Source organism: Amblyraja radiata, chromosome 2, assembly GCF_010909765.2.
Source record: "Amblyraja radiata isolate CabotCenter1 chromosome 2, sAmbRad1.1.pri, whole genome shotgun sequence".
Lineage (NCBI taxonomy): Eukaryota > Metazoa > Chordata > Chondrichthyes > Rajiformes > Rajidae > Amblyraja > Amblyraja radiata.
Genome location: NC_045957.1, coordinates 129,003,598 through 129,147,776, shown reverse-complemented (window position 1 = coordinate 129,147,776; position 144,179 = coordinate 129,003,598). Strand labels below are relative to the sequence as shown.

At 42.2% G+C, this 144,179-nt stretch overlaps 1 protein-coding gene across 1 annotated transcript; it reads right to left on the bottom strand.

Annotated features, from left to right (window-relative positions):
* Positions 1-38,848: 38,848 nt before the first annotated feature.
* Positions 38,849-141,737, bottom strand: spag6 (sperm associated antigen 6). Its single transcript, XM_033015524.1, has 12 exons — positions 141,460-141,737; positions 140,828-141,368; positions 138,311-138,406; positions 80,172-80,338; positions 78,883-79,066; positions 58,321-58,526; positions 57,522-57,695; positions 54,827-54,979; positions 49,664-49,855; positions 47,593-47,709; positions 46,294-46,439; positions 38,849-40,164 (listed from the first exon to the last, which is right to left on the bottom strand). Exons 2-12 carry the CDS (start codon positions 140,850-140,852, stop codon positions 40,098-40,100), a joined length of 1,527 nt encoding a protein of 508 aa, XP_032871415.1. The 5' UTR covers positions 140,853-141,368; positions 141,460-141,737; the 3' UTR covers positions 38,849-40,097.
* Positions 141,738-144,179: the final 2,442 nt, after the last annotated feature.

Genomic DNA, 144,179 nt, shown 5'->3' with positions numbered 1-144,179 from the left:
GTCTGTCCAAAGCAAGCGTTGTCTGCGGAGGGCGCTCAGCATCGCCAAGGACTGCTCTCACCCCAACCATGGACTGTTTACCCTCCTACCATCCGGGAGGCGCTACAGGTCTCTCCGTTGCCGAACCAGCAGGTCCAGGAACAGCTTCTTCCCTGCGGCTGTCACTCTACTCAACAACGTACCTCGGTGACTGCCAATCACCCCCCCCCCCCCCCCCCCCCCCCCCGGACACTTATTATCACTTATTATTATTTATTCAAATCATTTGCTATGTCGCTCTTCCAGGGAGATGCTAAATGCATTTCATTGTCTCTGTACTGTACACTGACAATGACAATTAAAATTGAATCTGAATCTGAATCTGAAGACATCTTACTCCATTTAAATAAGACCATGGTAAGACTTTATCTGGAATATTATCTATTGCTCGGGCCTCCCTACCTAAAGAATCAATGGAATGGAAGGTTTACAATGAAGACTCGCCAGTTTGAATCCTGTGTTACGTACAAGATTGCTGATGCTGGAATCTTGAGTGAAAAACAATGTGCTGAAGATACTCAGTGGGTCATGTCGGATAGATAGGCAATATTTTGCGTCAGGACCCTTCTTCAGATTGATCAGTCTGAAGAAGTGTCCCGACCCAAAATGTTGCCCATCCATTTACCTCCACAGATGCTGCCTGATACACAGGATTCTTCCAGCACTATGTTTTTTACTCTTGCATCTTGGAATGGTGTATGAGAATAAATAAAGAGATTGGATGATTATTTTCTAAAATGTAGGAGAACAAGAGATGATCTCCTTTAATCGTGTAAGGTAAATGTAAGGATGTTTCCCTGGGCTGCAGCAGTAGAACTAGGGATCAGTGTCTCAGATTAAGGAGTCTGGCAATAAGGATAAAGATGGAAAGAAATATCTTCACCCAGTGGCTAGTGAACATTTTGAATTATTTTCCCAAGCCAGATGTAACAGCTCAATCACTGAGTATATTCAAGGCTGAGATCAATAGATTTTTAGATGTTAGAATAGGAAAGGTTTAGAATGACGTGAGCAGCGGGAAATAATGTAGATGGGGCATCTAGATTGGCAATGGGCAAGTTGGGCTTAAGGGTCTGTTTCCATGCTGTATGACTCTAAGACTCTATAACAGAAGTTACAGGCCATCACTTCAGTTTAGGAAAATGGCACCGAGGTAAAAGATTAATCAAAATCTTATTGAATAGCAGAGCAAGCTCAAAGCACCAAGAGCCATAGTCCTTCTTCTGTTTCATCTGAATGGTGACCGATTAGGAAAAGGGGAGATGCAACGAGACCTGGGTGTCATGGTACACCAGCCATTAAAAGTAGGCATGCAGGTGCAGCAGGCAGTGAAGAAAGCGAATGGTATGTTAGCTTTCATAGCAAAAGGATTTGAGTATAGGAGCAGGGAGGTTCTACTGCAGTTGTACAGGGTCTTGGTGAGACCACACCTGGAGTATTGTGTACAGTTTTGGTCTCCTAATCTGAGGAAAGACATTCTTGCCATAGAGGGAGTACAGAGAAGGTTCACCAGACTGATTCCTGGGATGGCAGGACTTTCATATGAAGAAAGACTGGATAGACTCGGCTTGTACTCGCTAGAATTTAGGAGATTGAGAGGGGATCTTATAGAAACTTACAAAATTCTTAAGGGGTTGGACAAGCTAGATGCAGGAAGATTGTTCCCGATGTTGGGGAAGTCCAGGAAGGGGTCACAGCTTAAGGATAAGGGGGAAATCCTTTAAAACCGAGATGAGAAAAACTTTTTTCACACAGAGAGTGGTGAATCTCTGGAATTCTCTGCCACAGAAGGTAGTTGAGGCCAGTTCATTGGCTATATTTAAGAGGGAGTTAGATGTGGCCCTTGTGGCTAAAGGGATCAGGGGGTATGGAGAGAAAGCAGGTACAGGTACTGAGTTGGATGATCAGCCTTGATCACATTGAATGGTGGTGCAGGCTCGAAGGGCCGAATGGCCTACTCCTGCACCTATTTTCTATGTTTCTATGTTTCTATGAAAGGTTTAGAATGACGTGAGCAGGGGGGAATAATGTAGATGGGGCATCTAGGTTGGCAATGGGCAAGTTGGGCTTAAGGGTCTGTTTCCATGCTGTATGACTCTAAGACTCTATAACAGAAGTTACAGGCCATCACTTCAGTTTAGGAAAATGGCACCAAGGTAAAAGATTAATCAAAATCTTATTGAATAGCAGAGCAAGCTCAAAGCACCAAGAGCCATAGCCCTTCTTCTGTTTCCTATATTCTAAGTATCAATTGGAAGATGAATGTTTTGAAGTAGACGTAGGTCTGTAGATGTTCAAGATTGTTAGATATTCGTTATACAAAGTAAAGTGAAAGAAAAAAAACATGAAAGAAGGTCAGGACCAAGGGATTTACAGTTAATTTTGTTTAAATAATCGAGGCACTACTGTGTAATGTGGACACTGGAATGGCCTGAACAAAGGCATCAATGTGGCATTTTTTTCAGCAAAGGGTAAAGGGAACAGCAAAACTTAAATAAATCTATACGCCTCTCTGAGAGCATGGAGTGCTGGAACTAATCACCATATTTCTACATCTAATATATACTTATGATACCACAGAAGGACCCCACTCAGACCATTGAGATCATGCTAACTCCTAGATGTGCGATCCTGTTAATCCCATTCCCCCTCTCATTTTCCTACAGCCCTGCAACATATTGTCTTTGACACATGCCCATCCAATCCCTATTTAATTATTGGTCCCATTGACCTACACTCAGGCATAATTTACAGAAGTCAATGAAATTACAAGTGTGTGCTTGGGATGTGAGAGGAAACCGGAGTACCTGGAGAAAACTCATGTGGTTACTGAAATATGGTGTAAGCTTCACACAGATGGCACCCGAGGAAATGATGAATCCCGGACTGATCCCTGGTGCCGTGAGGCAGCAGCTCCTTTGGCCTGCAACTGCGTTGCCTAATGCTGTAAATACAAAATAGAGTCATAAGCAACATAATCACTTGATGTGGGTTTGTTTATAATCAGAAAATTTCCCCCAAAAATAAAACAAGAAAATGTATATTTCATGTGAAATCTAATAGCGAGTCTAGTTTGAGCTTTATGTAAGATAAAAGGTTTACCAGGATGCCTGGATTAGGGGCTGTTAGCTACAAGGTTGGACAAACGTGGATTGGTTTCTCTGGAATGCCTGAAATTGAGGGGAGAGCTGTTAGAAGTTAGGGCAGACAGTCTGAATATTGTTTCCAGCATGGGAATATCAAAGACTAGAGGGAATAGCTTTAAGGTAAGATGGACAAAGTTTCAAGGAGATGTGCAGGACAATGTATTTACACAGAGGGTTGTAGGTGCCTGGAACGAGCTTTGGTGGTGGAGAGATAAGATAGTGGCAATTAAGAGACTTTTAGATAGGCATGTGGATATACAGACAATGAAGGGATATGGATTATATGCAGACAGGAGATTAGTTTATCATGGTATTATGTTTGGCTCAGACAGTGTGGACCTAAGGGCCTGTGCTATATTGTTAAATGTTCTATGTTCTAAGACATGATGTTAAAGAGTTTGGAAATTAGACTAATACCTTGTCTGACATCATGTAGAGAATTAAAAATATATAATTTGCCATCGTTTTTTCCAAACTCTACAAGTTGAATTTTTAGCCTCAATGAGTATGCAAATATGTTATTATTTTTAAGGTATTGCCAATTTGGCACATTTTAATCAGTCTCAGGCTTTTGCAGTGCTGCATTATCAGTCTGTGATCAGAAGCATAACTGAAAACTGGAATTCTGCAGGACCTCGCCCTTGGCTACAACTTGCACTTTGACCACCAGAAGAAAGCTAACGTGACCCACTGTCCTACGGTTAATTTTCATATTAGGGGAATGTGTAGTACATCCTCAACCTTCTCAGAACCCTTAATTTGATTAAGCAAGAGCACTGTGGATTGGCACCAGATTGCATCTGTATTCCATCCACTGCATACTGTGTAAGATAGCATTACAGGTAGAATATCTCACTACTTGGCTTTAACACATTCAGGTTAAATTGGGACTCGGCCCATATTGTTAGTTATTTATTAACATAAAGTAAAACCACTTAAAATATTCAGACGGTCTATCCTAACTTCCCCTCAATGTCAAGCATTCCAGAGAAACTAATCCAAGCTTTAAAAAAATAGTGCTTGTCACCTTTAAATGCGCATTCTGTTTGCTACAATTGGATTTGTAATTATTTTCATTTATGGGATTTTAAAATTAATTATTGGATTACAGACATTGATGACAAGGATGGCATTTCCTTTTTGTCCCCGGCCATTCTTAAGAAGGTGACAATGGGATTTCCAATACAAGTTTTTCTTCTGCAGTTGTATAGGGCTCTGGTGAGATGCAGTTGTATAGGGCTCTGGTGAGATGCAGTAGTATAGGGCTCTGGTGAGATGCAGTTGTATAGGGCTCTGGTGAGACCACATCTGGAGTATTGTGTACAGTTTTGGTCTCTTAATTTGAGGAAGGACATCCTTGTGATTGAGGTAGTGCAGCGTAGGTTCACCAGATTGATCCCTGGGATGGCGGGACTGTCATATGAGGAAAGATTGAAAAGACTAGGCTTGTATTCACTGGAGTTTAGAAAGATGAGGGGGGATCTTATAGAAACATATAAATTTATAAAAGGACTGGACAAGCTAGATGCAGGAAAAATGTTCCCAATGTTGGGCGAGTCCAGAACCAGGGGCCACAGTCTTAGAATAAAGGGGAGGTCATTTAAGACTGAGGTGAAAAAAACTTTTTCACCCAGAGAGTTGTGAATTTATGGAATTCCCTGCCACAGAGGGCAGTGGAGGCCAAATCACTGGATGGATTTAAGAGAGAGTTAGATAGAGCTCTAGGGGCTAGTGGAGTGAAGAGATATGGGGAGAAGGCAGGCACGGGTTATTGATAGGGGACGATCAGCCATGATCACAATGAATGGCGGTGCTGGCTCGAAGGGCCGAATGGTCTCCTCCTGCACCTATTTTCTATGTTTCTAAGTTGGATAATTAATTCAATTTGATGACAGACATGAATTTGGAAAGGTATGGCCCTGTTTCTCTATCTAAAACTCTAGTCACATCAGTCAGAAGCGGGTATTAAGTATAAAGACAAAACTTATAAGATAACAACAGTTAGCAGTAGATCCGAAGATTGAAATAAATTCGGAATCAGTTAATACCGTTAGAGAGGCTGTTAGAAAGGTACATGGGTATGCAAGGAATGGTGGGATATGGATCATGCCCTGGGAAAGGAGATTAGTTTAATTTGGCATCATGTTAGGCATGGACATTGTGGGCCAAAGGCCTTTGTTCCTGCATTGTACTGTTCTATGCTCTACCTAAATGTTCACAGTTTAAGGATAAGGGGGAAATCTTTTAGGACCGAGATGAGGAAAACATTTTTCTCACAGAGTGTGGTGAATCTCTGGAGCTCTCTGCCACAGAAGGTAGTTGAGGCCAGTTCATTGGCTATATTTAAGAGGGAGTTAGATGTGGCCCTTGTGGCTAAGGGGATCAGGGGGTATGGAGAAAAGGCAGGTACAGGATACTGAGTTGGATGATCAGCCATGATCATATTGAATGGCGGTGCAGGCTCGAAGGGCCGAATGGCCTACTCCTGCACCTATTTTCTATGTTTCTATGTTTCTATGTTAATCCAGCAACGGAGGATTAAAAAGAGATGATAAAGAAAGAGAAATAAGTTATGAGATCAATAGCGAGGAATATAAAGAAGAGTTTCTTTCCATGGTGCTGTGTGGCAGACCGTGGTGCCTGCCACAGCTATTCCCCGGCAGCAAGCCTGGCGCGCTTGCCATGGATTTGGGACGAGGGAACCGCCGAGCCCAGCCCCTCCTTGTCCCCGAGGACCGGAGAACCGGAGAGGAGAGAGGAGAGAATCAGTGGCGGCGGACACAGGAACAAAGGGCCCACAAGGCTGGTTGTGGCAGGCACACCCCCAGGGCACATAGGCTGAGTAGTGACCGGGCAAGGAGAGGGACGACAGTTCGCTGATCGAGGTGAGGATCCAGGCTAAGGGCTCGCCTGGATCGAGCGTCACTCCAGGAGACCGAGGGCATGGATCTGACACAACCTGCAGAGGCACAGTGGTGGAACAGCGATGGAGGATGCCTCCAACTCTGCTTGGCCAGGCCAACCCTGCTATAGTGCCAGGAAAACAGGCCTTTATGGACACCCGCACTTAAAAGCAACTGGGACTTTGAATGTGGTGTCAAAACTTGGCAACTTTTGTATTTTGACTCAATGCTCTATTTCGATCCACTTTGTATTTAATTAGTTTAGTTTAGAGATACAGTGCGGAAACAAGCCCTTTGGCCCACCGAGTCTGCGCTGACCAGCAAACCCCGGTCGCTAGGATACACTAGCACCATCCTACACATAAAGGACAATTTTACAACTTTACCGAAACCAGTTAACCTACAGACGTACGTCTTTGGAACATTTGTATTTAATCTGGGCTTTTGCTTATACAAACTGTGAACTGTATATGAACTGTATACAAATAAGAATTTCACTCTACCTGGGTACATAGAGAACCATTGAACCATCGCAACATAGAAAGAAGAAAAAGTTCCCAGTGAGCATTAGCCGCCTGTGCAAGGAACTACCAGGGGAGTGAAAGCAGCAATGAGGAATAAGAAGGTTATTTTCAAGTTTTCAGCGTACCACATCTATCGGACCACAGCGGTTTACAATGTACACTAATGACTCGGAGGAAGGAAGTGGATGCACAGGAGAAAAATGTGCAGATATTTCAAAAATAAGTGGGAATTTGCAATGAGGATTTGAACAGCATATCGAGAGATACTGGTTGGATGGGTGAGTGGGCAAAAACTTGGAAAATGGAGTGCAATGTGGGAAGATTGTGCACAGTCAATAATAGAGAAAACCAATGGACATGTATAAAGGAGGAATGTCTGACTCGTGCACTAGTGAGACCACATTGAGACCTCCATCCCATTTAAGAAAAAAAACATAGAAACATAGAAAATAGGTGCAGGAGGAGGCCATTCGGCCCTTCGATCCAGCACCGCCATTCATTGTGATCATGGCTGATCGTCCCCTATCAATAACCCGTGCCTGCCATCTCCCCATATCCCTTGACTCCACTAGCCCCTAGAGCTCTATCTAACTTTCTCTTAAATCCATCCAGTGACTTGGCCTCCACTGCCCTCTGTGGCAGGGAATTCCATAAATTCACAACTCTCTGGGTGAAAATTTTTTTCTCGCCTCAGTCTTAAATGACCTCCCCTTTATTCTAAGACTGTGGCCCCTGGTTCTGGACTCTCCCAACATTGGGAACATTTTTCCTGCATCTAGCTTGTCCAGTCCTTTTATAATTTTATATGTTTCTATAAGACCCCCCTCAGCCTTCTAAACTCCAGTGAATACAAGCCTAGTCTTTTCAATCTTTCCTCATCTTTCCAAAAAAAAGTATTATTTCATTGGAGATACAAGATACTGCAGGTGCTAGAAAGATACAAACTCCACTGAGCGGGTCAGGCAGCATGGAGAACAGGGTTAGGAGGTGTTTCAGGGCGGGATGGGGTGAAAGATTGCAAACTTCACGTGGACCGCCCTGTTTCGACGAATGCAATCAACCCGGCGTGCACAATCAAATAAGATCAAATAGAACAAGTTGTCCTACAACTTTAGGCTGTGCACGCCATACGCAAGAATACGCTGAGCACCGGCTCCCCTCAAGGCTGTGTGCTCAGCCCGCTGTTGTTCACATTGTTCACACATGACTGTGCTGCCAGATTCAGGGACAATAACATCATAAAATTCGCGGATGACACAACAGTGGTGGGACTCATCAGTGGAGATGACGAATCAATGTACAGGGAGGAAGTAAAACAACTAGTGGACTGGTGCGGCAAAAATAATCTAGAATTAAATGTCGACAAAACAAAGGAGATGGTTGTCGACTTCAGGAGGGCGCAGCCAAAGCATAAACCCCTCAACATCAGTGGCACTGCAGTGGAGCGAGTGGAGAGCATAAAGTTCCTCGGTGTGCAAATTACAGACAGCCTCACCTGGTCCAGGAACACCACTGGGACCGTCAAACGGGCCCATCAGCGACTGCACTTCCTGAGGAAACTAAAACAGGCCTCACTCCCCAACAACATCCTCAGGACTTTCTACAGGGGTACAGTGGAATCTGTACTCACGTACTGCATAAATACGTGGCACTCCACCTGCAACTGCTCGGACAGGAAGGCTCTGCAGAGGGTATTGAGGGGAGCAGAGAGGATCATTGGTGTCTCCCTACCCTCGGTACAAGAACTGTTCCAGAGCCGCTGTCTGAAAAAAGCTCAGAGAATTGCTAAGGACAAACTGCACCCCCTCCACACACACCTGGATCTCCTGCCATCAGGAGATCTTTCTTCGGTATTCACCAAGGAGATGGATATTGAATTATGTGAGGTAAGGGAAACGAGTAGAGTAGTTATGGATACTATGAGTTTCAAAGTAAAAGAAGTACTGACACTTTTGAAAAATATAAAAGTGGATAAGTCTCCAGGTCCTGACAGGATATTCCCTAGGACATTGAGGGAAGTTAGTGTAGAAATAGCAGGGGCTATGACAGAAATATTTCAAATGTCATTAGAAACGGGAATAGTCCCCGAGGATTGGCATACTGCGCATGTTGTTCCATTGTTTAAAAAGGGTTCTAAGAGTAAACCTAGCAATTATAGACCTGTTAGTTTGACTTCAGTGGTGGGCAAATTAATGGAAAAGATACTTAGAGATAATATATATAAGCATCTGGATAAACAGGGTCTGATTAGGAACAGTCAACATGGATTTGTGCCTGGAAGGTCATGTTTGACTAATCTTCTTGAATTTTTTGAAGAGGTTACTAGGGAAATTGACGAGGGTAAAGCAGTGGATGTTGTCTATATGGACTTTAGTAAGGCCTTTGACAAGGTTCCTCATGGAAGGTTGGTTAAGAAGGTTAAACTGTTGGGTATAAATGCAGGAATAGCAAGATGGATTCAGCAGTGGCTGAATGGGAGAAGCCAGAGGGTAATGGTGGATGGCTGTTTGTCGGGTTGGAGGCAGGTGACTAGTGGGGTGCCTCAGGGATCTGTGTTGGGTCCTTTGTTGTTTGTCATGTACATCAATGATCTGGATGAAGGGGTGGTAAATTGGATTAGTAAGTATGCAGATGATACCAAGATAGGGGGTGTTGTGGATAATGAAGAGGATTTCCAAAGTCTACAGAGTGATTTAGGCCATTTGGAAAAATGGGCTGAAAGATGGCAATGGAGTTTAATGCTGATAAATGTGAGGTGTTACACCTTGGCAGGACAAATCAAAATAGGACGTACATGATAAATGGTAGGGAATTGAAGAATACAGTTGAACAGAGGGATCTGGGAATAACCGTGCATAGTTCCTTGAAGGTGGAATCTCATATAGATAGGGTGGTAAAGAAAGCTTTTGGTATGCTAGCCTTTATAAATCAGAGCATTGAGTATAGAAGCTGGGATGTAATGTTAAAATTGTACAAGGCATTGGTGAGACCAAATCTGGAGTATGGTGTACAATTTTGGTCGCCCAATTATAGGAAGGATGTCAACAAAATAGAGAGAGTACAGAGGAGATTTACTAGAATGTTGCCTGGGTTTCAACAACTAAGTTACAGAGATAGGTTGAATAAGTTAGGTCTTTATTCTCTGGAGCGCAGAAGGTTAAGGGGGGACTTGATAGAGGTCTTTAAAATGATGAGAGGGATAGACAGAGTTGATGTGATCAAGCTTTTCCCTTTGAGAATAGGGAAGATTCAAACAAGAGGACATGACTTCAGAATTAAGGGACAGAAGTTTAGGGGTAACATGAGGGGGAACTTCTTTACTCAGAGAGTGGTAGCGGTGTGGAATGAGCTTCCAGTGGAAGTGGTGGCGGCAGGTTCGTTGGTATCATTTAAGAATAAATTGGATAGGCATATGGATGAGAAGGGAATGGAGGGTTATGGTATGAGTACAGGCAGGTGGGACTAAGGGAAAAAAATTGTTCGGCGCGGACTTGTAGGGCCGAGATGGCCTGTTTCCGTGCTGTAATTGTTATATGGTTATATGGTTATAAGAGATACCGTAGCATCAAAGCCCGGACTACAAGACTGCTAAACAGCTTCCTGCCACAGGCTGTGAGGCTGCTAAACAGGCACTCTGTACTCACAGTCACCTGATTCTGCGGCTTGGCACGGACACTTTAATAACTGGCACTGGCCAATTTAATAACTGGCACTGGCCACTCAAATCAGCTGCCCCGGACATTTTTATGATTGGTTTTACTGTATTTTAACCTTGTTGTTTTACCTGTTTTAACTATTTATACAGTTCCATCAGGGACTGGATTGTTTTTAGTGTTATTATGTGTGAAATTTTTTAAATTTCATGTGCGATGCTCCGGTATTCCCTGGGAAACGCCTTTTCATTTTGCACTGTACAACTGTTGCTTGCAAGATGACAATAAAGGTTGATTGATTGAAGAAGAAGAAGGGCGGGACCATTCTGACTAATTGTAGTGGGGATGAGAAAAGTGGAAGAGAGGTGAGGGCGGGGCCAAGCCTGGCAAGTGATAGACAGACACAGGTGAGGGTGTTTTGATTGGCAGATGGGTGGACAAAGGCCTGCGATGGGAAGAAGGAGAAGGGGCACAAAATGTGAAGCTAGAGGAAGGGATGGGTTGTAAGCTGCCCAAGCAGACGATGAGGTGCTGTTGCTCTACTTTGCTTGTGGCCTCACTCTGGCCATGGAGGTGGCCCAGGACAGAAAGGTCGGGGAAAGGAATGGGAAGTGGAATCAAAACGATTAGCGACCACGGTGTGCTATATGTATATTACTGTAGCAATGTTACAAAATTTTGAGATTTTAAAAATCAAGTCTGTAATTTATCCCATCAGATAAAGCATAAAAATAAGTTTAATTTGACACCTAATTCACTTTCATATCTCAAGTATTTAAAAAGTTATGGCCATTTTCATACTGGGAAATGAGCATCTTGTTCCCTATTGATTTTCTATGGACATAACAAAAAAGCTGTGATCGTGAACAGTCAAAAGCCCATAACTTTCTTAAAAATTAAGAGAACTGAATGAAATTTTCAGTTATCATAGATTGAAGCATTCTGAAACAAATATAAAATAATCTTACTTGGATGACCTGAAATTAAAGCATATAATTAGTTAGTTACCTAATTGTAGCTAATTTCAGACTTCAATTACTAGATCTAAACATCTATCCATTTCTTAATAAATGATTAACATTTTTAAATAGCCTAAATGTCCAAATAATATTCACAAATAATTCACAATAAAACATGATTTTTAAATCTCATTTACATTAATTTATAGGCCAAATGGAAGGAATTTAGTGTTTAATTGCTGTAAATAAATGCCCATTTAAATCAGCTTTCCAGTGGGTCCCTGTGGAACGCGCTGGTTTAGAACGTTCACATTGCGGTAGATTTGTGCCCCAAATGCCGAGAAAAATACTGCGCGATATAATGGGGCCAAATTGAGCTACTCGCAATATTAAACTTTGTATAAAGGGATCTTTAGAAGCCCTTTTTAATGTAAAAATATACAACCTAACTTCTGCTATTTGCTTTATGAGACCCTGCGGTTGCTGGCGGTCGCGGGTTTAGAGATTGATTTTTAAACTACTATAACTATTATTCAAGGCCTTTAAACCTAATAATAGCTTTTGCGACGGGGTCTTCCAGCGATTTTTCGTTAATAATTAACTAGGCTGAACATTTTCGATTGGAACAGCTTAGAGAAAATCGCGTTTTAAACCCGCCCCCTCTAAATGGCGCCAAAATCGCGCACACCCTCAGCAGCAGATCTTCAACGACGCTTCAGGTAGGCTTTGCAACATACCTAATTACTGTATGTGAGAACTTGCTGTGTGCAGTTTGGCTGGATCTTTCCAGCAACGGTGACTATCCTCTAAATATCTGTGAATAATTCTACATTAGGATATAAATATAATTACAATCAGTACATCAATACCAACAAATAAGTTGATCAATTGTTGCTCTGTACTTTGAATCCTTTGGATTGTTAGTGTGAGGGGTCATTCAATCATCGGTATAGTAGAGAATTAAGCAATTCAACCCAAGCTAGAATCCTAAATCTTAACAAAGAAAACTATGGAAGTACAGTATAGGGAGTGAGGTTGGTATGACAGATTGGAGTGCTTCGTTAAAAAAACATATCATTTTGTTGAGACAATGTCTAACATCTGAGGAACAAGTACAGGAAGTACAGGCACTGATTAGTTTTTCTTGGTATTATGTCCAGCACAGATATTGTGGGCCGAAGCGCCTGTTCCTGTGCTGTACTGTTCTATTTTCTATCTTCTACGTTATACATTCCTTTTGGGCACAAAAGCCACAAATGGAAAAGTGACCCAGTCACGTGTAACAAAAGGAGGTTCAGGATATTTTAAGTTGCCATAGAAGTAACAAGCCTGATGTCTGGCAACAATTTACAATTTACTTTAAACAAACACCAAGAGACTGATTAAGTTCAAATCAAGTTGGGAGTAAACATGCAAGGAATACAGTATACAAGGAAACTGTAAAAACATCTGAAAGTAAAAGATTAGCGAAGACAAATGTGGGTCCCTTACAGTCAGAAATGTGAATCCCCAAGAGTCAGTAATGTGGAAAATTATCATGAAGGACAGCAAAGCAAGGAAACAAGTGATCTACGGGGACAGTGTGGAGAGAGTGTCCAGCTTTAAGTTTCTGAGCACTCACATTTCATAGGACCTCACATGGTCCACCAACACCACTGCGCTGGTCAAGAAGGCACAGCAACGACTGTTCGTTCTGAGAACATTGAAAAGGACTGGTCTTCCCCAACAGCTGCTGACAACATTCTACCGCTGCACCACAGAGAGCATATTAACGTATGGCATCTCTGTGTGGTATCTCAGACGCACGGAGGCGGAGAGGAGAGCTCGTCCACAGAGCGCAGAAGATCATTGGGACACCGCTACCAGCCTTGGAGGGCATCTACCACACACGGTGCCTCAGGAAGGCCGTCAGCATTCACAAAGACTCCTCACACCCTTGTAATGGACTGTTCGAACTACTTCCCTCCGGCAGACGTTACAAGGCCTTCTACGCCCGCACCTCCAGACTCAGGAACAGCTTCATTCCCAGAGCTATAGCTGCTCTGAACCGGCCCTGCTGAGTGCCCCCCACCCCCACGGACTGTCTCCCTCGGATGGTCACGTCGCACAGACACATCTGCACTTTAGTCTGTTTTGACTATTTTACTGTTGTAATGTTCTTTGTACAAACCATGTTCTTGGGGTATCTAAACCTAAATTTTAGTAGTTACTTAAGTTATGATGTCGGATGGAAGCTGCATACCAAATCTCGTTTCACTTATGTGCAATGACAATAAAAATATATTATTATTATTATTATTATTATTATTATTATTATTATTATTATTATTATTATTATTATTATTATTATTATTATTATTATTATTATTATTATTATTGAGAAATGAATGGTACTGTAACTTTAAAATTATCCTGCACCTGATAATCTGCCAAAAGAGAAAATAATGGAAAGACTGGTTGTCGTCTTCTAAGATTCTAAAATTTATGGAATGGTTCCTGCAGATTGGACACCCTTATGAATTAAGAGTATGTCAACCTGTGCCTTAAAAATACTTAATGCCTTGGCCTCCACAGTGTGTGGCAATGATTTCCACAGATTCACCACCCTCTGACTAAAGGAATTGCTCCTCATCTTCTATATGAAGGTATAACCTTTTATTCTGAAGCCATGGCCTCTGGTCCTAGACTCTCCCACTAGTGGAAACATCCTCTCCACATCCACTCTGTCCAGGCCTCTGGATTTCCATTCGAGGGAGTCAAGTGGTGGCCGACTAGGAAAAGGGGAGATGCAGCGAGACCTGGGTGTCATGGTACACCAGTCATTGAAAGTGGGCATGCAGGTGCAGCAGGCAGTGAAGAAAGCGAATGGTATGTTAGCTTTCATAGCAAAAGGATTTGAGTATAGGAGCAGGGAGGTTCTACTGCAGTTGTACAGGGTCTTGGTGAGACCACACCTGGAGTATTGCGTACAGTTTTGGTCTCCAAATCTGAGGAAGGACATTATTGCCATAGAGGGAGTGCAGAGAAGGTTCACCAGACTGATTCCTGGGATGTCAGGACTGTCTTATGAAGAAAGACTGGATAGACTTGGTTTATACTCTCTAGAATTTAGGAGATTGAGAGGGGATCTTATAGAAACTTACAAAATTCTTAAGGGGTTGGACAGGCTAGATGCAGGAAGATTGCTCCCGATGTTGGGGAAGTCCAGGACAAGGGGTCACAGCTTAAGGATAAGGGGGAAATCCTTTAAAACCGAGATGAGAAGAACTTTTTTCACACAGAGAGTGGTGAATCTCTGGAACTCCCTGCCACAGAGGGTAGTCGAGGCCAGTTCATTGGCTATATTTAAGAGGGAGTTAGATGTGGTCCTTGTGGCTAAGGGGATCAGAGGGTATGGAGAGAAGGCAGGTACGGGATACTGAGTTGGATGATCAGCCATGATCATATTGAATGGCGGTGCAGGCTCGAAGGGCCGAATGGCCTACTCCTGCACCTAATTTCTATGTTTCTATGTTTCTAAGTGAAGAATCACCAGTCTGTTTCCTGAGATGGTGCGACTGTTCTTGCAGAATGAGAGAATTTGTATTGACAAGGCTTGTATATCCCAGAATTTAGGAAAATGAGAGATGAGCTCGTTGAAATGTACAGAGATCGGACAGAGATTGACAGATTGGATGCAAGGAGAATGTTTCTCCAAGCTGGGTGGTCAAGGACGAGTGGTCCCTGAATCAGGCATTACATTTCAAGTTCAAGTTCAAGTGAGTTTATTGTCATGTGTCCCTGTATAGGACAATGAAATTCTTGCTTTGCTTCAGCACACAGAACATAGTAGGCATTTACAGATCAGTGTGTATATACCATACTATAAATATATACACACATGAATAAATAAACGGTTAAAGTGCAAATAACAGATAATGGGTTATTAATAATCAATAATATATATTGATTATTAATAACCAATAAATTAATAATAAAGAGTTTTGTCTGAGCCAGGTTTAATAGCCTGATGGCTGTGGGGAAGTAGCTATTCCTGAACCTGGTTGTTGCAGTCTTCAGGCTCCTGTACCTTCTACCTGAAGGTAGCAGGAAGATGAGTGTGTGGCCAGGATGGTGTGGGTCTTTGATGATACTGATCATTTTGTAATGAGATCAGCAGAAACAGCCCTACTATAGATGGCAACGGAGACCTGGTCACTATCTAATGGTATAGATAGATGTCAAGACACAAACACATGAAGTAATATGAGGAGAGAAGAAGAGTTTCGTATTGAGCTGGGGATCAAATAGTTGGGGTTGAAAGACGGGGCAGGCTGAAAAGGCCAAATGCCCTATTTCTACTTCAGCTTTTCCAGTTGTTTCTGCCTTATTTCAGGGGCGGGGAAGAACAATATCTTGGTTAACGCGAAGATAGACACGAAAAGCTGGAGTAACTCAGCTGGACAGGCAGCATCTCTGGAGAGAAGGAATGGGTGACGTTTCGGGTCGAAACCCATCTTCAGACGCATTCTTCTCCCACCCCCACCTCGAATGTATTATTAAATGACATTGCCACTTCTGAAGGCCTTCCCTATCCTATCACACGATAGTTTCCCTTTAAATTCACAGCTGTGCCGTGGAAGAAATCGACTTAAGATCAATTGCGGGCTGATATAGTTTGTTTATTCACATGGATGGCGGTAGTTTGTCTACCATTTCCACATTGATTTAAATATATTAGTGCAATGGCACACGATCACGTTTTTGATCATTTCAGATCATTTTCACCATTGCCTGAACCTTTCTGAATTCAATTCGTACTGTTATAATTGTAACCGCTGAGTTCACATTATCATGAATCATGATTTTCTTAACAGTAATACTAAAATATTCCTCCATTTGGGCTCAATATAATTCCCCGGAGTGTAATTATTCCTGTTGGATATTCTATAATCACAGCACGAGCAGTATTATATATTGTTTAACGAAGTGCCGGTTTCAAAGCTGCTCCTTCAATTCTGAACGAGGAGATTTAAAATTCCATTAGGGTCGTTGCCACCGCTCATCGACATGCAGCGAGTGTTTGAGGCGGATTGCCAGCGATACCTTCACACTCCTGCTGATCCCACTGCCTGGCTTTGCTGCAGAGTGTGGACAATTGTGCTTAAAGCAGGGGCAGCTGCTAAACACCACACACACACACACACACACACACACACACACACACACACACACACACACACACACACACACACACACACACACACACACACACACACACACACACACACACACACACACACACACATCCCAGCTCGGCACTACCCCATCTCAGCAAACTCCCCACTTCCTACACACGCTGTATATTCACCCCCCCCCCCAGCATAGACCACATCCCACCACAGAGACACCTCCCCATCCAACCCGTAGAGACCACACTCCCAAACGCACAGAAGCATAGAAACATAGAAAATAGGTGCAGGAGTAGGCCATTCGGCCCTTCGAGCCTGCACCACCATTCAATATGATCATGGCTGATCATCCAACTCAGTATCCTGTACCTGCCTTCTCTCCATACCCCCTGATCCCTTTAGCCACAAGGGCCACATCTAACTCCCTCTTAAATATAGCCAATGAACTGGCCTCAACTACCTTCTGCGGGAGAGAATTCCACAGATTCACCACTCTCTGAGTGAAAAAAGTTTTCCTCATCTCGGTCCTAAAAGATTTCCCCCCTATCCTTAAACTGTGACCCCTTGTTCTGGACTTCCCCAACATCGGGAACAATCTTCCCTGCATCTAGCCTGTCCAACCCCTTAAGAATTTTGTATGTTTCTATAAGATCCCCCCTCAATCTTCTAAATTCTAGCGAGTACAAACCGAGTCTATCCAGTCTTTCTTCATATGAAAGTCCTGACATCCCAGGAATCAGTCTGGTGAACCTTCTCTGTACTCCCTCTATGGCAAGAATGTCTTTCCTCAGATTAGGAGACCAAAACTGTACGCAATACTCCAGGTGTGGTCTCACCAAGACCCTGTACAACTGCAGTAGAACCTCCCTGCTCCTATATTCAAATCCTTTTGCTATGAATGCTAACATACCATTCGCCTTCTTCACTGCCTGCTGCACCTGCATGCCTACTTTTAATGACTGGTGTACCATGACACCCAGGTCTCGTTGCATCTCCCCCTTTCCTAATCGGCCACCATTCAGATAATAAGCTACTTTCCTGTTTTTGCCACCAAAGTGGATAACCTCACATTTATCCACATTATACTGCATCTGCCATGCATTTGCCCACTCACCCAGCCTATCCAAGTCACCTTGCAGCCTCCTAGCATCCTCCTCACAGCTAACACTGCCCCCCAGCTTCGTGTCATCCGCAAACTTGGAGATGTTGCATTCAATTCCCTCATCCAAATCATTAATATATATCGTAAATAGCTGGGGTCCCAGAACTGAGCCTTGCGGTACCCCACTAGTCACTGCCTGCCATTGTGAAAAGGACCCGTTTACTCCTACTCTTTGCTTCCTGTCTGCCAGCCAGTTCTCTATCCACATCAATACTGAACCCCCAATACCGTATGCTTTAAGTTTGTATACTAATCTCTTATGTGGGACCTTGTCGAAAGCCTTCTGAAAGTCCAGATATAACACATCCACTGGTTCTCCCTTATCCACTCTACTAGTTACATCCTCGAAAAATTCTATAAGATTCGTCAGACATGATTTACCTTTCATAAATCCATGCTGACTTTGTCCAATGATTTCACCACTTTCCAAATCCTTCCGCCCCAACTGTCACATAACCCTCCTCCACTCTAACCCTCACACAACCCTCCTAAATGGACACAAAATACTCAGCGGGTCAGGCAGCATCTCTGGAGAAAAGGAATAGATGGCATTTCAACTCGAAACCACCCGAAATGTCACCTGTTCCTTTTCTCCAGAGATGCTGCCTGATCCACTGAGTTGCTCCAGCATATTGCATCTATCGTCGGTGTAAACTGGCATCTCCAGTTCATTTGGTATACATTTTGCCTCCTCCATCCCAGCCCGCACACAACTACACCACATTGCCGCACATCTTATGATGGAAAATTAGATGCTGGAGGCCGTAGAACGCTTTAAGGAAGATAAATAGTAAGATTAAACGAGAACTTACCAGTTCGAAGTTTGATCATTATTTTATGAGGAGTACATTGAGGGAATACGTGAAGAACCCCGCCAGGACGCATGCGTGTCATTCTTCAAAGCAGCGGTGTGAAATCACAGATAACTGTAATGACTGAACATAGTAAGATTAGAGAAAAAATACCAGTTGAGTATATGATCATGGGTGGGAGCGGAGGGCACGTATTCCCTCAACGTACTCCTCATAAAATAATGATCAAACTTCGAACTGATAAATTCTCGTTTAATCTTACTATTTTACTTCGGAGTCACGTGAGTGACTACGTGAAGATTTCAAAGTTCTGTGATTTCATGCCGTGGAAACGAGTCCATGCATCACATCTGCCTTAATGACTGTGGGAGGAATTGTGTCAACATAATTTAGACATGAATCCGACATTGAAATCCATGAAAATTTATTAACACAAAATTATAGCCCCTATTTATGGGGTAAATTAAATTACAGAACTTAAAATTGTTTTTGCAAATGTTCCAGGTTTAATGACTGGTTTATGATAAAATAGTTGGAATGTTTTTTGCCCTGACCATCCTGCTGTCTTGAGGATTTGGTCCATTGCTACATCCAACTGCATAGCTGCCGATGTAGCTGCAGCCCTGGTGGAATGAGATTTAAAAATATTAGTATCCACCCCAGCCTGTATTAGAACCTGTTTCAGCCATCTTGAGATGGTCTGGACCGTCACTTTTTTGTGTGGTTGCTTGTGGCTGACTAAAAGTGCCTTCTCATTGCCTCTGATGATTTTCATGTTCTCCATGTATAACAACAAATGTCTTACTATACAGAGACGATCATCTGTTGGGTAAGACCAGAATTCTATATTGAGGCCTGCTGATCCCTGTCTGTTCTGCTTAACTAATTCATAAATATGAAACGTAATATTTCCAGATGAAGAAGTCATGTTGTCCAGTCTTAATTTATGTAACGACTGTACCCTTTGTGCCGTGACCAAAGCCATTAGCATGACTGTTTTTAATGTCAGTCTATGTAGGGACAGAGCTCTTGCTGGAGACCAATTCCTGAGCATCGTCAGGACAATACTCACATCCCATATTTGAGAGTGCCTGGTTCTTGGGGGATTGGTATTAAAAATTCCCCTCATAAGTTTTGTTACCAGTGGGTGAGTCCCAACAGATTGACGCTCTGTTCCTTGCCATAGATAAGTTGATATGGCACTTCTGGCGCAGTTGATGGCACTATAACTGAGCCCCTCATCATAATGGAGACCTGCCAGGAATTCCAGAACAGACGGGATGTTAATTTCTCTGTAGGTGATGCTGTTTCTGTGATAATACATTTCCCATTTCCTGATATAGACCAGATTCTGTTTTTTGGTGGTCTGTGGGCCGCTGAAATCATGTTCACTGTTCGGTCCGTCAGTCCCAGTTGTAGTAGAGGTATTTTTAGACTCTACAAATTAATAAATCCATATAGTTATGGCATGGGTGGCTATCCCCTGTTACGGGATGAACCAATAAATCTGGTCTATTCGGGATGGTGATATATGGTTCTAATGGTTATTATCCATCCAGTTAAATCAAAATTAATGCCTTCCACTACTATGGACTATTTGGGGTTCACCATTGACTCAGTTCACATGTCGGTGACTTTGCCAAAGATGCTGCTGCACCCGCTGAGTTTCTCCAGCATTTTTGTGTACCTTGGTTCTAATACCATGTTGAGTATTACAGGGAACCATGGTTGAGTAGGCCAATCGGGTACTACCAAAATACCAGACGCAGAGTCTTGCTGTATTTTTCTTAATACCCGACTGATGAGGCAGAAAGGAGGGAATGCATAAATAAATAATTTCCCCCAATGCAGCGAAAATGCATCTGTCGCCGCTGCCCCAGGGTCTGGTTCCCACGAAACATAGTTTGATAACTGGTGATTAAGCCTTGATGCGAATAGATCGATATCTGGTGTTCCATATCGTGCTGTAATATCAGCAAATACTTTTTTATTCAACATCCATTCGGTGTTTTCATTAAATTTGCGTGACCTGGTGTCTGCCACTAAATTTAGTTTACCTGGTAGGTAAGTAGCTGATATCCAAATATGTCTCTGGATACACCATTGCCAAATTGTATTAGCCAGATTGTCACATGATGTCGATTTGTTTCCACCCATGTGGTTGATATATGCTACCACAGTGGTATTGTCAATCTGTAGTCTAACATGCTGGTGATATGACCCAGTACAATATGACTTTAGGCCATAGAATGCACCCAACATTTCCAGATAGTTTATGCCCAGTGTTAGTAATAATGATGCCTCCTGTGCAGTCCATCTACCTCCACAGCTGGAGATGGAATTGGTGGCACCCCAACCAAGTGCACTGGCATCAGTTTGTAGCACCATAGAAGGGTTGCTGATAATGATTGGATTGAAACAAAACCGAATGTTATCTATCCACCATTTTAGTTCAAAATGACCATCATTAATTTTGAGTGCTCGTATTTTTGCTCTCTGTAAATTTCGGTAATGTAAAGGTCCGAATTGTGTGGCTGGAAAAGCAGCCACCATTTTGCCAATTACTTTTGCTACCAATCTGATGGACAGTTTACTGATGTCAATGAGATTATTGCAAGCCTCTATTAAGTCTATAGCCTTTCCCTTTGGCAAAGTCACCGACATGTGAACTGAGTCAATGGTGAACCCCAAATAGTCCATAGTAGTGGAAGGCATTAATTTTGATTTAACTGGATGGATAATAAACCCCAGTTTTTCAAATAACTGTTTTGTGGCTGTTACAGTTTGTTTGGCCAATTCCAAAGTTTTGCCCACAATAAATATGTCATCTAGATATGCCATGACCATGTGTTTTCGTTTCCGTAGAAACGCTAGGGCTGGTTTTAAAATTTTTGTGAACAGCCTGGGGGCTGATGTTAACCCATTTGGCATCTGTCCCATCCAGTTGAATTTTAAGTAACATCTGTGGTCACCTCGTATAGGCACTGAATAGTAAGCATCTTTTAAATCGATGCTAGCCATGAAGTAACCTTTGGAAATCAATTGTTTTGCAGTAACAAAGGTTTCCATTTTAAAATGAATATATTGTACAAATGTATTCAATTTGGTCAGATCTATGATGATGCGACAACCACCATCTTTTTTGTTTTTGGTAAAGATATTGGACACGAATTCTAGCGGTTCGTGTTGGGATTTTTCAATTACCCCTTTTGCGTAAAGCCGCTCTAGTTCAGCATGCGCTTCTGATTTTTCTTTACCGGAAAGTACGAACATTCGGTTCGGTACATGCTGAACTGGAGGGCTGTATTTGTGTATAAATTCTATGGTATATCCCTGGATACTGCTTAAAATATACGTGTCGGTAGTTAACATACTCCATGCATCCAGAAAGGAGTGTAATCTCCCCCCAACCTCCATGCTCCCTGCAATTTGTAGGGAACCAGACCCACCTACCTCCATAGTCACCAGTGGCAGATTTACTTATTTTTGTAAATCCTTCGTTGATGTTGACACGTCGGTGTCTGGGTTTGTGGTTTGGTTGATGTTGGAGGTTTGCGTATCTTCCAAGAAGGCCGGCCTGGGCCATGGCCTAAAAAAGACTCATGTTCGGTGTACCGGACCTTCGAGCTTTCACCAGTTAATCTTGTTCTACTGGTGGGTGCGTAAAGGGTGCTGTCTATGGCCGTAGTGGGTTTTTGATGAAGTCCCTTTTATGAGTCCCAGGGTTTTTGCCTCCTCATCGAGCTCCTTGACTTGCTTCGATAGGTTACCTCCAAATAGTAAAATTGGTGGTTTTACGTTACCAGGTTTGCACAGACCCACAAATTTCGGGTTTAAAGTAGGTCGGATGGCACTCTTCCTGATGCTGTTTATTTCATATTGTGTGTTGCAAAGCAGTGCCAGTGCATCCTGTTGGTCCTGCGACATGTCCTTCTCATCTACTATGGGTGAAAGCTGTTATCCCCGCTGTTAGGTGCTTTAATACCTTTTGGAGTTTGACATCCATGCCTCTAACTCCTACTCCGATATGTTTCCATATGCAATTATTTACAACAGGAACATTCAGGGATATACAGTTACCCGGTGCCAAGTGTCTTGCCGTGGTGTCCAATACAGCCTGTTCCTGTAGCTGGTTAAAGGACATATAATCTATACTGGCAGCTAGTTTTTGTTCCAGGTTTTGGCCAGTCTGGTCTGGCTGTATGAAGTTGGACACCATGTCCAGTAGATTTTCACGTTCCTGCACCCCCTGCACACTTGATTTCTCTTCTGCAAACTCCTCTTCAGGATCAGCCCAGTACTGACCCCCAGTACTCCCCTTTGACGAGGGAGATGCACTGTGCAGCCCTACAAGAGGTGCTGCTGTGGGTTTTACATAGAGCCCACAGTGACTAGACTCCATCTCCCGGAGCCTGTCACGTTGGAGCAAATGCTCCACACACCGCTCCATCCGGCTCCAGCGCTCACGGTCACTGGCCGCCCGCGGCTGCTCAAAGTTGGACTCATCTGAGTCCACGACTTTGTTGGTTTTTTGTTTTGCCTTACCGCCCGGCCGCGGAGTGGATCTGGCCGGTGCGGAGGCGACATCGGGCACAGCTGATCCCATTATAGGTGATTCAAGTGCTGCTGGCCGCTGCTGGCTGCCCGCTACTCCGCGGTCCTCCCCCACCAGCTTTGTCGCAGCCCTCATTGTTTTCTTCGACTTGTCCATGCTCCCCACCTGTAAATCAGTATGGGAAAACACAAAAAGACCGCAGAGTAACTCTTACCTGCAGGTTCCGGCTTTTAAACTGCCGCTGCGGGGGAACGTCGTTCCATCCCGCCTGACTGTTTCGCAATGCGTGTAGCGATATGTCACGCATGCATCCTGGCGGGGTTCTTCACGTAGTCACTCACGTGACTCCGAAGTAAAATCTCCGGACCTGATCAAGTGTATCCTAGCACATTGTGTGGAGCTATGGAGGAAATAGCGGGGGGGCACTAACAGAAATAGTTGTATTCTCAATAGCCATGGGTGAGGTGCCGGGCGACTGGAGGTTGGCTAATATATATAGTGCCTTTATATAAGAAAGGCAGGCAAAGGAAAACCTGGGAACTATAGACACGTCATTGGAGGGAATTCTGAGAGATTGGATCTACATGTATTTGGAAAGGCAAGGGCTAGTTAAGGATGGTCAGCGTGGCTTTGTGTGTGGGAAGTCGAGTCTGACGAATTTGTTTTGATATTTTTGAAGAGGTGACCAAGAAGATTGATGAGGGCAGCGCGGTAAAGGTTGCCTTCATGGACTTTATCGAGGCATTTGACACGCAATCACGAGGTCTGGAAGATCTCATTTGAGATCCACTGCAAGCTAGCCAAACCAAGACAAAATTTACTTGAAGGTAGGAACTGAGGGTGGTCGGAGAGGACTGCTGTTTTTCAGTCTGGGGGGCTGTAATAAATATCATAGGAATTATATGATAAATATCATAGGAATTAGCGTTGGGTCCATTCTTCATTATTTATATTAATGTGCGTCTAATGGGATGGTTAGTAAGAATGCAGATGACATTAAAATTGGAGGTATCGTGGACAGTGAAGAAAGTTATCTCGGAATACAAGAGGATCTTGATCAATTGGGCCTGAGGAATTGCAGAAGGGAATTAATTCAGATAAATGTAGAGTGTTGCATTTTGGCGAGACAAATCAGTGCAGGACTTGCACAGTCGTTGATAGGGACTGGAGGGGTGTTGTGGAACAGAGAGATAAGGGTGCAGGTACAGTGCCCTCCATAATGTTTGGGACAAAGACCCATCGTTTATGTATTTGCTTCTGTACTCCACAATTTGAGATTTGTAATAGAGAAAATCACATGTGGTTAAAGTGCACATCGTCATATTTTATTAAAGGCCATTTTTATGAAATTTGGTTTCACCATATAGAAATTACAGCTGTGTTTAGACATAGTCTCCCCATTTCAGGGCACCATAATGTTTGGGACACATGGCTTCACAGGTGTTTGTAATTGCTCAGGTGTGTTTAATTGCCTCCTTAATGCAGGTATAAGAGAGCTCTCAGCACCTAGTCTTTCCTCCAGTCTTTCCATCACCTTTGGAAACCTTTATTGCTGTTTATCAACATGAGGACCAAAGTTGTGCCAATGAAAGTCAAAGGAGCCATTATGAGACTGAGAAACAAGAATAAAACTGTTAGACACATCAGCCAAACCTTAGGCTTACCAAAACCAACTGTTTGGAACATCATTAAGAAGAAATAGAGCACTGGTGAGCTTACTAATCGCCAAGGGACTGGTAGGCCAAGGAAGACCTCCACAGCTGATGACAGAAGAATTCTCTCTATAATAAAGAACATTTATTAATCACATGTGGTTAAAGTGCATTAAAAAAAATAAATAAAATAAAATTAAAAAAAATAAAAAAATAAAGAACATGGACACATGAGACGAAGATTAACATATCAAAGTGATGGCAAGAGCAAAGTATGGTGGTGAGAAGGAACTGCCCAAGATCCAAAGCATACCACCTCATCTGTGAAACACGGTGGTGGGGGTGTTATGGCCTGGGCATGTATGGCTGCTGATGGTACTGGCTCACTTATCTTCATTGATGATACAACTGCTGATGGTAGTAGCATAATGAATTCTGAAGTGTATAGACACACCCTATCTGCAACAAATGAGTTTTTCATAGCTAAAAAAATGTAAATTCTTGAGTGGCCAAGTCAATCACCCGATCTGAACCCAATTGAGCATGCCTTTTATATGCTGAAGAGAAATCTGAAGGGGACTAGCCCCCAAATCAAGCATAAGCTAAAGATGGCTGCAATACAGGCCTGGCAGAGTATCACCAGAGAAGACACCCAGCAACTGGTGATGTCCATGAATTGCAGACTTAGGATATGCAACAAAATACTAAACATGACTATTTTCATTTACATGACATTGCTGTGTCCCAAACATTATGGTGCCCTGAAATGGGGGGCTATGTATAAACACTGCTGTAATTTCTTCATGTTGAAATCAAAATGTATAAAAATGGACTTTATTAAAATCTGACAATGTGCACTTTAACCACGTGATTTTTTTCTATTACAAATCTCAAATTGTGGAGTACAGAGGCAAATAAATAAATGATGGGTCTTTGTCCCAAACATTATGGAGGGCATTGCACATAGTTCCATAAAAGAGGCAACATTGGTGAGTGTGGTGGTGAAGAAGGCATTTGGCATCTTTGTCTTCATTGGGCAGGGTATTGAGGACAGGATAAATAATGTGGACTATAGATAGAGTGAACAGCCGCAGTCTTTTCGCCACGGTAGGGGAGTCAAAAATTAGCAGGCAGATTGGAGAATGATTTAATATAAACTTGAGGGACAATTTTTTCCATACGAAAGGAGGTCTGCACATGAGACCGGTTGCCAGAGGAAGTGGAAAAGGCGGATACATTTACAACATTTAAAATACACTTAAACATGGATTTTAAAATGTAATAACAAGGAATTGCGGACACTGGTTTGTCTGAAGAAGGGTCTCAGCCTGAAACATAGAAACATAGAAACATAGAAATTAGGTGCAGGAGTAGGCCATTCGGCCCTTCGAGCCTGCACCGCCATTCAATATGATCATGGCTGATCATCCAACTCAGTATCCCGTACCTGCCTTCTCTCCATACCCCCTGATCCCCTTAGCCACAAGGGCCACATCTAACTCCCTCTTAAATATAGCCAATGAACTGGCCTCGACTACCCTCTGTGGCAGAGAGTTCCAGAGATTCACCACTCTCTGTGTGAAAAAAGTTCTTCTCATCTCGGTTTTAAAGGATTTCCCCCTTATCCTTAAACTGTGACCCCTTGTTCTGGACTTCCCCAACATCGGGAGCAATCTTCCTGCATCTAGCCTGTCCAACCCCTTAAGAATTTTGTAAGTTTCTATAAGATCCCCTCTCAATCTCCTAAATTCTAGAGAGTATAAACCAAGTCTATCCAGTCTTTCTTCATAAGACAGTCCTGACATCCCAGGAATCAGTCTGGTGAACCTTCTCTGCACTCCCTCTATGGCAATAATGTCCTTCCTCAGATTTGGAGAACAAAACTGTACGCAATACTCCAGGTGTGGTCTCACCAAGACCCTGTACAACTGCAGTAGAACCTCCCTGCTCCTATACTCAAATCCTTTTGCTATGAAAGCTAACATACCATTCGCTTTCTTCACTGCCTGCTGCACCTGCATGCCTACTTTCAATGACTGGTGTACCATGACACCCAGGTCTCGCTGCATCTCCCCTTTTCCTAAACGTCACCTATTCCTTTTCTTCAGATATGCTATTTGACTCGTTGAGTTGCTCCAGCTTTTTGTGTCTATCATCGGTTTAAATCAGCAGCTGCAGTTCCTTCCTACACTTTGTGCCTTTACATGGATAGAAAAGGGTTGGGGAAACCTCCAGACATTCCATCCTTTGTCAGGCAAATGGCAACTGAGACTAGCTCGGTTCAGCAACTTGGTCGTCATGAACGAGTGGGGCCGAAGGGCCTGTTGCTGTACAGTTCTATGACTCTATCCCTGGATAGACAAATTCTGATCAACGGGCTTCAATAATTTCCGAGATCCGGGAGCAGTGAGTCGGAGAGCTAGCTCCTCTCAGTCCAACTCGGCGAATCGCACCTAACTCGTGCTCCCTTTGTTTACAAATGAACCGAAATCGCCAGTGGTCTTAAACCCCCACCAGCAGCGGTATTTGGAGGTCCTGCCTGTAACAGCTGCAGCTTCTGCACACGGATCGGTTGCTTGACTCACACAGCCGTTTTAAAGACACGGTGGTCATATAAATGGGGTATAATTAATCTCTTCCTTCGAACAATGATCGCACTGTTAAGATTTTTACGTGTTTGAAGGTTTTATTTTTAAGCTCGTGAAATGGTTATTGATCCGTGTGTGAATCATCTCACGCACAATTCTCGCCACAATACTATCCCCGTGTTGGGTCCTTTAATCTCTTCATCGCCAGCAATGACGGCAATATACTTCATATATCTTCTTATCCCAGATGGGCATGTCAGTTTCTTTGAACGTAAGCTCCTGATTGAAATTAAGATCTGCCTAGGTGAATTCATCTTCCAAAATACCGTTTCTGTCAATGAGGGGCGGGCTGTGTTTTTTAGACTTGGTGGTAGCTCGGGGAAGGTTGATCGATCTTGGAGGGATAGGGAGGGTTTTCGCCATCGTAGGTTTTCGCCAACAGCGTGTAATGATCTGCCACACGATGGCGCAGAATGTTAAAGCAATCTGATGTTAGCAGCAGCCCTCGGTTAAATAGACGGCCGGGCTCGCTATTACCATCATCGCTGACAATTCTGTGATTTGCGCCGGTCGTCAGCAAGGGTGCGTTGTGATTAATCCCCTAATTAAAACACGAATACCGAAAGCTGTCGAATGAACCAACGCGAGCCTCACAATTCCTTGAGAATGCACATGTACCAAGGCGCTGTGTATCTGTGGTGAATAATGTACAACGATATCGAAAAATAACCCGGGCTGCTGTGATTCGCACAGTTTAATATGCACTAAAATATAATCTCATTTCAGTGCAGATCAAACGTTAAAATATAAAATGTACTCCTTGAGGATGTAGGGTGAGTTAGTTGGAGCGTCCAAGCAGCTATAATAGTAAACTGGACCATTCCATTCAATGGATATTGGAGCGTCTAAATTCAAGTGTTGGCTCCATCCAATATTTTAAATAGAGTTTTTAGTGTTTGAGAAATTCCCATATTATATATTTTAAACAACAATCGTACAATATGTCCGATGCGGCCTCGGGTCCTACTGAATGGGCAGTTACATCCTCATGATCACTGGAGATTTCGGGACGAACGACCACAACTTCACTTCTTGCCCTGTGTGTTGGACGTGTGCTGGAAGCCCCCAAATAACGCGGAACAAAAACAGGTCGACATTGCCCACCCGAGGAAGTGTGAACAATTGTGTCCCGTTTTAGCACCTTTGAAACCAGGGCTCTATAATACACACTATAAAACAGCAGATGCAATCATCAGATGATCAGCTTGTAAAATTCGAAGGAAAATGGAAACAAAACCTAACGTGAATAGTATTTTTTATAGTATCTATTAAACAATGCACCGACACTTTATAAAGTATTTGGGAAAGAGTGAATTAAAACTGTAAATATAAATATCAAGAGCGTAAAGAACAACATCTCACCCGCGTGGACAACCCGGACGGGTGACAAACTCATTCAATAAATTATTAAGTAATATAAATCGTATTAATATTTAAACATTACAGGGCGAAAGGAATGTCCGGTCGCTAGCAGAAGTGGTGGTAGATTCAGGGAACAGAGTGGAGGTTTGTCATTGACACATGTTATTTACTCTCTTACAGAGGTGCCACGTTACGCAAGGAGTTGAATACCCGTGAGATCGCGGCTGGCATCCAAATAATCGTGTCTTTAATTGTGTATGTTATTTATGTGTTGCCCAATCTCCAATCTTAACTTTTACAGCAGATAGATCGTAATATTGGAGCAGATGACCATGTGCCCACCATAAGGAGGGGAGACAATCAGAAAATAATTCAAACCGATGGCCAAAGTGAAGAGTGTTTAAGAAGGAACTGCAGATGCCAAAGAGAAGATCTGCTTTCAAAACAAAACACAAAGTGCTGGAGGAACAATGGGTCAGGCAGCTTCTGTGAAGGTAATGGACAGGCGACCAATGGACAGATGCTGCCTGGCCTGCTGAGTTCTTCCAGTACATTGTGGTTTGCTCAATACAGTCTCTACTGTGAGACCTGTGTCTCTACTTTTAAAAGTCGGGGTCCAATTTGTGAAAATTCATGTCGTTTCATACACTTAACATTTTCATATGAATTCCATCAAAGACACCTCATTGCCAATATTCGATTATGTAAACTGCTGCCATTAACCAACCATTACCCACGTTGTATGGTGTGGTCCACCCGTTGCACGCAACGCCATCTTGCTTAGAATAAGTTCAAAGTCCCGGAATATTTTCTCATATAGTTCCCTCGGGTTATATATGCTGATCACATTTTAAAGAAAAATCGAGCATGCCATTTGATTCGGTCTTTTTGCATTCGAGGTTTGAAATTGTGATTTCCTGCCGAGTAAATACTGGGAAAATATGTGTACATTAAAAAAAAACCGGAGAGCGTATAGATAATGACTTATGGAGTCACAAGTGCAGATGCTGGAATCTGCAGTAAAACGCGAAGTGATAGAATAATGGGCCAGGCAGCGTCAAGGGAAGGAATCCCGACCCGTGGCTTGTCCATTCCTTCCACATATGCTGTTTGGCACGCTGTGTTACTCCAGCATTTGTGTTTTTAGTGATATATAGTTGGAGGTCCACTAATGCCACCATGAATGGAACTCAAGGGAACTTTCCGGATTCAAATGCAATGGGGAATATCTTATTACCATGTTTGTTCAAAGCCTTGATCATTTAATAGGCAGCATATCGCCATAGGATCTTAAACATTCCATTTCAAACTCTAAAAACATGGCGATGGTAGTTTCATGCAAGCTTAGTGTAAAATTAATTAATTGTATAGAATATTAATTTTATTTCAAAGGAGAAACAAGAATAAATAAGATTGAATCCACGTGAGAAATATGACCAGAAATATGAGAGGCCAAGTGTTAACAAGCGAGCTAAAGAGAGAATGATATAATATCAATGAAAACACGTGATTATATAAAACATGCATTATAAGAATCAAATTAAAATCATCCTATGCACATTGGACAAATGACACTAAATTAAGCAATGATCCAATTCAATCCGTACAATAAATTGTTCGACGTAAGCAAAGTTCAAGATCTATCCACATAACGAATAACTGAATAAAATGTTTAAAGACCGGGCGCACAAGAAATAAACATTTCGATACTCCAGAGTAATTTTCTCTGAACGTACAAGAGAAACACGTGCATCCACCAACACGCACAAACTAAAGTCATTGGAAGAATGTTCAATTGTAATGCATTCTCTTTATCAACAACTCTGTTTAGAAGCATCACCTACGATAGACCGCACCCAAACGAAATCTTTTTTGATTGAAGATTGCTGGCAGGCGGACATAATGGGAGTACAAATATTTCTATTAGAATATATATTCATTGTGTCAGGGTCCGTCTTTCCCTTATTCCATTCGGGTTGATGCATCAACGCCCTATCAAAGAATGAATAAAGGAATGGGAAGCTATATTTGAAACAATATTCATTCAATGAAACTCAGAAACTAATCGGCGAGACCAAGCGTAGACTCGGCGATCATTTCGCTCAACACCCCCGCTCAGTCACCCTAAACCTACCCGATCTCCCGTTTGCTAAACACTTTAACTCACCCTCCCATTCCCACACTGGCCTTTCTGTCCTGGGCCTCCTCCATTGTCAGAGTGAGGCCCAGCGCAAATTGGAGGAACAGCACCTCATATTTCGCTTGATAGACTTACACCCAGCTGTATGAACATTGACCTCTCTAACTTCAAGCAACCCTTGCTTTGCTTCTCACTCTACCGCCCCCCCCCCCGCCTTCCCAGTTCTCTGACCAGTCTTACTGTCTCCGACTGCAATTTATCTCCTTTTGCGTTGAACATAATTTTTTTTGAAACAGCTAACTTCCAGCTAAATTCTACATTTGAGCCTCATTCCCTTCGTCCTATTTTCACACCGTACACTTCCTTATCTATGTATCTCCCTCTCCCCTGACACCAATCTGAAGAAGGGACGACCCGAAACGTCAACCATTCCTTCTCTCCAGAGATGCTGCCTGTCCCGCTGAGTTACTCCAGCAGTTTTGTGTTTATCCCAGAAACCAAGTTACGTGCTCGAATGTTAGGGAACTCACTGAAACTCTGCCTTCAGCTGTTTTGGCAGGGAGGTTATTCCGTTTTCGGAAAGATTTAATACCTACCTAAAATAAGCCGTGTGAAGAATTTCGAACTGTAGGAGGCGTAATTTTAAGACCATTATCGCGTTGTATTTTAAATATGAAACAGCAACACGACCACCAAAAGTTAATGGAGGATAGAGCTGCAATTACACTTTTTCAGTTCGCACGTATTAACCATTAACGTACAGTGGTATCGTCTAAAATTAATATGCACAACACATAGAAATATAAAATAACATTGCACACATCATGTAGTTCCTAGTGTGCGGAGTCTTTTGTGGATTTGGACCGATTTCACCGATTAAAAATTGTGTTTCAATTTGTGAACATTTGGCGTTAATTCTATTCAACGTCGTTAAACTAATCGTTCGTGTTGGTGTCTCTGTTCTTCGTGGTCAAAGATGTATTTGATGGGCGATTGTGAAATCAGTTTGGATCAATTTGTACGAAGCTGCTGTAAATCTAAAAGAAAACGGAAGTAAGTGGGATTACTCAGAGGTTAAAGACAGCATCTGTGGGGAAAGCCGGAATCAAATGCCGAATCTATCCGTGTGAAGAAAGAAATAGGGATATAATGGTTTACAAAATATGATTTTCAGTTGACAAAATATTCTGCACATAAAATAATCTTGAAAAACGACATCGTCCCTAGCTTCATGTTATGCTTAACCTAATAACTCAACTACATAGAGACTTTCCCCCAAAGTATGTGTCTTTAACTGAATGTAAAGGGTAGGAGATTGAGAGGGGATTTAAGGAGACACCCTTTTCATCCGAGGACGCCTGAAATATGAAACGCATTGCCTGGGTGCCCTCATAACATGTATGAACTATACAGACGGACACGGTCTAAAAACCGAAGATGGTCACAAAAAGCCGGAGTAACTGAGCGGGACAGGCAGCATCTCTGGAGAGAAAGAATGGGTGGCGTTTCCCATCACCCAATCCTTCTCTCCAGAGATGCTGCCTGTCCCGCTGAGTTACTCCAGCTTTCTGTGTAAACCCGCATCTGCAGTTCCTTCCTACACGGTCTAAAAGCATCCAGGACAAGTGGTGGGAAATGAGGAGTTTTGATGATCGGCACGGACACGATGGGCCGAAGGGCCTATCTGCGTGTTCCGTGATCTATGACTCTATAACTGCTGTATTTATAGACACACGCCAGTGCATATTTAAGTTCACTGCGTTCTTTTTGCCAACTAGCACAGGAAAAATAATTTTGTTGCTGCACCTTACACATAGGCAGGCACTGGAACTTGACGTGTACCGCGACCTAATGAGTTGAAATACTGAAAAAATGGACGGATTTGGAATAACGCTTTCGCGTGATTTAAATTTTGCAAACTTTAAAATGAATGTAATTTACACAGCAAATTATTTGACTTGCAAACGCGATAACTGCTACTCTGTTCCTTGTTTAATGGGTTTGCAGTAAAGCAGTGAGTGGGCCTTTGTGAAGGCATGTCCAAGTGCTTGCGGTGAAAATGAGGTCGATCCGACAATCTGTTTTGAGTATTTTCTGCGGTCGCACCCGGTACGATATTTATTTCAGAGTTTCTGTGATGTCGAAAGCATTGAATGAGGCTGGTCGTTTATTCTTCCTGTGTTGTCGTCCTCATTACCCGGAAAGAGTTCTTTCACTCCCTTCCAACACCTCCTCGACATTAACCCTAACTCGAGGCAAAACTTTGCAAACTGGAGCAAGCCTTCATGAGAACGAATGTTGTCGCTCAGTGCTGAACGACAGTATTCAAAAGGCCACAGCGTAGTCTATTTATTCCCCATTTTTGAAGAAACTTTAGATTTGACCACATCCTTTTTTTGCATTTCTCTTTGTCTTTGTGCATATATTTCCTTATTTCTTTGATGTTACGCCGTTTCTATTTCTGTTTAGTGAAGAATTATTTTCCATCGCTTCAAGGATCATGGCCGTCAGGGGGCGATCGCGACTTATTTTTGCATTCATTTACGATGGCCTCGTTGTGGAAAGAAGTTCATTAAATTACCAACAGAAAAAGAACGTTTCATTTGTTGTTATCTTAAAAATTAGACTCGCCTACTGATTTCCAGGAGATTTGCTTTTTAAGACAATGTGTATAGAAACAATAGTTCTATCATTCCCGATGTATGACTTTTTTTCAAATTGGGGAACTCGTTCGTTTTACTGAAACAAAAAGAACATGTCAACTACTGGAAATTATAACAGATAGAGAGAAAACATCGAGCAGGCCAGGCAGCACTCGTGGAGAGAGAAGCAAGAGTTAATGATTCAGGATTTTGACGTTTTACGGGGACTCAATAATTTCGCCGCGGTGACTTGCTTTCCTTTTGTGTAAATTGTAAACAAGATGCTGACAGCGATACAAAAATGGAATGCCGAAAACCATAGATCGGCTTTTAATCGCGGGGTAACATGATATGTGAGAAATAATTAGTAAAAATACATTTTGGTAACAGTGGGAGCCAACAGCGAAAATGTTTAAAATGCTGAATATAAGAACCTGGAAAGTGATTTAAATATCTTTGAAAATTCCGTAACCAGTGGCCACATATTTAAGGAGGGTCTCGACCCGAAACGTCACCCATTCCTTCTCTCCAGAGATGCTGCCTGTCCCGCTGAGTTACACCAGCATTTTTGTGTCTGCCATATACTTATACTGACCCATGGCGAGGAAGCAAACATGGGAAAAAAAATCAAGCTGGTTGTTTTAATCTACCGTTCCGCGCCTCCGCGATTTCTCCATTTTCCATATCTATATAAAAGTATCACAATTCGGGAATTATTTAACTCAGCAAGCATTTGCATTAATAAATGCCAAATACATCTATCGTCGCCACATCGCTTATGTCACGCGGGATACATATTTACCAAAATATAATTCTTTAGATAATTTCATATTGAAGGGACTTGTTTTAACTTCTGCCCAACAACGAGAGATACAAACACGAGTGTATTTTTTTAATGCTTCGTTAGTAAAATTTTGTGAAATCAGATATTTTTGTAATTTTATATTTACGTGATAACCATATAATAACCATATAACCATATAACAATTACAGCACGGAAACAGGCCAACTCGGCCCTTCTAGTCCGTGCCGAACACATAATCTCCCCTAGTCCCATATACCTGCGCTCAGACCATAACCCTCCATTCCTTTCCCGTCCATATAACTATCCAATTTATTTTTAAATGATAAAAACGAACCTGCCTCCACCACCTTCACTGGAAGCTCATTCCACACAGCCACCGCTCTCTGAGTAAAGAAGTTCCCCCTCATGTTACCCCTAAACTTCTGTCCCTTAATTCTCAAGTCATGTCCCCTTGTTTGAATCTTCCCTACTCTCAGTGGGAAAAGCTTATCCACGTCAACTCTGTCTATTCCTCTCATCATTTTAAAGACCTCTATCAAGTCCCCCCTTAACCTTCTGCGCTCCAAAGAATAAAGCCCTAACTTGTTCAACCTTTCTCTGTAACTTTGTTGCTGAAACCCAGGCAACATTCTAGTAAATCTCCTCTGTACTCTCTCTATTTTGTTGACATTAATTAAATACTAGTTAAAACGCATGGACGTCATTTGCTTCACAATTCAAACGCTCAGTTAAATGCCGATAAGTTTTTTTGGCCTTCCATCACAGCAATGTGATGGATGTTTATGTAAATTATGTTGTGTCTTGGGTCTATTTGTTTGTAATGTATGGCTGCAGAAACGACATTTCGTTTGGACCTCAAGGGGTCCAAATGACAATAAATTGAATTGCATTGTATTGTATTGTATTGTATTGTATTGTATGAAGCTGGAATGTAAATATAGAACATCTTCCTTGTACTGTACTTCTCATGACATATTAACATATGATTTGTAATGTAGTTTAACGTGGTGTAGTTGGGTTTCATATTGACATACATAATATGATCTATTTGGTCACGTGTTTTATGATTTGGGCCTTGGTTGGCTGGTACAATGATAGATTCCAGTTGGTTATCTCCACGTACACCTGCATTTGGCAAGATCTGATAGATCGCAAAAAACAAAAGTCGGTAAAATGTCAAAGGGATCTCTGGTTACCCCTCGGGAAATATTATACCCAAGGGAATTGGTCACAGATAGGAAAATTTGATGTTGCACAAAGTTTTCAAATTTGCCTTTCAGTTTAGTGCCGCAAGTCTCTTCAGTCCCTCACCCGTTGCCATCTCCTCCTAGTAGAAAATTGGTTGGCAGACCGGAAGCAAAGAGTAGGAGTGAACGGATCCTTTTCAGAATGGCAGGCAGTGGCGAGTGGAGTGCCGCAAGGCACGGTGTTGGAGCCACAACTGTTTACCATATATATTAATGATTTGGAAGAGGGAATTAGGAGCAACACTAGCAAGTTTGCGGATGACACAAAGCTGGGTGGCAGTGTGAACAGTGAAGATGATGTTAGGAGGTTGCAGGGTGACCTGGACAGGTTGGGTGCTTGGGCAAATGCGTGTATAATATAGATAAATGTGAGGTTATCCACTTTGGTGGCAAAAACAAGGGGGCAGATTATTATCTCAATGGGGTTAGGTTAGGTAAGGGGGAGGTGCAGCGAGACCTGGGCGTCCTTGTACACCGGTCACTGAAAGTTGGCGTGCAGGTACGGCAGGCAGTGAAGAAAGCTAATGGAATATTGGCCTTCATAACAAGAAGATTTCAGTATAGGATTAGAAAGGTTCTTCTGCAGTTGTATAGGGCTCTGGTGAGACCATATCTGTAGTATTGTGTACAGTTTTGGTCTCCTGATTTGAGGAAGGACATCCTTGTGATTGAGGCAGTGCAGCGTAGGTTCACGAGATTGATCCCTGGGATGGCGGCACTGTCATATGAGGAAAGATTGAAAAGACTAGGCTTGTATTCACTGGAGTTTAGAAGGATGAGGGGGTATCTTATAGAAACATATAAACATTATAAAGGGAATGGACAAGCTAGATGCAGGAAAAATGTTCCCAATGTTGGGCGAGTCCAGAACCAGGGGCCACAGTCTTAGAATAAAGGGGAGGTCATTTAAGACTGAGGTGAGAAAAAACTTTTTCACCTAGAGAGTTGTGAATTTGTGGAATTCCCTGCCACAGAGAGCAGTGGAGGCCAAATCATTGGATGGATTTAAAAGAGAGTTAGATAGAGCTCTAGTGGCTAGTGGAGTCAAGGGATATGAGGAGAAGGCAGGCACGGGTTTTTGATAGGGTCGATCAGCCATGACCACAATGAATGGCGGTGCTGGCTCGAAGGGCCGAATGGCGGGATTATCAAATTTCCATAACACTTCCACAACCGAATCCCGACTATTATGTCCGATAATTGCACTGTAAAGGGGCAGTCTTCCCCAGGCGACGTCAAATATCGCAGGGCCTCAATTCTCCCGGAATGTATCGAGAAGTTCCTTTGACTCCATTTCGGAGTAGAAGAATTATATGAAGGGACCCAATCCGAATCGTTGCCTGCCCGTTCCTTCCACAGATGCCGTCTGGCCCGTTGAGTTCCTCCAGTCCCGTTTTACTCAAGATTCCAGTCACTGCAATTCCTCGTGCCCACAAGAATTATCCCGTCCAGGTGAATTTCCCCAATCTACATTACCCCAAACCAAGTATTCTGGTTATTATAGATCTGTGGACGAACTGAAGAAGGGTCTCGACACGAAATGTCACCTATTCATGTTCTCTAGAGATGCTGCCTGACCTACTGAGTTACTCCAGCACTTCGTGTCTTTTTGTGGAGCTTGCTGTGCTAAGATGTTAACCGCAGTTCATGCAATGTTGCACTTCCAAAGAACGTGATGTTTAAAGCTCCTTCGGTCGCAAATAATTTTTATTTCTGTAGATGTGAAAGTACCAAATACCGGAAGGGCTCGTGAATTCAGGCAGCATCTGCTGAGGTAGAATCCGAGTGCAGGTTTTAGGTCGGCGACCTTTCCACCGCCTTATTTTGCTTCTCAAAGAGAAAAAAACCCTTAAAATATTACGTGATTAGTTGCGAGAAAAATGTCAATTTAGAAGATCAACGTTTAAAAAATATACCATTTTAACTTTCAATGTGATGGCTTTGGTCTGAAGTGGTCAACTTAAAACAGCATAGATCTATATTGGCGGGAGTAGGCTTCAAGCAAATGAAACCTCACTCCAGGCACAAGGAGCAATTGGCACAAAGGATATCCTGGGAATTTTGCAACAAAAAAAAATGTTTGTTCAGGAATTCAATATTTGTTTTAGTTAGAACCTACATGTTACTGATGGTGAAGCGGACCGAGGCGAAGAGGGCGACTTTCAGACAATCGCGCGGACAGGTTCATTGGGAATCAATGACATGATTTAGCAAAAAAGCAGTTTCATGGGTAGATTGATTCGTGTGGTAAGAGACATTTGCCGAAAAACAGCAACACATTACGTAAGGTTTGTAGCAACTCCAGGCTAAACTGATAATAATCTAGGTGCGTCGGCCACATTTGATCGTGTTCAGAAAATCTGATGTTCCCTGGAGCTTCTAAGCAAAACGTAAAGGAGCTGATGTTTTATTTTTGCCCCCCCCCCCCCCCCCCCCACCTCCCCCGCGCCCCGAAGCTGAAAAAGAGCAATGAGATTTCAAGTGTCAGGCAATCCGAGAACCTGCTTACAGGAAACCACCTTTAGTCAAGGTTCAGATTCCTCTGGCCTGTCATTTCCAGCCATTCGCCAACTGCATCAAGAGGGGTGACCGAAAAAACGAAAATAAAAGCATCGCTGCTGCTGCTGCCCCGCGCACCCTCCCGAAAATCAGCATGTTATTCCGTGACCTTAGAAGAGAATCGCGGGGAAGGAGGGAGGAGACATTTTATTTGAGATAGATGATTGATTGGGCAGCTTCGTGTTCCAGTGGTCAGCTTTGAGAAAGTACGAGAGCGAGGGGGCGAGAGCTCACATAGTTCGTTCCAGTTGCACACAAGGATGGCTTTGTTCGAAAGAGGAACCGAGCGAGTCTTTAGCTTAAATTTAACAGCGTGGCAGACTGCAGAGATAACAACCTGACTGGAAACGCTTCAGCTCCAGAAGCACCTGACACACACACACAGTCCTTCCAAACTACATATTTAATGCGAATCATGCTTCCATTGTCACTCGCTTATTTTTTTCAATCTGATCAGCCGCGGCAGGATTTGAGATATTCCCAAAATATCGGAATCCCATGCTATATAACGCTAATCTTTCCTAGCTGTTTGGAAAATCAGAACCGCTTACATCTTGTCTATGTTGATACAAAGGTTTTTTATATCAAACCCGTCCTCTTTATTTAGACATTTCAACGCGAAGTTAAAGGGACTGCGAAGAGAAGCCATTGGCTTTGTCGGCCTATTCAGGCTCTATGAGGAACAACGGATCAACGCACAACCCGGCAACTGCGGGGGGAAAAACACCAGGCTTGATTGGCGCGACTCCACCGCCTGTCTGCTCATCGAGCACCGTTTCTTCAAAGCAACTGCACGCAGTACAAGCCCGTACTGCAGCTAGCTCCACGTCCCACTGCCCCGAAATCACAACTCGAATGTACACTTACACCTCACACAAAACGTATTTTCTCTTGAAATCATAATTATTGTTCCAAACTGGATTCAGAATAAAATTATTCATTTGTTTCATAGACCTCGCGAATAGAATGAGGATTGGTTTTAAATTCGGTTCCATATCTTCCTTTACCAATTTCGAGCTGTAGTTATGCTCAAGTAGATGTGATTAAGGTGATGTTCGATGCATTTCTTACGCAATAGAATTTAAAAAAAACATCAAAGCACAACGAAGCAACTCTGAAATAGCACCTGACAGAGGACGGAATAGGAACGTAGATTGGAAAATACATAAAGGTGATTCACCCGTCGTTGCAGAAAATAACGTGGAATAAATAGAACCCGGTTTCTCACGCAGATGGATGCCACCTCACATACAAAAATCCTCATTGGAACAGCACTATGCTGCTGCGATGTTAAAAGGAAAGATCGAAGAGAGTTACATTCAGCAGGTCAGCCAGCCAGCCACTGTCACATTCTGTCCTGGTGCTAATTATAAATTACTTCCACAGGACGTCAGACTAATACATAGAACACATTACCATTCAGCAGTTCCTATAAATGCAATAGATTCAAAAGCAGGGCGACACCCTGTGCTTTCCCCCCTGTTATTAATTTTATATAGATTTTTTTCCTCGATTTGAATGAGCAATCAGCAGTGAATAAAATATTGAACAGATTCAAACACCTGGATATCAGACATGCTTTGATTAGTAATGATTCGGGACAAACCTTTTCATTTAAAACCCGAGTCACCACATTTATTGATGTAACAATGAGTTTCAGAGTGCCGCAAATATGAGTTTAAATGTGCAGATTATAGCATACAAAAAATGTGCTTTGTGGCCACTGAAATCCGGCTTCACAAAAGGTTAGTGCAAATCTACAGCCCCGACAACCATTCGCATAATTTAGGCTTCCTTTCTGCGAAATATACAGTGGTATTGGTTTGCAGGAGGCATGGGAGTACTAACCGCCATTAAAATCAAAATGATGTACCGAAATACAAATCATGTACATACAACGTGTTCATCAGAGGTTTTTCGGGATTCAGCAAAATGATTAAACAAAATTATTTGAAATTGATCAAAGAATCTGGATGCGGGCTTGGGACATAATTTAATACGTTACAAAATATCTTGGAAAACCGTGAGCAAAATCAGTAGATGCTTCGAGTTTTTTTTTTTAAAGTGAGCAAACCAAAACTACGATTAGTTTGAGAAAAACACATCCGTTAATGTTTCTTAAAGAGCTGGTTGGTAGTTCTCAACTCTTTCCAGCAATGCATCCGAATATCCAGGAGAGTAGTATCTGCAGAAATCATAAAGAAACAATGATGATTGGATATCATTGAAGATAAGCCTGGTGAAATGTAGCTGCAATGCAATGAAAACAGTTTTTTCCATGTCACCCTAAATCTCTGCTAACCTGGGATTTTACACATTATAGGCTTCCTTCACCCTTTAAGGTACCAAGTAGTTTCATTTTGGTATATAGGCCCAAAAGCTGCTATTTACTCCCCAAACTGTCTGTCATTCCCTACTTTAAGGCACTCCCTAAAAACTGTCTTCTTGACTAAGGTGTTGGATATCTTCTCTGAAATTTCCTTCTGTGATTCAGTGCCAAATTGTGTCTCCTAATGTTGATATGTTTAACTGCATTAAACATCCTAAGTACTTTAATATTTTTACCAAAAATATTTTGCATAATAACATTACGGTAGATTTCTCAAACAGCTGAATTATTGGCCTGGTGCGTGATTCAAGCCATTTCTAACATTTCACTCAATATAAGATCAGCAAACAATGCATCTATTTCAGTTTAAAATATATAAATACTACACATTTTGGGAATACTTTCATTACAGATCTTTGGGATCACTGTACTAGCAATAATAAAAAAAACCGCACGTTGCCACTGTTAGTGTTCAGAGTACTCTCTATTAAAAGTGAAGTGTTTCAGAGTACACTTGGCATTTTAGAAGCGTTTGCTGGCATATGTGTAGTGCCCATCTGATCCAATAGCTTCTTCAGTAGTCATGCTCAGTTCTTCTAGTCTACTGCTGAACCTAATCAGCAGGCACTCTTTCACAACATGTGATATACTCTGTGTTTTGTCACTGTAACAGCCTAGTTGGTCATGAATACTCAGGGATTGGAGGTTGGCTGCAGTCAGCCCTGCTCTGAAGAGAAATGTAAACATAGTTTATTGTGTGCAGTTCTGGTCACATCAAAACATGAGGATTTGAATAGTCCTCCTTTCATTTCTATCCACCCTTCACGTGCCAGGCTTTGTCTCACCCCCACCGCTTTTCCAGGTTTCACTCCCATACTCTATTCAGTCTGCAGAAAGGTCCCAAGTTCCCAACTTGAAATGTCGACTTTCCATATCATCCAAAGAAGTTACCTGGCCCACACTGAGTTACCCAAACTGTTTATTTGTAAAGCAGCATCTGCACTTCCTTGTGTGTCCCTTTTACTAGAATGCTGCCTGGATTAGAGAGTACAAACTATAAGGAGACGATGGACATGCATGGATTGTTTTCTCTCCAGTGCTGAAGGCTGTGTGTGTGTGTGTGTGTGTGTGTGTGTGTGTGTGTGTGTGTGTGTGTGTGTGTGTGTGTGTGTCTGTGTGTGTGTGTGTGTGTGTGTGTGTGTGCGTGTGTGGTTGTGTGTGTGTGTGTGTCTGTGTGCATGTGTGAGTGCGTGTGAGTACGCGTGTGTGTGTGTGTGTGTGTGTGTGTGTATGTGCATGTGTATGTGGTGGTGGGGGGGGGGCTGTGATGTTTATAAAATTATGAGAGGCATAAATAGGGTAGCAGTAAGAATCTTTCCCCCTTCCCCAAGTCAAAATGTCAAATGTTAGCAGGCATAGCTTTAAGAAAAGAGAGGGGACATTTAAATAGAGGCAGGAAAAGTTTTCTTTTACACAGAGAGTGGTAGCTGGCTGGAAAACACTGCCGGGGTGTTGGTGGAAGTAGATATGATAGTGGCATTTAAGAGACTTTCAGATAGGAACATGGAATATGCAGAGGATGGAGGGATATGGATCACATATAGGCAGAATGGATTTGTTTAAGTTGGCATAATGTATGGCACAGGCATTGTGAATGAAGGGCCTGCTCCTGTGCTATGTTCTATAAAAAAGCTTTGTTTCTGGGCTACCGGCAGATAATAAAACATATTCTCACAAAAGCAATCCAATGTTCAGTAGACTAGAGAGGAGATGTTAAATAAAATTGAAATACAAAATAAAAGATATAGAGCAGCTGAGTAAATGTTCATATAAGTAAATGCACAAAGAGGATTACTAAAGCACGGCTGGAAGCAGATTGGTGACATACAGCACATTGAAATAATATGCTGCCGAACCATAGGACGCAAGTTCCTGTGATTCATTCTATTCACAGCGAGGTCCCAATTTTAGATTTGTTATATGGTGGTCAGTCAACCTGAGGGAGTTGGACGAATCCATTAATTTAGATCTAACCATGACATGGACCTGAAAACAGGAATGTTCACCGGGGGGGAATAAAATAATTGAAATAATCATGGCACAATGATCAAAATGTTAAATATAGGCACATTGGCCTACTTTCAGCACATTGGGCATCAGTCAGTGTATTGAGTATAGAAGTTGGGAGGTTATGTTACAGTTGTACAAGACATTGATATAACCATATAACCATATAACAATTTACAGCACGGAAACAGGCCATCTCGACCCCTCTAGTCCGTGCCGAACACATAATCTCCCCTAGTCCCATATACCTGCGCTCAGACCATAACCCTCCATTCCTTTCCCATCCATATAACTATCCAATTTATTTTTAAATGATAAAAACGAACCTGCCTCCACCACCTTCACTGGAAGCTCATTCCACACAGCTACCACTCTCTGAGTAAAGAAGTTCCCCCTCATGTTACCCCTAAACTTCAGTCCCTTAATTCTCAAGTCATGTCCCCTTGTTTGAATCTTCCCTACTCTCAGTGGGAAAAGCTTTTCCACGTCAACTCTGTCTATCCCTCTCATCATTTTAAAAACCTCTATCAAGTCCCCCCTTAACCTTCTGCGCTCCAAAGAATAAAGCCCTAACTTGTTCAACCTTTCTCTGTAACTTAGTTGCTGAAACCCAGGCAACATTCTAGTAAATCTCCTCTGTACTCTCTCTATTTTGTTGACATCCTTCCTATAATTAGGCGACCAAAATTGTACACCATACTCCAGAATTGGCCTCACCAATGCCTTGTACAATTTTAACATTACATCCCAACTTCTATACTCAATGCTCTGATTTATAAAGGCCAGCACACCAAAAGCTTTCTTTACCACCCTATCTACATGAGATTCCACTTTCATGGAGCTGTGCACAGTTATTCCCAGATCCCTCTGTTCACCTACATTCTTCAATTCCCTACCATTTACCATGTACGTCCTATTTTGATTTGTCCTGCCAAGATGTAGCACCTCACACTTATCAGCATTAAACTCCATCTGCCATCTTTCAGCCCACTCTTCCAACTGGCATAAATCTCTCTGTAGACTTTGAAACTCTACTTCATTACCCGCAACCCCACCTATCTTAGTATCATCTGCATACTTACTAATCCAATTTACCACACCATCGTCCAGATCATTGATGTACATGACAAACAACAGTGGACCCAACACAGATCCCTGTGGCACCCCACTCGTCACTGGCCTCCAACCTGACAAACAACCATCCACCATTACTCTCTGGCATCTCCCATTCAGCCACTGTTGAATCCATCTTGCTACTCCACCATTAATACCCAACCAAATGAGGCCACATTTGAAGTATTGTGTTCAGTTTTGGTCACCCTCTTATAGGAAAGATGTTGTTAAGCTGGAAAGGTGCAGAGATGATTTACAAGGATATTGCCAGGACTCGAGAGCCTGGACTTAGTTTAGTTTAGTTTAGAAATACAGCGCAGAAACAGGCCCTTCAGCCCACCAAGTCTGTGCCGACCAGCGATCCCACACATTAAAAGTATCCTACACACACTAGGTACAATGTACACTTATACCAAGTATACAAACCCAAGCCAATTAACCTATAAACCTGTACGGCTTTGGAGTGTGGGAGGACGCAGAAGATCTCAGAGCAAACCCACGCGGTCGCGGAGAGAACGTACAAACTCCGACCAGACAGCGCTCACAGTCGGGATTGAACCCGCGTCTCTGGCGCTGAAAGCGCTGTAAGGCAGGAGCTCTACCGCTGCGCCTCCATGCCGCCCCAACTATAGGGAGAGGTTAAGCAGGCTAGGACTTTACTCCTTGGAGGGCAGGACGAGGGGTAGTCTTTTACCCAGACTAAGGGAATCAAGAACCAGAGGACACAGGTTTAAGGTGAGGGGGGAAAGATTTAATAGGAACCTGAAGGGCAACTTTTTTTTACCACAAAGATTGGTTTGTGTATAGAATAAGCTACCAGAGGAGGTAGTTGGGACAGGTACTATCACAGCATTTAAAACACATTTGGACAGGTAAATGGATAGGATAGGTTTAAAAGGATATGAGCCCAAGACAGGCAGGTGGGACGAATGTAGATGGGGCATGTTGGTCAACGTAGACAAGTGGGCTAAAGGGCCTGTTTCCTTGCTGTGTGACTCTGCGACTAAGATTCTATGAGGTGTTACCAGACAGACAATAGAAACTTTTTTTTTTAAATGCAAATACACAGTTTAAAAGGAAATGTAAATCAATTTCCAAGAGATGTGAATCTTTAAAGATTAAGTATATGATAATTTGTTAATCAGGGTCGAAATTAACTCAGGCAAAACGGTGACACATAAGAATCAGAATGGAAATTATGAATGAATGATATGTCCTGGCATCAACATTCCAGGTTCCTACTTGTACTATGGGGAAGTCCATCAGTTCAAGAAAGATGGTTATCACTATCCTCTCAGTAATTGGGGCAGCACAGTGGCGAGGCGGTAGAGATGCAACCTTACAGCGCCAGAGACCCGGGTTTGACCCTCACTTTGGGTGCTGTCTGCGTGAAGTTTGTACGTTGTGCTCCGGTTTGCTCCCACATTCCAAAGACAGACAGGTTTGCGGGTTAATTGGCTTCGGTAAAATTGTAAATTGTTCCTAGTGTTAGTGTATGGAGTGATTGCTGGTCGGCGCGGATTCAGTGGGCCGAAGGGCCTGTTTCTGCACTGTACTCTAATGTCTAAAGTCTAAACTAGGAACTGACCTTTCCAGAGCAATTAGGAATTGATATTACCTGCAATGCCTATATCTCAAGAACTAAAACAAAAATTCTGGTTCATTAATTATTTCTAAAGCTGTTAACTTGTTGATTCTAAAACATATTGTGGAGGGACATAAGCTGATGAATCTGAGAGCACGTGAAGGGTTAAATTTAGCGTAAACAATAGACACTACAGCCTTAATGCCAGCACAACTGGATGCGACAGCTGCATGTGGGAGATCCCTCTGGGAGAGGCAAGTTGGAGATTTCAATATGTTAATCACTTCTAGAGAGAGAGGTAGTAAACAAGTTGGTTCTTAAACTCAGTCTATATGGGAACTAAAAATTGATGAAACTACATAAAGACTGACTTTGAATGGGGACCGAAAAGGTGATAGTAAATATAGTAATAAATACAGCAGTTTACTGTATAATAAATAAATAAATAAATACAATAAATACTATATAAATAAATACAGAGTTACTGATGAAAGCATGCTTTCATCAGTAACTCTGTAGTGCTACTGTATATTCACACGGGTTTCATTAGCAATTTAATTAACTTTGGAAAGAGTTTTGATATAGTTGTCCATTTTCACTTTCCCTAAGCACTATAATTACTGCTGCTGCTTTCATTGCTCTCTACCAAATTATGCAGACATTCTCATCTTCCAGTTCTATTTTTATCATGACAACATTGAGTACACAGGATTAATTGACTAACACTTGCCTTGATGGCAGTATATACCAATGACATGATGTGAAATGGGGGTCACAATGAACACTCTCAGCCTTCCAGTGGAATGGTAGTCACCCCTGCCTGAAGGACATATAACTTACTTGGGATTTTACAACAATTCATCAGCTTTCATTGTAATTTTCTCATGCTACCAAAGATGAGATTTATTGAAAGCAATTCATGATTTGCTATGGTGAGACTTGGCCTTACAACCTATGAGTTGACAGTCTATAACCACTATTGTACCGTTAATTCCCTCCCACAGTTCACGATGTTGAAGCTGCTGCGAATGCATGCATAGTATTTCCCTTGAGGGCAGGCAATCAGTTCAGAAATACCCACCAAAATTGCCAGTTATTGGCTAAGTGTAAGAAATTAACCGTTTTCAATAATCAAATTCAAAATCAGCCATTCAAAAACAAAAATCCTTACAACAATTAAATAAATTTGACGAGAGAAAGCTTCAGGGGAATAATATCACCTGACAATTTCTTCCGGATAACAATTGTTAATGCCATTAATGTACTCCTGCAGAACTGAACCCGGTTCAGCTTTAATCTCTTGAATCTTCTTCAGTCCACCACTTGTGACAAAGAGGCGGCGGGCTTTGGTGTCATGTGGCAGTACCTATCAGGCAGAGAAAATTTTTTTATTGTGATTTTCTCATAAAGTAGGCAGTGAGTTTACCATCAGTATACGACAAACAATTTTTCTAATTTATATTTTTCATATATTGTTATGAAACAATCAATCCCCAATGCATTAGCTTAATATACTGTTTTATGATGGACATATTAATGTTTGACAGGTCCAATGTCATAAAAGCGTAGAAGGAACTAAGTTCCCACTGCTTGCTAAGTACTTACTATACAGATAAACTTTAATAAGCCAGCTCCATCAGTGCTTTGGTGGTGCCAAACTATCAAATGTTCCTGACTCAGCGGGACAGGCAGCATCTCTGGAGAGAAGGAATGGGTGACATTTCGGGTCATTCATTCCTTCTCTCTAGAGATGCCGCTTGTGCCGCTGAGTTCCTCCAGCTTTTTGTGCCTATCTTTGGGTTAAACCAGCATCTGCAGTTCCTTTTTACACACATGTTCCAGACTATTGGATGTTACTTTTTAAAAGACATGTGGGCAGATATGGATAGGAAAACGTTTTGGAGGGATATAGGCCAAATGCGTTGAAATGGCACTAGCCCAATATTCCAACTTGGTCAGGTTGGACAAGGTGGGCCGACGGGCCTGTTTCCGTGCCACACAGCTCTATGACTCCTGACCCTGGCTCCAACTGCAAATCTATCCATGTTCCTGACCTCTGGCATTCTAGACCTCAAACCTAGCAATATATCAAATCCCAATAATCCATGACTTTACCTCACACCCTGCCTGCACTCTGGACTCCAGGCCCACCCTCCATACCATTGTGAGGCTGGGTTTGAACGATCAGGGTTGCTGAACAATGAGAGTTGTTTGTACTGAGAAAAGTGTCTTGTGGCTGGTATGGGTCAAATGATTTTGCAGATTGCACCTCATTAAACCCAGACATCTTTGGTGATTTCAGTTTCCATTAATGGTAGTTTGGTGTCTTGTTTTCGGATTATTAGATCCCTTTCTCATGGTAAATTAAATAATCATTACAAAAAGTATTAAAAGTTGCTTTGCAATTGGAAGTCCAACATTTATCATGTTAATGAAGAATTCATTAACTCCTTCAATTTCAAAAGGTTTCAACAATTAGTGGCTGAACTGATTGGTGTTTTAAATTCTATTTTACTTACCTTACTGTACTGGCCAACAACATGTTTAAGCACATTAGGAGGTGCATCATGTAGTAGAGGATCAAGAGCTGGCAGGTATGTACATTTCTGCAAAATGTTCTTCAGTGCCTTTTTAGCCTATTGGAAACCATAATAAAATTGTGAAGAATCTACTGAAAAGAATCAGAATTTTCAGTGCAAGGCATTCCATGTTCCCAGGATTAGGGCATCAGACTGTCTCCATGCTAATTACTGGCACGGTTGTAGATTTCTGAAATGGGACACTACGTATATGGTCGGCCATTAATGGTAATGACATGCATAAAATTAAGCTAAGCCAAAAAAATCATATCATATGATTATCAGCAGTTGAAATTTTGCAACAACTGGATTTTTATTTTCTCTTCCATAAAAAGTATGCCTTTAATTTTTTTTAAAGGTTATTCAAATAGCAAATCATTTTGCAGAATTTACCTAAAAATCATGGCATAAAATTTAGTTCTAATTCACAAGCACATATCAAACTGCTTCAAGAATCAAAGTCTTATTGAATCCTTTGCTGAATTAATTTTCACCAAGTGATGTGTACTCGTTTTCAATTTTTTGGAGCGAAGGAATAATAATTAGTGTATAAACTGGGAAAAATAAAGCGATGGAGAAAATTTGCAGTGACACGCTTCCATCACCTTCTTTCAATTAGCTTATAATGTCATTATCTTGACTGGGAAATGGGTAAGTAACATTGTGCAGGTACCTTTTTATTATAGTGAACTACTGCTTGTGCAGGCCAATAAAGTGAAGGCAGTTTCTTCAAAGTGTCTGCACTTTCAGTTTGATATGCATTCATAGGTTGTCAAATGCACAAAAGCTATCTGGGCAATCATGTAGCTGCCCTTTCATCCTGTCAGCATGAAAACATTTAGAAAAATCAACTAATGGCAGTACTAGTCGTCAATTGATTTTTAGCTATAAATCAATGGGAATTTTCTGCTTGCTGTTCAAAAATGGATTAAATGTAAGAGTTAGACAGCACCTGTTGTATATGCAAGAGGCTACACTATATTCATTTAAATTTTCTGAGAAGCCATGTTGATATCTAATTTTAAATAAGTAACAGCAGTTACTCAGTTACTCTAAACACAAAGTATTTTACTTTAATAACACATACTCCAGGTAAGACACTCATAGAAACATTTAACATTACAACTGCTGCAATGTTTGACTGCCAGTGAAATAATTAGAAAATGAAAGATGTCAAGAGAAATGAGGCTGAGTTCTGTACACAATATTTACACAATTGGTGGATCCCATTGACTAGTACAATAAGTGAACATTCAACTGCATTGCTTATATGTTATTGGGTAGGTTCAATATTAGGTTCCATGGGTAGACAATACAACTTCTGTTTGTGTTGTCATAAACACAAAATATTTTCTTGCATATTAAAGTTAACAAAATAAATTATCCAAGAATAACTTAGTACTGGTTAAATTTGATGTGCTTAACATACCAAGGTGAAGAACCAAATCCGATATACATATGACAAAAACTAACAATACAAAACAATGCAAGGTCTGGTTTTAAATAAAGCATCACTCTTCTTCACCTGATGTTATTGCAACTGGCAGGATTCTCACTTAAAACAACAAACAGCTGGCCTGGATTGTGTTAACCAGTGATATCTAGGGATTAGTATTTCTGTAATTAACCACTTGAATCTCACTTGCATGGTTTATGACATCATCTGAAGCTCTTCACTGTGACACACTTTAAAAGCCTGTTATCATCCCCAATACAAACATTATTGACAAGATATCAGGATTAATTTCTGTTACCATAGATAATTGAGTATTAATACACTAATTAAAATCTATAATAAAGAAGCACTGGTGTGATGAACTATTTAAATCTCAAATTTTCTTCGCGGAAATTATTTAAAAAATGTACTCTCTCAGAGTCTGAGTAAAATAGTACAAAGGTATTCTCGTCTTATTTGGACAACATATTTTCCTGATCTTTAGAAAACCATCTTAGATGTTCATTAGTTACATTTGGTATACTGGCTGTCTTGGATTGAATATGAATGTTTTACCTTAACCTGAAGGTCTTCAGAGCTTCCAGTCTGCATGTAGAGTGAAAGGAGCTTTGGCAGAACATTTGCCACAGCAACAGCACGCGCATGCTCTGGTGTGTGTCTTCCTATCTGCCCCAGGGCCCAAGCAGACGCTGCCTTAATATGGTCTTCTGGTTCCTCTGACAGGCAGATAGCCAACTGAGCCACCCCCTGTAGTGTTGATCAGAAGCACACAGACTTAGTCAGAGACATTACATGTGAAGGTTTGCACTAATAGGCAATTTTAAGGGGGAAAACACAGTTCTGTCCTATCCTACACATCTTCCTGGTGAATGAAACAGCAAATCAACCTACAGCTACGTAATATATTAAAGTTGGCATTTTTTCAATCTGACACAATGTCAAGAATAGTAAAAATCTGCAATTTGAAATACCATCACTTATATATTCGTAGCTTTATCATTCTACCATGGAAATATACAGAAAATGAAACACTAACAATCACATTGAACCTTAAACCAAGACTGCAACTACTAAAGGCATGACTAAATATATACTTTGTCCAGAAAGTGAAGAGATCATTGATCTTCTTAAATGTTGTTTTCACATATAAAATCCAACACAAAAATTACAATTAAAAATTCATAAACATAACAAAGCCCTTCAAAATTAATTATTCTATCATAGTTAATAATGTTCTACTGAAGAAAGATAATTGGAATATATATGCATGCATGCAAAGAGTAAAAAATACAGGGTTTCGATCCGAAACGTCGCCCATTCCTTCTCTCCAGAGTTGCTACCTGACCCACTGAGTAACGCCAGCATTTTGCGTCTACCTTCGATTTAAACCAGCATCTTTCCGACACATACAAAGAGCATCTCACTAGTTTCTAACCTTTGTTTAATACGTCATGACCTTTTTATTTTGGCAGCCCGATGGACCAAAAATGCCACAGTGCCCAAAATATAACAACTGAAGGGGAAACATTAAATTATTTTGTCTTGGCATTAAATTAGACCATTATTAAGTCAAAATTGATTAGAAATATCTAACCTTTATTGCAAAATCAATGACATCTCATATACAGTGCCCTCCATAATGTTTGGGACAAATGTATTCCACAATTTGAGAAATGAAATAGAAAAAAAAATCACATGTGGTTAAAGTGCACATTGTCAGATTTTATTAAAGGGTGTTTTTATGCATTTTGGTTTCACCATGTAGAAATTACAGCTGTGTTTATACATAGTCCCCCCATTTCAGGGCACCATAGTGTTTGGGAAACATGGCTTCACAGGCGTTTGTAATTGCTCAGGTGTGTTTAATTGACTCCTTAATGCAGGTATAAAAGAGCTCTCAGCACCAAGTCTTTCCTCCAGTCTTCCCATCATCTTTGGAAATTTTAATTGCTGTTTATCAACATGAGGACCAAAGTTCTGACAACGAATGTCAAAGAAGCCATTATGACACTGAGAAACAAGAATAAAACTGTTAGAGACATCAGCCAAATCTTAGGCTTACCAAAAATGAACTGTTTGGAACATCATTAAGAAGAAAGAGAGCACTGGTGAGCTTACTAATCGCAAAGGGACTGGCAGGCCAAGGAAGACCTCCACAGCTGATGACAGAAGAATTCTCTCTATAATAAATAAAAATTCCCAAACACCTGTCCGACAGATCAGAAACACTCTTCAGGATCCGGGTGTGGATTTGTCAATGACCACTATCCGCAGAAGATTTAATCAACAGAAATACAGAGGCTACACTGCAAGATGCAAACCACTGGTTAGCCGCAAAAATTGGATGGCCGGGTTACAGTTTGACAAGGAGTACTTAAAAGAGAAACCACAGTCCTGGAAAAAGGTCTTGTGGACAGATGAGATGAAGATTAACTTATATCAGAGTGCTGGCAAGAGCAAAGTTTGGAGGGGACAAGAAACTGCCCAAGATCCAAAGCATACCACCTCATCTGTGAAACACGGTGGTGGGGGTGTGTTATGGCCTGGGCATGTATGGCTGCTGAAGGTACTGGCTCACTTATTTATCTTCATTGATGATACAACTGCTGATGGTAGTAGCATAATCAATTCTGAAGCGTATAGACACACCCTATCTGCTCAACTTCAAACAAATGCCTCAAAACACATTGGCCGGTGGTTCATTCTACAGCAAGACAATGGTCCCAAACATACTGCTAAAGCAACAAATTAGTTTTTCAAAGCTAAAAAATGATCTATTCTTGAGTGACCAAGTCAATCACCCGATCTGAACCCAATTGAGCATGTCTTTTATATGCTGAAGCGAAAACTGAAGGGGACTAGCCCCCAAAACAAGCATAAGCTAAAGATGGCTGCAATACAGGCCTGGCAGAGCATCACCAAAGATGATGCAACTGGTGATGTCCATGAATCGCAGACTTCAAGCAGTCATTGCATGCAACAAAATATTAAACATGACTACTTACATGACATTGCTGTGTCCCACACATTATGGTGTCCTGAAATGGGGGGACTATGTATAAACACTGCTGTAATTTCTACATGGTGAAACCAAAATGTATAAAAAAGGCCTTTATTAAAATCTGACAATGTGCACTTTAACCACATGTGACTTTTTCTATTACAAATCTGAAATTGTGGAGTACAGAGACAAATAAATAAAAGATGGGTCTTTGTCCAAAACATTATACTGGTGTGAATGTTAACTTATATGAAATCCATTTGTTCAGATTCGAGTTTAAAGAGCCAAAACATTTTAACAAGTAACTGCAGTGCTAAGTTTTTATTTATATTTCTAATTTTAAAATCACAACTAACTTTGATATTTATCAGTCAAAAAGCATAATTTGTAAATGATCCAAAAATTCAATGTTCAAGAAAGAACTGCAGATGCTGGAAAAATCGAAGGTAGACAAAAGATGCCGTGGAAACTCAGCAGGTGAGGCAGCATCTATGGAGAGAAGGAATAGGCGACGTTTTGTGTTGAGACCCTTCTTCAGACTGATGTCGGGAGGGGGGGGGCGTGGAAGAAAGGAAGAGGCGCAGACAGTAGGCTTTGTGGGAGAGCTGGGAAAGGGGAGGGGAAGAGGGAGAAAGCAAGGGCTATCTAAAATTAGAGAAGTCAATGTTCATACCGCTGGGGTGTAAACTACCCAAGCGAAATATGAGGTGCTCTTTCTCCAATTTGCGCTGGATCTCACTCTGGCAATGGAGGAGGCCCAGGACAGAAAGGTGGATTCAACTGTGCTTATTTTGGAGGCAGCAGTAAAACCCATTTGATAATAACAACATTCTACCTCGGCTCTTTTCTCAGCTTTCAACAATGCAATATTTTAAGATACTTTAATGTGTACTGTTGCAAAACATATTTGTGGAATTCAGATATTAATGCATTATTTTGCTAGATATGACATTTCCACAGATAACTCCCAGAAGGCCAAGCAAAGTTTAATAAGATTTTACTTATCTACAAAACACAATCTCAAAAAGATATCTGCTGTACTATGCATGGTCACCACAGTAAAACACCAATAATATAAAATGTCAAATATATTTGTTATAAGATGTAATAACCTTCATGTTTGAATTTGTTTTGTTAGTACTAAGCTAAGGCTCAAGGAAGATCTATGATTAACAGGGCATTGTTTTTTGATAAAGTGAAAAACACTTATTTTATCATGGTAAATATATGAACATATTTCAAATTTATATTAGCAATCTTATGAAGGATTCTATTTTTGATCTGTCTAAGATTTTATCAGTATATTAGGTTTTTTAACAAATAAAAGTTTATAGATAAAGCACATTCATATTATTGTTGGGGGACTGTTGTGGTACCATTAATTTTCAGGTTGGCTTTTCATTCGCCAGCCTTTTCAAAATCCAATTCTCAGACTGATGGGATAAATGTTTCTTCAATCTGACAGCTGTAAGGATCCTAAGGAAATCACATTTTTTTAGTGGATGCTGATCTACATTACAATAACAACAAGTCTTTCCTCAGAGAGGCCTTAAGAACGCCTGGTATAGTACATAGAAAGGACTCACACTGATGCAAAGGGGAGTGTTCTCCTGAGGCATAAGATTAAAATACATTGAAGGAGAAGTGTAAAAGGAATTTACCTTTCTGAAACTGGAACCCAGTTTGTAAGTATCATAATTATGATTTTAATGTTAGTATTAAACACGTTTATAACAGAAACGTTCATTGTAGCACTACAATAACATTGGTTTGTGTATTAAAAGTGGAAACATTTTATTTCAAACATAAAACACCAAAAGTAGAAAATTAAAAGAATGTGCAAGGTATTTTTATAGATGGATCAATTAAAATACCGTCTCAATAGTAATAGATTTGTTTGCACCCCACACACATTTTTGTCTACTTTAGTTTGGCTATTAAACGGCAAGGATAGAAAAGGGGAAAATAACCAAAATAAAATTATTCTCTAAATTTCTTTGAACGAACATTTCAAATGTTGCAAACATTTCAAATCTTTGTTCGATCCCCGCACATTAACACTATCCTACACACACTAGGGACAATTGACACAAGCCAATTAACCTACGTCTTTGGAGTGTGGGAGGAAACCGAAGATCTCGGAGAAAACCCATGCAGGTCACGGGGAGAGAACGTACAAACTCCGTTCAGGCAAGCACCCGAAGTCAGGATCGAACCCGGGTCTCCGGCGCTGCATTCTCTGTAAGGCAGCAACTCTACCGCTGCGCCACCGTGCCGCCCACCGACCTGATAACGGGAACTGCGTAACCGTATGAGTATGTGAGGTATTAATTCTAGCCGGGTGGGGATGGGGGTAAGAGGGTAATTGAGTATCACGCCACTGCACAGCAGAAGCCCTGAAGATAACCATATCAGATTTTATTAACAGTACAAATTACTGTAATTAAAGTATTTAAATTAAAAGTCATAATTAAGATTTACGTTGACATCTTCTACATTAAAATGAAAGTAACAAACTCATTCTTACTGAAACAGAAAGAAGTGAAATAATGAGCAACAGAAAATTTACATCAGCAATCTCAATCCTTCTGGGAGTACTAACCAACAAATCAATACACCACTGCTCTCTAGTATGCTTTGCAGCTAGATTAATTTATAGTCCTTTTTCTAGGGTCTCATTGTAATGCTAATACACAGATAATGAACCAGGCTCTAACCTTGGAGACAATCACTGCCATTGCCAGGTTCTCTGAGTGAGCAGCCACATAGCCAAGCATCATAATACCAGGCAGCCTGACATTACTTTTGGAATCACCGATATAATCAATGACAGCAGCCACACCTCCTGTATTAACAATAAGCTGAGACAGCTACAGGAGAAGAGAAAAAATAACAAGGTGGTTAGTCGGATTCTATCAAATAAGACAGCCAAATAACAACTTAAACAAAAACAACTGCTTCCCCCATAAACTGATGCACATGCACAAAATATTGCCATTTCTGTTAAATCATTTTAATTATTAAAAAGTGAACACCATTGCATTTCTATTTATGAAGTGAGACTTGTTGTTTCCTGGTCCCTTCCTTTTTGATAGCTGAAGAGATGAAATGTTACAAACAGACAAACAAATTAACTACCAAATATGGATTGGTTACATTAAAATAAGGAGGATGTGTAGTTATATTTCTATAATCTGAAAAAATATATTAACATTATTCTACAATTGAAGCAACTACATATATTTTGCTTTCAATATCTCAGATTATGTTTACTATCATTATTTGAATGTGAAAATATCCAAGATCATTTGAGGTATTATTAACATTTAAAACTACGACAGAATTAAGCAGTTAATTTCCTTTCAGTTAAATAATGGACAACAGTTAAAATCAGTTGCTTATCAAATGGCTTCTGCTTTCCCACAATCCTAACAATGCTTTCACATTATCTATAATAATCCATTTAATTGAAAAATAAAATTGAGAGAGCTCACTATATCTTGAGAAGGCTGTTCAGAACAAAATACCAGGGACAAAAACTGAGATTTAAAATGAATCGCTTAAGAACTAAGGAGGTTATTTGTCGCCCCAGAGGGTGATTTTTATTTTGCTTAATTGCATGTTTTCTGGAAATTGATCAATCGTTTGAATGCTGTTTAAAAAAAAAGATTTGCTATTCTATACATCTTCTGTGATCTAACTGTACATATTTAAAAACAAAATATTTAAATGTAGCCATGTGAAATGATAAACAATCAAATAGTGATCAACATCACTGAGTCTTCTGTTAAGCTCTCATAACTAAGGCAAAAACCTGTTTATAATCATAATGAAAGTTTTGTTTCCCAACTTTAACTGCAACCAAATCCAGGAAATAAGATCAAATGTCTGGCCCAATTCAGATATATTACGAGTTCTTAAAATTGAGTGAAAACCAACAAAATTAAATCAGTTCATTTTCCATATATAACGTAAAATATTGCATACACGTCCTGACCATGTATCATAAAATAATGCAAGTAATCAGCTCACTTTACATAATCATATATCTGTTAGCCTTCTTGTTTATTAATAACCTTGTGAAAAATTGTTATTCTATTAAAAATGGTGAAAATAACTCTGGATTTGTAACACAGGCAGATTTTTGTCATACAACTGTGTAAACAACTGCAGTTTACTGGCATGGTCCAAAGCTAAGCAGTTGTGGGAAAGTAATATGGACTCGTTTTTAAATATGCATATTGTTGAATGGAGGTTTTGGAGTGCAGATTATAAATGATAATTTATGGGGATGAGAATTGCTTATTAGCATGCCTAATCAAAATTTTAATGAAAAATCACTGTTCAAAAAAGTATTGAAAGTGTCAGTCGCAAGTCAGTTGGTAACATTTGCATCCGAGTACGAGGTTCATGTTCAATTCCCAGTCCAGAGAATTAAACATAAATATCCAGCCTAACATTCCAGTGGAAAACTGAGAAAGTTGTACTGTTGGAGATGCAGTCTTTCCATGGATTAAAAAAACACAAAGTGCTGGAGTAACTCAGCAGGTCAGGTAGCATCCCTGGAGAACATGGATCGGTGACATTTCAGGTCACTGAAATGTCTCCTATCATATCCAGAGATGCCACTGAGTTACTCCAGCAATTTGTGACTTTTTTAATGTAAACCAGCATCTGCAGTTCTGTGTTCATTCAGTTTGTCTATGGGACCGTTTGAAGTTATTACCCAAATCCTGGGCAATAATAATGCCCCATTCAACATCACCAAAACAAATTATTATTATATTGATATTGGTGGGAAGTTGCTGGACAATTTGATTGTTGTGTTTCAAATATTGCAACAGTGATTACATTTCATTAGTACTTCACTTGCTGTACAGCAGTTCAGGACACCTAAAAGAAAGAAGAAAGGGGCCATATAATAGACACTTTCTTTTCTACAGGTAGTAAAAGAATGAGAGAACCACAAGGCACATTTTCAGTTGCTTCCAGCGTCTGCATTTTCACATCCTGTCAATTTCATATCCAGTAGTTTCACCACCTGACATCAAGGACCCGACCTCTGCATCTGAACTGCATGATTCTCTTTCCCAGCCTCCTTAGTATCAGGCTCCCATTGCTATTTTACAGATTTAGCTCCCCAGATCTGCTTTTCCACTCACCAAAGTAGATATCTGTGCCCCATGCACAATCCCATAGGAATTGAACTAGTAAGTAAATTATGAATAAAACTGAAAGAATGGTTTGCACTGTCCGAAAGCAGAATTTCATGGTTAAAATATTATCAACAGGTTTATTATGTATAATTTAATATTTTTAGTGGAAGCAAAAATATCATTACTATCTGACTGTCCACCAAGCATGACAAACTTTCAGATGTGTCACTGCACACTTAAAAGGAAAAACATTTACCTCAGGAGTATGCTTGGCAATTTCCCGAATGAGTGTGGCAACATTTTTTTTCACATATTCATCTGGGTCTTTTAGGCATGTTAGAACAGAAGGAAAAATTTCGGCTTCCACGACCATTTCTGCCAAATCTACAGAATGCTTTGAAATTTGACCGAGAGCAGAAAACACTTGACGCTGTAGAACACAGAAAAATAGCACAACTTCAAATTGGTGAATAGAGTTGTTGCAATGAGACAATTAAATTTACATTACTAACCATGAGGTTACTTCAACCCAGTGCTATTCTTTTGTGACGGTACATCTAAGAAGTTAAAAACTAGATTTTCACATGTCGATTTCATACTTTTTAGTTATTTGTTTGTTAAATCAGAAGTTGTTTGGTCACAAAATCAAAACAGAACTTGGGGGGTATTCGATTGATGGGAATAAAGTTGATAAATGTAGCTAATTTTTAATTGATATGCATACCGGCAAAAAAAAGCACTGCTTCAACCCAAGTTTTTTTTTTAATTGAATGAGCCTCGCATTGTAAACACAAGATGAACTGAGAAACAACATTGTTAAAATATTTATTACCACTTAAACCAACAGGTAAGCAATCATGACTGGTAAATCAAAGTTGAACTCTAAGTACACATGAGAAAACTATTTTAAAAATATTTTATTTCAGTAACAAAAGAATACATTATTTTAACAATGAGCATTTAATTAAATTAAAATTCCATACATGCAATGCATTCGATTGGTGTATTTGCTTTCACTCCAGCAATGGTATAACGTTTAGAATACACACACTCACCTTCAGTTTGGCATCAGGGTTTAGAATCATCTGAGCTAGGTGAGCAATAGACCCTGCATCCACCACAGTTTGAGCCAGCTCTGGAGATTGTTTTGCGATATCACTGAGTGCAGAAGCTGCAATCCTTTTTAGTGGCACCTCTGGTTCTTGGATACAAAGAACCAGAAGAGGAACAGCTCCTGCGTCCACTACTGCCTGCGACAGTTCTGTAGGTCCAAGAAAAATAATTAAGTGTGCATGGATAGATGACCCTTGAGCCAGCCATTTTTCACACTGACAGATACAGCAAGAATAAAAAAGGGCACATCCCCATCCCCACTGCATCTGCATTTCAAATCAGCCTGCCTGGCTTCATAGAGCATGTGGACTGATCCATAGCTAAAAGGACACAGGTCAAAGGATAGGCCCCATTTACATGTGGCATGTTTTAGGCAGATTGGGTTGAAATGGTTTGTTATTCTGTTATAAAAGAGACAAACAGACCTCAGTTGTTTAAATTATGACCTTACTGAATTTTCAAAGGCACATGTTTTACACATGGAATAAAGCAAACAGAAGTGGCAAAATTAACTGCATTGCAATTTGGTAACATTTATTTACACAAAACATCTTCCAGAATTTGTCTTATTTTCTCCAGTCTGATAAAGACAAAAAGAAAAAATGGAAAAGTTCCTCAGCATATTTCTGCAACTTTTGTTTGACATGTTTGAATTTTCTCTCTTGTGGTTCAGTCACCAAAACTAAGGAACTGCAATTGTGTATTGTTGTTTTTGTCCTCCTGCTACCTTGATGATCCTTTCCTTATTATTAAAAACATATTATTTTAAGAACATTTAAATTATGAAAAGGAACCACAAATGTCCAGTGGTTAGATTTTCTATCTTTATTTTTGTGTGTTTTGCAGATCATGTGAAAACGACAAAGATTCTGCTTGTGATATTGGAAGTTGGTGCCATAAACCAGAGTCAAACCAAACTTTAAAAATAAAAGGGATTTACCTCCTGTATAAAGATTAAAAGAGTAACAAAATTGTTTCAGCGATCACAGAAGAACACAGTTTTATACTTTCTTACCTGCTCTGGAATCATACTTCACCTCTCTTCAGAGTTAACATAAAGTAACAAGCTACATATAAACAAACTTCAGAATCTTCTGTTATCACTCAGTGCTGTATGACATTCATAAAATGCTTCAGGAGTTTTACAGGTTATAAATCACAATTACATAACCAACGTGAAGACATTTCGTACAAAAGAAATTCTACCCAAGATTTTGGAAACACAAAGGAGACCAAACTGGAGAGCTGCCGAGAAAGGTCATGGGGATTGCAATAAGTGATTAACCTATGCCGGTTGCTTCTGATGCAGGCAACATGCCAATTTTATGCTGCCGGCAGCCTCCAGTTATCACGTGATGAAGTGATTGCATGTCTTAACTTGGGGCCAATATTATAAAGCTCTTAAAGCTAACCTGCACAACTAAAGTTAACCTGTACTTCTTTATAGTGAGCTGTATAAAGGTTACAGTAGGTGCCAGCAGGCACACTGGAACTGGTTCTGACCCAGGAGAAATTGAAGAATGTCACAGAATGAGAGAACACACTCATCCAAATTTTGTGCAAATGGTGGAGAGACAGGTTCATAGAATTGTTACGATATAGAAGGGTGCCACGTCGCCCATGTGTAAACCAGTAGAGCCATCTTGTCAGTCGCATTTGTCCGCCCTTTCCCAAATACTTGCAAATTATTCTCTCTTATATCTATCAAATTTACCTCTGAAAGTCCTGATCGATTCTATTTGCATCATACTCACAGGAAGCAATTTCCAGAACTTCTATTTGATTCTATTATTTTTTGCCCAAAATGAAAATCTGTGCCAATGGTTTTTGAAATATCTGCTGACTGGAACAGTTTTCCAATTTCCCCAATCTAAACCTGCTATGATTTTGCACATCATTGCCAAATCTTCCCTCAAAATTTATTTCCTTCAAGGGACAGAAGCTCAATTTCTTTCCTCTAATCTTACATCCAAAGTATGTCAACACTGGAATTACTCTGGAATAATTGACATGACACCGCTAATGCTGAATTCCGAAGACTGTAACTGCTACCCCAAGTACTGTACCGCGAGTCCATGTAGAATTTTGTTGGAACAATGTATGAAGTTAAAGACAAAGAAGTTGGGGAGGTGGGGAGGAGGGAAGTGGAGAGTGGAGGGGGAGGTGGCGAACTAAAGCAACAAGCAACTCGGAACTCAATGTGATTTCTGTGGATTGAGTGGAGATACTCTGCAAAGTAATTACCCAATCTGAATTTGGTTTCTACAGTAAATCAGAGATCAAAGGTTCAAAGGTTCAAAGGTTGATTTATTGTCACATACACCTAGATGTAGTGAAATTCTTTTTGCCAACATGAATGCAGGATTCTCAATTGAAAATAGAAAAACAAATCACTGCGTCACCTAGAAGGAACAAAGTAAAAGGGCAAATGCTCCTTCAAGCTATTGTATGAAAATATTTTGTGGAAAGGAGAGCGGGTTTCTGTGGAGATGCAAGTACAGTGTCACCGAGGAAATGGTGAAAGGGAAAGGGAGGGGAAGGTATGCCTGTTGATCATGTGAGACATATCTGAAATCATGGAGGATGATCCTTTGAATATGGAGACTGTGGGGATAGAAGCCGATGACAAGGTGGGAGAAAAGGGGGCGAGAACAGAGATTTATGGAATGGATCAAATGCAGTTGGCAGCTGCAACTATGGTGCAGAAGACACCTAGATTTAGAAAAATGGAAACAGATTTGAAGAATAGGAGTGGCATCAGCAGAAAAGATTGCGAAATTGTGGGGATGGCAAGGTCAGGAAGCAGAGGTGGAGGTAATGTTGCATAGACAACAGTGCTTTTGGTGCACACAGGTTACAAGCAATCCCCTGAAATGGAAATAAAGTTGAGAAATGCAACAGCTGGAGATGGACTACTTTGTTTTGGTAGTTAATGAAAGATGATGCTGACAAAAAACTAATTCGAGTTCACAAGACATTAGCTGCCCATGCTGACTATCCCCAAAAAGCCCATGGTTTTTTTTTCCCATGCAATTAAATCCTACCCCTAAGAATTCTCTCCAATAGGTTCTCAAACACTGACATGAGGTTCAGTGGCCTATAATTTCCTGGAAATTAGTTCCTGGAAATTATTCCTAATTCCCTTCTTAAACAAAGGAATAACATTGGCTTCTCTCCAGCCCTCTGGAACCATGCCTGTTGCTTGAGAGGATACAAAGATCTATGACAAGGCCCTAGCAATATCCTCTTTTGCCTCTCTCAATGAACACGGATCGCTCCTATCAGGCCCTGCGGATTATCCACCTTAATATCTTTCAATAAATCCAACACCTCCTCCACCTTGATCTCAAACATGTCCTAGAATATTAGTATATTTGTCACTGATCTCTCTATCCTCCATGTTCCTTTTCTTGGTGAATACCAACTTAATGTAGCTGTTTGGTACCTCATCTGCTTCCCCTGACTCCAGGCATAAATTCCCACCTTAGTCCTTCAGTGGCCCTACCCTCTCCCTACTACTTTATTTTTAATGCATGTACAAAATGATTTTGGATTTTCTTTAATCCTACTTTCTTTTGATCACTTTGCTTTGTAATGTGAATATATATATACACAACACCTCTATTGTAGCTCCATGGGAATGCATTTGGTGTTTGGTTCTTGACCATGCTCACCTTTACGTTTTCCATTCAGTGATCAGAAAATGTTGCACATTACTAAACTCTACTAAAGGCGACCAGCTCTTGAATTACACTCTATAAAAGATTAACTCTCGATCAAACGAAGACTGTCTAACCTTTTGCTATCCTCTACCTACATTTTAATATTTCCCTGATGTCTATACAAGGGAGTTTGTAAAAAATCTTTTTAAATGAATGACGGTATTTTTGTAACGCAACTGTGCTGGCTTTTGTGAACAGATCCTTACTTAATGATTTTCATATTACTGGGCAGATGTCTGCGTTGTAACTAACTGCTGGGCTTGAGGCATGACTAGATTTGGAATGTAGGTTTCAGTATTACAAACAGAATCCTCTCTTGTTCCATTGCCTTTACACTTATGCAGTGTCTTTATTTTGTTGTCATTTTATAAAATTTGTGAATTACAAATAGGCTAAAGTTTGGTTTCTGATATTGGGGGTCGGTGGGGGTAGAGGCATTGGTTGATCTCAATACGATGTTTCATTTACCTGGGACCATTTACCAGACTGTCATATGAGGAAAGATTGAGACTGTCATATGAGGAAAGATTGAAAAGACTAAGCTTGTATTCACTGGAGTTTAGAAAGATGAGGGGGTATCTTATAGAAACATATAAAATTATAAAAGGACTGGACAAGCTAGATGCAGGAAAAATGTTCCCAATGTTGGGCGAGTCCAGAACCAGGGGCCACAGTCTTAGAATAAAGGGGAGGTCATTTAAGTCTAAGGTGAGAAAAAACTTTTTCACCCAGAGAGTTGCGAATTTATGGAATTCTCTGCCACAGAGGGCAGTGGAGGTCAAATCACTGGATGGATTTAAGAGAGAGTTAGATAGAGCTCTGGGGGCTAGTGGAGTCAAGGGATATGAGGAGAAGGCAGGCACGGGTTATTGATAGGGGACGATCAGCCATGATCACAATGAATGGCGGTGTTGGCTCAAAGGGCCGAATGGCCTCCTCCTGCACCTATTTTCTATGTTTCTATGACTTCTGACTCCATTGCTTGAGTATGCTTCATACTTCACGTGGCAGTATTACTTTCTTTGTATGAATATTACTGATGTATGCATGAATTACCTACACAAGTCACGACCAATGTTATCAGCATATAGGCCTTGTCATTCAGTGTCCTTGCTTTAATTATATATTTTGTGCAGCTCAAATTGCCACAGAATTTAACTGTCATGAATGTCCTTTGCATCTGTGTGCTCTGCTACCTTTAACCAGGTACTGGGGGACCTATTAATTACAGGCCATCTTAAGGTTGTCAGTTATATGTCGAGTTAATGGTACCATCTTCCAATGGCAACCTTTATAAAGTTTTGTCTTGTGTCTGTCTGCGGCCTTCTGCTTAGGAGGAACAACGTGGGTCTCTTAAATTATTTCCTTTACCCAACTGGAGAGAGGATGAGCAATATGTTGCAAATTCATCCTGGCCTGAAACACTCTGATACAAGAAAGTTAAATACCACAGTCACATTGATAGCCACTGACAATGAAGTCTGCACTCTATGGTTGCAGTTGCAAAAATACCAAGTGGCAAATCCTAACTGGATGGCAGATATTTCAGTGTTCCTTACATAAGTTCTGAAAGGAAATTTTTCCTCTAAGCATGCTGAATGATGATAACCTGCTGAGAATTTCCATCTACACCTCCTCCTTGTCCTAGCTCCTGCGTATAGAATGTTTCTATCCAGCCAGTTTCAGTTGTCAGCAGGCATTTTGTTATAAGCTGACAAGAAAATGCTAATTTCACCGAGGAAACAACCTCTGACCTTGTCTGGCAGATAGGATCACCCTCCCCCATCCTCTTCAAACCCAACTGTCCAGCCTCTCCCCTGTTACCATGGCAAAAACTCTGACCTATCACTTTTGGACCAATGTATCACATGATCATAACAAGCATTTTTTTAAATCCTCCATTTAGCTGTGATTCAATGCCTTCAGATGGGTTTGATTCTTAAAATGTCCCATAATCCTATGAAGCAAGAGGGAAACATTGGTATAATGGTACATATATACAGCTGGGGAGGAAATAAAAATAATCTAATAAAACTCATTCTCTTTGAAGGCTTGCCTGAAATGTCATTCCAGTTGCCAAAACCAACCATCCCTGTGAATGGATTACAGAATCACAATTTAGTCCCAAATGCCAAACTGAAGGTGAAAAATATGTTTTTATGATTTTTTTCCAGGGTGCTGGAAGATATTGTAAAGCACTATATATCACTAAGCATTTTGATGCCACTGAAAAGTGTGAACTGATAAAAGTCTGAAGGAAGAATCAGAAAGACCTCACACCCAGAAAGTCTTCAATGAATTAGTTACAACAATCTGCCAACTTTATTTCCTCGTTCCTGCTATTAACCCATCAATTAACAGATTTTGTGTATCCTGGTGATTTTTGGATTCACTATTTGAACTGCTAGCCCTTAATGAAACAACTATGTTGCTTTACTGAGAAGACATTTTGTGCTGTCAGCCAGTCCTGAATCTGTGTGGTTGACTCAGAATTACTGTGAGCTCTGTATGCTTTCTGCTCTCCCCCCATAACTCCTTGTGTCCTAATTTCTTGATTTATTTTTGTGCCTAATGTGAAGGTGTACCTCACCTTTCCCTTGACATAAGTGGGATGCATAAATCAAGTAGTATAGAAATTGATTTATGCCAAGTATATGTCCCATTTCATTGTGTAAAAACTGTTTTCTTATTATAGACATGGGAATCAGATTTTGTTACTTATGGTAAAGGACCCAAATAGCAAAATATGATTGTGAAACACTGGTGACAATTCTGAACTCATTGCTAATCGGTTGGAATTATTTATTTTATCGCATTATCGCAGTCACCTGCTAATGGATTTGTAATTAGTGTTATTTTGAGGTTACCCAGAAGCCCAGAGTTATAGAAATTGGAGAATGATAAATGAGCCCACAGAATGCCAATTCTGATGATGGTAAATACTAAACAAGAGCTCTTTGCAATGGATTGGTTGAATTAGGCCTCAGGGAGCAATATATTTTTAGACAAAGATTAAATAAAGATTGGAGACAGGTGGATTTGAGATTTGGATGAACCAAGGCATAACTGAAAGTTTGAATAAGCTTGAGGGACTAAAGGCCTACTCCTGTTCCTCTGTTGCAGAAGTAAAAATAGGCAATATTTGTTATGATGTTTAAGAAGGAACTGCAGATGCTGGAAAATCGAAGGTAGACAAAAAAGCTGGAGAAACTCAGTGGGTGAGGAAGCATCTATGGAGCGAAGGGAATAGGCAACGTTTCGGGCCGAAACCCTTCTTCAGACTGAAGTGTCTTAACTTCAGTTCAGTGTTGAATAATATGCCAAGATTATAAAGTGTCTGGTTTAGTTTGTGGCAGTGATCACAGAGAGAAGTCGACCTTGTGGAAAGGAAAGAAAACCCGTGCCAGGAATCAAGGGGCCTCTAAGAGTGGATGCACATCAAGCAATACTGTTGCTTCAAGGGAATGGTTGAATTTACAAAATCTGAATAGCGAGTCAAAACTAAATACATAAATGAGCATATCAATATGTATGGCACGTGACTGCCCCCTGGAAGTATTTCAGATTCTCAAGCTGTGCATCACTATTCTAGCCACTTGTCCTGCTTTGCATGCGCTCTGCTGTTTCTCCCAGACACTGCTAAATGCCATAACTGACAGAAACTGATTTATGCAGATGCTTTAAATGAGGGAAATACACACTAATCCTTGCATGCTTTTGCAATTTAAAGAACTCTAGAAATCAGCAAATTGCAGCAACAGCAAAGATCAATCGGTCAGCAAAGGATCTCAAAGTTGGTTGATTTTTGTTCTTTAACGAACCTGCTTAGTCGTCCTGCTGCTGAACATATGTCAAAACTTTGCAGAGTGTGGAGCTCCAAAATGTTAGAGTTGGCATCAACTCAGCTTTGAATACCGACTGCAGTCATGATCTGTGTACTTTGTGCATTTCCAGAAGGCAATTGTACAAATATGCCAATTCCCTCTCTGATTATGGCATTTAGTGCCAGTTGCCACATTGATGCCAATTTGGTCCTGATTTAGTGCCCATTGAGCCAAATAATATGCACGAGGACGAACCTCCTCTCACTGAGCCCAAACAAGTTGTTCCATTCGCCAGGCGAGGAATACAACATATACAGATTTTCTGATGATGTTTGGCAAAGGCTCTTATGAATGATAAGTTAGCAAAACTGAGCTCCATGAATAAAAGCAATAGCAGCAACATGGATAAGACATTGTATTATGGAAAGAAGCTGTGATAAATGGGAACCTTTCCAGTAAGGATGAAAGTAGGAAAGTAGATTGTGGTGTTCCTCAAAGCTCAGTGCTAAAATCACTGTTGTTTTAAATCTATATGCTGCATAACTTGAAAATATGTGCAATTCACACAAAATCTGAAGATATGGTAAACAATGAAGACGATTATACAAGATCATAAGAGGACATTGGTTGGCACAGAAAACAGATAAGCGACAGAGAAATGTAATTAATTGAGATGCAAAGTGTTACATATTCGCAGAAAGAACAATGGAGACACAACATAAACTAAATGACAATGTTTTAAAGAGCTTACAGGAACAGAGAGTAAGAATCTGCCATTTGGAAGTGGAATAAAATGCTGAGGTAGAACTAACTAAAGTTAAGGAATTCTCAAGTTAACAAATTGAAACACAAATGCAAAAGCAGAAAGATTGCGTTGAACCCATGTCAAGAATAGTTAGGCCACGACTGGAATACTTCTTCCAATTCAGGTTCTGGATGAAGACTTCAGACGGGCAGATCTCTTTCCAATGATGGGGGATTTTTATTAGAAAGTTACAAAAGAATACCCGGGCTTGCTCTCCTTGGAGTAAAGAAGATTGAGAGAAGATATAAAAGATCAAGATAGACAAAAATGCTGGAGAAACTCAGCAGGTGAGGCATCATCTATGGAGCAAAGAAAATAGGCAACGTTTCGGGTCGAGATAAACGTTGCCTATTTCCTTTGCTCCATAGATGCTGCCTAACCCGCTGAGTTTCTCCAGCATTTTTGTCTACCTTCGATTTTCCAGCATCTGCAGTTCCTTCTTAAACATAAAAGATCAAGGTAGGTAAGTAAGCAATGAGAGAGAAGCTATTCCAATTAGAGGATGTTTCAACGAGCATAGAAGACACATTTTAAATGATGTTTAATAGTTTCATTTTATTCAGTAAGGTATTAGTTAATGTTACTTTGTTCCGAACCAGGAAGAATTCCATTCCTTTGAGCAGCCTGAAGCAACTTACTTTCCTTTATTGGCAAGCGAAAAACAAATCAACGCAATAGCTGATCAGTAACAATGATGTGTTTGTTTTTCAATTTTCAAATGTTCATTGCATATTTAGTTTTATTTGCACTTGATATTTTATGACTTTCTGTTCTTTTTTTTTAATATCATAACCAATTTGTGGTATTTATTGTAAAATTTGCTATGTACAGCTAAATAATAATTTGCTTTCACCACAGGCAACACGGTAGCACAGCAGTAGAGTTGCTACCTTAACGTGCCAGAAACATTTCATAAGGTTCAGGAACATTGGATGAGCAGAGATGTAATTTTAGCCAAAATAAAAAAATATGCATTTGTAAGGTTTAGGATATTGAAATAGGACAGGCCCCTTGAGGAGTATAAAGGAACCAGGAAAGAAAAACGAGAACCATGAGGGCTAAATGGAGCCATGTCCTTGGTGAGTGTGATTGAGGAAAATCCCAAGGCATTTTATATGTGCATTAAACACAAGAGGGTAGCTAGGGAAGGGGTAGGAACATTCAACGATAAAGGAAGGAATTTATGCCGGGACCTAAAGAAAGTGCTTCTGGTTTAGTTTAGATATGCAGCGTGAAAACAGGCCCTTCGGCCCACCAAGTCTGCGCCGACCAGCGATCCCCGTACACTAGTTCTATCCTACACACTAAGGACAATTTACTGCAGCCAATTAACCTACAAACCTACACAATTTTGGAATGTGGGAGGAAACCGAAAGACCGGAGAAAACCTATGCATTCACAGGGAGAATGCACAAACTGCATACAGACAGCACATGTAGTCAGTTATGAACTCGGTCTCTGGCGCTGTAAGGCAGCAACTCTACTACTGCGCTACTGTGCCGCCCCCCTACCTCCACACCCACAATGTTTTCAATATGACTTGAGCAAATTCAGTGAGTGTTCCTTAGGGGAATGTACACGCTAGAATTTAGAAGATTGGGGGGGGATCTTATAGAAACTTACAAAATTCTTAAGGGGTTGGACAGGCTAGATGCAGGAAGATTATTCCCGATGTTGGGGAAGTCCAGAACTAGGGGTCACAGTTTAAGGATAACAGGGAAGTCTTTTAGGACCGAGATGAGAAAATCATTTTTTACACAGAGAGTGGTGAATCTGTGGAATTCTCTGCCACTGAAGGCAGTTGAGGCCAGTTCATTGGCTAGATTTAAGAGGGAGTTAGATGTGGCCCTTGTGGCTAAAGGGATCAGGGGGTATGGAGAGAAGGCAGGTATGGGATATTGATTTGGATGATCAGCCATGATCATATTGAATGGCGGTGCAGGCTCGAAGGGCCGAATGGCCTACTCCTGCACCAATTTTCTATGTTTCTATGTCTATGTTTCTATGAATAAATCTAAAGATTCAACATCAGAAGAAGTTTCGTCTCAACTTTGTCCTGAATGGCCAAATCCTCATTTTGAGATCAGACATCAAGGCCAAGGGAAACATTTAGACAAAATAAATTGTCAATGCTGGGATCTGGAATCAAAACAGATTGCTGGAAGATCTCAGCAGGTCGTACAGTCCTGTGGCATAGTCTTGATCCAAAACAGTGCATTGGCACAGTGAAAGAGTTGCTGCCTTACAGGGCCAGAGACCCAGGTTCAATCCTGACCACGGGTGTTGTCTGTATGGAGTTTGTACGTTCTCCCCGTGACCTGCGTGAGTTTTCTCCAGGTGCTCCGTTTCCTCCCACAATCCAAAGATGTACAGATTTGCAGGCTAATTAGCTTGGTGTAATTGTAAATTGTCACTAGTGTGTGTAGGGTAGTGTTACTGTGCAGGGGTGGTTGGCCAGCGCGGACTCAGTGGGCTGAAGGGCCAGTTTCCGCTCTGTAACTTTAAACTAAAAATGAACATTTCAATGTTCAATATTATTCTGAAATATTAACATTGAAAGATGTCATCACATTTGTTTTAAAGGACTAAATACGACCACAATTCCAAATGATCGGTTCTTATACTTGTACCATAGGCCAATTGAAAACAGACTTTATTTTAATCACCTCCCTGTAATTTTTTAACAACCTCAGCAAGCCCCCTTCAGGGAATTTATTTTAACAGTGAACAGGTTTATATTAATGACATACACAATTTGAATGTACCAAAATGAATCAGCTCGATGTGGACTAATCTAGTTATATTTCAGGAGATGTAATGTTCACTTTTCTCTTAAGAATTTAGTTATTAATTCTTGGTGCACAGAGTATTGCATCTGTTAAGCTTCCTCCATTTTATTTTCAAAGATCTTCTTTTAATTTTTATCTAATTTTCCCAAGCAATAAAATGTATTTGCTCATTAATGTCAGAATCAAGTTTCTTGGAGAAAATGCAGGAATTAAATTGGATAGTACTGGAAAACTGGCTCTAGCGTTGCAATGCCCGATTAACTCACATCTGTTTGACCTCATGTAGTACAATTTCATTAACGTTATTTCAGCAACTAGCCAGCACCAATCATGCTGTTTATCACTTTGGTGCATAACTACAGGGAACAATTTCATAAGTTGTAGGAATCAGTTAAACCCAGCTTATGCTGGAAAAAAAGGGAACGTATTAAAAAGGGAGCACATTTTTGGTGAACCTGGTGGTAGAAATCATTCCAGGGCTTCTTTGCAGGCTTCTTGAATCAAAGGCACAATATCAGCAAGAGAAAGCTTTGGAGGCCCTGGCATTCATGGTGCAGAATAGGAGAAAAGTTGTCTACCTATAGGAAGGAGAAGTGGGGTGGTGGGAGGGACAACAGGAGATCATAATTATAGAATTATACAGCACAGAAATATGCCCTGCGGCCCAACTCATCCACACCAACCAAATGCCTAACCCAGCTGGTTTCACTTGTCTATGCCTTGTCCATGTACCTGTCCAAATGTCTTCTCGATGTCATAATTTTACCACTTCCTCGGACAATATGATTCATATAAACACAACTTTATTGTATTAAAAAGTTGCCTCATCCATTTAAAATCCTTCCTTTGTACCTAGGCCCCCGAGTTTTAGATTCCAATATCATCAAGGACTAAAATCACCTGGCCATGTTCTCAGTTCACCATCGGGAAGAAGATACAAGAGCCAGAAAACTGATGAATAGGTTCAAGAGCAGCTTCTTCCCAGCAATAATCAGGCTCTTGAACATTATACAACTGACCAGCAACTATGATCTTCAATGGACTGTGACTTTGGTTACATTGTGGACCAGGTTATTTTGCATTATTATGGTTACCTAGTAATGCAGTTACTAATTTATTGTATTTTTTGATTACTATATATTATCTTTGTGTTGTGCTACAGCTCTGTTTAAGCAGCAGCAAATAAGAATTTCATTGGTCCATTGGCAGTAATTAAACACTCTTGACCTTGGCTATTCTTATCTCTGCCCCTTGTGATGTTATTGACCTCTAAAAGGCCACCCCGCAGCCACCTACACTCCAGGATTAAAAGTCCCAGCCTATCCTCTCTCCTTGTAACTTAACTTTCCAGAGCTTGTAGCATCCTTGTTTTTGCATCCATTCCAGTTTAAATACATCTTTCTTATAGGAATGCGATCAAAACGGTACATAACAGTCCACATATGGCCGTAAGCAACATCATGTACAGCTGTAACATCATGTCCCAGCCCCTATACTCAGTATCCTGACCGATGAAGCCAAGAGTGTCAAATGCCTTCTTCACCACCCTGTCTATCTGTCTCATTACTTTCCACAGTCTCTCTATTCTACAGCACTCTACAGGGCTCCACATTTAATATCCAGGTTTTGCCTTGGTTTGTCTTACCACAGTACAAGACCTCACATTCAACTGAATTAAAGTCTATCTGCCATTCCTCGGCTCATTGGCCCAGTTGATGAATATCCCATTATAACTGTAGAAAAACTTATGGGCCTGTCCCACTTAGACGATTTTTCAGGCGACTGTGAAGTCGCTGGCGGTCACCTGAAAAACCGGCGACTGTCAGAGTGGAGCACACACACACACACACACACACACACACACACACACACACACACACACACACACACACACACACCGCTTCCTGCAGGCGGAGGACAGGGCAAGCGGGGGGATCGCTGTCTGATTGAAATTCACACAGTCCAAAGCCAATGTGATACAGACACACACTGCGATGACCAGGAAGGTTGGCGCTGTAATTAAGACAGTGAAAGCACAGTGTACGGGAAGGGTCACGTAAGTCCTTTAAAAGAGGGGGGGAGAGTGGGGGGGAGAGGGGGGTGAAGAGGGAAGAAGGAGTGGAGATGACCTTTAAGACGTCAGAGATACACGGCTGTGAAACTCAGCGGACATTAACATTACCGGTCGGTTATCCTTGGTTCTGAAAACTACTGCTTACGTTTTTTTTTTCCCTAATGAGCCAATGAAATTCACCGGTCAGCACCGGCTACAACCTACGAGAACCTTCGACCACCTGGCAACCCACTAGGACCTCCTGGCGACCCACCTACGCCACGAGAATTCTCACTACTATCCATGGCGGCTTCATTCTGGTCGCCGCTAATTTTTCAACGTTAAAAAATTTGCACCGACCATAATGAGGCCACGACTAGTTCCCAGAATGCGGGAATGCCTCACAACCATGAAGGCAACTACCTGGCAACCACCCGCGAACATGTGGCGATCGCATAGTCTCCTGCAGACGCCCAAAAAGTCGCCTAAGTGGGACAGGCCCATTACTCGCTGTTCTCTGTATCATCAATTTTAATTTAATCTGTAAACTTACTAAATGTGCCACCTTCCAAATCATTAATATGAAGAATATGAACAACACTATTCCAATTTAATTCTACACAGCCCACCTTTTTAACAGAAAAATAATGTACTGAAATGAATTGACTTTGTTGAACACTAATAAAAAACACAAAACCTCACACTAAACCAAAAATAATAACCAAAAAATTCAACTGCCAAATACATTCCTAAAAGGTTTCAAAATCAGAAAGTTTTAATTCTTTGTTCATTTCAGATATCCACATTTTCATAAACTTGGCATGACTCCAGGTCTCGCACTGAGTTCTCACAGCTTACAGCATTGCAGGCACATCATCAACACACTGTGTACAAGATACACACAAATCACTTTCTTCGCTCTTGTGGAGTATGGCACACAATTGGTTCTACAAACAGGCAACTGTCAGAGGATAAAAATAGCTCTTAGCCCTCATCAACAGACAGCAAAATTATAGTGAGGAACACGAGGCTAAGAGTGTAGATGGTAGGATATGCGATATGATAATATATACAAAGACCTAGGCCATAATTGAAGTCAATAATCTTTTGCACTCTATGGTCTTGTGGCTTATTTGGGATTTCACTTAACTTGCTGCAACAGCAATCAAGACGCAGAAGATGTCAAGATGCCCATTTCTAGGATCATAGAGTCACACAGCACAGTAGCAGTTCTTTACCAACCAAATTGTCCTATTGAAGTTAGTCCCATTTTCCCTATTTGGGCCCATATCCTTCTAAACCCTTCCTATCAAAGTACGTCTAAATGTCTTTTAACTATTATTTTGTGCCTGCCTCAACAACTTCCTCTGACAGCTTGTTCCAAATATCTACTACCTACTGCGTGACAAAGTTGCCCCTCAGGTTTCTTTTAAATCTTTCTCCCTCACCTTAAACCTCTGGTTCTTTATTCCTCTACTCTGACAATAGACAATAGGTACAGGAGTAGGCCATTCAGCCCTTCGGCTCTTCTGCGTAAAAGACTCTGTGCATTCACCCTATCTGATCCCCCCCCTGGATTTTATAATCCTTTGAAGATCACCACTCCTTTGTTTCAAGGAATAAAGTCCTAACCTGCCCTGGTCCTAGAGTCTTGGCAATTTTCCTTGTAAATCTCTACACTCCTTCCAGCTAATGGCATCTTTCCTACAGCAAATACATTACAGATGATAAGCTAACTGCATTTTCCTTCTTTCTCCTTCTCTTTTTGGTTACAGATTTTGATTAAAGCCATTTAGAACACTGTTTCCACACAGAGAGTTGTGAGTCTGTGGAATTCTCTGCCTCAGAGGGCGGTGGAGGCCGGTTCCCTGGATATTTTCAAGAGAGAGCTAGATAGGGTTCTTAAAGATAGTGGAGTCAGGGGATATGGGGAGAAGGTAGGAACGGGGTACTGATTGTGGATGATCAGCCATGATCACATTGAATAGCAGTGCTGGCTTGAAGGGCCGAATGGCCTACTCCTGCACCTATTGTCTATTGTCACCAGGGCCAATCAACTTGGCAGCGTGCAGCTCCAACAATTTGTTTTGTACCACTTCCCTGGTGATGGTTATTTTCTGTGGTACCCCCCATCCTTCCATTTCTGGGATGTTACTTATATCCTCTGTGAAGTTAGATTATCCTAATTTTAGAACCATGGAGCCAGACATCACAGAACCAGTATGTGGAGGAAATTCCAGCTGAATTTAAAATCAATGCGCTCATTTCACTAACACAAGTTGCAAAACCCAGTTTCTTAGGTCCAGGGAAACAAGAGTGTTCATTTTGGTTTTATGTCCCAGTGAGATGACTCTCAGAACATTCAATTCTTGAAGACTTCCTTTCATACTAGAGATGGGTCTCCAAACCACATGACATTTATTCTCCTCAAATGGCCATCTATCACTTTTTTTTAAAGCAATACAAAGGATTTTTCAGAATTCATTCCAATAAGAAAGAACAACACACTCGGACCTGGGTGTCATGGTACACCAGTCATTGAAAGTAGGCATGCAGGTGCAGCAGGCAGTGAAGAAAGCCAATGGTATGTTAGCATTCATAGCAAAAGGATTTGAGTATAGGAGCAGGGAGGTTCTACTGCAGTTGTACAGGGTCTTGGTGAGACCACACCTGGAGTATTGCGTACAGTTTTGGTCTCCAAATCTGAGGAAGGACATTATTGCCATAGAGGGAGTGCAGAGAAGGTTCACCAGACTGATTCCTGGGATGTCAGGACTGTCTTATGAAGAAAGACTGGATAGACTTGGTTTATGCTCTCTAGAATTTAGGAGATTGAGAGGGGATCTTATAGAAACTTACAAAATTCTTAAGGGGTTGGACAGGCTAGATGCAGGAAGATTGTTCCCGATGTTGGGGAAGTCCAGGACAAGGGGTCACAGCTTAATGATAAGGGGGAAATCCTTTAAAACAGAGATGAGAAAAACTTTTTTCACACAGAGAGTGGTGAATCTCTGGAACTCTCTGCCACAGAGGGTAGTTGAGGCCAGTTCATTGGCTATATTTAAGAGGGAGTTAGATGTGGCCCTTGTGGCTAAGGGGATCAGAGGGTATGGAGAGAAGGCAGGTACGGGATACTGAGGGATGATCAGCCATGATCATATTGAATGGCGGTGCAGGCTCGAAGGGCCGAATGGCCTACTCCTGCACCTAATTTCTATGTTTCTATGTTTCTAATCTCCCATTCATTGTTAACCAAGACAAGAGTATCAGGTAGCTTTTAATGTAATATATATAACTGCACAGCAGAAGATTAAATAAAGTATTCAAAATGCGAGGAATGATTAAGGTTAATAAGGAAAGAAAAAAGAAGAGTACAAGGCAAAGCTAACTGGGGAAAAACAGAAAAGAAGCAGATTCAAACAATAATTCAATAGATGTTAAAAATGAAAAACGGCAATAAAGTGTTTGTCTTTTAGAAAGGAATTCGTAAGAGTAAATAATGGGGAAAAAGCAAGTAGATTAATTAAACAGGTGCATTGCATCAGTCTTCATTATGGAGAATACAAATAACATCCCTGAAATTTAGTGTAAACTAGGAATTAGAATGGAGAAACTCAAAGAAGTGGATCTGAGCAAATTGTTGGACCGAGGGCAGACAAGTCTCTGGGACTTGAAAAACAGAGGCTCAAATGAGGTTAATGTATTAGTTTTCATTTTCCAAAACGTCCTAAATTTGTCAAAGGCTTTATCAGATTGGAAAATAGAGAATGTAACTCTTGTTTAAAAGGAGACATAAAGCAGGAAACTACAGGCTGGTTGGTTAATGGCTTTCATACTGAACATATTAGAAGCTATTAATGACATTATATTAAGGCACTTAGAAAAACCCAAAGTAATCAACCAAAGCTGATATGAAAGGGAAATAATGTTTGACCAATTTATTGAAATTATTTTCAGTAGCAGCAGGTGCTGTGGATATAAAACTGGTGGATATCTGAAACTTTGGTTTCCAGAAACTATTTGATGGGGAGCTGCCTCAAAGGTTATTGCATAAAATGCAAGCTCCTCTTGTAGGATATAACATATTGGCTTGGATACAACTTTGTTTGGCTAACAGGAAACAGATTATGTTTTTCTTTCATTGGCAAAAAGTAACAAGTGATGTGCCACAGAAATCAATACTAAGCTGTCAACCTATAACTTACATAAATGACATGACATGAATGAAAAAAAAACCTAGGTGCTAAACTCGATAATGACACACAGAACAGTGCAGCACAGGAACAGGTCCTTTGACCCACTATGACTGTGGTCATAATGCCTATTTAACCTGTACATGCTCTAGAAACATAGAAACATAGAAAATAGGTGCAGGAGTAGACCATTCGGCCCTTCGAGCCTGCACCGTCATTCAATATGTTCATGGCTGATCATCCAACTCAGTATCCTGTACCTGCCTTCTCTCCATACCCCCTGATCCCCTTAGCCACAAGGGCCACATCTAACTCCCTCTTAAATATAGCCAATGAACTGGCCTCAACTACCTTCTGTGGCAGAGAATTCCAGAAATTCACCACTCTCTGTGTGAAAAATGTTTTTCTCATCTCGGTCCTAAAAGACCTCCCCCTTATCCTTAAACTGTGACCCCTTGTTCTGGACTTCCCCAACATCGGGAACTCTAAATCTCAACAATGCCATTGGAATCACTGGGCACAGCCTCTGAGCATTTGCTCTGTGCTTCTCCAATTATATTTTTCTGAAACTGAATGCAGCTGTTACACTATGTCGTTAAGTCTATTAAGAAAACACTGACTGGATGACTAACCTTTGACGAAATGCACCATGTGTTTGCTGCTGCATTTGAAAACAACGAGATGACCAAATACTGACAAAATGTGAGGGGCATTGAAATTGACAGAAATATGAACTCATAATGGTTACAATACGTATCATTTGTCATTAATTGTTGACACGGTGGTGTAGTATGGTAGCCGTTCTGCCTTCTGAGAAATAATATGGTGAATAATTATATTTTTGATGAGTGAATAAGAATTGAGCATTTAGCACAACGCAGTTGGGATGCAACTCTTTCTAGATTTAGGTTTAGGTTTATTATTGTTTCATGTGCTGAGATGCAGTGAAAAGCTTTGCATTGCATGCTATCCAATCAGATAATACTGTACAGAAATAGAATTGAGTCAAACTCAAGTACATTAGATGGAGCAAAGAGGATGAGTGCAGAATATAGTTCCCCGAGAAAAAAGAGTAGACAGTTTGTATTGAATGAGAGTAGATGCTTCTCTGGGAAGAGTACGCGGAGCTGCCACACTTCAATGCCACCTTCAATACTCTTAGGTTAGCACATGATTTAAAATGTTCAGTTATTTGTTGGTAAAATAGTAAGATGAGAAGCAGCATTTGGAAGTGTTCTATGATCATTGTGAATTCTTCTAACCTTTACCATTTCAAATCTGAGTAAAACAGATGAAATCATCAGATATCAGTGCCATCCCAATGTCAGGAGCATTGTATGAATGGAATCACAACCGCTGTTAACCATTAGTCCCAGGATAGCGCTCATTTCTCCCAGATTTTTCTCCACATATATATAGTTTTCTCTCATATTTTCTGATGCAATCTGGAGGAACGGGGATAGGAAAGCAGGAACGGGATATTGATTTTAGATGATCAGCCATGATCATATTGAATGGCAGTTCTGGCACGAAGGGCGAATGGCCTACTCTCCGTGTTAAGAATTTGTCAGGTAAATCTCCTTTAATATGCTCCCTTCTTACATTAAGCTATACTCTCTGCTATTGGACATTTCCACTCAGGGAAAAACTATTTACCCTGTCTATACAGCATGGAAACAGGCCCTTTGGCCCACCATGTCTGCGCTGACCAGTAATCATCAGCTCACATTAGTTCTATCCTACACACTGGGGAAAGTTTACAGAAGCCAATTAACCTACAAACTTGCACATCTTTGGAATGTGGGAGGAAACACCCAGAGGAAACCCACGAGAATGTACGAACTCTGTACAGACAGCACAGACCGTACAGTCAGGATCAAACACGGGTCTCTGGTAATTCAGCTACCACCATGTCACCCCTCGAAGGAAATGGTTCTAACACAGACTAATGAGATTGGCATAGATGGACAAAATGTCACCACGGACATGGTGGTCAGAGGCACTCATTTCTGTACTGTATGACCATGACTCTAATGCCAGAGCAGGCCAGGTGCCTGATATTTGCTCCTAATTCTTATGCCCATACATATGCATGCAAGGACACAAGAAATAGAAACAGGAATAGGTCACGTAGTCCTTTGAGCTTGCTACATCATTGAGAAATCCAGGCCTCCAACTTAAAAACCTGTATGAGATATGACTTTAGCTATAATTGAAGTCAGTCTTGATAGTTGTACACATATTTACCTCACAACATTTTCCAAAGTTCTCTTACAGTTTGATCTATCTTACGTGGATCAGGTAAAGCTATGTGGTTTATATTTTTGCTGCAATGGAATGTTCGATTTTAAAATAAATGTTGTGTGCCACGGTGGCGCAGCGGTAGAGTTGCTGCCTTACAGCGGCAGAGACCCGGGTTTGATCCTGACTTGGGTTTTCTCTGAGCTACGTTTCCCACACTCCAAAGACGTACGTGTTTGTAGGTTAATTGCCTTGGTAAAATTGAAAATTATCCCTAGTGTGTGTAGGATAGTGTTAGTGAGCAGGGATTACTGGTCAGCGCGTTCTCTATGGGCCAAAGGGTCTGTTTCCGCGCTGTATCTCTAAATTCAGATTCAGATTCAAACTTTATTGTCATTGTGCACTAAACTAAACACATAAAAACATGCAAATATTATATTGCCTATAGTTTACAACAGAATATTTCAGAATCATGGGCAGCCTAAAACCCATATTGGGTAGGTTCAGCATCCAAAACATCAGTGAGACTATATTTTCATACTGAGGTCATATCTAAGAAAGCTAGAGCCTGGATGGGCATAAAAAGGGCATATATACTGTATTTCAAATATGTAGTCAGATAACTTGTTAATTAAAGGCAGGATACGTTCTAGTGTTTCTAGCTATTTAATTTAAATCAGGACAAAATTCAGGACATATTCTCCTAGCCTAATCTGCAACATTTCAGATGATCTTTTTATTTGCATTTTTGAAGTGCTACTAAACTGGCTTCCCTTTTCATTGTGTTGCCATAGAAACTGAAGATAGTTGTTCACAAGATTGAAGTGCTTTAAAAAAAATGTAAGCCAGCATCCAGACAGGCCCAAGTGTTTCTCACCTGCATTGTGGCGTGCAACATATCCCAATGCCCAAGCGGCCGCTTCTTTCACTCCTGGATCAAACTCTTCCAAACAGATCACCAGTGCATCCAGTGCCCCACAATCCACCACAGCCTGGGCTAATTGCGGAGAATGTTTGGCCACGGCTCGCAACACAAAAGCTGCAGCTTTCTTGTAGAATCGCTTTATAAAAATAGAAGTATTTGGTAACCAGTTTACCCAGACAGTACTTGATTCCTAAATTCCTAAATTTTAAATGCTTCTTTTGTTTCACAAATGTCAATTAAACCAAGCTTATATATGAATATACACTGGCATAACTGTTGATGTAATTATATCAAGTTCATCAATCATTTACACTTTGTTAAAGATGTAACATGACACAAATGAATACTAAAGCTTACACTGCAGCTGACAGATCATTGGATACTGCATAGACCTGTAAGTCAAGTAATATAGTGACTTTGATTGGTTTTAAGCACCAATATGTGATAACTATTTTCATTAAATCTGTTTAAAATAGTTTTCTTGCAAAATAGCATTCATGTTGTACAATATGACGTGAAGTGATTGGAGCTTTCAAGATGTGACAGAAACTACATTGAACAGCACCAAAAAGTGAATCATCCACATTGTTTTAAGATTAACTAAACTGCAACATCTGCTTCAGTGATCAATGGATATGAACATGCATTTACATAATCTTTCCCTTTTGAGAAAATGTCAATAATTTTATATGTAAAATATTCATCTGACTGCAACAAGTGTGAATTTATTACCGTGTTCCAAATGTATGAAGATTGCAATTTAATAAGCTTCTCTTCCAAACAGGTTTGAAATAATGTGTCATCACTATAATCATCAACCTTAAGTTGGTAAGGTAGTTTTGCCCAAGGGACAAACCGATTGCTTGCATGCGCAGCTAAACTCTACATGAACTGGCTAATTAGCTTCCTTCACTTGCCCTCAGTCACTAAACTATGATAGGCCTTTTGTGACCCTGCACTAATCTGCTGGTGCCCTCAATGATCCAAGCTAACCACTGTCTCACAGCTGTCTGACAAACCAAAAGCCAATGTGCAAAGCGTCAGAACAGGCAATTTATGCTGTTTTTAAACAGAGTCCCTTCAGTAGGAGAAAAATATGCACGATCAGCTCATAGTTGGAAACAAGTCATCCTGGGATACATTTACATATTTCAAATAGTAAAATATGTGCAGATTTCCACCTTTATGACCAAACTAATATTATCTATTTTAATATCAGAGTGACAGAAATGTGAACTTACATTTTGTTCTGCTAGTGAATACACCAGCTGTGGAAGAATGTCTCCCTTAACAACAGCCTCAGCCAGATCATCATTGTAATTGGCCAGACGTCCCAGGGCCAACGCTGCTGTTTGCTGAATGCTTGGAACTACATCAAGTAAGAGGGGCCTCAACAGAGACATCACACCTTAAAGAGAGAATATATATATATATTTAATTTAGCCCTACTCTATTATCTTAGAAAGCAATTTCCCCTAAACCCGTGAGTTCATCAACCTTATTACTATTTTTTTTTGTTGAATGGTAAATAAAGTAAGGCATAGATTTCGTTTGGGGGGGGGGGAGGGGGGGGGAGGGTTGTAAGCAATTGTGAAAATGCAATAAAAATGTTGTAAACTTTAAGTTATTACCGTATAGCTGTTGATGTAATTAAAAAAATAAAATAAGAATATCACCTTCATTGACAGCCAGCTTACACTATACTAACTTATACCACCAGTTCATATTTCATGATTGCAAAAATAAGTAAAAACACAAGGCAAACCAAACATGCCTTTTAAAAAAATTATTATATCCTTACTTAATGTCATTAAACTACTTTATTCAATTACAGCAGAAAGAGCATTTCTAGAAAGAAGTACTGATATTGTAAACCAGAGGAAGCTTTGCAAATAAGTTCATAGTTCCCTGAAAATAGCGTCACAGGAAGACAGAGTGGTAAAGAAAGCTTTTGTCGTGCTGCCCATCATCGGTATGGGCATTGAGTACAGAAGTTGCAGATGTACGAGATATTGGTGAGGCCGCTCTGAAGAGTGTTGTGTTCAGTTTTGGTCACCATACTTTGGAAAGGTGCCATTCAGCAGGAAAGAGTGCAGGAAAGATTTATAAGGATGTTGCCAAGACTTGATGGACTGAGTTGTAGTTGAGGTTGGGCATGCAAGTACTTTATACCTTGGGGCATAGGAGACTGAGGAGTGATCTTACAGAGGTGAATAAAATCACGAGGGACAAAGATGAGGAATCAAGAACTAGAGGGCATGGTTTTAAGATGAGAGGGGAAAGATTTAATACGAGCCTAAGGGGCATCTTTTTTATACAGTGGATGGTAGGTATAGGGATAGGCTGTCAAGAAAAGGTAGTTGAGGCAACACCTCATACTTACCCGAATTAAACTTAATATATCACTCTTGGGTTTATATGCCCAGCTGATCAAGATCCCGCAAACTTACTAAACATGCCTTGCACAGTCTCATCCCAATCATTGATATAAATGATAAAGAGCAATGGGCCGTGATCGCTGAGTCACAGACCTCCAGTTCGAAACACAAAACCTCTCCTCCACCAGAGTCTGAAGAAGGGTTTCGGCCCGAAACATCGCCTATTTCCTTCGCTCCATAGATGCTGCTGCACCCGCTGAGTTTCTCCAGCAATTTTGTGTACCTTCGATATTCCAGCATCTGCAGTTCCCTTTTGAACACCTCTCCACCACCCTTTAGTTTCCTTTATTAGTTTAGTTTAGTTTAGTTTATTTAGTTTTAGTTTTATTTAGTTTATTATTGTCACATGTACCGAGGTACAATGAGAATCTTTTTGTTCCGTGCTATCCAGTCAGCAAAAAGACTATACATGTTGTTGAGGCCAGTTCATTGGCTATATTTAAGAGGGAGTTAGATGTGGCCCTTTCGGCTAAATGGATCAGGGGGTATGGAGAGAAGGCAGGTACAGGATACTGAGTTGGATGATCAGCCATGATCATATTGAATGGCGGTGCAGGCTCTAAGGGCCGAATGGCCTACTCCTACACCTATTTTCTATGTTTCTATACAAAATTACATTCACACCATCCGCAGTGAACTGATACAGGATAAAGGGTATAAAGTTTAGTGCAAGTTAAAGTCCAGTAAAGTCCCATTAAAGAAAGGTCGAAGGTCTCCAATGAGGTAGAGGGGAGATCAGGACTGCTCTCTTGCTGGTGAGAGGACAGTTCATTAAATGTAAAAGTTGGCGAAGTTTAAAAATCGTAAAAACCACATGTGCGCAGATCGATCTCCTCTCCTGCCAGTCAGCGGCGCGCGGATTGGTCTCTTCTCCTGTCACTCCCCGGAACGGTCCACCCCTTCCTGCACCATCGCATCTTTACTGGAGCTGAGGATGGCTGTCGGAGGTCTCCAACCGGACACAATTTTCGGAGGAACCAGATGCGGCCCAGCCCGGTCCGGAGTCGGAGATGTCGCCAAATGGAAAGCGGAGAGTCTGATCCCGGCGGAGGAGCAACCAGCGCCCGCTGTGAGTCCCAAACGCGCCGCCATCACAACACCCCACAGCTCCAGCCCCTTCCCCTCTGGTCCCCCTCGCTGGCTCCTGGCCCCCTCCCCCATGATACCCTCCTCTCCCCCATGGCTTTTCCCCGTCTTTTCTCCGAGCTCCGAGCGTTACAGGGTCGACGTAGCCAAACGAAGCAGTGGTGTTCGTCGCTGTTGCTCCACCACTGTAGGGTACGTCCAGTCTACATGCTTAGCCTCTTGGAGCGGTGCTCAGTCCAGCCGAGCCTCAGGCTGTTGTAAGGTCTCGAGCGGCCCACTCCCCTGTCGAGGCACTGCACCTCCTCCCGCAGCCAGTCTGCTTACCGGCCCTCCAGATGGGTTCCCGTGAGTCCTTGCTTCACAGCGGGCGAGCCAGCCCTTCCGAGCAGGTTCCAGTCTGTGGCGGGCAAGCTGGTCCTAACAGGCGAGTTCTGCTCTGCGACACCGGTCCACCGCCGTGGAGGGCGAGTCGGGCCTATCGGGCGAGTCCCCAGTCACGGGCGGGTGAGCTGGACCTTCCAGGCTGGTTATCGATCTACGGGCTGCGGTGCTCACGCGGCGCATCTCTCCTCACGCTCCTGACAGCCGAGCCCCGTCGTGGTCGGCTCGGCGCCAGTGTTTGGGCCCAGTCCAGCATGGATGCGCAGTGATCACCGGGAAATCCCTTGCCAGATATCCTGGGAGAAGCTAGCTGCTTCCTCTTATTGACAGAGATTATTGGCTTGACAGCATGTTACTCCATTTCATCAATGTTCAAGATCTGGCGCACTGTGGTTGTGCCATCTGCAAATGGAGTTGTAAATGGAGTTAAGAGACAAAAAAAATTTCTGCACAGTCGTGAGTGTAATAGTATAATAAGGGGCTGAGAAGGCCACTGATGGCAAACATTAGTGGAAAAGGCATTATCACCTATCCTCACTGATTGTGGACCATGAGTCAGGAAATCATGAATCCAGTTGCAAAGGGTAGTGTGAGTCCTCGGTCCAGGAGTGTGTATATTAGTTATGTTGAGATGATAGTGGTGAATGCGGAGCGATGATCAATAAATAGGTGTCAGACATTGGAGTCCTTGTCATCGATATTTACCCTGTGATAAGTGTAGGGGCAGGGTGAGGGCCATAGTCGTGGATTTGATGAGATGGTGGGTGAACTGCAGTGGATCAAGTTTGTCTGAGAGGCTGGAGTTAATGTGCGCCATAGCCTGTCCCCTGAAGCACTTCATAATGGTAGACAACAGAGCCACTGGCTAGTAGGCATTAACGCATGCTGCCTGGTTTTTCTTTGACACCTTGCAATCCGTGGTATGCTTGAATGCTAATAAATCCGAAGGACCTCGTCACCTACACCACAGAGGTTTAAAAGAGGTGGCAATAGTAATAGTGAATGCTCCGGTTATCATATTCCAATTTTTTTAGATTCTGGAATTAATCCTATGGATTGAAAGGTAGGAAATGTGACCCGCCATTGGTATCTGGTTTATTATTGTCATCTGTACAGAAATACAGTGGAAAAACTTTGTTTTGCACACTATCCAGGAAATCCACATATCCACACTGTCCACAGCACAATGCTGGTGCAGAGAAAGTTCACTCAAACACTAAAGACATCATACTGTGTAGCATTACAATCATGCTGCTTTGTCAAGTCCTCTGAGAATTTTGTATATTTCAATTGTTGTTAGAGGTCAATTATCTCACCCCTAGGATACAGTGGCAGTGTCCCCAGTCCGACCACCATCAGCCTCAATAGCATTCTTTCGACTATAAAAGAACATTCACAACAATTGTGCAATGTTCAATTCTATTTGCTAATCCTCAGCATGCAATTGAGAGAGAGAAATCTCAAGAACGAAAACATAGCATTAGATCAGACCAGATTAAGACAATGTATGAAAAAAATCTATGTTTACATACCACACAATGTATATTAAACAAGGTTGGAGAGCTGTTCTATAATATTTTGATGTTGTGATAATAACAGAATTCTGGATTGAAAAGAGAGAATTGGGTACTAAATATTCCTGGCAGATAAGGAAGAGAAGAAAAGTGAAGAGGAGGGATAGGGAGACTACTGATTAAGGAAAACAAGGTTTGTGGAAGTGCAATTCAATAAAGTATTGGCCTTTAAAGAGATAGTTCAGGTGCAGTGTAGAACTTTCCAATTCCAAGAAAGGTGGTGCAAATAGTCACAGTTCCCTGGATGAACAAAGTTGTAGGAGCCATTCAAGCTGGAAATAACGTCTGGAAGATCCGTTTGTGCTTGTCTGCGTATGATCACTCCCATCTACCCGTGGAATAATGGCAACGGAAAGATGGACATTGGAAAAGTTTGAAATTGCCATTACATTCAGGTAAGAACTACTCTCTATGAGTGAAACTGGAGCTTTGGAAACCTGGAACAAAGGATCTTCCTAACGCCATCAACTCGACAAGGTCGACTCCTGCGCTATCTGATGAACGACGATTGAAAAGCTAGGAACCCAACGCGCAGGGACATTAGTGAGCAGTACAGCATTAAGCTTTATTGGAACGTACTGCATTAAGCTTATCAAAGCAATGTTTTATCAGGTCAAGGTATCAGAAAAGCATATTGACTATTTGCGGTTCCTGTGGTGGCCTGAGGGTGATGCACAGCAAGTTCTTGTTGAATACCGGATGAAGGTACATCTTTTTGGAGCAGAGTCATCACCAAGTTGTGCAAACTTTGCATTAATGAAGACTGCTTAAGCCAACAAAGCTCATTTCCCAGCAGAGGTGACAGACACAGTAAAGAACAACTTCTATGTAGATGATTGTTTAAAGACCATACCTTCGGAACAGGAAGCAATTCAAATGGCAGCACACCTGACTTCCCTCTGCCAAATGAGAGGATTCATGCTGTCAAAGTGGATCAGCAACAGCCGTGCTATATTGGCATCCATTCCACAAGGAAACAGAGCCAAGGAGACCAGGGAGTTGGTCTTGGACAAAGACAATCTGCCTATGGAAAGAGCACTGGGATTGCACTAGTGCATAGAAGCAGATATGTTCAAGTTCAGAATTGCGGCACAGGAACGACCATACACAATACGGGGCATCTTGTCTGTGGTTGGGTCTATATACGTCCCTATAGGATTTCTGGCACCATTTACTCTGCCAGCCAAGCTGATATGCAGGAGCTCTGTAAGGAAAAGCTCGGATGGGATGAGAGCATAACGCAAACCTTCTCTCAGCGATGGACAGGATGGTTAGCAGATCTCAACAAGATGTTGGAATTTAAAGTGGACCGGTGCATGAAGCCCACAAACTTTGGTCAATTCAGATTTGCACAGCTGCACCAATTTTCAGACGCAAGCGAAAGTGGCTACAGTAGTGTTTCATATCCAAGACTGGAAAATGATAACAAAGAGGTGCATGTTGCATTCATAATGGGAAAAGCCAGAGTGGCACCATTGAAGCAAATGATGATTCCCAGAATGGAGCTTACCGCTGCAGTCTTAGCTGTCAGAGTGGACACAATGCTGCAAAAGGAATTACAGCTTCAGCTGGACCAAACCATCTTCTGGACGGATAGCACAACCGTGGTTAAGTACATCAACAACGAAACCAAACGCTTTCAAACATTTGTAGCAAACAGGATCTCCTTTGTAAGGGATGCTACAGATGTATTACAGTGGAGATATGTTGGCACAAAGGAAAATACTGCAGATGAAGCCTCTAGAGGAATAACAGCAGACCGCTTCTTAAGCAGTAAGAGATGGATCAAGGGACCAGAGTTTCTCTGTAAGCCAGACAGAGAGTGGCCAAAGGTTAACCTGGAATCTGCAATCTCTGCTAATAATCCAGAAATCAAGCAAGACATCAGAGTGAACGTCATTTGTCAAGGATCCATTGGATCATTTGTTATTGTTATTGGACAACAAACTATTTAATTACCGATTTCTCATCATGGAGTAAGCTGAAGACTGCGGTAGCTTGGCTTCTTAAAGTAAGGACAATACTCTTGCTATTGACTCGAAAAAGAAAGGAGATTGCTATGAATAGTTATGAAGAAGATCCTGGCAAACTAAAGGAAAAGGTTGATAAAAAAGATAAAGCAACATTCGGCGGACATTGTTTATGTCCTGTAGATCTTCTCAAAGCAGAAAACGCAGTTATCTCTTTCTGTCAAAGACAGAGATTCAAAGAATAAGATTGAAGAATCACTAAAGAAGATTAAATGCCAACACAAAGTGCACACCAAAAAAGCTGGAGAAACTCAGCGGGTGCAGCAGCATCTATGGAGCGAAGGAAAAAGGCAACGTTTCGGCCCGAAACGTTGCCTTTTTCCTTCGCTCCATAGATGCTGCTGCACCCGCTGAGTTTCTCCAGCTTTTTTGTGTACCTTCGATTTTCCAGCATCTGCAGTTCCTTCTTAAACACATGGTGCACACCTTTTGGTTTTGATAATATGTTGCTTTTATAGCTCCTTTTAATGTTCATTGGTAATTGTTTTGTTTTATACGTAGAACAATTAGGGGCCGGTGTGTAGGAGCCATTCATGCTTAGGCTAGGTATTGTTAGCATCATATATTATTTTGTCTGGATGTTTCTAGCAGTATTATTTTGAACGCTTGGGGGTGGGCTTTTGATATGTAGATGAACGTTACATATATCATACCAGGGGAGGGTGTAGGCAGATCAGATGACCAGCCACAGGATTTGGAGAGAATACAGTTCAGATCAGATAGTAAGAATGGAAAGCTACAAGTTGGGTAAGAATACAGATAGTAAGAACGGAAAATTACAATTTGTATAAAAATAAACAGGATCTGGTACGTTTGCCTTTTTGTCTGCACAACTACTTCAATAAAGAACTAATGAAGCTGGAAATAATGACTGGAAGATCAGTTTGTGCTTGTCTACGTATGATCCCTCCCACCTACCCGTGGAGTAATGGCAACGGAAAGTTGGACATTGGAAAAGTTTGAAATTGACTTTACAAAAGTAGTTGACGAAAAAAAGCGCATGACAGGTGTCGGGTTACTAAAGTAAGTAGGTACCAAGCTGGTTATATAAATCTCAGAAAAATTAGAAGAGAAAGGTGGGCAGAGGGAAAGGTGATAGGGGAAAGATTTAATAGGAACATGAGGAACTTTTTACACTCATCGGGCGGAATTTGTATGGAACAAACCGCCTGAGGAAGTGGTTGAGGCAGGTACAATAACAACATTTCAAAGATATTTGGACAGGTACATGGAAAGGAAAGATTTAGAAGGATGTATCAAAAGTGAGCAATGGGACTAAATTAGATGGCATCTTGGTCAGCATGGCTGAGTTAGGCTAGAGGTGTTGTATGACACTGTTACCCTAAATGGGAGTATGAGAAAACAGAAGAGGATTTAATAATCTTTTATTTGCATGTAAAGAGTAAATGGGTCACAGAAAAATTGGGTTAAATAAGGACTAAAAAGAATATCAGCGGCATAGTGAGAGTAATATGTTGAAGTTCAGCGAAGAAAAATATAATTGTTGCAATGGATAGGCTAAAATTTGATACCAAGGAAATACTGGAAAAGATTCCTAAAAAGATGCCAGGATAAATCCAGAAATTACAGGCCAGTCAGTTTATCCTCTGTGGTGGCAAATCTTGTAGAAATTATATTCAGGGATAGAATTAACAATCACTTGTAAGAGCATAGTTTAATAAAGGAAAATCAGCATGAGTTTGTAAAAGAAAAGATGCTCTTAACTAGTTTGATAGTTTTTAATGAGATAACAGAGTGATGAGGAAAATACGTAGGAAAGAACTGCAGACTACCTGGTTTAAATCAAAGGTAGAGAAGGAATGGGTTTGGGTCTGAAGAAGGGTCTCGACCCGAAGCGTCACCCATTCCTTCTCTCCAGAGATGCTGCCTGTCCCACTGAGTTACTCCAGCATTTTGTGATCTACCTTCGATGAAGAAAATACAATTGATGTGGACTTTCAAAAAGATTGAGATATTGTTGCATAATATACTTGTTACCAGGAATTTCCTGGAACAAAAAGACTGCAGAAGCATGGATAATAAAATTATGACAAAGTGGCTGAATTCGGTGAAATGGAGGGAAGTGGCCAGTACTATTACTCAGAAACAGTACCAGGACCACTATTTTTCTTCATATTTAGTAATGATTTGAATTTGACTATACAAAGCAGAATATCCACATCTGCAGATTACCCAAAATGGAAATGTCATTAATTCTGAGGAGAATAGTAATAACCAGAGGATGTTAGGATGTAGCATGCTGGTGGCATGGTCTTGACCCGGAATGTCACCAATCCATGTTCTCCAGAGATGCTGCCTGACCTGCTAAGTTACTCCAGCACTTTGTTTCCTTTTATGTAACAAGCAATTTTTTAACAAATAATGCAGAATTGTATTTCAATAGGAAGATTAAATATGACAAAATGTTGTTGTAGGGCACAATTCTAAAAGAGTTACAGGAAAAACAAAACCTGCAGCTACATGTGGATAATTTGCTGAAAATAGCAGGTTGAAAAAGCAGTTTAAAACAAAGTAAACAAATTAAGGACAGTCATTAACTACAAGAGCAAGGAAGTTAAGGGCCTGTCCCACTTAGGCGATTTTTCAGCTGACTGCCGGTAACTTCAATTCGCCGGCAGTCGCCTGAGAAACCGGGAACTGGAACGGCGACTGTCAGAATGGAACACACACAAACACATCGCAAAGGCGGGGGCTAGGGCAAGCGGGGGGAGCGCTGTCTGAAATTCACACGATGTAAAGCCAAGGTGATACAGACACACACCGCGATGAACAGGAAGTTTAAGACGGCTAGCACAGTGTACGGTAAGTCCTTTAAAAGAGGGAGGAAGGGGGGAGGGGAGAAGGGGGGGAGAAGGGGGGGAGAAGGGGGGGAGGAGAAGGAGTGAAGAAACATTTTAGAAGCCAGACAATTTTTAATAAGCCAGAGATACACAGCTGTGAAGTTCGGCGGGCATTTAACATTACCGGTCGGTTATCCTTGGTTCTGAAAACACGTGCTTATGTTTTTTTCCCCAATGAGCCAATGAAAATGACCGGTCAGCAAAGGCGATTAACTAAAACTACCTACGATTATCTCGACTACCTATAACTACATGTCGACCCCCACTACAACTGCACCTACGACTACAAGGTTATCGATTTTCTCCATGGCGACCAACATGTTGAAAAATTTGCGGCGACCATACTGAGGCCGCGACTAGTTCCCAGAATGCGGGAACTCCTCACGACCATGTAGGAGACTCACCAGAGACCATCAGCGAACATGTGGCGACCATGTGGCAACCATGTGGCAAGCACGGAGTCTCCTGCACTCGCTTAAAAAGTCGCCTCAATGGGACAGGCCCATTAGGATCAACCTTAATTGAGACACTAATTCAATTGCAACTGTGGTACTATACAGCCTCTAGTTCTGGACATCACATTTTAGGAAGGATTGTTAAGTCCTTACAGAGAGCATAAAATAGATTATAATATAGTTTCAGGGATGAAGACATCAGTTACATCAATCAACTGTAGCTGGGACTATCCTGGGTATAGAGGAGGATCTGAGATTGTATTTAAAATCATGAAATGGATACAAAAATAAATATTGTTCCCATTGGTGAAGCAGTAAAGAATCAGAGGATGTAGAAATAAAGCAAGTAACAAAAGAACCAAAACAAGTGAATAAAAAATAATTTGTTCATGCACTAAGTATTTAGAATGTGGATTGCAGTCCCAGAATAGTATGGCAGGCAGGTCATTTCAGAAGGAAACTACGTGCTTTAAATTTAAAAGGTTACAGTGATATGTTTCCTCTTCCTCCTAACCTACTTTCTTATGTCCACATGAATCTCATTTTAAATATGTGGCAAGTTCTCATAATGGTGAGCATTGTACAGCACACAACATGATTAGTGGGCAAAATTAGAGCACATGGTATTGGGGATAGGGTATTGACATGGATAGAGAACTGGTTGGCAGACAGGAAACAAAGAGTAGGAATAAACGGGTCCCTGTCAGAATGGCAGGCAGTAGCGAGTGGAGTGCCACAAGGCTCGGTGCTGGGGCCGCAACTATTTACAATATATGTTAATGATTTAGATGATGGAATTAAAAGTAACACTAGCAAATTTGCAGATGACACACAGCAATATGGCAGCGTGAACTGCGAAGAGGATGCTAGGAGGTTGCAGGGTGACTTGGACAGGTTGAGTTAGTGGGCAGATGCATGGCAGATGCAGTATAATGCAGATAAATATGAGGTTATCCACTTTGGCGGCAAGAACAAGGAGGCAGATTATTATCTCAATGGTGTCAGATTAGGAAAAAGGGAAGTGCAACGAGACCTGGGTGTCCTTGTACACCAGTCACTGAAAGTGAACATGCAGGTACAGCAGGCAGTGAAGAAAGCTAATGGCATGTTGGCTGTCATAATGAGAGGATTTGAGTATAGGAGTAAATGGATCCTTCTTTAGTTGTACAGGGCCCTGGTGAGACCACATCTGGAGTATTGTGTGCAGTTTTGGTCACCTAATTTGAGGAAGGACATCCTTGCTATTGATGGAGTGCAGCGTAGGTTAACAAAGTTAATCCCTGGGATGGCGGGACTGTCATATGAGGAAAGATTGGAAATACTTGTATTTACTGGAGTTTAGAATGATGAGAGGGGATCTTATAGAAACATGTAAAATTATAAAAAATAACTGGACAAGCTTGATGCAGGAAAAATTTTCCCAATTTTGGGGGATGTCCAGAACCAGGGGCCACAGTCTAAAAATAAAAGGGAGGCCATTTAAAACTGAGATGAGAAAAAAATGTTTTCACCCAGAGAGTTGTAAATTTGTGGAATTCTCTGCCACAGAAGGCAGTGGATGCCAATTCACTGGATGAATTTAAAAGAGAGTTGGATAGAGCTCTAGGGGCTAGCAGAATCAAGGGGTATGGGGAAAAGGCGGGCAAGGGTTTGTGGATGATCAGCCATGAATGACGGTGCTGGCTCGAAGGACTGAATGGCCTCCTCCTGCACCTATTTTCTATGTTTCTATGTAACCTCATCACAGCGGAGACCCAACAAGCTTCTTCTTCTTCTCGAGTCCACACACAAGATTAGAAGTTGTTCAGCCAGAGCTGAACACACTTCTCGGCATCTGCATACAATGGTGTCTGTCTTGTGCTTCTTGTGCGTGGTGGTGGAAAGATTGGTGAAAACAGGGCCGCAACGTGAATGCTCTTTCCTTGACCACACCCAAAAAGTTACAGATGCTGGAATCTGAAGTGATATACAAACTGCTGGATGATCTCAGTGGGTCAGGTAGCATCCATGAAGGGAGATGGTCAGATGACATTTCGGGGCGAGACACTTCCTCTGGTCCTCATCACAAATCTGTTGAGCACTATAGGATTTCTTCAGCCACCAGAAATATTGTTTCCATATTCCCAGAAAGACCACATTTATGGTGACATAGCTTTCAATGCTTGTATATACATGGATTGTGGACCAGAGTAGATCAATGATATTGGTGTTCAGGCATTGTCACCATTAGTTTCATTATTGTTGCACAAAACCAGTTCATACATAAGGCGACTGCAACATGAAACAGTCATGATGGTGCAGCTTACCACAAACCTTGGGCCCATATATTCACGCATCAACTACATACTGAGCAAGTAATATTTTTTCCACTTTTGCTGCATTTTAGAGCTAACATGCAATGTGCATGCAGTACAGGCATAATGCATTATGGGAAAACCTGCAATCTTTGCAAAACTGCAGACCTGCTCCACCTGCTGATCTATGATAAAAAAAAGCATTAAACTTTCCAATTGAATAGAGACTGACAGTGACATTGTTCATGCAACAGTGGCAGGCAAGCTGGGATGTTGCAAATATTTCATGTTGTCACTGCTTTGCAATTAAGACATAATTGGAGAAGTAGCAAACTTCAGTGAAAATATCCTTACTTAAGTGCACATGTTCCCCACACAGATTATTGTGAGGGTTCAGTAAGAAGAAATGCCCCAAGGACACTCCAGATGGCTATGGCCTTTGCTGAATAGCCCCTTCCTTCATCCCCTTTACCAAACACCGTTCACAGTTCAGTATGCCCAGTCTATATTCTTCCAGTTACGCTGCAGTACAAGTGCAGTGTTCACTGATGAATACAAAAGTCTGACAGCAACTAATTTGTGCAGTAGCTTCAAGAAAACCACGCATTCATCACTTACACCCGTGGTTTTTTAGCCACGTTAAAGAACTCCGGAAAGACTCAAACATTTATGAAATTATCCAACCATCAAACTTGAAAATAGTTAGCAATGAGATGGGTGCTCATTTCTGTTGCAGAAACTGTGCTTCCAATTGATAGTTAATTGAATTGAATTGAATTGAATTGAATCCCTTTATTGTCATTCAGACCTTACGGTCTGAACGAAATTTCGTGCCTGCAATCATACATACATCATACAATAATAAACAACAGTAAACACAAATTAACATCCACCACAGTGAGTCCACCAAGCACCTCCTCACTGTGGTGGAGGCAAAAAAATCTTAGGGTTGCTGTCTCTTCCCTCCTCTTCTCCCTCTGTGCTGAGGCGATTCCCCACCGGGCGATGGCACAACAGTCCCGCGGCTCACCGAACCCCGCAACGGGCCGGCTCAAACACCGCGGCCCGGGGGTGGTCGAAGCTGCCGCCCTCCAGTCCAGCATACGCAGCCGCTGGCCCGCGGCTGAACCCAGAACTCAGGTCACCGCCGCCAGAACGCCGTCCCAGCCACCGGAGCACCGTTCCAGCCCCGAGCCGGATCGCCCTCACGTGAGTGCCGTTCTCCCTCGGGCTGGGCCACTCCGACGGGAGTGCCGTTCCTCCCTCGGGCTGGGCCACTCCGACGGGAGTGCCGTTCTCCCTCGGGCTGGGCCACTCCGACGGGAGTGCCGTTCCTCCCTCGGGCTGGGCCACTCCGACGGGAGTGCCGTTCTCCCTCGGGCTGGGCCACTCCGACGGGAGTGCCGTTCCTCCCTCGGGCTGGGCCACTCCGACGGGAATGCCGTTCTCCCTCGGGCTGGGCCACTCCGACGGGAGTGCCGTTCCTCCCTCGGGCTGGGCCACTCCGACGGGAGTGCCACAGCTCCTCGCGGGAGGGTCTCGGCCCCTCGCCAGGCCGTCCTCACGGGAGCGCAGTTCCAGCCCCGAGCTGGGCCGCCCTCACGGGAGCGAGCCCAGGGCGAGTCCTGACAGGCTCTGCCTCCGGAGTCCCGAGGTCGCCAGCTCCACCATTAGGCCTCAGCGCAGACGGAGGCAGAGAGGGGGGATACGACGAAAAAGTCGTATTCCCCCCAAGGGAGAGACAGCAAACCCCATTTCAACCCCCCACCCCGCCCCCACGTTAAGAGTGTTAAGCCTCAAATGGTAATACTGGCATAAATCAAGTTGCATGGTGGTTGACATTATGATCCATCTGCTGTCCAGAAGCCCTTAATAATTTGGCTTTCGGTGCAATTCAAACCACAAATGTATATTATTCCTCTTGGAATCAATTATTGTTCATTGACAAAGATATCAAATTTTATGACAAGTGCTTGAGGAGATGGTCAATTTAGGAACATCATTTCTGTTACATAAAATTATTTTCCATATATGTAGTAGAGTTCCAAGCAACAAAACGGGGTGGAAGATTGCAACCTTCACCTGTTTCGATGAATGCAATCAACCCGGCGTGCACAATCAAATAAGATCAAATAGAACAAGTTGTCCTACAGCTTTAGGCTGTGCACGCCATACGCAAGAAGAAGCAACAATATTATGTAAACCAAATTTAAAAAATAAAAAATACTGTAAATAAAACTGAATTCTGGGTAGTTACCATGCATCCAGCCATCAAGCAAAATTTGCATGGTATGTAGTAATGAATGGGGGAAGAATAAGCCAGTGGCAAGCTTGAAGTTTTTCAAACGGCAAGAACAGCAATTTATCCTTTAGCTCTCTCTCTTTAGCGCCAAAATGTGTTAGCTTATTTTCTGTATTGTCACAGGTGCTGTATTTAAGAAGCAGCATGGAACTATTAGAAAGCCTGCTGAATCCCTACTGAATTGGGGGTTTTTCCAAAAAGTAAAAATAATTAACATGAAAATATGGACAAGATAAAAATTAATAAAAAACAAAAACCTTGATTTAATACACATCTTATTCTATAATATCAGAGTCACAGTATAGAAACTGACCCTTCAGCCCACTGTTTCTATGCCAATAATCAGCATGCCTAATAATACTAACGATTCTTGTCTGCATTAATTCCATATCCTTCGCTGGCCCTGCTCATTCAAGTACCTGTCAGGATGACTCGTAAATGTTATTACGCCTGCCTCCACTGACAGCTTATTCCAGACAGCAACTATTCTTTGTTTGAAAAATGTACCTCTCAGATCTCCTTTAAATCTCCTTCCTTGTACCCCAAACATGCCCCCCTCAGTTTTTGACACCCCTACCAGGGGAAACAGATATCCTATCTATGCTTCTATGATGTGAATTGCAATTTTAGTCATTTTCGAAGCTTTGCTTTTTTAACGTGAATAAAGGGGTAAAAGACAGAGATGAAATTGTTTCAAATTAATTTATGATTAGTACAATGTTTCTTAGGACATTGGGTGGATTTCTGCAGTTGCAAACACTAAACAGCCTGGCTGTACCTCAACAATCTAAGTGGCAACACACTAACTGCCTACACTCGCTGCTTTCAAATCAGTCAGGAAGAAGAAAGAAGGATCCAATTTGAAAGCAGGCAGTACCAGGACCAGAAAGTATCAACAGGAATTGAACAACAGCTGTTATACAGATCGCTGTCCCCCGATATACCTCACAAATTTAACACAGATGGAAAGAAGCTGAAGCAAAACTAGTTTATTAAAAACAAAAATAAAATGTGGGCAGGAACTTGATATAATTGCTTCTGCAATGTATTGATACGTTGTCCCAACGATATGATTTATGCTACATACTTAAACGGAAAATAACAACTATTTTCCTGACAAAGATAATGCAGCAAATCCATCTATCTATATAACTAAAAGTCTCATCTTGACCACTTCCTGTCTGCGCTGTATATTGATTTTAGAAAAAACGCTACCCTATATCGCTATGATTTTTGGCCATCTTACTCAGTCCTCCTCTGCTGAGGCAGCCCCGAGGATTTTTCCTATCGATGAAAAATAAAAAGGTTATGAGTGTTTAAAAAATCTTGAGATCAGCTGATTGGTTCTCTCACCTGTCAATCACCACGATTAATGTAACGCCCCTTCCGGTGGGGCAGGACTATAAAACCCCGGATGCCTGGACGTGAGTCAGTCACTCTGGAAGATCGCGAGGGAGAGGCCACAACTGTCATTCTAAGCTGCGAATCAACTGAACTGTGAGTCCGCAATGTACTTGCAATAAATGATTTGTTAGCCCTTAATGACAATGCAATTAGTTGTTTGGCAATTTGGTGGCCTGCACTCTGCTTGAAATGCTGTGAAATTGAATGTGGTGGCCTGCACTCTGCTTGAAATGGAATTTCAAGGAATAGCAGTGAGTGAACTGCCAGTCCACCAGCCCTGAGTGACTGATCTGCCAGCCCACCAGCTCTGAGTGACGATCTACCAGCCCACCAGCCCTGAGTGACTGAGCTGCCAGCCCACCAGCCCTGAGTGACTGAGCTGCCAGCCCTGAGTGACTGAGCTGCCAGCCCACCAGCCCTGAGTGACTGAGCTGCCAGCTCACCAGGCCTGAGTGACTGAGCTTCCAGCCCACCAAGCCTGAGTGACTGAGCTGCCAGCCTACCAGGCCTGAGTGACTGAGCTGCCAGCCTACCAGGCCTGAGTGACTGAGCTGCCAGCCCACTAGGCCTGAGTAACTGAGCTGTCAGCCCAAGAATCCATTCGGCCCACAATGTCCGTACTAGCCCTCTGGAGACCAGTCCATTCAGCCCACAACACCCATACTAGCGCTCCAGAAAGCCCCCCCCCCCCCTCCCCACTGGCCACCAATATTGGAATTGGTGGAGAGGTGGAATATTGCTTTGGGGGACCAGCCCTCCCGTGTGAACATGGGATCCAATGGGCCCCACTCAGTCAAGTAATGAATTAAAAATTCCTAACCTTGATCCCAATTGAAACTGAATTAGTAAACCTCAAACAAGATGGAATATGGACCTCATTATCTTTGACTATTATAGAACTAAACATTAGCCGCCATTCCTGCTGGGAATGGAATTACAGACAGGAAGAGGATCATAAATAATGTGGCTTCCATTTATTGCGATAAGGAAATGTAACAATTTTACTCAAGATAGAAACACTATATTATTCCAAAAATATTAGCAATAAGATGGAGAAAAGAAATCCCAGCCCCTGACCAGATCACCAGAGCTGTGAGGCAGAAGATCTATTAGGTGTGCCAATATGCTGCCCCAAAGTCTTGTTAGCACTGCACTAATCCAGGCAAATACAGAGCATTCCAACACATTCCTGAAGTGCCTGCATATGGTCAGAATCAAAAGATAGAGCGAGATGAAAGGAGGTATGATATTTAATAGCTTATTGGATATATGCATCATTACATTAACATTTGACCCACCACACCACTGGGTCGGTGAGTGGAGCAGAAGTAATAATTACTAAGAAACAACTCCTCCAAATGACTTAAGCAGACATGACCAAAAATAGCTCCGCCGATTTGCTGTTTCAGACAGTGATTTTGAGCAAACATATCCCACAGGAGCATTGGTGAGCCTAGTTAATTATCTATGTATGAATTAGTTTGCTGCCATAATGGAATAGCTGTAGCATTTGTGAGCTGTGCCATCTTGGAGCAATGATAATTGCGTCATTGCAACTGAGCTGGTACTTAGTTAAGTGGAATTTGTGGATGACTGCATTAATCTTAACCAAAAAAGTGATTTCATTAAACATTAATCAACACCGAGACTAGGGCACAGTGCTCATTATTGATTTAAAATGCATCTTTATCGTTAACTGCCTTCTTAAACTCTTGCAGTCATTCTGGTGAAGCTACTCACACGATGATGTTGGGTCAGGAATACCAAGATTTAGATTATGCAATGATGAAGCAAAAGTGATGTGTTTCTCTAATTTCAAATATTTCCAAATCAAGATGGTTAACACTCCCCATTTTGGAGAGGAATTTGTAAGTGGAAGTGTTCCCATGCTTCCCATGACTGCTAATTTTGTCATTCTTGGTAGTATAGATCATAGATTGGGGAGGTACTGTCAAAGTAACCTAGTCAAGTAATGTTTTGTTATAAATATGAATCAGAAAATGTAGAATCTGACAAAGATGATTAGTTCATCAAAATGACTTATACTTTGTCATACTTTGGAACTATCAAAAGTACATTCCAACGTTGCAGGGGATGTCAAGAGGCTCAAGCTGAAAGGTGACAGTGTACATCTGACATGCTCATGTCACTGTGAAATGCTGTCACCCTTACTGTGGGTTAATCATGTGCTGTAGCAGGATGGGAGGAGTTGACTACACAGCAGAGTTCTGATAAATGTTATAATTTGGGTTCTTTTTAAACTTCTTTTGGATTAGGAGGATCAGGATTGGACATCAAATTTCATACCAAAGTTACCAGGGTCCCTAGCCTGATTGCAGCTTTAATTATTGAGATTCCCATGTGTCCCCCACTCCTCCCATAAGGGATTCTCAACTGCATACCCCAAATCACGATTATGGTGCCATTTATTCAAGTTTTATTTCATATCCTACAGTAAACTTGCCACCACCGTCACCACCCGCCCCATCCATCCAACTGCAGTCCAGAGCTTTCAACCCACTGATGCAATGGTTTGTTTGATCTGATAATATTTGCATCATCATTTGTCTGGCAGGAAATCTGGCTAGCTGTTGGGTAAAACTGTAGGAAGGGAGCGGGGAGCGGGGAGTGGGGAGCGGAGCGCGCGTCCAGAGCCGGATTTAGATGAAGAGAGGCCCTAGGCTATTCCACTTGTGAGGCCCCTCACAATCCCCCACCCCAACGACGAGAGGAAGATTGAAGAGTCCACCAGATTGATACCCATGTGCAGCCGAGCGTGGCCAATGAGATAAGAGCTGAAAAGCTGCACTTTGTATTTATTGCCAGTGCTAGTGTCGGGTTATCGGCTTAAAACAGTATTATTCTGAAATAGAGGGCAAGGAAAATTACTGAAGTGTTGTTTAGAGACTACAGTGCGTTGTGACAGCATATGTAAGAAAGGCCTATGACAATGTCAAAAATATTATACACCAGGCCCATACGAAGCTTTTCAAAAAGGGGGGTGGCATGGCAGGATTACAAACATTTTATGTGAAATAAGTGCACGCAGCACATATCACAAGCGCGAAGCTCAAAGACCCTTGTGGCCGGGGTTTTAGATGCTCTCTGGTGCATTAGACAATAGACAATAGGTGCAGGAGTAGGCCTTTTCGCCCTTCGAGCCAGCACCGCCATTCAATGTAATCATGGCTGATCATCCCCAATCAGTACCCCGTTCCTGCCTTCTCCCCATATCCCCTGACTCTGCTCATTTTAAGAGCCCTATCCTGCTCTCTCTTGAAAGCATCCAGAGAACCTGCCTCAATCGCCCTCTGAGGCAGAGAATTCCACAGATTCACAACTCTCGGTGAGAAAAAGTGTTTCTTCGTCTCCGTTCTAAATGGCTTATTCCTTATTCTTAATCTGTGGCCCCTGGTTCTGGACTCCCCCAACATCGGGAACATGTTTCCTGCCTCTAGTGTGTCCAAGCCCTTAACAATCTTATATGTTTCAATGCGATTCCCTCTCATCCTTCTAAACTCCAGAGTGTACAAGCCCAGCTGCTGCATTCATAGCCTTATTTTGGAGCATGTTTGCACCAAATTTATGACCAATATTTCAGAAATAATTTTGGTTGAGTCAAGAGGAATGAGTGGTTGGAATGGGATTATTGGGATCAAGCGCCTTGAGTATTAGAAAGGCGCTATATAAATCCCATCCATTATTATTGTTGTATACTTTTTTTTAAATCAAGAATTGAATCTGTCCTTGTTTTAATAATCAAGTTGTAGTGAAAAATGTTATGTAAAATGTTATGAAGCAGCATGCAAACACTGCAAATAAAATACTGTGTTTTTGCAGTAAATAAAACCTTTTTTTAGAAAATGTTTTGTGTGTTGATTGCCTGCTAATGTTCGACTGTGTTAGTGTGTGCACATTAAAAATGATGCAAAATGAAAGTCACAAACTATGGGAGTCATATTTTTCAGTATTGTTATCAAGGAAAAGAAAGCAGTTCCAATTGTTTAATATTATTCATATGGAGGAGAAAATATAATTGCTCTAAAACCTACCTTAATTTTGCAATCTCACTAAAGAAAATCCGCCTTTCCCTCTCCCCCTCCTCCTTCCTCCTCCCTCTCCCTCCACCTCTCTCCCTCCCCATCTCTCTCTCTCCCTCCCCATCTCTCTCCCCGCCTCCCCCTTCCCCTCTCTCTCTCCCCCCTTCCCCTCTCTCCCCCTCCCCTCCCTTTCTCTCTCCGCCCTCTGTCTCAACCCCCCCTTTCCCCCTCTCACATCCACCCCCCTCTCTCTCCCTCCCTCCCCCTCTCTCCCTCCCACACAGCGAGGCTCCGATTCCGCACCGCAGACACCGCAGCCCCCCCCCCCCCCCCCCCGCCCGGAAAAACGTGCACTCTTGCAAAGCAATATTTACCTGGAGTAGATACGAGGCATCGAGGTGATTGTGTGGAGTGCAAATAGAGATCTGAACCCGCCCGGGCCCACTGCGCACGCGCGGAGAGATAGCGTCATTTTGCTTCGCTACTGCGTCACCGACTTCCCCCAGCTGCGCAGGCACGGATGGTCGCAATTTTTCCCCCCAAAACTTCCAGCGGGCCGGAATCAGAATTTCGGGTAATTTCTGGCAAAGTGGAAACGCTGATAGCTCTCCAATTTTTTTTTTCAGGATTTTTTTCACTCAGAGAAAAAAACACATTGGCCGGAGGCCCCCTAGATTTTGAGGCCCTAGGCTTCAGCCTACGAAGCCTATAGGTAAATCCGGCCCTGCCGAGGCCCCCCTAGATCTCGAGGCCCTAGGCTTAAGCCTGTGAAGCTTATGCGTAAATCCGGCCCTGCGTGAGCAGAGCTATTGTGACATGCCCATCTTGTTCATTTTCATTTGTGAACATTTTCATAAATAACTCAAGAAATAAACCTTGAATTTTTCAAGTAAGACGATGTTGGACTCCATCGGATAAAACTCTACAAGAATATGTCAACATTTGCGGGGGGTGGGGGGGCTGCAGCGTCACACACACACTAACCACCCCCGCGCACACAGAGAGGAGGTGGGGAGAGGGGAGGTGGGGAGAGAGGAGGTGGGGAGAGAGGAGGGTGTAAAGATGGGAGGTAAGGGATGGAGGAGGGAGGGAGGGGGAGGGAGAGTAGAGGGGAGAGAGGAGGGGGGAGAGAGTGGAGGGGGGAGAGAGGAGGAGGGGGAGAGAGGAGGTGGGAGAGAGGAGTTGGGAGAGAGGAGGTGGGGAGAGAGGAGGTGGGGAGAGAGGAGGTGGAGAGTGAGGAGGTGGGGGGTGAGGAGGTGGGAGAGAGGAGTTGGGAGAGAGGAGGTGTGAGAGAGGAGGTGTGAGTGAGGAGGTGGGGAGAGAGGAGGTGTGAGAGAGGAGGTGGAGAGAGGAGGGGGGAGTGGGCGGAGGAGATGGGAGGGGGGGGGAGCCTGCGGCGTCACACACACACTAACCATCCCCCACACACACAGGGGGCGGGGGTGGAGGGGGTTGAGAGGGGGGCTAGAGGGGGGGGGGGAGAGGGAGAGTAGAGGGGAGAGAGTATCGGGGAGAGAGGAGGTGCGGAGGAGGGTAGTGGGGAGAGAGAGGGACACAGAGGGAGACAGAGGGAGACATCGAGACAGATGGAGTCAGAGGGAGACAGGCAGAGAGAGGGACACAGAGGCAGAGAGCGGGACACAGAGGCAGAGAGAAGGACACAGAGGCAGAGAGAGGGAGACAGGCAAGAGAGAGGGACACAGAGGCACAGAGAGGGAGGAGGGAGAGAGGGGGGGGGCGAGAGGGAGCGTGATGGGGGCAGAGAGGGAGCGGGGGGAGAGTTTGAGGGGTTGGGGGGGCGCGTCGTCAGAGGTGAGGGCTGGTTCTCGAACGCAATAATAACTCACTCCCTCGCTGCCGGCAGCGCGAGCAAGAAGACAGCGTAGTTTTTTCAAAGGTCTTGCAAACGGCGCAGCCAGGCGAGTATTTCAAAAGTAAGCCAGTGAGCGCCGGTGACCTCCGGTGACCTCCGGTGACCTTGGGATCTGCAGAACTTGCTCGTTCTTTCTGCGTCTTTTGAAGAACAGTGGGGGGGGGAGGGTGGTGACGTAACTCGTGGAAAACAGTGCCCCTGCACGTTGACAGCAGCTGCTTTAATCCAGAGCCGGTGGGGGGGGGGGGGGGGTTACGAGCCAGGTGGGCCACAAGCAAAGGCATTGTGATGTCATCAGCTGGCCAGCAGTTAGATTTGAAAAAAAAGTCAGATTGGTGAACAATATTAGTAAAAAAACTCGGGAAATAATGAACCAAATTTACAGATGAGGACATTTGTGAAATCATGAGATGAATCTCTACCGGGATATGTAAATATTTCACCGTTTTGGCGTCGGGTTTTCGAGGATATGTGATTCAAAGGCGAAATGACACACACACAGAGTTTTAATATATATATGATGATATGATAAGATGTTGTATTATTTAATGCCAAGTATTTTTAAATAAATTACCTGTACACAAGCTCTACAGAAAATGATATGTTTATCAGCGGTGGCAGGGGATATGGGGAGAAGGCAGGAACGGGGTATTGATTGGGGATGATCAGCCATGATCACATTGAATGGCGGTGCTGGCTCGAAGGGCCGAATGGCCTACTCCTGCACCTATTGTCTATTGTCTATTTTAAAAGTTTCTCAATCACTCGAGAAGCAAAATGACGCTGGCTGTTAAAATTTGCCTTCCAGATACAGGGAAAGTTCTACTTATAAGTGGTTGGACGTAAACAAACACCCAACAAAAGGTAATGCTTTATTTACAGTGCAAATGTGCCAGCAACTTGAGCAATTAAATCCACAATATGTTTTGGTTATAAATAAACTATTATAGCAGTAAGATTCATCCAGCCCACATCCCAGTGATGTTGTTTACACTCGCTCATTATTTAATTAACAAATACAGTCACAGAGATTATGGTATTGGTCTGAATTTTGCTGGGGAATGCTTGAAAGTTAGCTTCAAACTATAGAACACATCTGCATCAATGGATTAGTAGACAGCTTCAAGTTCCTGAGCATGCATACCTTTCCAGACCAGAAGAACGAAGGAGATCAAAGAAACTGGTGGACATCACCCTATCTTTCTAAGTATTGATCTCCACACAATTAAAGACATCTACTGGAAGCACTGCCTAAAAAGGCAGCTAATATCAGCAAAGACCTACACCACCCTGAAACATTCATATTTCACAGCGACCATCACGAAGAATGTACACAAGCCTGAGAACTGTGACCTTCAGGTTCAAGAACAGCTTTTTCCCATCAACCATCAGACTTTTTAATATACTTTTAATTTTGTTTAATTGCACCAAATATGATTTGCACTATAACAGCCTAGTTGCCTAGTTTTACTGATAATTTATTGTATTATTGATGACTGTGTATTCATATCTTGAGTAATTGTTATAATGTGCCTGCAAAGCTCCGACAATTAAACATTCTTTAAAATCCGAACAAGTTTGGGACATGGATGCATACATTTCAGATTCATTTAAACATAAAAAATTCTTATGAGGCTTGACAAGGTTGATGCAGAGATTATATTTCTCTGGCTGTGGTATCTAAAATCTGGTTGGGGTATCTTAGAACATAAAACAATGCAGCACAAGAACACTCCCTTTGGCCCACAATGTCTGTGCCTAAAATGATGTCAAGAGTATCTTTTATCTACAGTACCTGTACAATCCATATCCCTCCATTCCCTGGAAATCCATAAGTCTATCGAAAAGTCAAAGTCAAAGTCAATTTTATTCATCACATACACCCGAAGGTGCAGTGAAATGAATTTGCCAGCAGCGATACACTTAAAAAGAACACACAATACACAATAAAATTTAACACAAACATCCACCACAACATTCTTCGTTGTGGTGGAAGGTAACAAAATTCAGCCTGTCCTCCTTTGTTCACCCGTGGTCGGGGCCATAACCCCTCTGTAGTCGCCGCTACGGACGGTCCTCTCGTCGGGATGATCCAAACTCCGAAGTCGGAACGGACAAACACACTCCGCGGCTTGGAGGTCCCGACTCGGCACTTTCCTACTGGAGATCGCGGCTTCATAGAAACATAGAAAATAGGTACAGGAGTAGACAATTCGGCCCTTCGAGCCTGTACCGCCATTCAATATGATCATGGCTGATCATCCAACTCAGTATCCTGTACCTGCCTTCTCTCCATACCCCCTGATCCCTTTAGCCACAAGAGCCACATCTAACTCCCTCTTAAATATAGCCAATGAAGTGGCCTCAACTACCTTCTGTGGCAGAGAATTCCAAAGATTCACCACTCTTTGTGTGAAAATTTTTTTTCTCATCTCGGTGCTAAAAGATTTCCCCCTTATCCTTAAACTGTGACCGCTTGTTCTGGACTTCCCCAACATCGGGAACAATCTTCCTGCATCTAGCCTGTCCAACCCCTTAAGTATTTTGTAAGTTTCTACAAGATCCCCTCTCAATCTTCTAAATTCTAGTGAGTACAAGCCGAGTCTATCCAGTCTTTCTTCCTATGAAAGTCCTGACATCCCAGGAATCAGTCTGGTGAACCTTCTCTGTACTCCCTCTATTGCAAGAATGTCTTTCCTCAGATTAGGAGACCAAAACTGTACGCAATACTCTAGGTGTGCTCTCACCAAGACCCTGTACAACTGCAGTAGAACCTCCCTGCTCCTATACTCAAATCCTTTTGCTATGAATGCTAACATACCATTCGCTTCCTTCACTACCTGCTGCACCTGCATGCCTACTTTCAATGACTGGTGTTAATGACACCCAGATCTCGTTGCATCTCCCCTTTTCCTAATTGGCCACCACTCTGATAATAGTCTACTTTACTGTTTTAGGAAGTTATAGGCCGCAGGATGTTATAGGCCTCAGGCCGGCGGTCGGAGCTCTTCTCTGGCGATCCCAGACTCCGGATGGTAAGTCCACGCCACGCATGTGGCTAGAAGTTCCACAGACCACTGCCCCACGATGTTCACGTCACCAGGCCAGCGATTGGAGCACTCCTCACTGACAACCCCCGGCAAGGGTTCGCCCGCTACGCGATGGAAAGTCCATACTGCGCCTGCTCCGGGTCCAACTACGGGAAAGGCCGCTCCAATCCATGGTGTTACGCCGCGAGGGAGGCGACATGGAAAAAGTTGCCTCTCCATCGAGAAGGCGACCGAAAGTGGTCCCCCCCCTTTCCCCTCGCCATCACCCCCCACACAAGCCGCACCAAGAGACACCCAAACTAACATTAGACACACAAAAAACCCCCAAAAAAGACGAAATAACGAACACACTGCTGGCAGGGCAGCTGACTCGCAGCACCCCCACCGACCTACACATGACAAAAGTCTCTTAAATGCCACTATTGTACTTAATAGTGGCATATTGTACCTATATGCCACTAACTCCACCAAATCCTTTAGCTGTGAGTTCCAGGTCTTACAAAAAAACTTTTCCCTCAAATCCCCTTTAAAAGTCCTTCCTCTCACATTAAACCCATGCTTCTTATTTTTTATGCCCATTCCTTGGGGGGGAAAAGATTCTGACAATCTAACATATCTCTGCCTTTTTTATAATTTTATATATTTATTATATATTTACATCAGGTCACCAATCAACAGTTTTTGCTCTGGGGATTGGATGGTATCCAATCTCGCCTCATAACTAACTTCGATCTTTTCAAGGAACATCCTGTTGAGTCTTCTCTGCACTCTCTCCTCTGCACTGTCTCTCTGTGCTCCCTCATAATTCCCTGAAAGTGCCAATACAAATATATCGAGTGGTATAGAAAGCATATGGTATGCTTGCTTTCATAGGTCATGGCATTGAGTATCAGAGTCAGGAAGTCATGATGCAGCTTTATAGGACTTAGGTTAGGCTGCATTTTCAGTTTTATGTGCAGTTCTAGTTGACCATTACAGAAAGGACGTGAAGACTTTGGAAAGGGTTTGCAGGAGGTTTACAAGAATAATTCCTGGTTTTCGGGGTATAAGCTACAGGGAGAGGTTGGACAGGCCTGGATTATTTACCCTGGAATGCCAGAGGTTGTGGAGAGACCTGATAGAAGAATATTAAATAATGAAAGGCATAGATAGGGTAAACAGTCAGATAGAGGGAGTACAGAGAAGGTTAACCAGACTGATTCCTGGGATGTCAGGACTTTCATATGAAGAAAGACTGGATAGACTCGGCTTGTACTCGCTAGAATTTAGAAGATTGAGGGGGATCTTATAGAAACTTACAAAATTCTTAAGGGGTTGGACAAGCTAGATGCAGGAAGATTGTTCATGATGTTGGGGAAGTCCAGAACAAGGGGTCACAGTTTAAGGATAAGGGGGAAATCTTTTAGGACCGAGATGAGAAAAACATTTTTCACACAGAGAGAGGTGAATCTGTGGAATTCTCTGCCACAGAAGGTAGTTGAGGCCAGTTCATTGGCTATATTTAAGAGGGAGTTAGATGTGGCCCTTGTGGCTAAAGTGATCAGGGGGTATGGAGAGAAGGCAGGTACAGGATACTGAGTTGGATGATCAGCCATGATCATATTGAATGGCGGTGCAGGCTCGAAGGGCCAAATGGCCTACTCCTGCACCTAATTTCCATGTTTCTATTCTCTTTCCCAGGATGGAAAAATCAAATACTCGAGGGCATAGCTTTAAGGTGAGAGGGGCAACATTTTTTACACAGAGGGTGGTGAGTGCCAGGAACATGTTGCTGGGGGCGGTGGTGGAGGAAGGTACAATAGTGCCTATGGGCAGATGGGGCTCGTCAGCCTGGGAAGGCAGTCCATCTAGGAGAGGGAAACCTCTGATTTAAAACCTCCACTGCCTTGTGGCCATATCCAGTCATGGAACAGACAAACATGGGAAAAATAATTAAATCAAGTAATAACGAAAGATACTTGGGAAGAAAGTTTGCAACACATACATCAGTGTTCACTAAACGCCAGACATTCTCTAATACAATTTAAAGTAATACATAGGTTACATTATTCAAAAACAAAACTACATAAAATTTTTCAACATATCTCACCTATATGTGATAAATATCAACATTTAGAAGCTACATTATCTCATATGTTTGCAAACTGTATAAAAATTAAAAAATTCTGGGTAAATATTTTCAGTATAATATCTAAAGTAACCAACACACAATTGGACCCAGATCCAAAATTAATAATACTCGGAATATTAGAATTAAATCAAACATTTAGAACAACACAAAGAAACTTTATTGATTATAGTTTAATAACAGGAAAAAAATTAATTCTAAAATTTTGGAAAGGCCCTACGGCCCCCACAATCAAAATGTGGATTATAGAAATGACGGAGACCTTAAACGTGGAAAGGATCAGATTTTCCCTGTTGGACAAACAGGAATTATTCGTTGGAACATGGTCTCCTTTTATTGATTACTTAAAGGGTCAGAATAGTTCAGCACAGGAACCTGACTAGCACTCGGGCTAAAGAATGGATGAAATGCTATACTTTGAAATGTACGAATATATCTCGAATGAAGTTTTTTATTTTAATAAATTTTTCCATTCTTCTTTAACTACCTTTTTCCTTTTTTTGTTTTTTTTTTTGTTTTTTTTTTTTTTTTTTTTTTTCTTCTCTTTCTTTTCTTTCTTTACTTCATCTATCTCTTTAGTTCTATCTAGTTTAAAAAAAAAAAAAGGCAAAAGGTATTGGAGACAATGTAATAATAATTGATAAAATAATTTAAAAAAAGAAAAAAAAAAAGAAAAAAAAAAAAAAAAAAAAAAAAAAAAAGGAAAAGGCTTTAGGAGTAAACCTGAAGAAAATCCGGAGTCTGAGTCCCTAGGGCAATTTGTCGTTGTCTACAACCTCGCTCTGGCAGCTCCTGCGACGGCGCTGGTGCCAAACTGTAACGGCCCTGCTGTTCCTTTGGATCGATCAGCGACGTGGAGAGGGGGGAACGTGCTGCATGGGCAACAGCCTGTCCTCCATATGACATTGCCCAGGCTTGCATCCGACCACACATCACTCACCTGCAAACCTAGACCTAAACCTGGAGAGGACACTCCAGCTTCGCCTGCGGCATCGACACAACACGGGGAGCAACAGTTACCGGTTATAAATCATCGCTAAATTGGCATAAAGCGAGGTGCCAGGGGTTGCTCCTGATGGTGAGAGGGATTTTCAGATCTTACTGGAGTGCTACCGCCCGCCTCAAACTGGGCAACCCCCAGCCAATAAGGTGCTCTCCCGCCACAGTCTGCTACAGTCTCACTGGGTACACAGGGATTAGGAACCATCCGAACAGCAGATTGCAACCATCGCACTTGCCAACAAAAGAACACATCAAAAGAGACCAGCTCTAAAACTGGATACTTGGAATGTCCGGATGACCGGCCTCTCTGAAAACCTACAGGACATCAGCGATTCCAGGAAAACAGCTGTCATAAACGTCGAGCTCAAGAGACTCAACATAGACATAGCCACCCTTCAGGAAACAAGGCTGGCAGACGCGGGCACACTGAAGGAGAAGGACTACACGTTCTACTGGCAGGGGAAGGATGAGCCCAGAGTGCACGGAGTAGGCTTCGCAGTAAGGAACGGCCTGCTGAACACAGCGGAATCAGGCGGCAATGGCTCAGAGCGACTCGTGACTCTCCGCCTCAACACCACCGCAGACCCAGTCACCCTTGTCAGCGTATATGCCCCGTCACTGTCCTCCACATCAGACACAAAGGACGAGTTCTACGAGAACCTCGCATCCATCATCAGCAGCATCCCCAGCGATGAAGAACTTGTTCTCCTGGGTGACTTCAACGCCAGAGTGGGCGCAGATCATGAATCGTGGTCTTCCTAAATTGGGCAGTTTGGTGTGGCCAAAATGAATGAGAACGGACAGCGACTGTTCGAGCTGTGCACTTACCATGACCTGTGCATCGACAACTCGTACTTTCAGACAAAGCTCCAGCACAAGGCTTCCTGGAGACATCCACGCTCAAAGCATTGGCATCAACTGGATCTGATCCTAGTCAAATGTGCCGCCCTCAATAACGTTCTCCACACACGCTCCTCCCACAGTGCGAACTGCGACATAGACCACTCCTTGGTGTGTTGCAAGATCAGGCTGCAACCAAAGAGGTTCTACCGTACCAAGATGCGGCAGAACCCCCGCATCGATGTCAGCAAGATGCCCCATGCAGACCTCGTGCAACAGTTTGCAGAGGCTTTTGAGAGAGAACTGGGTCCCTCGCGTCCTGGAGACTCTGCACCAGAGAAGTGGGAAACTCTGCGAGACACCATGCACCACACAGCCTTGGCTAGCTTTGGGAAGAAGACCTCGATAACACACGACTGATTTGAGGCCAAGTCGACTGAGATGACTCCCGTAATCGAAGCCAAGCGTGCCGCCCTAGCCGAGTACAAGCGGTCAGCCAATGAGAAGAACCTGCAGATCCTCAGGGCTGCCAGGAACAAGGGTTGCGCCACTGAGTACTGGACACAGCTTAGTGAGGACATCCAGACGTCCGCCATAACAGGGAACATCAGGGGAATGTACAATGGCATTAAGAAGGCACTAGGACCATCAGTGACTGCAATTGCAGCTGGGTATGGGACACAACTGCTGCGTCATCGGCAGTCCAGAGTAAGACACCACTCCTCAAATCCTCCACTGGGGAAGTAATCACAGATAAATACCAGCAGATGGAGATATGGGTGGAACACTACTCCGACCTCTACTCGACAGAGAACACTTTGTCCCCCTCAGCCTTTGATGCTATCAAGTGCCTGCCGATCATGGATGTTAGACGGAGAGCTGACAGTAGAAGAGCTCAGCAAGGCCAATTCACAACCTGGCTTCAGCAAGGCCCCATGGGAGCGACGGGATTCCCCCTAACCTGATCAAGCATTGCAAGACGACCTTATTGCATGAAGTCCTCTGCCAGAAGGAGCTGTACCGCAGGACATGAGGGAAGCCACGATCATTACGCTCTACAAGAACAAGGACATCAGAAGGGACTGCACCAACTACAGAGGCATCTCCCTCAACATCGTCAGCAAGATCTTTGCTCGGGTCATCTTGATCTGCCTGCAGAAGCTGGCAGAACGTGTCTATTCAGAGTCACAGTGCGGCTTCCGAGTTGGAAGGTCAACAGTAGACATGGTCTTTTCCCTTCGCCAGCTGCAGGAGAAATGCAGAGAACAGCGGATGCCCCTGTATGTTGCTTTCATTGACTTCACCAAGGCATTCGACCTCATCAGCAGAGATGGCCTATGCAATGCTCTCCCAAAGATCAACTGTCCACCAAAACTGCAGAGCATGATAGAATCCTTCCACATCAACACGAAGGGGACAGTTCAGTTCAATGGCAGCTTCTCGAAGCCCTTCGACATCCGCAGTGGCGTCAAACAAGGCGGCGACCTCGCTCCCACACTCTTTGGGATTTTCTTCACTCTGCTCCTGAAACATGCCTTCGGCACCGCTACAGAGGGGATCTACCTGCGTACTAGATCAGATGGCAGGCTCATTAACCTCACCCGCCTCAGAGCAAAGACAAAGGTACGTGAAGCTCTCATCAGAGACATGTTGTTTGCCGATGACGCAGCAGTTGTGTCCCATACCCAGCTGCAATTGCAGTCACTGATGGACCGCTTCTATCTGGCTTGCAAGGACTACGGGCTGACCATCAGGCTGAAGAAGACGAACGTCCTGGAGCAGAATACGGAGGCACCACCTGCCATCACCGTCGATGACTACAAACTCAATGCCGTCCATCAGTTCACGTACCTTGGCTCCACCATCACCGACAACCTCTTTTTGGACACAGAGATTGACAAGAGGATCGGGAAGGCAGCTACAACTCGAGTGTGGACCAACCCAAAGCTGACAGTGAAGACAAAGATAGCAGTCTACAATGCCTGTGTCAACAGCACACTGCTGTGCGGATTTTTTTTGTTAAGCAGATGGTTGGAACAAAGTCCAGAGATAAGAACAGAGGTGTTGACAGGTTTGAAGAGTTGTGTATTGTGAGGCCTGAAGAAGGAAAGTAGCAGGAGGGGGGTACAATAAGTAGAAGTCCAGGTGGGACAGGGGAAGGAAGGGGAGCTGAGTGGGTGTTTGTAGGAGAGGAGGGGGGGGGGGGGTTGGGGCGGGGGCGAGGGGGCGGTTGTTTGAAGTTAACTAAAATTGGAGAATTCAATGTTCATACCATTGGATTGTAAGCTACCCAAGCGGAACATGAGGTGTCGTTCCTCCAGTTTGCGTGTGGCCTCATCTTGGCAATGGAGGAGGCCCGGGGCAGAATGGGTGGGTGATGGAACGCGAGTTAAAATTGTTAGCAATTGGTTGGCTTGACATGGAGGGCCTAAGAGCATATTTCTGTGCTTCATAACACTATGATTTTATAATGGTTTTGGAGGTTCAGTCACTGTTTAGTTTAGTCTTTAGTTTAGTGAAACAGGCCCTAAGCCCACCAAGTCTGCACCGACCAGTAATCCCCGCACACTAACGCTATCCTACACACACTAGGAACAATTACAATTATACCAAGCCAATTAACCTACAAACCAGCATGTCTTTGGATACATTTAAGACAGAGATCAATAAATGTTTGTATCATACTGATTTTTTACTCCAGCTTCTATTTCTTAAGTTCTTAACTTACTAATTAGATGTATAAATGAGAAGAGTCTAAAAGGATACTTTAGGGCCATTCTGCAGCACTGCTGTCTCTGTCGCATTTTAGATAAGAAAACAAACCCATGCTTTACCTCCAATAGTATTGCTTTGAACAGTAGCAATCACCAGTATCCTGTACGATATTTGTATCATAATCAACCTCAAAGGATTATCTGCTTATTAACACATTGCTGTTTGTGAGAGCTTGTGTATAAACTGCCTGTCGCAGTTTCTGCACTAAAGCTGCACAATATAACAAAAGTAGTGTGACCAAATGCTGTTTCAAAGAAAACATTGTGATCTTCTAGATGGGACAGCAACTGTATGTTGCTAGATTATAGAAACCACATCTCATGATCTGAAAATTGCATAGTCCCATTGTTGTGGATTCAAAAGCAGGGTTCTGTGATTGAAGGCCTCCTTCTTGTATCAATTACAACTACTGTATGCCCGATTGGCCAAGACTGACAATGGTGATTTATACAACTTAAAAATCACAAAACTCTGAAAAACAAAATGAACAGACATAAATTAACAATTAATAGGTGTAAACAGCTTGTTCATTTATGTCCGTTCATTTTGTTTTTCAGAGTTTTGTGATTTTTAGTCAAGCAAAATGTTTCTTATACCCTCATATCAAACTATGAAATTAGTCTGGCTTGTGGGTCTCATGATCGACTATTTTATATGCATCTGGATGGTACTGATTACAAATCACAAATAGTCTTTCCAGCAGTGCCTTTTAAACAGCCCAAGCTTTATTCCCTCATTAAACATTTTCAAATTGCTTTAGGGAAAAGGAAATGAAGTAAACCAATGATAAAAATGCACTGCAGTGTTTTCTTAAATAATTTTCACAACAGATCGAGCTATCAGTCTTAGAGTCAGAGTTCTCGACTCATACAGCAGGGAAACAGTACCTGCGTTCCAATTCGTCCATGCTTATTAAGACCACCGATTTTATCTAGCCCATTTGTCACCATTTGGCCCATATCACTCCAAAACTTTCCAAAATCATGTCCAAATGTCATTTAAATTTCTTATTGTATCTGCCTCAAGTACTTCCTCTGGCAGCTCATTCCATATACACCATCCTCTGTGTGAAATTTTTCCCCTTAGATCCCTATTAAATCTTCGTTCCTCAAGAATTTATGCACTCTCGTTCTTGATTCCCCTATCCTGGGAAAAAGACTGCGCATCCACTCTCATGACACAATACAACTCTCGTCCTCTCTTATCCTCTCATGAGACAAAACAACTATATAAGCTCACTCCTCAGACTCTTCAACTTCAAAAATCTTCCTTGGTCTAACGCAGTGGAGATGGCAAGGCAGTGATATGCTCCTCAAGCACGTTGTGGGAAGTCAGGGAGACTTCCAGTGTCCCTGAGCACTATAGCTGTGGGTAGTGCGTCGAGTTGCAGCTCCTTACAGATCATGTTAGGGAACTGATGCAGCAGCTGGATGACCTTGGAATCATTCAGGAGACTGCAGCAGCAGTCAGGTTGCGGCATCAGACACAGCCGGGAAGAATGAGGACAGGCAGACCCATAGGAGACTCGTTAGTGAGGGGGACAGGCAGGGGATTCTGTGGCAGCTAATGAGACACCAGGACAGTGTGTTGCATCAGCAGTGCCACTGTTCAGGATGTCTCGGATTGGCTGCAGAATATTTTGAATGGGTGGAACAGTAAAAGATGAATGGGTAGATCAGTACAGGATAGCTGGGGAGATCGGTGCAGGATAAATCGAGGGGGGGTCAGTATGGGATGAATGGGAGGGGATCAGTACAGGATGGATGGGCGGGGAGCAGTGCAGGATGAATGGACGAGCAGTGCAGGATGGATGGGAAGGGGGATCAGTACTGGATGAATTGGGGGACCAGTGTAGGATTGATGGAGAGTGGCAGGAGAATCAATGCGAGGTGGATAGGGAGATCAGTGCAGGATGAATGGGGGGGGGGGGGGGGGCCAGATGAGGAGGGGAGCACACGGGATGTCAGTGAGGACTGAATAGAGGCAGGAATGGGGATCAGTGCGGGATGGAGAGGAGGGGTCTCAGGATAAGGGGGATGGAAAGGGGCATACAAGAGAGAGAGAGAGAGAGAGAGAGAGAGAGAGAGAGAGAGAGAGAGAGAGAGAGAGAGAGAGAGAGAGAGAGAGGAAGGGGCAGAGGAGGTGGGAAGGAAGGTCAACGCTCCTCGGACAACACCGGCATCATTATAACCATATAATAACCATATAACAATTACAGCACGGAAACAGGCCATCTCGGCCCTCATAGTCCGTGCTGAACACTTATTCTCCCCTAGTCCCATCTACCTGCACTCAGACCATAACCCTCATTGCTGCCTTGGCCATCACTATCCACCGCCAAGTGCCGCCACGAAGGGGGAGGCAGTTGGGATCTCCTCGCCACCGCCTCCCCTCCTCCGCCAACCAACAAGAAGGTGCGGGGCCGAGCGGTGCAGATGCTTCAGACGGCGGAAGGACGCCGCCCCCTTCCTCCCTCCCTCCCTCCTCCTGGCCTCGGCGTGCGGGTTTGTTTTGAAAGCGCCGTTGGCGGAGTGGCAGGCAGCAGCCGCTTTCAGGGCGAGCGGGGTGCGGGAGGAAGAGGAGATGGAGCCACCGCCGCCACCGTCGTCGCCGCTGCTGCTGCTGTGCTGGGCCCATCATTCGCTCCGATCCTCCGTCACGCCACACCTAGCATCTTTCCCACGCATTACAGCCGTCGCCGACACAAAACGTCACGTTCCTTTTCTCCAGAGATGCTGCCTGACCCGCTGAGTTACTCCAGTTTTTTGTGTCTATCTTCGGTATAAACCAGTATCTGTAGTGCCAAGCCGGGCAAAATGACTCGGCGTTTAGGTTGCCCGGTGGCACTTTGGGTGGTCATTGGCACCCGGGCAACCGTTCATTTTGAGCCCTGCACATACATTGACAGCGATGGGGTAAATATATTTGATAGTTTCAAGTTTCTAGGAGTAAATATCACCAGCAATTTGTCCTGGACCAGACATACCGAAGCATTGGCTAAAAAAGCACACCAACGCCCCTACAACCTCAAAAGGCTTAGGAAGTTGAACATGTCCCCAACAATTCTCATCAACTATAATAGATACACCGTAAAAAGTATTTTATCGTGGTCCTTCACAGCATGGTTTGGGATCAGCTTTATCTCAGGTAGCAAACATTTGCAGAGAATTGGACATAGCCCAGATCATCACACTAAACAACTTCCTTTCCATTGACTCCATCTCCACTTCACGCTAAGTGCAGGGAGGGGTGGTGGCAGAGAGGGAGGGGGGTCAGAGAGGGAGGGGGGGAGTGAGGGAGGGGTGGCCAAGAGGGAGGGGGGGCGGCAGCGAGGGAGGGGGTCGGCAGAGGGGGGGGGGGCGGCAGAGAGGGAGGGGAGGCGGCAGAGAGGGAGGGGGACAGCAGAGAGGAAGGGAAGCGAGGGGGGGAGTGGAGTGAGGGGGGGGCAGAGAGGGACGGGGGCAGAGAGGAAGGGAGGGCAGAGAGGGAGGGGGCAGAGAGGGAGGGGGCAGAGAGGGATGGGGAAGAGAGGGAGGGGGAAGAGAGGGATGGACAGAGTGGATGGGGAGAGGGGGGCAGAGGGGGAGGGGGCAGAGGGGGAAGGGGGCAGAGGGGGGGGCAGAGGGGGAGGGGCAGAGGGGGGAGGGGCAGAGGGGGGGCAGAGGGGGAGGGGCAGAGGGGAGGGGAAGAGGGGAAGGGGCAGAGGGGGAGGGGGCAGAGGGGAGGGGGCAGAGGGGGAGGGGGACAGAGTGGCGGAGGGGCAGTCAGAGGCGGGCAGAGTGGGAGGGGGCAGAGTGGGAGGGGGTAGAGAGAGAGGGGGTAGAGAGAGAGGGGGTAGAGAGAGAGGGGGATACAGAGAGAGGGGGGGGGGATAGAGAGGGTGGGAGTGAGGGTAGATAGGGAGGGGGCATTTCCCTCCTCCAACCCCCCATTCCCCACCCCATGCCCCTCCTTTCCCTGCCCCAGGACCTACCCAGGTCTTAGTGCAGCACCAGGGCCTAGAACACGGTTCTCGTACTCAGCCCGACCCACACTTGGTTCCAGCAGCGGCTCCGGGATCGCCTCTCACTCCAACTCGAGCACCAGGCTCGGCTCCAGCCAGGGCCCCACGGCTCAACCCTCGCCACCAGATGTCAGGCGTTGGGCGCCGGCAGCCACGCGAGTGCGCTGGAGTGACCCTCCCCCCCAGAGTGTCCCGTCCTGCCTTGCGAGTCGATTGTGACGTCACTCGTTTTTTTTTTCTGAAATGGGTGAGTTTTATGCCTTTTAGTTTTGTTTTTGTTATTAAAAAGTGCGTAAATATAGGTGGGAATGCGACAGGAAGTTGTTTATCGCCTCGACGGGAAAAATGTGAGTAGAAGGTGTGAAAATGGGAAGGCTGTGGCCTAGCGTTTGGAAGAAAATAAGAAAATAGAAATTAGCACACACACACATACACACAGACAGCCACAAACAAGACACAAGGGGTTTTAATAATAGTGTAGATGTGTGTTTGGAAAGACGGGGGCTGATTAGAGATAGTCAATGTTGTTTTGTAGATGGGAGATTATGTCCTACTAAAACTGATTGAGTTTTTGAAGTAACCAAAAAGGTTGACGAGGACAAGGCCATAGATGTTGTCTATCTAGACCACCAAGCCAGAAGATAAGGTTCCTCATGGTTGGCTGCTCTGGAAGGTTACATTACACGGGATCAAGGATAGTTAATTGGATACATAAATGCTTCATGGAAAGAAGCAGGGAGTGGTGAAGGTTGTTTTTCAGACTGTGAGGCCTGTAACTAGCAAAGATCCTATAGCGGTGCAAGATAGACCACTCCTTCTAAATGCAATGGGCAGACGTGTAGTACGCAACGGAGCGGAACGTGGGCCTTTTTTTTCATCCATTTCAGTCACCCGACCCGACCCGACCCGACTCGCAGTGTAATCAACGTTGCGGGGGAACAGTTTGTGTTAAATTATAATTCTGAAAATGAGGAAAAGATTTTTACTAAAGAACTTTTATTTTTATGAGGATGTTTCCGTAACCGGCTTCCGTCTCCGCCCTAGTATCTTTGCTCCGCTATGAGATCTTTGGTGTGGAGACGGAAGCCGGTTACAGAAATGGGGCCGAAAATTACCCATGAATCTGCCCATGACCGTACTCCATCTTTTTCGGCGAGTGATCCATCTTGCTTGCTATAGGATCTTTGGTAACTAGTGCTGTACCTCCATGTTGTATGACTATGAATAAATTCCTAGCCTGTCATAGAAACATAGAAAATAGGTGCAGGAGTAGGCCATTCAGCCCTTCGAGCCTGCACCGCCATTCAATATGATCATGGCTGATCATCCAACTCAGTATCCCATACCTGCCTTCTCTCCATACCCCCTGATCCCTTTAGCCACAAGGGCCACATCTAACTCCCTCTTAAATATAGCCAATGAACTGGCCTCAACTACCTTCTGTGGCAGGGAACCTCTCCAACCTCTCCCTACAGCTCAAGCTCCCAAACTCACCTGGCAACACCCTCTGCACTCCACTGACAAATCTTTTCTGCACTTTCCAGCTTAATGGCATCTTTCCTACAGCAGGGTAACCAAAACTGAACAGAATGCTTTGTGGGGCCTCCCCAAGGTCTTGTATAATGGTAACATAATGTCCCAACCTCTATACACAATTCCCTGACACCTGAAGACAAACGTGCCAAAACGTTCAGCAGGAGCTTTAGTTAGGAGGAAGAGATAGATCAGCCATGATTTGATGGCGGAGTAGACTTGATAGGCCGAAAGGCCTAATTCTGTTCCTATTACTTAAGACCTTAAAACCTTCTACACCACCATCCATCTGTGAAGTCAATTTCGGAGAACTATGTAGTTTAGAGATACAGAGTGGAAACAGGCCAATTGGTCCACCGAGTCCATGCCGACCAGCAATCCCGGCATATTAACACTACCCTACTGACACTAGGGACAATTTATATTTATTGAAAGCCAATTAACCTACGAACCTGTACGTGGGAGGAAACGGATCTCAGTCACGGGGAGAATATAAAAAGCACCCGTAGTTGGAATCGAACCCTGGGTCTCTGGTGCTGAAAGCACTGTAAGGCAGCAACTCTACCGCTATGCCACATGTACTTATACTTCTAAATTCCTCTGTTCTACAACAACCCCCAGGGCTCTACCATTTACTGTGAAGATCCTGCTTTGGTTTGACTTCCCAAAATACAACACCTCACACTTCTGTATTAAACTCCTTTAGCTATTTCCTGGCGCACTTGCAAAGCTGATCAAGATCCCACTATAGATTTTTGATAACTATTGTTTATGACAGCATCTACTTTTGTGTAATTAGCAAATTTACTAAATATGCCTGGTACATTCTCAGCCACTGTTGATATAGATGACCCACAGCACTAGTCCCAGCACCAATCCCTGAGGCACACCACTGGTAAGAGGAGTCACAAGAAAGTGCAGGTGCAGGAATCTTGAGCAAAACGCAGAGTGCTGGAGTAATTCAACAAGTCAGGCAGCATTTGTGGAGTAAATGCATAGGTGATCTTTACGGTTGGGACCATTCTTCAGACTGACAGACTAGTTAATAAAATTCAGTCAATAAATAACTTTGCACTACTACCCTCTGCTTTCTCCCTTGAAGCTAATTCTGCATTCCGTTTGCTGGTTCCCTCTGGATCCTATGTGACCCAACCTTCCAGAGCAGTTTAGGTTTTGGACCTATAGTGTTCATTCCTAAACTTAATTTGGAATTCAGTCATGGTGGAGATTATCACCAACTTATCAATTTTCTCCCAAGCTTGTCATAATTCTTCAGCAAAATCTCCTTCACTTCCTATCTGCATGTTAGTGCCGACATGGACTTTGGCAACTGGATCCATTAATATATTAGTGTTCTCCAATTTAATGCCTCTCCTAAAAAACACCGTGTTCTCTGCATTGTTTGCAGAAATATCGCACATATTTTATATTCATCCAAGATAAAACTACAAAAAGCAGTCTTTTATCTGCCCGTACATTCCAGCAAAAACAAAAAAATGAAATAATTAATTCATGGCCTTGACTTACAGTCTGCAACAAAATGATGAAGCTCATTCCCGAGCTCAAAGAATACTGTTCATAAAGATCTACTGAGGCCTGTCCTAAGAGTTTAAGCTTTCATGTTGCAGTTAGCTATGTTGATACCATCAAGTAAACTGAGCAATGTCAGCAAAGAATTCTCAGAGACAACAAAAAATGCCAACATTTTTAATCAACATTTTACAGAGGACACAATAAGGATTAAATCACACACAGCAGTAATATCATTTTTGAAAAGTGTTAATAATGAACAGATTTGAAATAACTGAGAAAATAATCAAAACAAATTAATTTTTCATCGAGGTTCAGCTGCAATTATAATTTTATCTGCTGTTAAAGATCACTTGTATGTTATGCAACAAAATGGAACTTTCCAAATTTATTTCTACTAGATATATTTTGCAACTCTTTGTTAAATCATTGATTTTCCTGGGGAAAGCTGCAAGACAATATGTCCTTTGGTAGGGAAGGGTATCGATGAAAACTTCTGAATTTATGACTGCTAGGCCATATACAGTGCCTTCCATAATGTTTGGGACAAAGACTCATCATTTATTTATTTGCCTCTGTACTCCACAATTTGAGATTTGTAAAATAAAAAAATCACATGTGGTTAAAGTGCACATTGTCAGATTTTATTAAAGGCCATTTTTAGACTTTTTGGTTTCACCATATAGATATTACAGCTGTGTTTATACATAGTTCCCCCCCCCCCCCCCCCCCCCCCCCCCCCCCCCCCCATTTCAGGGCACCATAATGTTTGGGACACATGGCTTCACAGGCATTTGTAATTGCTTCACAGGTGTTTGCTTCACATGTGTTTGTAATTTGGAAACTTTCACTGCTGTTTATCAACATGAGGACCAAAGTTGTGCCAATGAAAGTCAAATAAACGATTATGAGACTGAGAAACAAGAAAATAAATGTTAGATACATCAGCCAAACCTTAGACTTACCAAAGTCAACTGTTAAGAAGAAAGAGAGCATTGGTGAGCTTACTAATCGCAAAGGGACTGGCATGCCAAGGAAGACCTCCACAGCTGATGACAGAAGAATTCTCCCTATAACAAAGAAAAATCCCTAAACACCTGTCTGATAGATCAGAAACACTCTTCAGGAGTCAGGTGTGGATTTGGCAGGTCGGTACCTGGGCCAGGACCTGCATCCTCTGCCAGACCTCCAAGGTACAGCGCCACATGCGCGCACCCCTGCAAGATTTTTTCATTCCTCAGCACCGATTCAACCACTTCCACGCCAACCTTGTGGGTCCCTCGCCGTCATCCAGGGGTGTCACCCACCTGCTCACCATTGGGTACTGTTTCACGCGGGGTGGCCCGAGGCTGTTCCACTCCCTGACACCTTCGCCGCGACTTGTGCTCGAGCTCTCACTGCCCACTGGGTGGCTCGTTTCGGCGTTCCTGCCATCATCTCCTCAGACCGAGATGCCGAGTTTACCTCTGCGCTGTGGTCGGCCATGACCCAGCTGCTCGATGCTCAGCTGCACCACACTACGGCCTATCATCCTCGGGCTAATGGACAGGTGGAGCATTTCCACCAGCACCTGAAGTCCTCCTTGAAGGCACGATACACGGGTCTACACAATTGGTTGGACGAATTGCCGTGGGTTTGCTGAAGATCCGCACGGCCCCATAGGAAGATTGGGCCACGTCGTCCACCGAGTTGGTTTATGGCGCCCCGCGATTTTATTCCAACGGCACGGGGGCAGCAGTAACCCTCTTTGTCTGTGTTGGCGCACCTCCGTGAGCAAGTGGGCAAGCTGGCTCCTGTCCCGACCTCTCGCCACGGGGTTGCCCCTTCCTACGTCCCGCCTGCCCTCAAAGACTGCCAATTTGTTTTTATTCACAGGGACTGGCACCGGACCACTGCAGCGCCCTTACGAGGGTCGGCGTCCCGACTTCCGTTCTGGAGGCCGGGGGCTGACAGGAAGTCATTTTGGTGGCCCGCCTTAAGCCAGCCCACCTCGATGTCGACCGTCCGGCGTTGGTGGCACAAACCTGTCGTAGAGGTCGTCCGCCGGCCCTCCCGCCTGTTGCACCTGTTCTTCCTGTGTTCACGCGGTCTGGCCGCCTTATTCGGACTCCTGCTCTTTTTCTTTCCTCTGGTTCTGGGGGGAGGCGGGGGGGTCATGTAAAGGCACCTAGTGATGAGATGAGTATTCAGAACCCTCGTCAAAATATCCAATGCACGAAACTTTAAATACATGGAAACAATTGTTGAGTTACACAGAGATCGGATGTACCATTTTCCCAGCAGTGGCAATAGCATGAAGTGGCCACTGACTTTGAGGAAATTTAGCCATAAAGTTTAGTAGATCCTGCATGGATATCTCTTTCCCAGTTGTAAATTGGTGTATGTCATCAGTGCCATAAATAAACCAGTGTGACTAAACTGGCTAAGCTGCTGATCAGACGGAAGAATTCTGTCAAATTGTAAATCAGAAAGCAACATGCTCCAACTTATGTAACATTTTTAAACATTTTACAGGTAGTGGAGATTTAAATCTTAAAACCTTCGAAATTTCAAAATAATTATACTGGAATCAAACTCCACACAATGTTAGTTTCTCTTTAGGATCAGAGGTTGCTCAGCAGATACTATCATGTAATAGGCATCTAAAACTCAATTGCACTTTTGTTTTTTGATAGACAAAATAATGCATAAAAAGGTTACTACTGACATAAATCTCCAGATTTCCATGTTTAACTGTGCTTGTTTGAACACTCCGAAGTTGCTGTCAGTTTCGCATTGTAAGTTTTTTTTTGTATATACAACTGTAGCAATTAAAGTAAAATGTATTTTGTACTTATGAAAATAACCAATAGTGTAGCCTTTTTGCTTCCATTTTACACCTGCTCAAGCACATCAATGATTATCTCTAAAGGGCCTGTCCCAAGAGCATGCGACTGCATTCGGCAAGAGCGACCAAACCGGAAGTGGGGGCCGCTCGGGGGCCACGCGGAGGTCGAGTGATCCCCGTATAGGGCCGGTCCCACCAGCATGCGACTGCATGCGGCGAGCGCGACCAAACCGGAAGCGGGGGCCGCGCGGAGGTCGAGTGACGTGAAGTTCGAGCGAAGGCGTACGCCGTCAAGACGCTGCGTACGCCCGTCGAGGCGGTGCGTATGACTTCAATGCGGCTGCGGGCCGGCAGGCCGTTGCCGCGTGGAATTTTTGGACAGTGTCTGTTTTTCGGAGCCCCGCGCGATGTCGGGACCAGCCCCGCACAACTCCATACTCCATACGCACAACTCCATCGAAGTGGGACCAGCCCCACGAGGCCGTACGGCTCAAGCGACCACGTTAGGTCGTGCTTGCCTCATGCAGTCACATGCTCGTGGGACAGGCCCTTCACTCTTCAACTTCCCCAAACATGCATACTTACATGAGATTGAAACCCCACACCGATAAATTCTTATCTTGACCATTATTATTGGCATCAATGGTTTATAGTATTCAGAAGATATTCCACTGAACATCATTTTTGCCTGGTTATTAATCTTTCCATAATTGCTTAAACATTCTCTTGAGATGCGGAAGTTAAATTGAATATATAAAATAGCATCACCAACAGTAATCATTTAAAATCTCAAGAGCCAAAGAGACATTCCATCAAATTTATCATGAATTAAAAATTCTATGCTACCCTAACCGATACCACCTCATGAAACAGTTTCCACATTCCAGCACCATTTTGCAACTTCCACGTCCCTGAAACTTCCAATCAAGGCCTACGGAAACATGCAATTCCTATATATATCACTTTAAGGCTCAGTGTCCTGGTGGCACTGGATCCATGAAGAAGGGATAAGTCTGATCCAGCAGGATGCAGATGGCTCGATCCAGCAGCCTGCATGCAAATACAGATATAGGGCTGCCTCCGCAAGCTTCATGACTTGAGACGTCCATGAACTCGCTGTCCTTCACCTGCAGCAGCCGTCCCTGTAAATCTGTGCGCCGACATATTCTGTCTCTCAAGTGGATCATGGAACACTATCGTGCTTTCTAAGGGCAGGAGAGTTGAGCTCACTGCCACCATCTTAGAATCAAAGGAGACAAAGGATATCGGTAGATGGGTATTTCTCTGACTAGAATTAGAATAACAGGGTTTGCTGCTGGGATCTTTGCCGTGAATAAAAATATGTGGTCTGATTATCAAATGTACAGTTAACATGAAAATTGGTAGAGTCGTAGATCGCCAATTAAGGTTGTCTAAGGATGGTCTCCTTTTATTGATTACTTAAAGGGTCAGAATAGTTCAGCACAGGAACCTGACTAGCACTCGGGCTAAAGAATGGATGAAATGCTATACTCTGAAATGTACGAATATATCTCGAATGAAGTTTTTTATTTTAATAAATTTTTCCATTCTTCTTTAACTATCTTTTTCCTTTTTTTTTTTGTTTTTTTTGTTTTTGTTGTTTTTGTAAAAAAGTAAAAAAAAAAAAAAAAAAAAAAAAAAAAGGTTGTCTAAGGATACAGTGTACATATATCAGCTGGAAAATTGGGTAGAACGATTACAGATGGAATTTAATTGAGACAAATGAAAGGCAATGCACTTTAGAAGGCAAATGTTGGTAGAAAACATGGAGTAAATGACAGGGACCTAAAGCATGTTGATGTACAGAGTCACTTTGAGGTGCAGGTCCGTAGTTCACTGATAGTTGTGACATATGTGGATAGGGTAGTGAAGAAGCCATTTGGCATGCTTGCCTTCGTAAGAGTTCTGACATCACCTGGCAACTGTACAAAATATTGGTTAGACCACACTTGAAGTGTCACATATAGTTCTGGTCACCACACGATGGATGTGGTAACAACAGAGAGAATGCAAAAGAGATTCACAAGAATGTTGCCTGGAATTGTTAAAATATGTGTTGTTAAAAGGAGGAATTGGAAAGGCTTTTTTAAAAATTCTCATTGGAATATAAGAAGCCAATAGGTTACTCAAACGAAATTTATAAAATGATGAGGGGCTAGGATGGTCAGAATATTTTTCCCATTGCAGGGAATATATAGAACTAGAGAGCACAGGATTATGGTGAGAGGGGAGAAACTCAGAAAAGATCAGATGAGTATGTACTGGTTCATCTGCCAGTGGTGGTGATAGAGGCATAGGAACAGGACAGGAATAGACCCTTTGACCCACAACACAACACAAATTTACACTAATTCACAGAGGGTAGTCGAGGCCAGTCCATTGGCTATATTTAAGAGGGAGTTAGATGTGGCCCTTGTGGCTAAGGGGATCAGAGGGTATGGAGAGAAGGCAGGTACGGGATACTGAGTTGGATGATCAGCCATGATCATATTGAATGGCGGTGCAGGCTCGAAGGGCCGAATGGCCTACTCCTGCACCTAATTTCTATGTATCTATGTATCTATGTAATCTCAACTGCCTGCACAAATTCCATATTCATCCATCCACTGCCTGTCTTAATAATTGCCATCACATCTGCTTCTACCATTTCTCCGGTCATATATTTCAGGCACCTAAATCCTCTATGTAAAAATAATTGACCTTGTAGATCTATTTAAATTTTCCCCTTTATAACCATATAACAATTACAGCACGGAAACAGGCCATCTCGGCCCTTCTAGTCCGTGCCTAGTCCCATCTACCTGCACTCAGACCATAACCCTCCATTCCTTTCCCATCCATCAACCTTTCTCTGTAACTTAGGTGCTGAAACCCAGGCAACATTCTAGTAAATCTCCTCTGTACTCTCTCTATTTTGTTGACATCTTTCCTATAATTTGGCGACCAAAATTGTACACCATACTCCAGAATTGGCCTCACCAATGCCTTGTACAATTTTAACATTACATCCCAACTTCTATACTCGATGCTCTGATTTATAAAGGCAAGCACACCAAAAGCTTTCTTTACCACCCTATCTACATGAGATTCCACCTTCAGGGAACTATGCACAGTTATTCCTAGATCCCTCTGTTCAACTGCATTCCTCAATTCGCTACCATTTACCATGTATGTCCTATTTTGATTTGTCCTGCCAAGATGTAGCACCTCACATTTATCAGCCTTAAACGCCATCTGCCATCTTTCAGCCCACTCTTCCAAATGGCCTAAATCTCTCTGTAGACTTTGAAAATCTACTTCATTATCCACAATAGCACCTATCTTAGTATCATCTGCATACTTACTAATCCAATTTACCACACCATCATCCAGATCATTGATGTATATGACAAACAACAGTGGACCCAACACAGATCCCTAAGGCACCCCCCTAGTCACCGGCCTCTAACATGACAAACAGTTATCCACCATTACTCTCTGGTATCTCCCATTCAGCCACTGTTGAATCCATCCTGCTACTCCACTATTAATACCCAACAATTGAACCTTCTTAACCAACCTTCCATGTGGAACCTTGTCAAAGGCCTTACTGAAGTCCATATAGACAACATCCACCGCTTTACCCTCATCAATTTCCCTAGTAACCTCTTCAAAAAATTCAAGAAGATTAGTCAAACATGACATTCCAGGCACAAATCCATGTTGACTGTTCCTAATCAGACCCTGTTTATCCAGATGATTATATATCTTATGTCTAAGTATCCTTTCAATTAATTTGCCCACCACTGACGTCAAACTAACAGGTCTATAATTGCTAGGTTTACTCTTAGAAACCTTTTTAAACAATGGAACAACATGCGCAGTACGCCAATCCTCCGGCACCATTCCCGTTTCTAATGACATTTGAAATATTTCTGTCATAGCCCCCCGCTATTTCTACACTAACTTCCCTCAATGTCCGAGGGAATATCCTGTCAGGACCTGGAGACTTATCTACTTTTATATTTTTCAAAAGTGTCAGTACTTCCTCTTCTTTGATCCTCATAGTTTCCATAGCTACTCTACTTGTTTCCCTTACCTCACATAATTCAATATCCTTCTCCTTGGTGAATACCGAAGAAAATAAATTGTTCAATGTCTCCCCCATCTCTTTTGGCTCTGCAGATAGCTGTCCACTCTGACTCTCTAATGGACCAATTTTATCCCTCGTTATCCTTTTACTATTAATATAGCTGTAGAAACCCTTTGGATTTACTTTCACCTTACTTGCCAAAGCAACCTCATATCTTCTTTTAGCTTTTCTAATTTCTTTCTTAAGATTCTTTTTACATTCTTTATACTCCTCAAGCACCTCATTTACTCCATGCTGCCTATAATTATTGTAGATCTCTCTCTTTTACCGAACCAATTTCCCTTGAAAACCATGGCTCTTTCCAATTATTACTCTTTCCTTTCAACCGAACAGAGACATAAAGATTCTCACCTTAGCCTATGCCCTATTGATATTTAACATTTTCATCCTTTGGAAAAGGCTTGGACAACCTACTTGATCTATGCTTCACATAATTTTATATGCTCATAAATAGTAAAACATTTTATATAGGCATCAAGAAAAAAGTAGAATATGCAAGATTGAGAAAGCTGAAATCAGACAAAGTCCTTGAAAAATATAAAGAAAGCAGGAAGGAGCTTAAACAAAAGACAGAATATGCCACTTGGTTACCTTACAACACAACCGTATGAACACAGAACTCGCCAACATCAAGTAATACCTTTCTCAGCCCACCTTTCTTTCGCATGCCCCCCACCCAGTTGCACTCCTATTTCTCCCACTACCCCTAGTCACTGCTTCTTTCTCCTCCTTTGTACATTCATCTTCCAAGTCCCACATTTTACTTTTACCTCCCTCTTTCTCCTCCCCTATAACCTCTTACACCCACATCCCTCACTTTGGCTTCACTCTTTCATTTCACTCTTTCACTCCTCCCTTCCTCACCTTATCCAACACCGTTTTTCCTCTTTCACTTAGTTTGTGTCACTCTACCTAAATGCCAATCAAACCCCCTCTCCTGTATCCACCTATCACTTGCCAATCTTTATCCCTCCTCACCCCTTTTCCAGCTTTCATCAATCAGTCCGAAGAAGGGTCCTGGCCCAAAACGCCACCTGTCCTTTCGCTCCCCAGATGCTGCCTCATACCCTGAGTTCCTCCAACCCTTAGTGTTTTGCTCAAGAACTTAAGCAAGGCAGCAGGAGAGTTAAAAGAGGCCATGATATTTCCTTGACAAGTACGATTAAGGAATGAACCATGAAAATTTGTACATCCATTAAAAACGAGGGCAGCTAGGGAAAGTGTAGGTCCACTCTAGGACAAAGGAGCCAGATGGTGTGGGCAAGATCATACGTAAGTGCAATGTCAGTATTTAACAAAGTAAAGGACACAGAGCTCAGTGAAGTCAGGGAGGGTTAAGCTAGGGCATGCTGATGAGTTGGTATTAAGAGGAGGTATTAAGTCTATTGAAGAACATTAAAACGGATCAATCCATGGATACTGGGGAAGGCAAAGCAGGTTATTTCCTTGACAAAAATCTTTGTTTCCCTTTTAGACACAGGTGAAATCCCAAAGGATTAGAAAATAGCCAACGTTTTTTATTTATTTAAGAAGGGCAATTGAGATAATCTAGGAATTTATAGGCCATTGTTTACTTGTATTTGGAAAGGAATGAATTTGTTAAAGTCAAAAAGGCCAGACTTACATCACCCTGGCTATGCTCTCATGTCACTCCTACCATCAGGAGAAGGTATAATAGTCTGAAATCAGTGACCACCAGGTTCAAGATTAGCTTCTTCCCAACAACCATCTAACTCTTGATCACTGCATAACACTAACCACTACCATGAACTTCTGAGGTATGTCTTTGGTTGCACCAAGGACCAGGGTTTTTTGCACTAGTATTGTGGTTATTATTTTATTTACTTTTTGTTTATTATATATTATCTGTGTGTGGTGCATTTACAGGCCTGTTATGCTGCTGCAAGTAAAATGTCATTGTTCCGTTGTTGGTGCATATGATAATAAAACACGACTCTAATAGACAGTGAATGTGCAGGGAGTGAAGGGATATGAATCACGAGCAGGCAGATGAGGCTGATTTAATTTCACATCATGGTAGAACAAGTTAGGCCAAGGAGTCTGTTAATGTGCTGTAGTGTTTTATGTTCCATGTTCTAAATAGAGTAGTGAGAAATCTATCTGTAGTCTATAGCCTGAGGGCACCAGTTTATGATAGGGTTAGGAGCTGTATTTTTTCTATTTGTCTTTTTTTTTCACTCAGAGGTTGGCTGAAATCTGGTACTCACTTTCTGAGAGGTGGCAGACACTAGTACTCTCAAATACATTTAAGTAGAATTTGGATGGGCACTTGAAATTTCACAGGGTAGAAGGCTACAGCACTTGGAAATGGGATTAGTATGGATATATTGTGTTGGCACAGACACAGTTGGCCAAAGGATATGGTTCAATGCTGTGTTTCTCTAAAATTTGCCAGAATATATGATGATTGCGACCACCTACCAACCTGGGTACACATGGAAAAGGCGAGTTCACATCTCCCGTTGCGGTCTGTCATATGCTTCCAACTCCCCCTTCCTATAACATCTGTGGGTGCAGGCCCAATTGCGTCCCTCTCGCTCAAGATATGGAGTCAACTCAGGAAAAACTTCGGTTTACAAGGCCCTTCCATCTTGACCCCACTGCTTAAAAACCACATCTTTAAACCTTCAAGTACAGACCACGCATTCAAAACCTGGCATAGCAACGGTATCAGTAGTATCAAAAACCTATACAAGGATGGCATCTTTTCGTCTTTCGCGGAGCTCTCGTCCAACTATAGCCTCCCAAACTCCCACCTTTTTCGTTTTTTCCAGATTAGGGATTTTGTAAAGAAGACATTCCCCCATTTCCCAAATCGCCCCCCTGAAACCCTGACCGATACCATCTTAGCTCTAGATCCCAACCAGAAGAAATGCATCTCTGTTTTGTATAACTTGTTAGGGTCGGTTATATTGAAACCTCATACCTCATTAAAAGCTGCGTGGGAGGGTGAGCTGAATACGAAACTAACAGACCAGCAATGGGACTCTGCCTTGGATTTGATCCATTCTTCCTCCATATGTGCCCGTCATGGCCTAATCCAATGCAAAGTCCTTCACAAAGTCCACTACACAAATGCAAGATTATCTAGAATTTACCCCGCTGTTAGGGACACCTGCAACAGATGTAATCAATCTCCTGCCAACCATAGCCATATGTTTTGGTCTTGCCCTAAGCTAGCAGCCTTTTGGAGGAGTGCTTTCGACTTGATAAGCAGAGCCTACGGCCAGACTATTCCTCCAAACCCACTGTCAGCCATTTTCGGTACCCCTCCCCACACCAATCTCTCTGTTGCGGTGAAACGGGTTCTAGCTTTTACAACCTTGTTAGCCCGGAGACTGATCTTGCTTAACTGGAGGCTCACCTGTCCCCCGACACACACCCGCTGGATTAAGGAGGTGCTTTACAATTTAAAGCTTGAAAAACTTAGGTTCTCTCTCAAAGGCTCTACCAAAACATTCCTAGATACATGGAACCCTTTCTTGGAACTTGTTAATTCTCTCAACTTGTCCCCGGACTCGGAAGAGGACTGAGTGCTCCCCACCATTGTTCTGCTCTACTGCAGCTGCTCTCCCCTTAACCCCCCCCCCCCCCCTCCCCACACTTATTTATTTAATTACTTACTTATTTACTGTTATTAGTGACCCTCTTTTTTTATTTTTTTATTTTATTTTTTTATTTATTTTTAGTACTTTTTGTTTCGTTTATCTTACCATATTTGTGTGGATGTGTATGTATGTGAGTGTTGTTTGACCCCGTTTGGTTCCGACCTGATTCGGGTGGGTTGAAGGTGGGTAAGGGTAAGGGCTTTGAGGGTCGCTTACATACTGTTGCACAATTATGCCTTGACTGTCACTGTCTGTTATCATTGTATGTATGCAAATTGCTGTGAAATTCAAATAAAAAGATTTAAATCAAAATTTGCCAGAATAGGAAATAAAACACTCAGATATCAAAGACAAAAATATATCAACTTTGCCTGCTGGAGGATCTTAAAGAACTGGAAAATTACCTTGGGAAAAGCTGAACTGGGAATTCTGCTAAAGCACAATTGAGTATCCTGCTGCAACAACAACAGTTTATCCTACATTCAAAGCTTTTAATGTAGTGGGGCTAGGAAGTAACAGTATGAAAGTATTACATTCAGAAATTTTACATAAAGCCTCGCACTATGTTTCAGGGTTAGGGTTCATAGAGCAACACATCATCTCCTATCCTCTGACTAAAGCATGAGCAACTCCTTTGAATGTAACAACCTAGCATTGACTTTAAATTCAAAACAACAAGCTTTATTTTATTAATTTACTGATTTCATCTTATTTTTGCTCTACACACTCCTGTCTCAAAAGCAGTGCCTGCTTGCCAGAGCCCAACTGCTGGTTACCTCAAAACTTGTGTTTTGACTGAGGAAGTACCACCACTGCAGAGTCGAGGTTTTCTCATATATATACACTAGGTCTCGCTCAGTACATAGGCTAAATTGTACTCAATCTAATCTGCCTCATTCTCAGATTTTATGAAGATCGTCAGACCCAAAACATTGACTGTTTATCTTTCCATGGATACTTGCTAGGTTTTTCCACAATTTGTTTTTATTTCAGATTTCCAGCATGTGAATTTTTTCATGATTTCCGTCTCCTACTACATACTCATTCCCTATACTAGTCCTATGGCCACACTAACATTTTGTGGATTAATCTCTCAAAACGACCACATAACCTCAGTCCCACAGCAGAACATGTCGCAATTTGTGCTTTAAAAGGCTTAGTTCGTCAAACTTCAAAAACATTTATAATGTTGTATTTAGAGGGATAAGTTAAATGTGTTTTAAAGTTTAATTTAAAACATAAATACATATTGATCCTTAAATCAATAAACCCCAAACAAAGGTACAAATTCTCTTTTTCTGAATTCTCTATTATGTCAGAAACAAAAACTGAAAATTGTGAGGAATGACTGTCAAAAACAACGCAAGGCACCAAATTACTGCATTAGTCGATTTGTCACTGCAGAAAGTTGGGATGATAACATACAAATAATTCCCGTGGAGAAATGCACACATAGTATATCATTTTAAACCTACTTCGTTCCATCTTTTTTGCTTCAGACCTGGTGCAAAAGCAGCATCTTCATTGATTTGAACGGGGGAGGAATTTAATTACTTGTATTGCTTGTAAGAACATAAGAAAGAAATAAAGGAGCAAGACTTGCAATCCCTTTACACCTGCTCCACCATTCAATAAGATCACGGCTAATCTTTTACCTCAATGCAACTTTCCCCATTTCTCGTGGTTCACTTTGTAATCCAGAAATCTATTAATCTCTTTATAACCATATAACCATATAACCATATAACAATTACAGCACGGAAACAGGCCATCTCGACCCTTCTAGTCCATGCCGAACACGTATTCTCCCCTAGTCCCATATACCTGCGCTCAGACCATAACCCTCCATTCCTTTCCCGTCCATATAACTATCCAATTTATTTTTAAATGATAAAAACGAACCTGCCTCCACCACCTTCACTGGAAGCTCATTCCACACAGCCACCACTCTCTGAGTAAAGAAGTTCACCCTCATGTTACCCCTAAACTTCTGTCCCTTTATTCTCAAGTCATGTCCCCTTGTTTGAATCTTCCCTACTCTCAGTGGGAAAAGCTTATCCACGTCAACTCTGTCTATCCCTCTCATCATTTTAAAGACCTCTATCAAGTCCCCCCTTAACCTTCTGCGCTCCAAAGAATAAAGCCCTAACTTGTTCAACCTTTCTCTGTAACTTAGCTGTGATTGAGGCAGTGCAGCGTAGGTTCACGAGATTGATCCCTGGGATGGCGGGACTGTCATATGAGGGAAGATTGAAAAGACCAGGCTTGTATTCACTGGAGTTTAGAAGGATGAGGGGGATCCTATAGAAACATATAAAATTATAAAAGGTCTGGACAAGCTAGATGCAGGAAAAATGTTCCCAATGTTGGGTGAGTCCAGAACCAGGGGCCACAGTCTTAGAATAAAGGGAGGTCATTTAAGACTGAGGTGAGAAAAAATGTTTTCACCCAGAGAGTTGTGAATTTATGGAATTCCCTGCCACAGAGGGCAGTGCAGGCCAAATCACTGGATGGATTTAAGAGAGAGTTAGATAGAGCTCTAGGGGCTAGTGGAGTCAAGGGATATGGGGAGAAGGCAGGCACGGGTTATTGATAGGGGACGATCAGCCATGATCACAATGAATGGCGGTGCTGGCTCGAAGGGCCAAATGACCTCCTCCTGCACCTATTTTCTATGTTTCTACGTTTCCATTCTGAAAAGGACCCGTTTACTCCTACTCTTTGCTTCCTGCCTGCCAGCCGGTTCTCTATCCACATCAATACAGAACCCCCAATACCATGTGCTTTAAGTTTGCATACTAATCTCTTATGTGGGATCTTGTCGAAAGTTCAAGTTCAAGTTCAAGTGAGTTTATTGTCATGTGTCCCTGTATAGGACAATGAAATTCTTGCTTTGCTTAAGCACACAGAAAATAGTAGGCATTTACTACAAAACAGATAAATGTGTCCATATACCATGATATAAATATATACACACATGAATAAATAAACTGATAGTGCAAATAACAGAAAGTGGTTGGTAATAATCAGAGTTTTGTCCGAGCCAGGTTTAATAGCCTGATGGCTGAGGGGAAGTAACTATTCCTGAACCTGGTTGTTGCAGTCTTCAGGCTCCTGTAACTTCTACCTGAAGGTAGCAAAGAAAGCCTTCTGAAAGTCCAGATATAACGCATCCACTGGTTCTCCCTTATCCACTCTACTAGTTACATCCTCGAAAAAGTCTATCAGATTCCTCAAACATGATTTACCTATCATAAATCCATGCTGACTTTGTCCAATGATTTCACCACTTTCCAAATGTGCTGCTATCCCATCTTTAATAACTGACTCTAGCATTTTCCCCACTACCGATGTTAGACTAACTGGTCTGTAATTCCCCATTTTCTCTCTCCCTCCATTTTTAAAAAGTGGGGTTACATTAGCTACCCTCCAATCCTCAGGAACTACTCCAGAATCTAAAGAGTTTTGAAAAATTATCACTAATGCATCCACTATTTCTGGGGCTACTTCCTTAAGCACTCTGGGATGCAGTCCATTTGGCCCTGGGGGTTTATCGGCCTTTAATCCATTCAGTTTACCTAACACCACTTCCGACTAACCTGGATTTCACTCAGTTCCTCCATCTCATTTGAGCCCCGGTCCCCTGCTATTGCGGGCAGATTATTTATGTATTCCTTAGTGAAGACAGAACCAAAGTAGTTATTCAATTGGTCTGCCATGTCCTTGTTCCCCATTATCAATTCACCTGTTTCTGACAGCAAGGGACCTACATTTGTTTTAACTAAAGATTCAGTGTCCACTGGATGAAGAACTTCCCTCATTTTGGGACTGTGACAGTTGGTATTAGGCACTACAGCTGAGGAGCTATCATAACAACCTCCAACCTGCCAAATAGACAAGAATTGTGTACATTTCAATGAGATAATCTCTCATTGTTTAAAAATTATAATAGAGACCATAGGCCGTTTTATTCATGAATCCCAGTACTCAGTCCATTATTTCAGAAATTGATTTGATGAATCTTTGTTGTAGTACAGCAGTCATTAATATATATAGAACAATTAAAAGATCACGTGTAGTTCATTTGATTCCTTTGTATACTTTCAATATTTAAAACAAAATGCTCAACAGTTTGAAAGATTTCAAATAGTTTGCATTTTCTCCAAGTATCTTAATATGACAAACATTTGCAGTATTTCAACAGCCAGATCGACCTGGGGAATTGCCTTACTGGCTGTCAAAGATCGGCATCTTTCTGGGCAGAGTTTGTTCTGCTCCCTACGACCAGAAGGCCGTCATGCAGAACTAATTTGCTGTAGTAAAGTATATTGACTTCAGGACTTCCAAGCAAAGTAAAAAGTTTCATTGGTGTGCTGAGAATAGAGCCACAATATCCAAGCCATTATTTCCAACCTTCATGAGATAAAAGGCACTGTTTCATTTGTCTTTTTAATTATCTTTTCCATTATATAGAAACATAGAAAATAGGTGCAGGAGTAGGCCATGTTTCTGACTGCAAGGGACCTACATTTGTTTTAACTAATCTCTTTCTCTTCACATATCTATACAAACTTTTGCAGTCAGTTTTTATGTTCCCTTCCAGTTTTCTTTCATAATCAATTTCCCTTTCCTAATTAAGCCCTTGTCCTCCTCTGCTGGATTCTGAATTTCTCCCAGTCCTAGAAACATAGAAACATAGAAAATAGGTGCAGGAGTAGGCCATTCGGCCCTTCGAGCCTGCGCCGCCATTCAATATGATCATGGCTGATCATCCAACTCAGTATCCTGTACCTGCCTTCTCTCCACACCCCCTGATCCCTTTAGCCACAAGGGCCACATCTAACTCCCTCTTAAATATAGCCAATGAACTGGCCTCAACTACCTTCTGTGGCAGAGAATTCCAGAGATTCACCACTCTGTTTGAAAAATGTTTTTCTCATCTCGGTCCTAAAAGATTTCCCCCTTATCCTTAAACTGTGACCCCTTGTTCTAGACTTCCCCAACATCGGGAACAATCTTCCTGCATCTAGCCTGTCCAACCCCTTAAGAATTTTGTACGTTTCTATGACATCCCAGGAATCAGTCTGGTGAATCTTCTCTGTACTCCCTCTATGGCAATAATGTCTTTCCTCAGATTAGGAGACCAAAACTGTACGCAATACTCCAGGTGTGGTCTCACCAAGACCCTGTACAACTGCAGTAGAACCTCCCTGCTCCTATACTCAAATCCTTTTGCTATGGTAGGCTGCTTTTTCTGGCTAATTTGTACGCTTCATCTTTTGTTTTGATACTATCCCTGATTTCCCTTGTTATCCACGGATGCACTACCTTCCCTGATTTATTATTTTGCTGAACTGAGATGAACAATTGTAGTTCATCCATGCAGTCTTTAAATGCCTTCCATTGCATATCTACCGTCAACCCTTTAAGGATCAATTGCCAGTCAATCTTGGCCAATTCACGTCTCATACCCTCAAAGTTACCTTTCTTTAAGTTTAGAACCCTTGTTTCTGAATTAACAATGTCACTCTCCATCCTAATGATGAACTCAACCATATTATGGTCATTCTTGCCCAAGGGGCCACGCACAACAAAACTGCTAACCAACCCTACATGAGCCTGTACTTGGTACTTTATTTCATTTGTTATTGAAAAAGGTAAATTGGGACAAATGATTAAAAGAAAACCTAATCTACAGTGAAAAAAATAAAGGAAAGTTCCAAACGTTATTGACTCTATACTCCATAAACGTCTGGTGTCATCTGCAAACCTACCAACCATGTTAACAATATTCTCATCCAATTCGTTAATATACAGGGCATTCAGAAAGTATTCAGACCCCTTCACTTTTTCCACATTTTGTTATGTTGCAGCCTTATTTTAAAATGGATTAAAAAAAATTTTTATCATCAATTTGCACGCGATACCCCAGAATGAAGAAGCAAAAACAGGTGTTTAGAAACTTTTGCAAAGTAAGTAAAAAGAAATAACTGAAATATTACATTTACATAAGTATTCAGACCCTTTGCTATGACACTCAAAATTGAGCTTAGGTTCATCCTGTTTTCATGGATTATCCTTGAGATGTTTCTATCACTTGATTGGAGTCTACCAGTAGTAAAATAAATTGATTGGACATGGTTTGGAAAGGCACACACCTGTCTATATAAGGTCCCACAGTTGACAGTGCATGTCAGAGCAAAAACCAAGCCATGAAGACGAAGGAATTGACCATAGACCTCCGAGGCAGGATTGTGGTGAGACACAGATCTGGGGATGGGTATAAAACTATTTCTGCAGCATTGCAGGTCCCGAAGAGCACAGTGGCCTCCGTCATTCTTAAATGGAAGAACTTTGGAACCACCAGGACTCTTCATAGAGCTGACCGCCTGGGTAAACCGAGCAATCGGGGGAGAAGGGCCTTGGTCAGGGAGGTGACTCTGACCAGAGTTCCAGAATTCTTCTGTGGAGATGGGAGAACCTCCCAGAAGGACAACTATATCTGCAGCACTCCACCAAACAGGCCTTTATGGTAGAGTGGCCAGAGAGAAGCCACTCCTCAGTAAAAGGCACATGACAGCCTACTTGGAGTTTGCCAAAAGGCACCTAAAGGACTCCCAGACCATGAGAAACACAATTCTCTGGTCTGATGAAACCAAGATTGAACTCTTTGGTCTGAATGCCAAGCATCACGTCTGGAGGAAACCAGGCACCGCTCATCACCTGGTCAATACCATACCTACGGTGAAGCATGATGGTGGCAGCATCATGCTGTGGGGATGTTTTTCAACAGCAGGAACTGGGAGACTAGTTAGGATTGAGGGAAAGATGAAGGGAGCAAAGTACAGAGAGATCCTTGATGAAAACCTGCTCCAGAGCGTTCTGGACCTCAGACTGGGCCAGAGGTTCACCTTCCAACAGTACAACGACCCTAAGCACACAGCCAAGACAACGCAGAAGTGGCTTTGTGACAAGACTGTGAATGTTCTTGAGTGGCCCAGCCAGAGCCCGGACTTGAACCAGATTGAACATCTCTGGAGGGACCTGAAAATAGTTGTGCATCGACGCTCCCCATCCAACCTGAGAGCTTGAGAGGATCTGCAGAGAAGAATGGGAGAAATTCCCCAAATACAGGTGTGCCAAGCTTGTAACGTCATACCCAAGAAGACTTGAGGTTGTAATCGCTGCCAAAGGTGCCTCAACAAAGTACGGAGTAAAGGGTCTGAATACTTATGTAAATGTGATATTTCATTTATTTATTTTTAATTACTTTGCAAACATTTCTAAACACCTGTTTCACTTGTTTATTATGGGGTATTGTGTATTGATTCATGATAAAAATTGAATTTAATCCATTTTAGAATAAGGTTGTAACGGAACAAAATGTGGAAAAACTGAAGGGGTCTGAATACTTTCTGAATGCACCATACATGACAAATAACAGTGGACCTGCCACTGATCTCTTTAGAGAACCACTAAGTTCTCCAGTGAAATATACAGCTCTCCGTTAGGACCCTCTGACTCCTTCTACCAAGGCAATTTCAAATTGCCAAGCCAGGGATAGCTAACCCTAGATCATGTGATCTAACATTCCAGACAAGTCTACAATTTGGAACCTATTGAAAGGCCTTGTTAAACTCCATTCAGACAATATTTAGTGCCCTGCCCTCGTCAATCCTCTCCGTTCCCTCTTCAAGAAACTCACTCAAATTTCTGACTTTACTCCTTCACTCAAATCTCTGCCTTTAATGCCATTATTCCATCCAAGCTTATCACCAAACTCACAGGACTTGATGTCAGCAATCATCTCTGCAACTGAATCATCGACTCCCTGACCAACAGACCCCAATAAGCAGTGAGGATAGGGGACACATCATCCTCCACTATAATCCTCAACACCAGGGCTCCGTAAGGATGCGGTCTCAGCCCCCTTCTTTACTCCTTGTTCACCCACGACTGTGCAGCCATGTACAAATCTAATTCAATTTTCAAATTTGCAGACGACACCACGATTGTGGGCCGGATATCAAATAATGATGAGATGGAGTACAGGAAGGAGATTGAGAATCTCACGTCCTGGTGTTGCGATAACAACCTTTCTCTCAATGTCAGCAAGACAAAGGAGATGGTGATCAGCTCCAGGAAGTGAAACAGTACACATACCCCAGTATGCATTGACGGTGCTGAAGTAGAGATGGTTGAAAGCTTCAAATTCCGAGGAGTCAATATCACCAACAACTTCTCCTGGACCACCCATATTGAAGCAACGACCAGGAAAGCATTCTTAGAAGCCTTAGGAAATTTAGCATGTCCCCTACAACTCTCACCAACTTCTACAGATGCACCACAGAAAGCATTTTATCAGGATGCATCACAGTTTCAAATTTCACTGTACCTCGGCACACGTGACAACAAAGGACCATTGGACCATTGAGTTTGGTTTGGGAACAGCTCCATCCAAGACCGTAAAAGAAATTGCAGTGAATTGTGGACGCTGCCCAGACCATCACACAAACCAACCTCCCTTCTATTGATTCAATTTATACCTCACACTGCCTCGGCAAGGCCAGCAGCATAATCAAGGACGCACCCTGGCCACTCCATTTTCTCCCATATTCTCTAATCAGCCAAAAGGTAATTTGTCCCAGCTGTTATCAGGCAACTGAATCATCTTACCACAACCAGAGAGCAGTGCTTAACTACTATCTGCTGTCAATAGTATCCACTGTAAAGGGATCGATTGTAATCATGTATTGTCTTTCTGCTGACTGGTTAGCATGCAACAAAAGCTTTTCACTGTACCTCGATACACGTGACAATAAACTAAACTGACTGAATCAACTCAAATTTGTGGGACACGATTTCCCATGCACTAAACCATCCTCACAATCTCTAATCCTTGCCTTTCTAAATATGTGTAGATAGTCTCATGAACTAAAAACTGGAAAAACGTGCAAAAGATTCATTGAATTGTAATTTTCTTACAATATTCTTCAAATTTATATTTAAAGGTAAAACATTTTAATCAAATTATTGCCACTTTACATGTCTGTATACATCCTTTACAACTACACAAGATCATACCTTAAAATATTCATGAACTATCTTTATCTCCCCACAATGTGAAATGTCTGCATTTAGTGTTCAAAGCTGAAATACATTTACTTCTTACCTGCATTTTGTAAGGTTTCTATATTTTGTGGTCTTGTTGCGAGTTCTGCAATTGTTTGTACAAAGTGTGTTCTGGCCTTCTGGTACTGCTCAAACACTGTGGCAAAAACATTAAAAAATAATTATTTAAACTGAAGAACTAATGTGCATAATGATTAAACCAGGATCCTAAAACTATTCTAAATACTACCTTTAATAGATTGTGGGTTTATAGTATCAAAACTTCAGCACAAAAGTTAGGCACAACCTCACAGTCACATTGACAAATGTCCTTTCATACAAGATGTTAAACCAAGACCTGTAATGCTTAATCAAAGAAACACAAAAGAGCCCAAGGCTGAATTAGAAGAACTGAGGAGGTTGATATTTATCTTCAACCAGTATTCCCAAAACAGATGTGAAACATAGAAACATAGAAAATAGGTGCAGGAGTAAGCCATTCGGCCCTTCGAGCCTGCACCGCCATTCAATATGATCATGGCTGATCATCCAACTCAGTATCCTGTACCTACCTTCTCTCCATACCCCCTGATCCCTTTAGCCACAAGGGCCACATCTAACTCCCTCTTAAATATAGCCAATTAACTGGCCTCAACTACCTTCTGTGGCAGAGAATTCCAGAGATTCACCACTCTCTGTGTGAAAAATGTTTTCCTCATCTCGGTTCTAAAAGATTTCCCCCTTATCCTTAAACTGTGACCCCTTGTTCTGGACTTCCCCAACATCGGGAACAATATTCCTGCATCTAGCCTGTCCAACCCCTTAAGAATTGTGTAAGTTTCTATAAGATGCCCCCTCAATCTTCTAAATTCTAGCGAGTACAATCCGAGTCTATCCAGTCTTTCTTCATATGAAAGTCCTGACATCCCAGGAATCAGTCTGGTGAACCTTCTCTGTACTCCCTCTATGGCAAGAATGTCTTTCCTCAGATTAGGAGACCAAAACTGTACGCAATACTCCAGGTGTGGTCTCATCAAGACTCTGTACAACTGCAGTAGAACCTCCCTGCTCTTATACTCAAATCCTTTTGCTATGAATGCTAACATACCATTCGCTTGTGGTCATCTTTACACCGTTATCAATTTGTAGGTATGTTGCAAAACCTACCTTAAGCGTCGCTGCAGATCTGTCCAAGCCGGTGTGTGCGATTTTGGCGCCGTTGAGAGGGGGGCGGGTTTAAAATGCGATTTTCCCTAGGCTGTTCAAATCAAGCTTGTTCAGCCTGCTGAGTTGCTGATGATAAATCGCTTGGAGATTTGTTCGCTGGCGATATTTTTATATTTAGCGGGTTTATTTAATTATTATAGTAGTTTAAAAATTATCCTCCAAACCCGCGACCGCCGACCACGGGCCGGATCTCATACACGGAACAACGGAATGTAGGTTGTTTATTTTTACATTAAAAAGCGCTTCTTAAGATCCCTTTATACAAAGTTTAATGTTGCGAGTAGCTAATTTGGGGCCCCATTAAATCCAGCAGTATTTTTCTGGGCATTTGGGCTTCAAATCTACCGCAATGGGAACGTTCTAAACCAGCACGTTCCACAGGATCCCACTCGAAAGCTGATTTAAATAGCCATTAATTTACAGCAATTGAACACTAAATTCCTTCCATTTGGCCTATAAATTAATGTAAATGAGATTTTAAAATCATGTTTTACTGTGAATTCTTTGTGAATGTTATTTGGACACTTAGGCTATTTAAAAATGTTAATCTTTTCTTAAGAAATGGATAGATGTTTAGATCTAGTTATTGAAGTTTGGAATTAGCTACAATTGGGTAACTAACTAATTATATGCTTTAATTTCAGGTCATCCAAGTACGATTGTTTTATATTTGTTTCAGAATGCTTCAATCTATGATAACTGAAAATTTCATTCAGTTCTCTTAATTTTTAAGAAAGTTATGGGCTTTTGGCTGTCCACGATCACAGCTTTTTTTGTTATGTCCATAGAAAATCAATAGGGAACAAGATGCTAATTTCCGAGTATGAAAATGGCCATAACGTTTTTAATACTTGAGATATGAAAGTGAATTAGGTCTCAAATTAAACTTCTTTTTATGCTTTATCTGATGGGATAAATTGCAGACTTGATTTTTTTAATCTCAAAATTTTGTAACATTGCTATATCAATGGGACTTTGTATAAAGTCAGTGTACAAGTAGGTGGTCTGTTTGTACACAGCGCTGACCACGCTTAACGACGACAGTCTTCCTGAACCGTAAAGCACTTTGTGATATCGTCGTGGAAAGGTGCAAGACAGGAACTTTGTATAAAGTCAGTGTACAAGTAGGTGGTCTGTTTGTACACAGCGCTGACCACGCTTAACGACCACAGTCGAGACGTGGAAAGGTGCAAGACAGGTGTAAGTCGCCCTTATAAAAAAGTTGTTCGCAATTTCAGATGATACATTTTAAGTGCCCCTCTTCCCACAGCTAACGGCAACAGCTTCCACCTAACTCACTTCTTAAGAATAGTTTGCAAAAACAGGTTTCAAATTGGTGAGATATCATTACCTTGCAATGCGAGTCTCTGGGTCATGGTGACCGTGTGTGGATCTGTGCAGCCGCTCGCATCCGTCTGCAGCCAGGGCCGCGCTCCCTCGTCTCCAAGGCAACCAGCACCAGCACCAGCAGCCCTGAGAATTGTGCTGTGCCGCGATTGCCACGGCGACGAACCGGAAGAGATTTCTAGCCGGGCCCTCGGCAGAGGTCGGCGCTTGGTGTTTGTGACATGACGTCGCGCGAGCCCGCCCGACCCAGTTGGCCGAGTCCACGTTCTTTATTCATGCATCGTCCTTCTGAAGCAATCCGCGCGTGGGCTTTTTTTGCAACTCAGTTTATTGTTACTTAAGTTTAATAAATCTTGCATCTCTGACAGACAGGAATTCGGAGAAGGAAGCGTCGGTGTTGTCGTGCATCGTTCTGAAGCAGGACACCAATCCGACTTTATTTTAGAATTGCACACACGGGCAATGTTTTTCATTCTACCACATTTTCTACTGAAAACATGTTTGGTTATGCAAATTCTCTTCAGTACGACACTGCCGATTTTCATCTGAAAGTAGATTAGACATATAACATTGTAAAATCGGTTAAGCGTTGATCTTTTGGGAGCCAATGTCATTTATTAATGTGGAGCAAAACACCGAATGCATTTAAAAGCAAATATATTAATATATCAATATTAATGCAGGAAAAGTGGTTGAAGTGGCAGTAAATGCGACTTGGAGATCGATCTAAAACATTTTCAAGAACATGAAAGTTGTTAGAATTTCGACATCTAATTTGATTAATCATAACTTTTGATTTCTCGACAATAGTCTGCAAAGATGTATAGCAATGACTGTTTCAACTTGATCTTTTCCAGGCATGTCGTTCATATAATTTTCATTTTTTTCATGAACCATTGAACAATGCACAGAATTCCTGCGCAGAAAAAACTTCTGTTATTTTCTTACAAGCAGTCGTATCAGGATAAATGAAAGCTTTAACACCAATTCCTGTCGTAATGTGTTTACACTGCATGTACATTCACTTTCTAGAATATTGACAATGTATTTTTTTTAATTTAAAGGATTAACCGGTTATTCCAGTAACTAAAGCTATACAAATTTGTCCATACAGATATAACGCCAGAGATTAACAATAACAAAAAACGTGTTTTAAATAGAATATTTAAACATTTAGTTTTCGATGTGCAGATTAAACCAAGCATGTTTCGCTTATTCTACATTAAGTCACATTTTCTGGTGCCGAAAGAGTTCACGATAAAGTTTTCGTGAGATTACAACCATGCTTTGTTACCATTCCATATCGGACTAATGTCCAGTTCGCATTTATTTCTTGCCTTACATTCATATTTTTTAAAAGCATTTACAGACAATGTAGCGAGAACCACGATCAATTATGATTTGAAATTACATATCTAAGAATTAAGTAAGAATTTCAATGTCACTTTCCGGGACATATGGCAATAAAACATTGTTGACTCTCTTTCCTCATCTCCAGCGACCGGTGTAGAGCTCAGGGTGGCCCCTGGAGCGCGAGTGTTGGACCGCACTCCGTGCTACACACAAACGCATGCGCAAACGATGCGTGCACAGCGCGCTCGGACGAGCTTCGGAAAAAGCTGCCAAGTTTAGTTTTGCCCCTTTTCCAACGATCTAAATGTTTTTCTCTGGGTTTTTCAATCGTATTAATGCCATTCATTAATAATTGACGCAGACATGTTTGAAAGAACTTACCTTTGAATTAAACTGTTCTATTTCATGTACTGGCGAGTGCATATCCATGTTTCCAAAATACCCAGGAGTCGAAATAAAAACGTAGTAGACGTTCGCTTAGTAATTCCAGCGGTTCTGACTCTCGCCTAATCCGTTTGTGGGTAGTTATCAGTATTGCCACTATCTAATATTTAAAAAGGGGATCGAGCAATTAGATCCCTTCAACTTGGTCAAAAAGGTCCACTTCAAAATGTAATCACTTTTTAAAACATTCACTCTGACCTGCGGGAGATAACCACTGATGAGGTGTTTGCGCAGTAATCAACCAGAACCAGAATCAGTATCTTTGGTAGTTACGCACCGATTGGCATTTGAAGACCCGCCCCTGTTATACAGACGTCACGCTGCTGAAAAGAAACTCAGTCAGTGACGGAGCTAGATAGCCGCTTAAGGAGGTCGGATGAGAATTTCGGGATAGGTCTGCTGTATTTTGCAAATCGTTTAATTTAACGATTACCCGAGATTGAAATTATATCATATTAACATTTTCAATATTCCAAGGATTGCAATCCACTTGATAATGATAGTATGATCTTACGCGTGATGCAATCATACACTGGGTGAAACACATTACAGTAGCAGAGTAAGACAAATTATCTTTACTGTCCATTTGGTTGGATTATACTTTCATGACTGACAGTGGACGGCAAATTTGAAGGCCTTCATTCTTCTTAATAGGCACGAAAATAGATGCATTTTTAAGTTAACAAAAACATATTTCCTTCTGCATTCTTGGTCACCGTCTGACGCAGCGCCAAGGTCGATTAAGCCACGGTTCCAGTTCATGGATGTACATCGATCAAAGCTTGCAGTGAAAGAGAACCTTTCTTTTATCTTGCAGTCACAAGGAACTGCAGATGCTAGTTTACGGGAAAAAAAACACAAAGTTCTTCAGATTGAGTTTGAAGAAGGCCCCGACGGGAAACGTCGTCTATCCATGTTTTCCAGAGATGCTGCCTGACCCGCTCAGTTACTCCAGCTGTTTGTGTATGTTTTTTTTTTGTAAACCAACACCTGCAGTTTCTTGGGTGTATGTTTAATAATTGACTATTTCTTCAGGTCTGAATGTTGTCCAGAGTGTGTGTTTGATCAGTGGTGGAGATTGGTCGTAGCAAGCAGCAGATAAACTCATCACTATATGCAAACAAAAGCACAGATATTACGCCCTACCGTGGAATGTTAAACACTAACTCTAGGTCACCCACTTCGGTTCTCCTTGATTATTTTTGCACCAGGTCTCCATCGAATATATTACGATGACGTCATATAAATATGAAAGAACTGACATTCAAGTAGTTATCTGCTCCTGGTTGTATCATGAAACCTACCACATATGTCCCCAATTTGAGCAAGATTGTGGAGAAATAGTAACTCCCTACTTCTAATGTAGAGAAAAGTTACACTTAAGGCATTGGCACTAGTAGTTGACACTAGTGCAATATATTCGCTCATTTCTACGTAAACACAAACATATTAATTGTGGACTTTACAAATGGGCGGTCAGGGAAAAAACAGCCAGCAACATTTTAGAAATACTGAAAATGGTTATGTTTTAATGTTTTTATTGGTTGATGTAAAAAAGT

Bases quoted from the DNA above. Each gene is read 5' to 3' on its own strand.
- spag6 (XM_033015524.1), bottom strand. From the start codon at position 140,852: ATGACCCAGAGACTCGCATTGCAAG. The intron at 49,856-54,826 runs GTTAGAGCCTGG...TCAACACTACAG, and splicing joins TGGCAGTGATTGTCTCCAAG to GGGGTGGCTCAGTTGGCTAT. The intron at 46,440-47,592 runs GTAAGTAAAATA...TCTGCCTGATAG, and splicing joins TTGTTGGCCAGTACAGTAAG to GTACTGCCACATGACACCAA.